This window comes from Electrophorus electricus, chromosome 25 (assembly GCF_041902795.1).
Source record: "Electrophorus electricus isolate QZ-2024a chromosome 25, ASM4190279v1, whole genome shotgun sequence".
NCBI lineage: Eukaryota > Metazoa > Chordata > Actinopteri > Gymnotiformes > Gymnotidae > Electrophorus > Electrophorus electricus.
Genome location: NC_137521.1, coordinates 9,822,998 through 9,966,142, shown reverse-complemented (window position 1 = coordinate 9,966,142; position 143,145 = coordinate 9,822,998). Strand labels below are relative to the sequence as shown.

The following is a 143,145-nucleotide window of genomic DNA, read 5'->3' as shown; positions in this document are numbered from 1 at the left end:
TTATTGTGTAATCTTGGAGTTTTATTGATTGTATACCTGTAACCCATCTGAGATGCGCTGTCCAGAGAACACGGAACCAAATCCTCCGCTTCCGATGAGCGCTCCAACTTTGTATTGTTTGTCAAATGGCTCCTTCGCTGTAAGTGCAGAAACACTGGCGTTAAAAACACTAAGCGACAGTTTACTTAATCGTGACCATACATAGTTAGCAAATTAGGTGGTGCAGCTGAACTGCCGCTAATAATAATAATAATAATAATAATAATAATAATAATAATAATAATAATAATGTGACCGTTTACCAACATGTTCTTTCAAACTTCTCTGTGCCATCGGTTTGGCAATTAGCTAATTCAGATAGCTAAAGTCACATTAGGTTACGTCCTAATATTTGGCGATAGTCTCCCCAGAAAATAATCTCTAAACAGTTCTTACCAATCTTTCCCCTCGCATCGCCCGTTTGGTCCCGGCGCAAGTCAACAGTACGTTTGTCCAACATTTTCACAAATCAATTTCGGAATATCCACAACAACCCTCGAACAAGTTAGGCGGCAAAGCAACAGCTCTGCTAATGCCCTCAGCACAGAATATCCATGTTTCCACGACTTGGGTAATGATAAACGACGTGAAGATCCACGGTTGCGCCTCTACGCCCTGACAGTCATGTACACCAATTTTGTTGACGTTTTTTAAGTTTACCTTTCTGAACACGCCCACACCGCATCTGTCCAACCACATTTGACTTGCTGCGAGTGTTTTGAAATCTAACCCAATCATGCCCGAGAGTCTTTTGAATATATGTATATTAATGAAACTGTGGGTAAAGATTCTCAGAATTGGAATGCTTCGACATCGTTCCAGCTAAGCCGCTCGCTTTAACAGAAATATCTTTTACCCGCGTAAAGAATTCTTGCGTTCCCCAACTGTGCTGAGTAATAAAACTACATGACTTGTTGACTATATTAAGGCCGCGTAGGGCTATATTTTGTTATCAGCACTTTTATGGTTCAGACATAAAACGAACTTGTTTCTTCACTGTAAGCACATTTTACAATAAGATATTAATCAAAATGAGCGTGAATCACACAGTTTATAATCTGGCATGGGAGGGCAGAAGGAACAGTGATAACGGTGTGGGTCTGCTTATTCAAAAATTTTCCCGCTTGACTTCACTGTTGAGCGATTCGATTACAAAGGAACAAAATCACACTCAACAGCAGGCGGGGTGGATTAGCCTTGCTATTATGCATTATGCAAACAGAACGGTACTTTTAAACTAAAATTTTCTATCCTAAATTTGGTCAACACTTGGAGGATTTTTAAAGAGCAGAAAGTCCCTAGCTTCAATTTTGCGAATCAAGGTCCTTTATTCTTTTATGTGCATAGGCAATAAGTGCTAATTTCGAATGCCAGAGGCCATGTACACGATCTTATTGGAATACGCTCTTGCAGCGCAGTGCACTCAGAGACACGGACGCTACCTGATGCCCTGCCTGTGTGTCGATGTGCCGCGTGAATGCAGCACGAGGAAGCCTGGTGGAAAACTGCACCAGTTCCCGTGGGACGTAATTCATTTGTCATGCTCCAAACGTTCTAGTTCGGCATGGCCAAGTTGGTTAACAACTAAGGAAAAGCTTGTAGATGGCGTATATAATGAAACCACATATAGCATTCTGACCACAGGGTCACTTCTGCGAATGTATTTGAAGCTATGAATCACTTGCAAGGCTGACTTCACACTCCACTACATTAACTACACTGCCCTGGCCCCGCCGCGCAGGACTGCACAAGAGACTCACAGAGATTTAATTAAAAAACAAAAAAGAAAGAATTTCTTCAGAAACGTCTCCTTTTTTATTTCAAGGAAAAAAAAAAAAAGATTTTTTTTTTCATCCCAAACAAGAAAATAAAATACAACAAGCTTATATTAATCAGTTATTAAGATGATAAAGTATGACATTTTTAATAACGTTTTTGTCTGCTTTCCCATGATTTTTGTTTCTATGATATCAGTTATGTTGGCTTAAACATGCACCTAAACAAGTCCAATGTTGTCAGTGGCAGGAGAAAGCAAGGTGGTGGTGAGGGAAGTCTTACAGTGGTGGGTCGTTATTACTGACAGATGAAAGGAGCGGATGGTGCGGGCGTGGGAGGGGGGGAGGGGAGACAGGGTGTTTTTTCATGACGATTGTTCCCCAATTTTTCTGCCTCCTGGAGGGGACGAGGGCTGGAGGCTGCGTGGGTGGATGCTCCGGTGGGTCGCCTTCATCAGCTGCTGTCTGGAGAAGGCTCCCTGTGCGTGGCGTTCTTCTTGATGCTGTCGAGGTACTCCTGTTGTGATACAGCCAGAACCGAGGCCAAAATCTCGTCGTCTTCCCAGTCCGTCAGACCTTTAGCATGGGCGTAGGAAAGGGGGTGTAATACATACAGGATACATAAACAACTCTTGACAGCTGTGACACAAACGTTGACAAGTCTTATGGTTTTGATGAGCAGCCTGCAGTTCAGCCATTTTTACTTTTTTTTGTGCTGTTAGCTTCATGTTAAGACTGAGAAAATTAGGTCATCTTAGGTGAAACACATCATCATCCACCACCATTAATTTTCCACTTCACGTCTCTGTTCCTGGGTGTGTGTTGTTTCGTCCCCACACACCCACCACCTAACCTTGAGCGCCCTGTCAACATATATGGTGGAAAACTAAAAAGATGAAAAACACTAGGAGGAAAGGCACGCGTGTAAAAGAGCACTTCAATAATAAACCGGTCCGCATCGATCATAAGTTCCCATCAGCAATGTATGGAAATCACATCACTCTAATAGGCCCCAATGGCCATCATTCACAATTAGTTACATTAGCATTTATGAATATGGTATTTCTTTGGTCCCTGAGCCCTGTTGATCCCTTGTCTGCCTCATTTTACGCAAAATTCAGTCGGATAGTAAAAATGCCTGCACTGTTGAGCCTGCTGAGTGTCCTTACCGAAAGCAGTTGGAGACATGTCCTGCATGATGGCTCGGTAGCCCAGTGCAGGGTACAGAGACACCAGAGAGGAGGAAGTGGCTCTATCTGGTCCAACACACGCCTGGTTACTGGGCCCTGAACAACACCAAAAAAACAAGCTAGTGAGTGCTCATATTTGTTTACTTGTTTGTTTGTTTATTTGAAAGTAACAGATATATTTGTATAGAGTGACTTTATGTTTTGGAAATGCTTGATGTGCATTCCCTGGGTATATCTGAGGTGTTTCCTCAAACTTTGTCATGACATACCGCTGCAATGCACAGTACTTTCCAAGCCCTTGAGGCAACTACTTTGAACTCAGTGTGCTTTAACCTTAGCTCATCAGCTGACTTGGGTGTGTTAAAGTCCTGGAAAACATAGATCCATGCAGGGATACCTGGGGAATCACTGCTTAGAATTTATATCAACGTTCCACCGCAGTTTCACAATTATGTTTGGTACAAATGGGGAAAAAAAAAAAAAAAAACATACACCGCATGTACTTGTACTCGGGTGTTTTGCACTCTCTGACCTGAAGGGCTAAAGCACCGCACTGTTCAGTGTTTTCCCTGCTCAACAACATCTGACGGAAAGCAACATGAGCTGAGTCAGTCGAATTGGCACAGGGAGACCAAGGAACAGGCTCTCCAGGTCTAGAGGTGATAAACAAGGCACTACACACACACATCATCACAGTCACCCATAGGACTGGATCCATTGTTGTTGTTGTTTGTCGGAAAGGTGGAGCGTGTCCCAAATTCAAGGCGATGCAGTATTGCCCGGAGACACACAGCATGGACGTGGAATCAGCTGACCTTCTTGAGGGGTGCTGATCATTGTTTGTATGTAACTTTTTTTGAGAATCATAAAAGGTAGCTGGACTGTCTGCTAGCATCCATGTAATGGCAGCCATTATGACCAACCAGGGTTAGAGTTAGGGTTGAAAATCTTTGGGTAAGAAGATTCCCGACACGGAGAATCCCAGTTCCCGACACGGAGTCCCAGTTCTCGACACGGAGAAGACTGAGAAGCGTACCCGGTGCACACGGCGAGGGGGGTTTGGACAGTACAAGGCCCGCCCCCGCCGGGGAGGGGGGCTTGGCCACCGGGTCCGAGTGGGAGAGGTCAGGGTTCTCGGGCGAGGGAGCAGAGCTCCGTTGTCGCGGTGACCGTGCGCTCCACTCCTCCAATCCACTAGAAGCTGCAGCTGTGGCTGAGCTGCAGGTGGCACTGGCCTTGCGAGGCTGAGGAAGCGAGAGAGAGAGAGAGAGAGAGAAAGAATGGAAAGGGACAGAGAGTGAGAGGAATGGAAAGAGGGACAGACATGTTTGTAAAACGCATTGGCTAGTGATTGGTGTAGTCGCCTCAAGATATCCTGAACGACTGTTACAGCAACTGCATCAGTTAAAGACACCCAGAATGGGGGGGTCTTACTGCATCTCATCAGAACTGCAGCATGTCCTTCAAAACATTTATATACACGTAAACATTTATTCTGCAAAATGTGAAATTTACTGAACAAATATTAGAATTCTCATTCTGGAGGTCTTTATATGAAGCCATACTGTTTCTTTGAAATCAGGCCTGTCTTGCAGGTGGCCAATGTGAGAAAGGTGCGGTAGACGTGGTAAAACCAATTGCCCCGTGTGCAGAGACCTAACCATGACAGGACAGCATTGAGATCTCTTCTCATAAACAACTGCTTTTATGTGAACAGCTGCGTTTTATTGTAAGGAACAAAAGTTTAGGAGCCACCGAGTGTAAAGAAAAAGCGAAAACCAGATGAGCCTTCTGCCAGCACTGTGGTGTCACTGTAGTCATACCTGCAGTACAATCGTAGCACATGGCAGTATTTCCAGCACGATAACGTATGACCCCTTTGACTGAGCTCCCATTACACAAGACACAGAGATAAAACGTTAATGCATCTGAAGCCGTTGTCCCTGGAACGCGGCCTCAAGGGCTGCTGGGAAGTCATTTTCTGCCATGACCTCCAGCTCTCCATCCTACCCTCAAACACCCCCCCCCCCACCCCACCAACCTGTCGTGCCTGTTTTTCTTGGTCCCGAAGCCACTGCAGATAGGACTCCCGGGCCACCTGCTCTTCGATGGCCTCATTGGTGGCCTCCCAGTCTGTGGCCCTCTTCTTATCCTCAAGCATCTGCTGTTCGATCCATGACTCCTCTGACGTCTTAATAGCATTCTTCATCAGAGACTGGTCTGCGTACTGTCCAGAGAGCCGCGGGGAGAGAAAGGTGGGCAGAGGTGGGGGAAGAGAGGTGTTGATACCACCGAGGTCACAGCTGAGAATGCATTACCCATAAACCTGACTAACTACAGAGGCATTTGAAGTATGTGCATCATAAAAGAACCAACACACAAACATATTGAAAGCAGAAGAATTTGGATAATAGAAGGTCTCCTAAGGGGTTTCTTTTAACACCATGAGACAGGACTCACAGAACCTGTCCACGCCATAGGAGAACGAGCCTAGCGGGAGTAAGGGCACACAGCTCTGCAGACCGGAGTTACTTTCTGGACGTTTGCAGTGTAACATGAACAGGACCGGTTTGATCCTGTGTCCTGATTTCAGCACAAGAACGCACTTTCATTCTCTGTCTGTGTGTTTGTGTGTCTCTCGCTCCCTCTGTCTCTTTCTGTCTCCCCTCCCCTCTTATCTGGGGGAGTGTCTCGATTGGGAGATAGCACGAGTCCAGCTCTTGGCACAGTGTGACCGTATCCTGTCCAAACGCCAACTGTGCTATTCTCTGTTCCACTCTGTCGGGCCAACTGTTACACAAAACCTGTCTGACCACACCCCCAACCCTGGACCTAAAGAGCCCATAAGTGCTGTTTTATTTCTCACTGCATTGACCAGAACTTTAACAAATACATGTATGCGTGCATGCACAAGACACACTGATGCGTGCACACACACACACGCGCGCGCGCACACACACACACGCACGCGCGCACACACACAATACAAGCGCTCACACACACAATACACGCGCTCACACACACAATACAAGCGCTCACACACACAATACAAGCGCTCACACACTCTTCCAACAACTTTTTCCAGTAATAGAAAAAAACCTGGAGAAATGTATCTGGCTGAATTTGAGTCCTCTTTGCTCTCTGGTTTGTTGTGATCTGTGAACAAAGAGGTGAGGAATTCAGACTTATCCCCTTGTGTAACACTCAGATAAACTCACTAATATCCAAGGCCTTATCCAGTTACATGGTTGGTGCCCACATCCAAATTAAATAAACATATCGGTTTGCTATCTAAACTGTAAACGAATAAGCCTGGAAAGTGCTCAGATCGTCCCTTACTGGGGTGAAGAGTATAAATGCTCATCAGTGAACACAGCGAACAGGCAGTAACAGCAGTAACTGTCCTTCTGTGCCCCACTGGGGCTTTTGCCTTGGGGGCTGCTAGTGCCACTGACTGCCACACGTACCAACAAGCATCTGACGCACAAAATGGTGCACTGCTAATAAGGTCCTGCCTGACAGGCATGGATGTGTGGAATGTCCCCCACCCATCTATGGTGCTTAGGCTCTTTGAAGCGTGTATGTGTGTCTGCGCGCTATGAAAATGGGGCAGCCAAAGTGAACTTTGATAAGTCTCAGGGCTATCACCTGCTTCTGACGGCTCTGCACACCCCTGCTCTGACCTGCCTGTGTACAGACAGCAGAGACCCGGTAAAATGGCAGGGCGTCTCGACCCACAGGATGACACGGCCTCTTTCCAAAAGCAGTTCCCGTCGTGTCAGGAATCTTTCCGCGATTACTCTTGAGTGCAGAATTTGCTCTGAAGACTGCTGAGATGAAGAAGTAGACCTGAATGGGCTTTGCTATGAACCTGTTTCTATATGTACCCATGCCTTGTTCTGCCAGTCCGGCGTTGAATCCAAAAACCAGCTTTTCAAACCCAGATGTGTGCAATTGTGTGCAATTACCAGAGAATAAAGACTTAATAAATATTTAATGGCTGTTACTGCTTTATCGAAGCAGAACAAACATTTTTGACATGGGAAATAAAAACTTGGAACATAGTTAATGATGTCTTTGTGAATGAAGCCACTGGGGACTCCCTATTCCAGGGCGATCTGGGCCGTATAGATCAAGTAACGCACAGCGCACGGGAAGAGCAGGGTTCTGCTGAAATAGCATTACACTGCAAGATGCGTGCACAGCCTGCCTGTCTGGAGACCGGTTCAGGCAGCGAGCTGAGGACGTGTGCGACTACATGGGCGGCAAGTGACACCCCAGTACTTTCAATCAATCACCCTGCCAGGGGTCAGCCCCCACTTCGCGCAATATACACCAAGCTGCTGGACCAAGAAGCCCACCAACCACAGTGTCCTCCCACAGTCCAGACGTCTTCAACAGATTTGTTTAAACCGTCTTTAATTAAATTTTCATTTAGATAAGGTAATAAGATGTATAACTGACTAAGGAGATCACTTTATTGATCATTGATATCAGCTTCAATTAAGTCGGAGGAGAACTTGTGTTGATCCATTATTGAATTAGGGGTTAGATTTCCCCATCACCCACAGCCAAACCCCATGTGGTTCTGATGAACAAGATCTGAGCTATGCGGTCCAGCTTCAGAGAAGTCCACTGTCAACCCAAGCAACCCCCCCAGTGATCACACATCAGGTTCTTGGGCGAAACTTGGTGCGCAGGCACATCCATGCATGACCAGGAGTCACCCAGCCATTGCAATCTGGACCTACATCTCAAAGCTGGCTTGATTTGCATTTCAAAACAAACACAGAGTGTGGAAAGTGGACCAAGAAAAGTTACATCAGATGCACTCAAAATTTCACACCAGCTCGTGAACCTATAGAAGGTGAGAGCAGTTAGTTTGATGCTCTTCAGGTCCTGAGTGACCTGTGAATCAGGCGGTGAGTTAAAGCAGCACTAAAGGTGGGAGGGGGGCATTGCCCCACACAAGACTTTCCGTCACCAGGAACGGAGAACGACTGCCTTTTGGTTTACAAGACAGGGAGGCCAGGGAAGAGGCTGTAAGCGGAGAACATGAACCTACCCCGGGTTTGAAGGCAGGCAGGCCAAGCCCAACACCGATCGTGGCTTTGTTCGGATTCACCACTGAGTTGTAGTGAATGTTACGATGGTAGCTGACTCTGATTGGTTCGTCGTTATTTTGATGGATCCCATGGAACGTATTGATTGGTTCTGCAGGAGGGCAACATAAAATAGACAATGTCAAGCCTGTGTCTGACAAAGTCTATGCTGCTTGCATGACTTCTCAAAACTTAGCAATGGCCAAAAGGCCACAGAAACCACCCTGACGTGTTGCTTAGAAACAAAAAGTGACCTGCTCTTTTGCAGAGAAAACAAGTATGTGCAAAATAACTGAATAAGTTACAAAACACTGAAGTGGAAAATGGCCCTCTCAAATTGACTTTAAAGAACACTAGATCCTAAAAATTAAATAAGCTTTTCTTTTAAATCAGTCAGTTCATATTCATCTTTTTCAGCATTTTGACTCATTCTCTCCAGACATTATTGGAACTTTTTTCCACAAGCAGTAAATGTTTTTTCTCTCCCTATGACAAATACAGTGACATGGGGCCTCCCCCTCTCATCACCTCCACCATACCAGAGCACCTCCCCCTCTCCTCACCTCCACCATACCAGAGCACCTCCCCCTCTCCTCACCTCCACCATACCAGAGCACCTCCCCGTCTCCTCACCTCCACCATACCAGAGCACCTCCCCCTCTCCCCACCTCCACCATACCAGAGCACCTCCCCCTCTCCCCACCTCCACCATACCAGAGCACCTCCCCCTCTCACCTCCACCATACCAGAGCACCTCCCCCTCTCACCTCCACCATACCAGAGCACCTCCCCTTCTCCTCACCTCCACCATACCAGAGCACCTCCCCCTCTCCTCACCTCCACCATACCAGAGCACCTCCCCCTCTCCTCACCTCCACCATACCAGAGCACCTCCCCCTCTCCTCACCTCCACCATACCAGAGCACCTCCCCCTCTCCTCACCTCCACCATACCAGAGCACCTCCCCCTCTCCTCACCTCCACCATACCAGAGCACCTCCCCGTCTCCTCACCTCCACCATACCAGAGCACCTCCCCCTCTCCTCACCTCCACCATACCAGAGCACCTCCCCCTCTCCTCACCTCCACCATACCAGAGCACCTCCCCCTCTCCTCACCTCCACCATACCAGAGCACCTCCCCCTCTCCTCACCTCCACCATACCAGAGCACCTCCCCCTCTCCTCACCTCCACCATACCAGAGCACCTCCCCCTCTCCTCACCTCCACCATACCAGAGCACCTCCCCCTCTCCTCACCTCCACCATACCAGAGCACCTCCCCCTCTCCTCACCTCCACCATACCAGAGCACCTCCCCCTCTCCTCACCTCCACCATACCAGAGCACCTCCCCCTCTCCTCACCTCCACCATACCAGAGCACCTCCTCCTCTCCTCACCTCCACCATACCAGAGCACCTCCCCCTCTCACCTCCACCATACCAGAGCACCTCCCCCTCACCTCCACCATACCAGAGCACCTCCCCCTCTCACCTCCACCATACCAGAGCACCTCCTCCTCACCTCCACCATACCAGAACACCTCCTCCTCTCCTCCACCATACCAGAACACCTCCTCCTCTCCTCCACCATACCAGAACACCTCCTCCTCTCCTCCACACCAGAACACCTCCTCCTCTCCTCCACCATACCAGAACACCTCCTCCTCTCCTCCACAATACCAGAACACCTCCTCCTCTCCTCCACCATACCAGAACACCTCCTCCTCCACACCAGAGCACCTTCCCCCTCCTCACCTGTTCCATACTGGTACACCTCCACAGGTCGGTTGTACATTTCAGCCATGGCCTGCATCTCGATGTGGTTGCCATGACAGTTGTTTTTCCTCTTCCGGCTGATGTATGTGGTGAAGTCTTCCGTCACATAGTTTGAGAAGTAGTCCGCATTCTTCATCTGACCATGAGGAAGGTGGAATGCAAATAAACACATGGACCAAGCCTGTCGCTTCCATGTGCGGTTTTTTCAGCGGTGCAGGAACAAAGTGGGGAACGAAACAACTCACCAAGTAGTCCATGCAGTGTTTGCGAACAACTTCGTGCATATCCTGGTCTCCATAAACCTGATCCGCTGTGAGTTAAAACAAATACATGAGAAAAAGGTTTAGCAAGGGGAAAAAATTAAAATAAAAAAAGCTGTCTGGCTAGAACACAAATAAACTGTGTGTTCATATAAATCTAAAAGTGTCAGAACTACAGCCTTGTCTGAAACCCTTGAAATGGCTCAAATAGGCTGCCTACTGCACAAAGGGTAATGGGCAAAAATAATGAGTCCATATAGGAAAGGAGAAAAAGAGATCACTGGAGAAGGATGACAACAGAATGAAATCCTGAACAAGCAAGAAACTAAAAATCAATAACTAAATTATGCCACAACTCCATTTGCAATACATAAAATGACAAGGTTTATTTCAAACACTTTCTTAAAATGACTGGACTCCCCCAATACAATCTCCAGTTATTTTAAAATGTTAGCGTCCAACAGTTATTAATTCCTACTGGTTTCATTTGCTCTGCATACACGCATGGCTGCACCAACAAGCTGTGTGTATAATATTTTTGGCGGGCTTAATCATTGCTGATCTCACTTGTGCGGCTTTGCATGAGTCAAAAGTAGAAGTTGTTAAAAAAAAAAAAAAAGAGAGAAAAAGAAAAAAAAACAAGGCACAGATGTAAACAAACAGGCAGAGAGGTTGGCGGCTGCAGCGGCAGTGCCGCAGTGGCTGCATGCAAATACAGCAGGGCCCATTCCAGCAAGTCACGTGATGCCCGTCCGCAGGCTTTCTCAGAATCTCTTAGTCAATTTCCTCTTTTGCGGCGTCGACCTACTTGTGTTGTGACATTGGGGCCCTGGATGCTGCACTCTACTTATGCAGAAAGGTGCAAAACTGCATGTCAGTGCCTGATGTTGCACTGTTGGGACCTGTGAATTAGACGTGAATTATTCATTCACAGCTAGGTGAAAGCATGGCTACACACAATGACAACCTGCGCACGTTATATGCTGATGAAATGATGCATTCAAAAATGAACCAGCATGGATGTGCCACAGTAGAACTGTCTGCTAAATCCATGTATCTGTCATCTCCATACAAGAGCAGGTGATTCTGAATATTCTGTTTTAGAGCTAGAACAGTGACTGAATATCGTATTTGTATTTGTATCATCACTGATTAATATCTTGCACACAATTTTAGATGCATATAGGACAAATATGTTAGCAAAACTGTGACCACTTCTTTCTACTGAAACCTGGCTGACATTAGGGGCACTGAGCTGGTTTTAATTTCCTACAGCTATGACAGGTGACTACTCCTCAAGCAAGAGCACCAAAGGCTTCCCCAGAGCCCGGTTCAACAAGCAATGGCAGAACTCAGCACTGTGGAAGCTCCACGACAGCTGAAGAACTAACAGCAAGGGAAGGCAGGCTCTGTTTCATCAGCGATTGTAAACACAGGGGAACCTGGTGACACCAACACTCATCTCATGTGCTGTTTCTAAATGTCTGTGGGACTAAAGAGGCAAAAATACACTATGCCTGACAGACATCTGGGTACTGATAACACAAACAGGCAGCGTCATGATGGCACCCACATAGGTGTGGTGACGTGACGCTCGAACCCACTGCTGGAATTTCTGACTGCTTTCACTTCACAGTCTTGTCCAGGTATTTTCCAGCTCCTGTTGTTGTTTCCATTCATAACGCTTGTGAGGCTTGTGTGTATAATTTTACTGATCTCACACTCACTCACTCACTCACACACACACACACACACACACACACACACACACACACACACACACACACACACACACACACACACACACACACACACACACACACACACACACCCACACCCCAGGGACAGCCCCTCTCTCCGCGTGGAACATTTACATGAATCTGACTCATTTGTGATCACAAACACCTGCCTTTGTTCTTTCCTGATTTCAACCTCAATTTGAATAGCAAATTGGAGAGAGAGAAAGAGAGAGAGAGAGAGAGAGAGAGAGAGAGAGAGAGAGAAAGACAGACAGGAGAGAGAGACACACACACACAGGGAGCGAGAGGTCACATGGTAGCCAGTGGTTTCACTGTGTGATCAGACACTTGACCAAAAGGCTGCTCCATTTTCCAATGCCATTGTGCCTTGAGTGTCAAGGATTTGAGTTAATCCTGTTAAAGACACTGACGACATAGTGAAACAGGAAGTCAGTCCAGACAAACATCAACTGTTGACACACAACAGAATTTTTATATCTGTGTGGTTGTGTCTGTGGATCCTAAGAGGTCTCCTCATGGTCACGTTTTCATGGAACATGTGACAAGCATGGGACTACCCAACGAGCACCCCCACAAACCCCATCTCTCAAATGCCAGGTTCTCCAAATGCATTAATTCAGTATTTTAATATTGCTCTCTGAGGTCTCTGTAGAAGGTATGTATTTATAACCCTATGATATGGCCCTAGAATGAAGAACTTTATTTTTTAATAACCTTTTTTTGCTGTGCACAGGAATAATTGATGAGCTCTGCTCTGACTGGCTGGTTTATGGCAAGGCACCAAGATGGCTCACAGAATCAACAGGTGAAAATCAATTGAAACTGTGGCTATATTTCCATTTAAGTCATGCCTTGACAAAAACTGTTTGAATACTTAAAAATGTTTGTCGATATAGGCAATGGAAATAAATTGGTGGTAAAATTCTCTCTTATATACATCATAGCTTATATCAACAAACATTTCTAAGCACTAAAATAATTTTTGTAAAACATCACTTGAATGGAAACGAGACCTGTGAGACATGAACCATGGAGCATTGACATCCACCAGTATGTCTGATCCTGCATCGGAGCATATTTCAGCTCTCAAACAAAATTGATTAAATTGTCAAATGACAACTAATGACTGTCATTAGCTAGAAGGAGTGAGTTAGAGAGCTATAGGGCTAGATTTGATATCTCTAAGCAACCAATGTAGTTAGTTAGCTTCTGCGTTGGGTCTTGTTGATGACATAAATTAGAAATTTATCTGACAAAGGTATTGGCGGAGGAATCTTATATTGTATATTTATAGGACAACACGGGGCATTCCTTTGAATGAGACACAGGCATGAAAAGTAGACTTCTGTGTAATAAGCTACGTCATCATACTGGTTAGTGAGCTATGCTTGCTATGCTTGCTATTGGTGCTTGCTAGCTAGTAGTTAATGTTAAAGGTTAATTAGTCATTAATCAAGAAAGGACATTTCCATCACACAAATAACCTGTGTATGTTGACTTTTTATATACTGGCAAATGACTTTTATTTTATTTGTGAATTTTATTGAGTAGTTTAGAAGACTCTTCTTTATAAGCTGTAACTGCATGGTGCACTGCATGGTGTTAAACCAAGACAGTCAGACAGAAGAGCCCATTTACACTGGGGCATTTATCTACCAGCAGGCTATGCAGAAGAGACTACTGTGAACTGTATATGACACCACAAGAACCAACACAGCAATCTGGCCACCTAAAGAAGATATAGCAACACAAACAAGGTTCCTTCCTTCAACTGTGCAACACACAAATTGCAACATCCCAAAAATGGCCGGTGACATTTCACTAACAAGTGGCTGATGATGAGAAAGCTATTCAAGCCAGCAGTGAGAAAGCAGAAGCTGGTTAGGTCTACGGAGAAACTCACACCAAAAGGAGCTGGGCTTCACAGGAAAGGAGAAGAGTTTAGGTTCATCACTTAGCAGAAGCAGTAACCACAAGTACGCCTTCGCCGATGGAGGCCAAAGATAGCGCCACACCGCTAACCTGCAAGCTCCATTCTCAGAAAAGGGGGCAGGGCAAAGGTCAGACACACCCGAGGCCGGCCCCGTGTGGGCCTGCAGCCCTGCGATTAACTTTATCTGCAGCGGCAGAGGCTTCCTGTGGTGTCATATCGGTGCGCAGAGCCGCTCTTCAGCAGAATCCTGAGGTGCTCCACTGAGCCCATGTGACTTTGGCGAGGCTCATTCAAGCTTTCCATCAGCAGGAAACGCGTCACACCCCTTGGCAGGCAGCCCCGGAGTCAGAGAAGACATGGCAGGTGGTCATAGTGCCGCATTATATGGAAAGGCAAATGTCAGTCATCAAGCCGCATGGGAGTCTGTTATGATAGCACTTAGAATAATTAATTATTCCAACAAGCTAGAATAAGCGGTGGTGCAATCTGAATTGTAACTTTGGATAAACATTGTGGATGATGGACAAATGTTATGACTTAACCCCCCCGCCGCTGATGACAGACATGCTTTTTCACTCAAACTAACCTTGACCTGAAACTAACCTTACCATTTCTCTTAAACTCACAATTGTGCACTACATTTTCTTATATTTCATTCTTGTTCACAATAATAAATTAAAATGTATGAGATATTTCATGTTTCCAGTTTTGTACCCCAATTTGATCCAAACATACCAGATGTCCAGTTTACTGTTGGCACACCCGGTTTATATCAGAAATGAGACACAAATTAATTTTAACAGAGCCCGGATACTTCTCCTCCCCCATTCATTTTCTAAAATGCAGTGGTGGATTTTTTTTTTAATCCCAAAATTGATTTTGAATGACTTATAGTCTATGATTTAGGATTAATGGAATACTTCACCAACATTGAATATATACTAATGGAGGCCAGTTATAATTATCAATTTTGCATTAGCCGAATGCTATCATACCAACATCTCCCCGCTACTGTACTTACACTGCTAGCTCTGCTAGCAATTCTTCAGTGAACGGTTCCATTATAACTAGAGCTTGGGACCAGCACACCGGGGAGCTTGGGACCAGCACACCGGGGAGCTTGGGACCAGCACACCGGGGAGCTTGGGACCAGCACACCGGGGAGCTTGGGACCAGCACACCGGGGAGCTTGGGACCAGCACACCGGGGAGCTTGGGACCAGGACACCGGGGAGCTTGGGACCAGGACACCGGGGAGCTTGGGACCAGGACACCGGGGAACTTGGGACCAGGACACCGGGGAACTTGGGACCAGGACACCGGGGAACTTGGGACCAGGACACCGGGGAGCTTGGGACCAGGACTGCAGCTTCCACCGTGACAAGCAGCCTTCAGCCGCTCTGTGTGCTCAGAGGTTTAACCCCGTGATCTGTTCATTCAGCAACCCCTCACACGTGTTTTGAACTGAGGTCAGAGGTCATCTGGTCAGAGTTGGGGTCACTCTTTCTGACCAAGACTGCCACACCACCAGGTTCCAATGACCTGCAGTAACACCTTAACTAGACATTTGCACAGCTGACAGGAGGAGGCAAAGCCAGCATTCCAAAAGCCCAGACCTTCCTCACTCCCTCCCCAAAATCACTCTCTTCAATGAGCAGCTCCATAAAAACCTCACAGTACGTCTTTAGCAGAAGAATCACGCACTTTTCAGTTACTGCTTGTGGCCAGTTGTTTTGAGAACCCATATCAATTCCGTCTCATGTGTTCTCTCAGTTCACATTAAAGTTGGAAGGATCACTGCTGAAAGGAGACTGTGTAGTGGTTATTCTTATCCTTAAACACCCCTCAGCCCTTTAGGACAAGCACATCTTGGCTGGTAACAGACGCATCATGAGGGCTTTGGCAACCGGACAGCACATCAGTAAGAGCAAAGTTCACCGATGGCCCAGGAAAGCCGGCCATGTCGCCACTACTCACAGACCACGCCACCGCACTCACCCACACACATGGATGACTCAACCCCACACACCAGCTCACACGCACCCCGCACACCAGCTTACATGCACCAAGCCACTATACACGCACGACTCAACCGCACACACGCCATCCCACCGCACACTCCTGCTCACACACGCACCTCTCCACCAAACACACGCCCACTCACACACCCGCACTACTCCACCAGACGCACACGCACAAACACACACCCGACTCTACCACACGTCTGCTCACCAATGCCCACTGCATGCATGCACCACTCCAGCACACACGCCTGCCTGCAGGCATGCACCTTTCCACCATGCATGCACAGCCACACACACACACGCACACGCGCGCTACCATGCGTGCACGTCCAGACCACCGTGCACGCACAGCCGGCCTGCATTTCTGTCATCACAGCATCTACTATAAAAAGCACCACAAAAAAAAAAAATCTGAAGTCATCGCAATGACCAAACTGAAGTCTTCTAAAATTACCGCACCTTTTCCCACTGAAATTTCTTAGTAAATGATGTTTTACAGCTAGTGTCAGACATTCTGCTTCAAAGGGAAACCTGTGGCTTTATAACACTGGGTCAACGACCTCTAACTAGGTAAAAGGTCACCCCTTTACTTCAGAGCTTTTTTGCCATGTAGTGAGAAGAGAGGGGATCGCCAGGATTTCTCAACGGCCTGCAGCCCTGATGTTTGAAGCCTGCCTTGTTAAAGTTCAGAAGGTCAGACTAAGGCAAGACTGCAGGCTTCTTTGCACAAACCGAAGCAAAGGTTGCCGCCGGCTGCACACTCCTCGGGTTGCAGTCATCGTCTGCTCCGGCTCTCGACACACAAACCGCCGCTGTCGTGGGGTTGGGTTAACGGTCTCCAAGCCCAACCCACGCTACAACCGCATACTCTCCGAAGACATTATTACGCTCTCACATTGTCATTCCCGACTGACATGACTGCCCGAAACGTGGCTTCCATGCCAAGTGTGTCCCAAGAAGCCCTCCTTTCCCAATTCATACTGCTTCAATAGTTATAGACAAAAGGTCACAAGGATCTCCCTTTACCACTGTGTCCCTTTGTATGTTTTGCACACGTTTTTCATCCAACCGGTCCACTACGCCCGTCTGTTCCCCACCACAGGCCATCACCTCCTGGCTTTAGCTGGGCCACTTCTAACGCACCAAACACGCCTGCGATGAGCTGGAGATGTCCTCTCCTGATCCGTCATTTATTTACCTCAGCAGACCCTTCGGGACTGGAACGGCGCATCTATAAATTCCGCGCTTATTTCACCCAAAGCACAACCTGATTGCATGCCATCATGCGAATTCTGTTGTGTTGTGAAACATGTCTGGCCGTGCACTGCCTGCGGGAAAACAGATCAATACGATGATGTAGGTGCCTGTGGAATTTGACTTTGCAAACGTCTGACTCTGGCCCACGCTCAGACTTTGGTCGGTGACTGCATGGGACGTTGCGTTATGCGGAACGTTTTGAGGTGCCAGCTCTGTGTTTTGCTCCGTGTGTTGGAAAGGGTCAGGCCGGGGCAAACAGATAGCATCGAAAGCCTCCCCACCCCACCCCACCCCGGCAGCGTCGAGTCACCGAAATGACCTTTGCTGACCCTCTCTGCATGCTTGCATTGCCCTGCTTATCTAGAATAATCTGGATTAAACTGGAAAGTCAACCTGCACCTCGCTGCTCTGACATTTGCCCGTGGAGAAGACGAGCAGGGGAAAATACAATGTTTTGGAGGGGTTCTAATGAGTCACAGATTTGTGCGTAAGGTGCAAGTCCTAAAAAACAAACAGGTATAACAGAGCAGGGCATTAGGGTTCCAAAACCTCTAGTGACAGTGTTTCCAAATGCTTCAGCTTCTGGGTCCTTCCTGTTTTGCTCAGTGTATTTTAAGTACTTTCTTTCTTTAAATCAAACACACACACACACAGACACACACACACACCTTCTCTGACGGTGTACATGCATTTGAAATGATAAAAATCTTTTGTCCTGATACTGCTCTCACCTGAAACATCCTGTCAGCATCAAAAGGAACAAACCGAGAATCTATTTAAAGCGACATGCATCTGCACAAGAAAAGCAGAGACGTCACACCATACCCAAGCGTGAGGTGTGCGCACCTGACGCCCGAAGAGGCCGGAGGAGAGGAGAATTCCAGCCACGCCCCTCCACTGCCTCCCATGCACAGGACCCAAAGTGCTGGCAATGCACGTCTCCCATCAGGCCACTGCATCTGCCCGTGTCTCAACACCGGCAGCCGCCTGGCATGGAATGCAATCTGAATGCTGCCATGCAGATTTCCATACGCAGGGTGGACACACCTGAGCATGAGCGCCACATACTTGCAAGGGGTAGTGTAGTTTCAGGACAGGTGCATATGCCCAAAGCGTCCTGTGTGCCTGCCAGGAGCATGCCTTCCATTCTTCGGCCCAGCACGCCCCCCCAGAGATAACCACACAAAAAAAAGACACACTTGCTTTTCTCTCAGGTGACTCGATGGATTACAGTTTTCGGCTTCACTGTCTGCTGCGTAGCATTTTTGGCCAAAGAGTTCCTTCAGAGCTGGATGTTTACAGACATATTACATATGGATGAAATGGGTTTGAAGTAAAAATAAAAAAATAAATTTAAAACATTTTAAATTAAAAGAGAGAGAGAGAGAGAAATAGCATTTTGAAAGCATCTCACATCATCCACTTTCTTAAATACTGGCTGCTCATTCCTGTTTACAAATCATTAGCAAAACAAGTTAAGTGAAGATGAGTTTGTGACAAGGCATGCCAGCCCAGATTAGCTCAACAGAAACTCTTGACACCCACAGAGAGCTGTGTTTTCATGCCACTGCATTCAGGCTTGCTGGGAAGAATATTTAGTCAAAAAGAAAGGCTGGAAGAGCCAGTTTCTAATGACAGATTGTTCTATTATAACAAAAGTGAAACAGAATTACTTCAAAACAAAAAAACAAACAAACAAAAAAAACCAGCAGTGTTGCTTTCTTAAAGAGGCTTATCAACTTTCAACCATATCCAAATGTGGATTAAGTTATTTTCTGTAACTTTAGTCCTGAGTGGAAGATTGTGAACTCAAATCCCATTTCTACCTGATATCAAAACATTTGGCCAATAGGATTGTGGGAGCGATCGGATATTGCCAGACAGGTGCAAATGGCTCGCCTAAGCTACACTTAGGATCCAGATCAGATCACACGCACCGCGTCCTGAGACGGCCACATCGCGGGCAAAGGCAAACGGGTTTGAGGCGCGACACCAATCAGATCAGCTCGCGCCAACGGGAAGCTAACAGGAGAAATCCAAGTAGAGCGTGATTGAGACGCACCTGCACGCATAGCAACCCACGGGGGTCCGGGTCCGGGTGCCGGCTGTTCAGTTCCGATGGCTGGCCCAAGACCGTGTTCATGATCCTGACCTGTCCCGTGCTGCCTCCCATGGCTAACCTCTGCTAATCCGATCCCATGAAGGTCTGACTAACGAGTAACCGATAACAGCCAAAGTGTGGAAACAGGAATGGAGGAATGAAACCAAAGTTTGTTTTAGCGGGCTTTAGGTCAGACCACCCCAACTCTTCCCCTCGCTGTACCACAGCATGTGTGCGTGTGTGTGTGTGTAGTTCTAACAGTATTGACACTAACCCACACTCTAGAGCCCCAGCCAAGCCAAGCAGCGCAGGGGAGAGCCATCTGCACCCGGCTGAAAGGAGAGCGCTAGCAGCCAGGGCCGGGCCGCAACACCTGACACCGCTTCCCACGTCTGACAAACGGCAGTTCACATTCCGGCAGTAACCCCGTTGACACAACACTGCACTTGCTGCCTCCAGTACAGTAAAACACCAGCAATAAGCCCGCGTAATTAAGAGTGGTCTGGGGACGACTCCAAGTTGACAGTTTGCAAAGCAGCTTTCTGTCATTTCTTATAAAAATTTTTTTTTTTTTTTAAAGAGCGGGTGATGCTCATTTCACACCAGAGACCGTGTCCATGGTCAGCAGCCTCACAGCGAAACCACGAGCACTCTAGCGGGTGGTAATAGCAAAACCGAAACCACAAATAGACGTTTTCACTATCACACACACAAGACACAGGTGTATGCATGTATGTGTGTCTGTGTGTGTGTGTTTGTGCGTGTGTGTCCACGCGCTTATGGGAGTTTGTGAGGGACTGTTTTTCAAAAATGATAATTAAACTTATACTGCTGAGAAATGTGGTTAGGCAGCAAATGAGCTGGTCATTCAGTGGACAGGCCATCGTCCTCTCCATTACCACAGTCATAGTATTCCAAGCAAAGCCTGCTGGAAAAGTTTCTTACAGATATTACAAATACATGACAATGGAAACTATAAACTTCAGTTCCGTCATATACTGAGGCTGAGGGCAACATACCAAAAGAAAATAAACAAAAACTCAAATAAGTGACCTAGGGCTTAGGCTGTCATGCAAAAAAGTGTGCAATTATTCCAAGTCGGCCATTCAGGGAGGTACCTGCTCACACGAAACAATGTTGCATAATAAACTTAAGCTTACGCAAAACCTTAGCATTTCGTTTTAGCTAGAGGGCCACAAGAGGAAGGTCTCGGAGGACACCAAATGATGGCCAGGCCTTGTGCGTCCCTCCCTTTAGTTAATGTGTAGCATGGTGCAACTCAATCTAACCAAATTTAAACCCAGCACTGCAGGTATAAACATGGAGAATATGGATGGAGGAATGTGAGCGGTATACTCAGCTCTGGTTCACGTTTCTGATAAAGTCAGCACACTTTTACATGAGTGCAACTGTCAGAACAGTGTCAGCGGTGTTTAGAAACATATTTAAAACAGAACAAAACCCAGCTGATTTGTGATTCTGAGAAACAGAAATGGGGCATTTAAAAAAAAAACCCTCATAGGCAGCAGCAGGGGCTAGTACAGTGAGTAATGCTGGGAACTGTGTTAGAGTAAGACCCTCATTTCCTGTTTGTACCTCTTATTTATGCTACTCTTTGGTTTACTGGAATGTAAATGGTATAAATTCTGTCCATTTACTCTTTGGAGTGGGTGGAGCCTGTGTGTGTAGTGCTGAAGGAGGATGGGAGGAAGTATTTGACGTGGCCAAAACCAGTTTTGGAACTGTGCCTCTGTCTGCTGGGGACAATGCATTTACATTTACAGTAATTAGCTGACGCTTTTATCCAAAGCGACTTACAATTGTGACCAAGTACAATTCGAGCAACTGAGAGGGCCTTGGTAACCTGGCGATGGTGGGACTCAAACCAGCAACCTTTTGACAGTAGCAATAATTTAAGCACCTGCAGCCCAGAAATGATCCAGTGCCCAAACTGGGAATACAGACATGTGAAATGTGTCCCAGTGCCTGAACTGGGAATACAAAAATGTGAAATGTGCCCCAGTGCTTAAAATGGGAATACAGAAATGTATTCTGGGGGCAGGAAAGTTGCTCAGCAAAGGAAGAACAAGGGGGAAAAACCCCAGAGGCAGATATCAGAGAGGGAACACAAGAGAAACTGAAAGAGGACCTGAAAGGTGTCAGTGAGTGCGTAGGTGTTTGTGTATGGGTGTGGGGGTGTGTGGGTGTTTGTGTGTGTGGGTGAGGGATTTGTGCGTGTATGTGTGTAGGAGGGGTGTGAGAAAGGGAGGGGGGACAAAAAAAAAATGTTTGTTTCCCCAACTCGAGAAACCAAACAAACAATCTTACTAGGTAAATATAACAAGCTCTAACAGTAGTAAGATAAACAAACAAACAAAGCAGAGCTTTTGTCCTTAATGTACAGTATAAAATATCATGCCACAGCATGGACAGGAAAATTTGCTTTAGACACAGTTAAAGGTTAAATACCAAAATACATTCCACTGCACATTTTAACTGAGTGATTTAAAGTAGAATGACAAGTGACATACTAACAACGTGTGTGAAGTTTCGGTCTTATTACATTTGATGCAGTATTTAGGATAAAAGGGAATTTGCCATTTTAAACCCCTGCTACAAAAATAGTAACAAAAAGATCATGAAAAAAATAGACTTATGATGAAACTCCTGTTGAGAGAAGCACAGTAACTGTGCATGACTATTTGTCACTGAAATTAGGATAGGGCAAGTTATGTTGTGATGTGAAAATCAGTCTTCCAGGCAATGTAGGCTAATGGCACCATCAAGTGAGCACAAATGGTAAATGCAAGACCTGTCCATGCAATCAGTAATCAAGGACTAGGCCTTTGTATGGTTAGACTGTCTTAGAAATTCTCCCATAATGTGTGTGCTGGAGCCAAGCATGTGATTGTTTCCACCACAACATGACTTTTAAGAGTGCTCTGGTGACTCGTGCTTTGTGGGTCATCCAGGTAGTCTTCCATGGGTTACGATGTTCTTCATCCCTTCCCTCTAGTACCACTTACACTTCCAGTTCAGCAAAAATGATTAACTGATTATGGAAGAAAGAGATTTACTGTGGATTGAAAAGGTTTTACACAAACCTGACAGGGAGTTCATCTGTCCGGTAAAGGACAAAACCAGTGAGAGACCACGATAATCAACAATACAATGACAACACAACAGATTGCAGGAGAGACCCACCGACCGCTCTGAAGAGACAAGCGCCGTCCTCCTTCATTTTTTTAATCACAAAGCCTTTTTTTTCCCTAAGTGCTTTCTCGAACCAGTGCTCCTGCTGCAACGAGAGAGAGAGAGACAGAGAGAACAACAGAACATAACAGAAACTCGAGAAGGACTACTTTAACGCAAGAACCTAAAATGGACAAGTAACAGTGGGGTGGGCAGACGGATATTTTGTGATCTCCTATTCCATGGCAGTACTTACATTCCTGCAATAATCTATTCCATTACTTTATGGCGGAAGAACACACCGCTGTGTCTGGATGCATGGGGCCTATGCTGTCTTTGGTTTGTTTTGAATGATGATCAGCCTTATACAGTTGTCTTATATCATAAGCTTTCATTTCTGTTCCCCTCTATGGATTCAGTCTGTTAGTGACCAAATAGCAAAATAGCAAAGGTTAAGGCACATGGGTGTTAGATGTCTGCAATACAGTAAATCAAATTCTTATAAAGTCCGTGGAGAAGAAGAGCAGAGAAAAACAAAATATTTTGGAGGGTTCTAATGAGTTAATGAAAAAATAAGTGTTGATAAGTCTCAAATTCTATACATGTGACAAGGCTACAGTTTTTACAGAACCAGTCTCCGTAAAAAGCACGACTGCTGTCTACAGTCAAAACCACCTGTAATAGCTCACTAAACCATATATTTACTGCCTTAATAAATATGTAACAAACAAATTTAGACTTTGTAAATACTTATAATGCTTATAATGAATGTATTACTAGGAATTTTAATTCAAAACTTTAACTAAATGCCATAAATGTAATCTCACAAAAACTTGACTAATATATATATATATATATATATATATATATATATATATATATATATATATATATATATATATATATATATATATATACACACACACACATATACACCATTAATGTAATTGGTTTCTCAAACTTTTTGCTAAATATTAGATATTAATATAAATTGAAGATTAAATTGTATTTTTAAACAAATTTTCATTTTAAAAATGAAAAAGATGTTATATCAAACTGAAAGTCTGCAAATCGTTGGAAAAGTTTTTCTGCTGTCTCTGTACTTGTGTATTTGGAAGCGCTAGAAAAATTGCGTGGTTTCTTAGTAACAAGCACCAACAAAAACCTGTCATGTCATAATAAAAGTCTCCGTTTAAATATAACTTTAAAAATGTAATAAATAACATATAATAAAATATATAATTGACAGATTAACTGATGACTATAGTAATAAGATATACTCTCCAGTATCCAGGAAATCTTCAATGTAGATGTTTGGTGTTTTTATTAAATAATGTGTTTTTGTTAAATTATTACTTATTACAGCTTTTCTGTAATATAAAAAAACAGCACCTTTAAAGCTCCAAGAGTCTCCCCTCCCTTCAATCTAATGCCCTCCATCCAAGTCTTTTTTCAAAGGTCAGGCTCATGAAGCATAACTAACAGGCAGGGGCGAGCATCTCGCTGTATAGAGATTTCCTAGTTGGTTAAGACAGCAGGAACATAATGGAGTTTTAAGTTGCCCAGGGCAATCAGACATTTTTCCCCCTCAATGCAACCATTTTAATTCAAGCTGTGAGGATGTAGAGTCAGTTTAGCCATAGTGTCCTAAAAATAAATCCTTTATAGCTGCTGCAATACAAATCTACTTTAGTCATTGTCAGAGAAACAACGGGCTACTACCAGACTGAATCCATGAAGAACAACAAGAACAATACTTCACAATATTCACGTTGATTCCTACCAAGTTAATCCTCATGGGCCTACACAATGACCAATGAGCACAGGATGAGCTGCTCTCAGGGCCTATTTATGAGTCTGAAAACACCTGCAGAACTTGCAGTTTGCAATTTGCATCAACACCCTAATGTTCATGGTTACATAACATAGTAGCAAAGTATGTACAATTACCAGTTCTTTTGCTCTAAGTAGTTTTTTTTCCATCACTGATTTTTTTTAAAAATTATTATTAGCAATATTTACTAGTACAATTTTGCAGATGTGATCTCGGCTAGATAACGAAGTAAATTTGTTTAACAAAACTTTAATCCTTTTAAAAGACATGAGAAGCCCAACTTCACACAAACAGCTCAAAAGAGTCAGGCAGCATGGGTAACTTTAATTAGGCGTGCCAATTCTCGTTGTGTCTTGAGTCTGGGTGACATTTCTATAGCTACCTGTTCAACTGTTGCTGGGTCCTCTGACTGAAGTCTGGAAGCATTCTCGTACTCATCCTCGCTGTTGTACCCGGCACCTTCCTCCTGATCGGGGCTTGGACCTACGCCACCGCCTCCCGATGCACCGGGCGTCCCTCCGCCCGCTACTCCACCCGAACAAGTGGCTTGTCGCCGCCTTTTACTCAGTCCGGGCCCCGAGCAGCAACCTCCCATGCTCGCGCCGCAGCCCGCGCCGCCTGTCAGCTCCCCGCGTGCGCCGGGCACGCAGCTTATCCCGCCGCCTGCATCTCCCGGACCGGCGGGCGATCCTGCTCCCACTGGCGGAGGGGAGGCCTGCTGCGGCCGGGTGCTCGACTCATTCCGCCTGTCCTCTCTCGACGAAGGTGGAGCGGCCTGATATGACCAAGGAGGCGGGGAAGCGCGAGGCCTCGCACCGGCCCTGACGCCGTGTGAGTGCGGGTGCGGGTCGGGACCGGCTCGTCTGTCCGGTTCGTCGGAGTGGTCGGAAACGCCGACGGACGAGTTCGCTTTCTTCTTCGGAAGAATCGTCATGGTTAGCTATTTAAACAGGAGGGTCGGGGGGGGGGGGGGACGACGATTCCTCCGTTTCTGAGCGGGTTTTGCGTTTACCGATTTCAACGTGGCCGCTTTCTCTATCGTGGTATGCGTCCTCGAACGTTTTGGCGAAGCGGTGAATCGTTTTGGTCAATAAAAGCCGATGGTAGGAGAACAAAAACAAACCGTCCAGCTCCCTCTTCCCGTCCACCGTTCTCTACTTTCCACAAAACATCAACACAAGACTGACGACATTACAACGTCACTTCCTCTGTTACACTCTTCTTTTCAGGTTATTAGTAATATACGATATAATATAGGGACAGGCGTTGTTTTTAATATTCCGACAGAGACCTGTTTTACAACGTGTTTGAAGATGTTTCTGCATGTACGTACTGTATAGGCTACGTTGCTTGTGATTTAATTTCTATAGGGGAAGTTTGTCTGAAAGGATACATTCACATAGTTTACATTGGCCTAATGCAAGTAGCCTACTGATTTAAATCCAGTTTCTCTTTCGCCATTTTTATCCACTGTGATAAAAATACGATAAAACGGATTCAGATTAGATGTCTTATTCAGAGAGGTTAAACATAACCTGCTGTACATAACAGTTCCTCAGAGGTCATACATTCTGTTCAACATTAGTAACTGCTAGACAAAAAGGAAATGATTGCAACAGTTAGATAACTGTCCTTGAAAACTATGCGTCCTTAGGCGAGTCCTACATTTTTGAAGCCCTTGATGACAAAAAAAAAAAAAAAAAAAAAAAAAAAAAAAAAAAAAGTGACTTGCGAAGTCTAATTAAACCGGCTTGCCAAAGCCAACTTGCGGTTCTTTGATTTCCCTTGCTAAAATTAGGACACTATTTCTACAGTTTTTAAGCTTGAACCAGTAAACTTTACAGAAACCATTGTCCTATACCTGAAAGAAATGTTTGGGCTTTTTAGAGTGATCCCCGATTTCTGTCCCGCCAACCATTTTTCCCAAATACTTACATGCGGTAATTTTTGAAAATGCTCCCATTTTGTCCAATTTCAAGCTAAAATCACTCAACTTGCTTTACCTGGTCCGGATCCGAGGACTGCTAGAATTTTCGCACTTCTAGGTATCAGCATTGAACTCTAACCTACTGGCTAGGATACATTCTATGAGTAAATGACAAACACCTCTGTAAGTCCCTCTGGATAAGAGTGTCTGCTAAATGATGAAAATATAAATGTAATATTCCTTCTTTTTCACCTTTTTGTGTTTTTCATCATATTGACCTCCATTTGTTATCCACTGCCCTCTGTGCCTTACCTTTCAATCATCCCTCCATCATCCCACAGGAACCAAATGATTTTAGAATTTTCAAGCTATTAAACTTGGTAAAAAGACTCAAAAGCTGACCCCAAACACCAAACTGCATATCACACTGACAACACTCATCTTTCTACCCCTTCTATCCTTAACTGAAAATGATTCATGTTAAAACACTTTTACATTTTCACATAGATTTGATATGAAATTTGATACAAAAGTTCTATTTGTAATATAAATTACATATGAACACGTCATGATTATAGATATACTGATTGTCAGTTAAAACAGTCATAGTTTTCATACTGTTACAATGGGCTTTGGAAAGTCAATTCAAAGTTTGTTCACAAACTTTAGTTTCTAGTTCTTTTCATTTTTTTTTTTTTAATGATCTATTTATGTATTATGTGAATTCTGGAGATGTGTAAACACATTTAGTGAAATTAGTTATTTATTCCATGTAGCCTTTGTTTTTATCATATAATGCATCCTTTCATGGTGACATTAGTGTATCAATGTAATGGATGTAAATGGTAATACTAGACTAAATAATGGAGAATAGGAGCTAGAATAGAATATAATTTGTTTGGCAGTTTACATTAAGACATTTACTTCATGTTGCAGAACAGGCAGGGCATAACACAAATACACTGAATAATATAAGGTGGTAGTAGAGATAAATTAGCTGAACCATTAGAAAGAGGAAAAAAGATATCGTCAACAACCAGGTCAACCTAATTCCTTTGGTTTGGGGCATTTTAAACTTCTCTTTCAGGGGGATTAAATGATGGTGCAGTTGGTCAGGCAGTATTTTCTTGTGAAGCACAGGCATTGATTACGGCAGAGTTAAGCGCCGTTAGTATCCATTAAACAACCATTAAAACTTGAACATGACAGTTAAGAGGTCCCATGTGATTAAATGGAAAAGTTCCAGCTTTATTCTGGTAAATAGAACACTGCCATAATGTTCTAGACCACTAGTACGTGTGTGAATTGCAGTGTAGGAAGAAATCCTGAAAAATCTATTCTAGTTGCAAACCAAAAGTTAGATCTGAGAGTGGTATAGCTACACCTTTTTTAATTGGTACATTCTACATGGACATGCACAAGTTAATCATCTGAATACAGTAGACTTGTATTTAAACATAAAAACTGCAAGGAAAGGTTAAGCTAAAAAATTACATTATTTTACTCACATTAAATAATATCTTTGGGAAAATTGAACAAATCCTTGGGGAAAGGGCATGGTTTTTTTTCATGTGTGTTTTGTACATGTGTGACAACCAGAAAAAGGAGACAACTTTTTGCTAAGTGTTTTTATTGTTTCTTTTCAATGTTTTTGCCTATAGTCAATTATTTTCTAACGAGCACAGACCAACACACCCTAACAGTGTAAAAGTACTTTGGCTCTAACTCGAAATATAACAATATTCTCCTTCTAGTACAAAATACCCTGCTGATATAAAGCAATTGTTCTAGTATGTCATCCAGCTGTGCGACCACCAGAGGGCACATGTGTAGATACAAACTCTAGGCATTGTTACGTGTAAGATTACGAGGACAAATTTAGTAATCAGAAACCAATAGGCGATACGTGGCTGGTATATAGATATTGCATTCTTACTGATTATGTTTGAACTCTCACAGAGTGGATACAGCATTTATGTGAACACAAATGTTACCATAACAGTTCTTCAAATATATTTTATATTAGTACAGACTACTGAATAAATTAGAATTTATATATTTTTAAAAACCATGGAAAAACATACTACACGTAACAATAATAATGTATGCATTTATTAAACAATATTTAGAGTAATAAATAAATAAATTGAGATGATTTTTCTTCTGATCAACTCAGATTTAAAAATGAATTTTAAAGATGTCATTTAGATGTGTTTGACAATGACACGTCCTTTGAATTGCAGTTGTCTTATCTTTGGTTCAAATAATATATGAAAAATTCAAAAGACATAACAGAGAGAATGCATCCCTGCAGATCTGAGTTTATTTATTCCTTATTAAATCATTATTTTCTTGAAAATTAGTCTTTTGAAAATGCTTTACATGAATACAGTATGTTGTTGTTATTTTTTTTACTATCTATGGAAATGTTTATATTATATAAAACATCATGGAGGATGAACACAAGAGTGAATGAAACAGTTTTATCTACATGATTTATATTTCAGCTTGTGTCTCTAGAATGGCCATATGTTGCCAAACATATTTATGTATTGTTTACGGAATGGCTAATCAAATGTTGTATAATGTAAAAATAATTATTGATTTCATTCTTCACATCTCAACACAATCCTCATATGTATGCTATTTTAAGCAGAATGTATGTTAAAAACAGCAATATACTGTGGCATAGTATTCTATAGTGTGTAATTAATTGAACAATGATCAATTTTTGCTGCTTTGGCTCTGTACTCCTGTACAGTGGGATTGAAATGAAACAGCAACAATGAGGCTGTTTGTATTAGGCAAACATTACAGGAATAACAGTCATTTTACAGTCTTTCCGAATGAGTGAATGAGAATTAAATGGACAACCCTTCTTTTTTTTGGCCATCTGTGTGTTATTGTATCATTTCATGCCAAAGGAAGCTAAGAAAAGGTCTAGGGTCAAGCCTACAAGTGGCTTTTGTGTCTGGAAGCTGTTGCTGTTGGCTCTTAACATGAACGTCAAATAAGTGTCAGTGTCAGTAGAGCAGGCCAACATGGTCCTAAAATCTTGAATTCATAGGCACAGCCAAACCATTGGATGGGAAAAGCAGGTGTTTGATACAGAACACCCCAGTGAGCTCACCGATGGCAGGCCACCAGGCTTGAGCTTTCCTTTGGTTATGAAAAAATTAATGTGAAATTAGATTACTATTAAGATTAGAGGCGTAGGTGTGGCAAAAGCTTTAATGAAGAAAAGCTCAGCTGGGCATGATGTCAGAGGGTTTGCCGCGTGATGCAAAACACTGGTAAACCTCAAGAACAGAAAAGCCAGATTGCAAAGATGCACACCTAAATATGCCTGGGTCTTATGGGCTGCAGTAGCAGGATTAATTTTGCCATGCAGGCTACAGAAGCTCAGATCAAACCAAATGCCTCAAAACTCCTCTGGATGGCAACACTTTGCAGCAGGGCAGTGACCTGAAACATATTACTAAAAGCTCCTATAGAGGATTTTAGGGCTAAAAGTGTAATGCTTTTGATTGGTCAAGTCAGTCATGTGACTGAAAACCCAACCAGCATGCATTTCACTTACTGAAGACAAGCATCAAGTATTTAAAAAAAAAATGTCATTGTCTAATTACCTAAGGTCTATACTCAAATTGTCAATGTTTGCTAGAAATAAGACACAGGTAATTTAATGAAACCTGCTTTGGCTCTATTGTATAGATCTCCATATAAGGTCACATTTAGTTTGTACCAAGTGAGAAAATGTGTCATCAATCCACATCGCCAAACCCACCATCATTTGAATGTTTCTAAATATAGCTTTTCTTCTTTAGATAGTCAAAAGGGAAAGGCCAAGCAAGCACAGCTGTGTGGCTACTGGAGAAAATATATTAATTACGCTTGACAGCTAATTAGTTGCAGGTAACAGCCATTTTCGCAACAGCTGGCAGATTAGATTTATTGTTATTACAAAGCAGGTGATAATAAATGCAACGATGTTAGGATACAGAAGGAAAATGTGTACGTGTGAGAGTGTGTATGGGTGCACACTTGTGTTTGTGTTTGCCACCATCTCACATCTGTTTGTTTTTAGTTGTGAGAAGTAGACATGACGGTATGAATTACTTTGAGCACTGAAACAGCATGCAAGAATTCCATGCAAGAAATCCAAATGTGATCAGGCTTGTGATGGAGATCAATGCTCATATAATGAATAAATTATACAAATAACAAACATATTTGCATGCGTAATGTTGAACTTAATACAAGGTTATTGCAGGGGTGTGTTTGGACACTCTTAAAATTCATCTACTGTGTACATGACCATTTCACAACTTTAGCCAAGTAGTGCATTTTTTGACTAGGGAAAGCTATCCAATCTAAAAATACATATTTCACAATGACATCTTAATAAGTAAGTACATACTTATCATCTATGTACAGCACCAATACATACTGTGTTGGAAATGTCTTTTGGCCTTTCTTTCATCCTCTGTCAAACTACCACATATATGTCTTTGAGGTGTCTATCTGTGAGCTATGAGGGTCAACCGACACGTCTTTTTCCTTCTCCGTCTCATTCTCCCACAGGTTGATGAGAGGCGGGTAGAGTTCATTGAGAGGAATGGAGGTGGCATGCTGCATGTACTTCTTCAGCGAGTGGTGACAGGACTTCTGCTTTATACGCCGACCCATATAAAACACCAGAAGGGCCATGATGAGGATGGCAAACATGGAGCCCATCACTGCTGCCAAGGCCACGTTGCTTGGCTGAGCGACCATCTCCACAGCGAAACTGGCTCCTTTGGTGGTGATGTTGATGCAGGAATGTTGAGTTTGCTGCTCCGGGGACGCCATGGTCAGACAGACCTGGTATTCTGTGGAGGGCAGCAGATGGGTGAGGTTGTATTCTTGAACGTCCACAGGGACCTTTGCTGTGTAGCTGATCTGAGGGTTGTCGATTTTCATGGTGGCGCTGAGCCACTTGGGCTGTGGCAACTCATGGCCGGAGGCGAGGACAGATGGGTAGACTTTCCACTCCAGTACCACGGAATGAGCGTGGATTATTTTTGCCAAGACCACCAGAGATCCTGTGGCGTTTACCCACTCTTGCTGGCCTGTTCTCTGCCGGGTGCCATGCCAATTGCTCTTGTCCACATACACCAAGACGCTCCGAGTATCTGCGCCTTCTGCATTCCACGCCACACACGTGTAGAGCCCAGCATCCTCTGGTTCGACATGGAGAATCTCTAGAGCACCTTGGTCCTGCATCCTGTGCTTTTTCATGCCCCTTTTGCCCTCATTCATGGCTGGAGATACCACTTCAGACGTGACTTTGTCACCTGTGGGCGTCACCCAGTAGAACTGGGGGACTGGATCAGCCACAGCACGACAGTCTAATGTCAGCGGCTGTCCGGCTGTGACATTGAGCTGTGAAGGGAAGGTATGCAGGGAAATAAGTGGCAGACAACTGTTACTGGCCATGTTCCAGGTGCTTGTCACCACTTCCTGGAGCGAGTGGCCAATCAGGTGCGGAGGCGAGGCGCACAGGGTGATCTGGTATTCCAGAAGCTTGAGACTCGATTGGTTGCCGAAGATCGGCCCCCAGTTTGAGAGGCAGTCGCACCTGATCGGGTTGCTGTGGAGGCTGACCTCATCCAGGTTGGGGAAAGAAGCTAAAACCTCTTGAGGAAGGAGGGTGAGGTCATTATTGTGGACCAGCAAAGTGCGCAAGCCAGTCATTCTTTGGAAAGCATTGCGATCAATATAAGACAAATGAGGGTTGTTGTAGACTTCCAACTTGGCCATTTGTGGGAGGTTGGAAAATGCACCTCTTTCTATGGCCACAAGCTCCTCCATGTTGTTCATGCTGAGCTCCTCCAAGTGGGGGAAGTTCTGGAAATCGCCTTCCCGTACACGTACAATAGGGTTCTTGTTAAGGTCAAGGAACTTCAGGTTTGGTAGAGAGCGGAGGGCATCTCTGGGCACCACTGTCAGCTTATTGTCAAAAAATGAGAGACTCTCAAGGTATTCTAGTCCTTGAAAAGCGCCAGTGGGTATTTCCCTAAGGCCCATACCAGCTAACACCAGACTGTGTAGTTTAGAAAGAGGGTGGAAGTTCATATCTTGCAGCCCAACTATAGGGTTCTCACCTATCATGAGGATCTCCAGGTTTGGAAGAGACTCAAACCATTGACTGTCAATAGCTACCAGTTTGTTGGAGTTTAAATGAAGCCTAAGCAGATTCCCTAAGCCAGAGAATGCATTTGGGCCAATCAAAGAGATCTGGTTATGATTTATATAAAGTTCCTCTAAGCTGACCAAATCTTTCAGGCAGAAATCAGGTAGTTCTTTGATCTGATTCTCCTCTAGGTAAAGGGTGACAAGCTGGGTTAAGTTACCCAAGCCGACATCTTGAATCCGTGTAAAGTGATTCTGAGAAAGGTCCAGTTCTGTGAGATTGACGAGACTCCGGAGTTCTGAGGTCACCAAGGAGATGTTGTTGCTCTGCAGAAGAAGCACCTGAGTGTCAGCAGACACATTCCTTGGAATGGTGCTCAAGTGGAGCTCATTGCAGTCCACGGTCTTGGCCTGATGGTAGACAGACTGAGGGGTGTACCAGGGGCGGGTTTCACATACACACTGTGCTGGGCAGAAGGAACCCGCCAGGGAATTGCAACACGCAGCCAGAACAAGGCAGACGTAGAGCAGTGAGGTGGAAATGGCAGTTCTTTCCATGCTGGTAGTCTGTGGGGAGATCTCAAGTACTAGTACCACTGACTGTTTCACACTCTAGGAAGGTAGTCTTCTACAAAATGGAGGGAAGATGTTGGCTCATTCAGCCCTGCAAAACACAAATGAAAGAGAGGAAAGGCAATATGTTAACTATAAGGAAGAAATGAATGCTATGATTTTTATGTATTATTTGTTAATCGTATTTATTTGTATGTGTATACAAGCACACAATATACTGTAGTAGTTTTTTGGCACCCTGCAACTGACATCCACCTTTACACGATTTTCTATTCACCTTTCAGGGGTGGCAGCATCTCTCAGAGTGCAAACCTGATAAACATTCAGCCGTCTTTCAGTCTGGTCACAGCGTAAGCAGTTGTTTGTGAGTGCACCTCATTGTGGCTGCCTGAACGCAAAGACACGCCTACCAAGGCTCACTGCGAGAGGCACATAAAAGGAGGCGCACATCAAAGGCCCAAAGGCGTCCATCTCAACACTCCCACAAAACATAAGCAAGTCTGCCAGAACTGGGCGTTCTTGGAACTGCCGAGTCTAACGGCTCTCTCTGGGCCAATAGCAATAAGGTGTCAGGTGCAATGTGAGCACTGACGCAGTGAAAATTATTCAAAGCACTTTATCTCACTCTAAATCTTTACAAAATAACCTCAGAGCTGGGACATCTATACATTCAGGTGTGTTTTTAAGTCAGAAACACTTTGGGGCACTTGTTTACATGTTTCGGGCATTTAAGAGTATGAGTGCTAATCTAAGATGAGTCATACTCTGGCAAGCTTGATGAGTGTAACCGTTAAGCACCAATTTGGCCTACCTGACTTTTAACTAGTACAGCAAATGTGCTTGTAAACAACCACATTCCACTGCATTTCCCCTGCATTTCTCAGTACATGTAAATAAATGGAACTTTTGTGTTTTTGTTTTGTAATGTGACAAAGATGTATATTGTCCTTTGAAGGTGGACTGTTGTATGATCTAGCATGACAATGAGACCATTGTTGCATCAACCATACTCAACCTCATGGCCCCACATAGCCACACACAGATTAGCAACTGCCAGTCTCTGCTAATAAGATAAAAGGAGATGAGTTGGAGGGGGTTGGATGTAGAATCTTAATAGAAGTCTTCACAAAATGACCCTGTTCTAACCCTGTTTTAAATCTAAACTAGTCTTCTTCGTTCACAGCCCTGGAGGGCCATACCACTGCTTTGTTCAGTGTTTTCCCTGTTCCAAAATGCCTGTTTTAATACACAAAGGCTGGATAATTAGCTCACGAGTAGAGGCAGGTGTGTTCACAAGGGTAAATGCTAAACTTCCATTACTGTAGTCCTCCAGGAGCAAGAGAGAAGAACACTTATCTAAATTATAACCACAGCATTCAAGTGTCGCCTTCATCACTCCATTTCAGAAACTGACAATTACTGTACATATAAAAGAAAGCTTTAACATCTGAGTTAAATGTATTTAATTTGGGCCCAGAAAATTAGAAGCAAAATTTTAAGCACTGACCACAAATCTTAGAAAACGTGTTGGTGTGAGTTTTTTCAGTTTTGTTTTTCTTTATTTGCCCATTGTAGCAATTTGAGCGAGACAATATCATTAGCTAATTGATATTTAAGGTATGAGTCATTTGAATAAGTTACACTCTAAAAGACTACACTACACTATAAACTCCTATTGACAGATATAAACATATCATATGCTTTTATGATTATGATTGCTTTCCAGAGGCGTGAATGTAAAGAAGCCTTCAGTCGGGGCAAGAGTGCCTCTCAGAGACCATAAATCCCCCTGAGCTTAAAGATACTTATGAGTGAAGCCCCAGTGATGCAAGTGGAAGCAACTGCCTGTTCAGTACTACAAAACACAGCACAGGATCCTTTAGGCTGAGCAGGGACAGTAAAATAAATGCAAAAAAATGATCAGTCAGTTAAACTGTGCATTAGCGAATTAGTTTCATTTGCTTCAAAATTATAGCATAAATTGCAACCCACAAATTCATAACACTAACAGCTTTTTTAGATGAATATGTCGTGTCGCACCCCACTGCAAGCCGAAATATGATTTATGTTTATTTACCAATGTTTACAAACAAGCCATTTAAACATCAAGCATAAACTGTCAATACCACTGGCTGGTCTTTGAATCAAGTCTTTTTATTTACTTTATTGAATATAAGCTTCTATAAAGGCTACTTATTATCAGAGGTGACCGAGGTGACAGTTTTCTGGAACCATTTTAGACTATGCAGCAACAGAAACAGACCTACCTCATTTCTGTTGTCTAAACCCTTTCTGCAGGTCTACTCAAATTGATGAGCTTTTTTTTGTATTCTTTTACCATGATTTTATGTCATAATGTAAGGCATATGTTTTCACAACTGGTCCAGTGAGATACTATAGTAATTTATTAAAAATGCCAGGGACAGAAGGGTGACAACAACCTTCATGCAATAAATCATATCTCCCAGTTGAGGATCTCCTCAGATCTCTGAGCATGTCAGATCCACCCTGCAGCTGCGAGACACCACACAGTGCCTGTCCCCAGCATAGCCAATCACAGACCATGGCAGTAGCTGATGAGCCAACCACAGCGTATTCCACACAGGCATGTAGAACAGTGCTGCCTATTCTCACTGGTAGGCTCTCTGGTTGTGCCAGAGTGCCCACTCTGTAAAAATCCCTCTCCTCCGTCCAATACACGAAACATGGCCGTGCAGCTCCTGCTCCACGGGCTTGAAAATCGTCAGGCAACGCAAACAAAAACAGGAAAGAAAAGTAATTTCAGACCCTCCACACCACCTACACCCACTGCATCCTCGGCCTACTCCAAACCCCTTTCCAGCACCACACACAAATTAGCTCTCCTGAGGGCCACATCAGGAGCAGCAGTATAATGGTAGACAGAGACGGGCTGGGCCATCCGGCTGGGTGGGGCACAAGAGAATGGGCGAAGGGGGGTGAATAAGGAGGTACCCTCTTTTCCTCATCAGATGCCGTGAGCCAGGCATAAGTGACCCAGAAATGTCTGAAGAAAGGCTTTTTCAAAGATGTTCCAAGGCCGGTATTTCCACACTGTGTCAGTGCGCACTGCGTATCTTTCTGCTTTGATCTTCCCTGCTGCCCCTGGGGCTCTGTGTTTGGTTTGGTGGTCTGTGGGTGCTCGTAAGCAGCCTCAGTTGGTGAGGCTGGTTCATCGCACAACATGACATTCGTCATAACAAAATTGTGGCACTGCCCTCTGGATTAAAGCTGGTTAACTGAAACATACCTGGACAACGCCAGAATACAGAACAATCAGAATTTTAAAGATGAATGACAAACCATTCAGTGGCCACACTGAATCTATTGTCCAGACCAACATTTAGCTTGGCTCTCCTTTTTCACACATGGAGAGAGTCAGTTTGTGCCTAATCTTTGACATATGTCTTTACCTGGGTGAACCTGAACAAGGGCACACGTTGGCAGCCATTTTGGCTCTTTGCCCATGAGATGCAAGTCCCTGGTACTCAGCTATGTGGGAGACAGGGTTCTGGTGTTCTTGTTGGCTCAGAGCCGTACTCTGAGCACTCTAAGCTGCATTTGTGAGTGGATCTACTGCAGCCTCTCCTTCCTTGGACGTGTGCCGGTGTTCTGCATGCCTGTCTGATCGCATTAGTGAACAACGTGCCAGCCCAGGACATCCCCCTCTCGGCCCTTCTGAGCAGCAGGAAATGGGGCCACCTTGCCTGATGCCATGGCAACCCGACAGGAAGTAGCAACAGGGACCAACCCTTAGGGCTGCTTTTAGTGATGAGCGTGGTGGCACCATTTGGTGCTCAGTGAAACATGGGGGGGGGGACAAGATAGTGCGAGAAAGAAAGAGTGGGAGGAAGAGGAGAGAGAGGGAATCCGAGCAGACACTGCATCTGGAACATCGATTCACACTGCATGGAATGCTAGAATAACAGCTACAAAGAAGGATTTAGGACAAAAGTCACAAGGAATTCAAATAGAACAGTATTTCCCAGTCATGGAGTGGCCCTGCATTTTAAACTCGGTAAGGGTTTCTTGTCTATCTGCTGAGTGTGGTCAGATGTACTGGGAGCAGGGAGAACACTCAAATGAACAAATCCATAAATATAAAAAGTCTTGAGAAATGATGAAGCAATAGTAAAGAGAAAAATCTTGACCTACACTGCACAGAAACTTAAAGGAACATTATCTTCCTGAAACTCACAAACTACGTGTCCCAAGGTTTGTTAAGCTAAACCAATGTAACATTTTTGTTTATGGTTGGATCGTTTATTGTTTGTTTGCTGTTTATTGCACTTATTGGTGTCTGTTATAGAGCTTATGTGTTTTGCACTTCTATGCATCAGCATTGATCCATGTATTTCAACAGCATTATAGTTCAATGGTATCTTGAGCTCTAACTTACTGTACTGGCTAGGATACATTCTATGAGTAGATGACAAAGCACATTTAGAAGGTCGTTCTGGATAAGAGCATCTGCCAAATGCTGTAAATCTGAAATGTAAAATGTAATCAATCAGTCCACAGAAATGGCACATTCGGAATATATCGTCAGGCCAATATCACAAAGTCCTCCTACAACAAGTCAACGCTGGTGAATCCAAACTTTATAAAGTTGCCCTCAGATACTGTTGCATTCTAGCATTACACTGTAATGCAAACTTATCCTAATCCCTGTGGCCCAGGCCTGCACTAACAAGAGAGCTTCACACTCTGTGCCAGCAGACCCACAAAAATGCCTGCATATCCCCCTGAATCCTTGCTCTGTGATGTTTCAGCTGTCAGTAGTCAAGGCTCGATCTCGCAGTGCTATTTGATCCTTCATTTCTGCTAACATCTGAAATGCATTCATATTGTGCACTTGAACATAGGCAATGAGTGTGAACCCACTTGGTGATAGTTTATCGAAACACACCATATAAGAGCATATAAAATATTCCTAATTCTTGACTGGTGCAAAAATTATATATATCCACACAATCTTTCGAGTTCATTTTCCCAGTTCGTTTATTGTACTGTATATTGTGAGCCCTTTATTATAAAACACATGGCTCATAGGCAACTGTAAATAACTAGCACTACAAATGAGTCTTGACTAATGTAGGGATGGTGCTTCACTGACATCGCCCCTAATGTGTATAAAATGTTGCACATTTTCTTTTTTTTTTTTTAAACCATAAGGGAAAACAAAACAGCTTTTTTGTGTTTGCCTGTGTGTGTGTGTGTGTGTGTGTGTGTGTGTGTGTGTGTGTGTGTGTGTGTGTGTATGTATATACATTCTTGCAGGGGCCCTAAGCACTTTTTGCATTAATCACAGGAATCTGGGACAGATGTTGGTCAGAACACTCCTTAATACAAAGATGCACCACTCAACCCAGAGGTCAGATCGAGTGCTTTACCTCTCTCACATCAGTTTTGGAAAGAATATAGAGCCAGACTGTTCAGACTGCATAGGTCTCCACCTTTGAATGGGTGTGTCGTTTTGTTCTTCACAAAATAAACATCCTAAACAACTTCCGTGCCACACTAATGACCCCCTCGATCCTGCCCTGAAGCGCTCAGAAAAGCAAAATTACGCTGTTAACTATTAAACCATAATAATGCGAAAATGCATATTCACAGTATTGCGAAACAAAATACAACAATCATGAATGAAAATAATGTATTGCTATTTGCACAGCCCTGGGGTAAAACCAGTGGCATTATGGAGTCATGGCCGAGTAATGTGGTAGGGTGTGCATGTAGCGATCTATACGGGGGGACTGATCTCTGCTTCAACATACGATCTTTCCTTCTTATCCACCACATTTTGACACGGCCTCTCAAATTTGCAAACGTATTGGCGACGATGAAAAATTCATGGATGCCTTATTAATAATGGAGGGAACTGCAGGCAGGTCTTTAATTTTCGTGTGTGTTTTTTTCTTGCTTTTTTTGCTAGCACACAGGGGTTTTTGAGAGGGCGGAGGAGCAGCTGTTAATTGGTGTGGAGAGCTCTGCCAACACCTCACTCTTGCTCTCACATACACACAAACACACGCACACACTTCCAAAATTCCCATGCTACCTCCATTCCCGACAGGTGGTGTTCCCTTTTGTTTCCTTCCTCGTACTTACGCTCACTTTATTAGCTCCTTATAAGTACATTTTAGAAGCCTGCAGTTACAGACGGTAGCGCATGTGTTTGCATGTCTAATTTGCCACCCTGTGCCTCGTCCAAGTTCAGTGTGATGGACCGGGCTCAACGTAGCATTTACGCTGACCGGTCAGTGGCATATTGTGTGTGTTACACTGGTACGAGTCCAATCAGTCACAGCGGTGTTGCTAGGATTTTTTCAAACGTGTTAATGTCACTGCAGTGAAAGTCGTCAACCCGCACGAAGATATGCGTCCGACATCGGGCTGAGGTCAGTAACTCATCACAAGCATAGAGAGTGGCAAAGACAATTTGTGCATGATACCAGATGGGCTGTACTGTAATGGATAAACCAATAAAGTATACACCCTATTAAACTGCCATTAAACTTCCCCAACCTGGTCCAGCACTCATTCATCTCTGGCAAATCATATAAAAGCACAGAAAGTGTTCAAAAAATATGATGGACACTGGATCACAGCCTTAACACCCAATCATTTTCACCCAGCTTGAACTGCACAAAACTAATTGGATTCCAATCCATTCAGTTCCAAAAGGTGTGACAGTAAGGATTTCAGAAACAAACAAAACCAAGAACTAACCATTTAAAAAACAAGAGCTTTAGACTCTTCTGTTGTGGCCTTTTAAGGCATAAAGGCAATTTGAGCTCCATCTGCTGTCATAAATGAGCAGATGACGGAGCTCCGGGGATGTAGGAGGGGTGACGCAATGCTTTAAAACGACTTTGAATGTACTTTAGTTTCGTTATTATTTTATTTGGAGTAACATTTTTGTATCCTAAGACACCTGCTTAGCTACATGACACTCCATAAACTGAATATCTCTACTTGGTGCTGGAGGCTGAGGCAACTGAACGGAATATCCAGCAAGCAGCGGTTTCCAGAGATCATGATGGTAGTTCACAAAGATTTTCAGAGCCATTATCCAGCGCACAACAGCCAGTGCTGATAAAATGTTTTCCTTTATCTCTGCTCATGCTCTCTGTGTCTCTCTCTCTTTCACTCCTCATTCAGCCTCTTTCTCACTAGTAAAGTTTCACTGTTTTTCACACTCATTATGCAAGTCTGCAGCAGATTCTTTGCCCGATGAAAGCTGACAATTTTTTCCAGTCAAGTTAAAAAGCAGGGCAGAGCAAGGAGTAAGAGACCGATGAACAAACAGAAAACTGAGAGAAAGAGACAAAGAAGGAGAGAGGAAGAAAACAGAGAGCAGAGAGAATGTCGGAGAGAAGGCAGAGAAAATATACTGTAGAGGGAACTGAAAAGTATGACTCAGGGAAGTGGACTTGTACTCAAGGACATGGGAGCTGTTTCATGATCATTTTCTGAGGAACATAAAAGCCCTGATGCACCGTTTCTCTCTCTCTCTCTCTCTCTCTCTCTCTCTCTCTCTCTCTCTCTCTCCCCTTCTCTCCTTCCCTCCCCCTGCACCAACAGCAGAGATGTGTTTGAACAAAGGACTGTGTGAAGCTCTGTTAGTCCCAGCCTACCCAAAACGAACCAGTCCGTAACTAACCTCTTCAAAGTACCAGCCTGGAGTGCCATCAACAACCTCCGTGCCACTCGAACAGGCAGCGAAACGTCCGAACGTCCGTGGAGAGGCCGAGAGGAAAGTCATTTCACACTGAATCACGGTGTTACACAAGGCTCTCTCTCCACAGCAGAACAGCATTAGTGATTCAATGGTATATCCTGCGTTCCTGATCAACACCCCCACTTGAAGATTAATGCACTTTGGGAATGGATTTTGTGAGCCGCTTCCACCTCTGCGCAGTGCTGCTGGTGCAGTAAAGGACCCTTCAGCTGGAAAACAGGCCTACTCCTGACTGCCTGCTCAAAAAACTGGAACTGAAGTTTCCCTCTTTAACTCAAAGGCTAAGGAGACACAGACCCCCAAGCAGGAGAACACGCGCGGCACCACTGACAGGACGCAAGCGCGCCAGTACCGTCGCCACCACCTCCACCAGTCATCTGAAGCTGAATGTAAAACCAGCAGTAGCAGCTCAGGGGGTTAGGATGCACGGAGCGAGCTGCAATCCAGCTCTTGCTGCACGAGCCGGTTACACGTTCGTACGCATTCAAATTCCAACCAGATTAAGTGTCCCAGTAACTGACCCTCTGTTCATTATAGCATGGCAGGGTGTGTGCTCCCTGTGCAGAGGGTAGAGGTGGTGGTTTTGTTGTTAGTAACGCGAAATCACAGGTGCGCAAGCAACACTAGAGATGAGTGTTCGGCTGTTACTGTGACACGGCACAGGGAGAGATGTGGCACCGAAGACACCTAGAAATACGTGATGCTCCACACACAGTGGGAAAATGTGACATGGTGTGTGCATATTGTGTGTGACTGTGATGAGGACCAACAGTCACAAAAGTGATCGTTTTATTTTTTAGATCTTTCATTTTGAGCCACGGGCCATTTTCTCTCCATTGCTCCGGGTTTGGGCCTGATCCTCTGTACTCTTGTCTACAGCTCAACAGGCAAAGGTGTAACAGAGCTGACATTTTAAAGCATGTTTAACCCCCAAAAAAGCTAAAACTCATTAATGATAAACTGTGCAAATGCAGCATTTTTTTTAAAGAAACATTGCTAATGAGCCATTATAGCTTGCATAAATATGTATATGCATACAGAGTGTGTGATGAGCTAGATGCAAAAAACCAATATACTAACTATAATAGATCATTTGAAATAATTACATATATTATAGGCTACATATATTACATGTTATAGCCTGTTAAAGACATTCACTTCTGATACACACCAGTCTACTGTGAAGCGGCATATTACCAGAGTGCCTCAAATTTACCAGTTCTAATAAGCCTATTGTAAAATGTCACTTTGAATCACATCAGTTAGAAATAATTTATAGGCCTATAGCTCTCAACGGCCTGCTTTAGTCATCAGGGACCGTGCAGAGGACAGGCTATGGCTTTTCCATTGTTTTCGCCGAGTGGCCCAAAGTAGCCTGGGTCACTTCGCCTCTCGTTATAACGAGCGATGACACGTTAATTCTAAACGAACAGGCTCGGTAAACCGACGCGAAGACGGTGCGCGCACGTTATTAGTGCGAAGTGCAGCGCCGTGTCGCTACGTTATTACAGCGCTTCCTCGGGATCACGTAGGCAGAGTAGGGCAGGGTGGACGCGATTCCGGTGATTTACCCGAGATACACGAAAACTGTAAAGTCACATATCAGCAGATGCCATCCAGTTGTTTTACTTTTAACTTAAGAATTAGCTTCGACAGCAACTCAAGACACGAACAGAATATCGTCTCTCTATTTAGTTAATATATGATTATAATACAATATATGCTGATATTTTGTAACTTTGGAATATCTGGTTGCATGCGCCGAAATCAACAGAGCCGCTAAAAGTAACGCCCTTACCTCCAGCGAACACCGGACGGGTCCAACGCGAAGGACGTTGTTGTAGCGTACAGTCCCCTGGAAAATGATCGCGGCAATGTTCTTCTTGCTCTACTTCTCGATCTCTGAATTCTGCGCGATCCTAACGCGAAACCCAGAGCCGGCGCTGAAGCGCTCCGAAACCTGGTTCCGATGCGCTACGACGAGCTCGCCGTCCTCCCAGCGTCTCAGCCCGCTCCGCTCGGTCCCGTCCGCACCGCGTTTAAAGCGCCCTGCGCGCCTCCGAGAACACGCCTCTCTCGTCCTTTAGGTGTGCGGCCATTAGCCAATGAACGCGTGAGGCCGGTTCATATCCTCCAATCAGACGGAGGAAGGAACATCGTTCCATCTCATATCGATGATGTAATGGTCCACTTTTCGCCGTGTGCCCCCGGGTCCACGGTTCCTGCGGCAGTGTGAGGAGTGGGAAGAAGCGACTCCATCATCCATAGGGTCACACACTGTGCATGCGCCTACGGTTCAACAGAAACACGAGACCTTGTTGGGGTGTTTCTGGTTCCCAAAAGAGCATGACCTAACCGCTGATGGGAAAGCCTACGGTAAAGTGAAATGTTATACCCTTCATGATTCTCCACGTTTACCAAAGACCTGAGAAGGATGGATGCCAGTGTCAAGCATTTGAAAGATAATTTGCATTTCCAGTTAGCTTTAGTAAGTGGAGTTTAGGATGCAGGTGATGCCTAAATGAACGGCCTTCGGCGTGCGCGTGGGCTGACTGTTCCACGGCACTTCTTCGGAGTAGTCTCAATAGTTTCAGATGATTTGAACTCTGCAACACAGAGCTAGCAACATGTTACTCGGACGAATAAAAGTTTACAGTAAGTTGGAAGTTTGGAGCGCTGGCTTGGTCAGTGCACAAAATAGACTAGGATCCGTTAGTACAAAACTGTGTTAATTGGTTTTACTGGGATAACTCCGGAATGACAGAAGAGTGTCCCAGCATTCTGCAACCTGCGCTTTGTCATTTCCACATTTTCACTGGCTCTGTTTGTAATAGCTTACTGTATACTCTACACTGCATACTACACTCTGTATATACTGTATACGGGACACTGGTCCCCGTATTGGTATACATTAGGCCACGAACGCAAACCATACTACGGGGGTATGTGAACGTATGACGGTTCCGCCCACTTACGTAAGACGAGATACAGCACACCATGAAGACAGCTCTGGCCATGGACAGGAATATCTGGCAGAAGTAGTACGCCATCCTGGTTTCTTTCCGTACTGGAATATTTTATTTTGGTCGCCTACCGCATAGGTGCCCAATATGCGGCATATTTCGAGCACAGCCTCTGTCATAATCACATTGTCAGTGTCATTTTGTCACTTTGAAATTGTCACCGTCACATTTTTACTGTAATGTTGTCTGTAGTTTTAGAGTCATGCCCCTGAATCATTTCCGCACACTGAAGAAAAAACATAAACAACCAAACTATGCATGTAGGCCTACCTGAGCTGAGGTACCCACCTGAGGTGATTAACACCATCCTGTATTAATACATCTTTCTGGTTGTTATGGTGGTTTATGGTGTCAGGAGGCTTCATGTTCATAACAACTTACTGGTTTGAATTTATGAATGTTAAACTAATAAGACTACATGATATAATGGTCTTGCACCTTTCAGTTTGTAATCCACAAACTACTTGAAATTACAAAATGATGCAATGCTAGGTCCAAGTTTTGGTTGATGATTTGGTGACTTTTGGCATCAGGTGGAATCGTTCTAAAAATCGCCAGTGAAATGGAGAATCTGAATAGAATCTGACAACAGTTTCCCTAGCCTGAATTTCTCTACAGCGACAGCTACCTGGAGCATTTTATTTTGGAGGTGCATCTTTCGTTGCCTGTACCACTATTGAGAACACTATTGAAGCTTTATCACAGAGTGAATCACCACCTATGTGAAGCCTGCAGTCTTCCTTCGCTGACCCAAAGAAGCATGCTTATAAAACACACCAGCAAGTGAGCTCACTGAGAGTGCCATCCCTGTTGATCCTTTAAAACCTGCCAAGTGTAAAGCCTTTACATATTCTTTGGCTGGTAGAGGTAATGTTCTCTCAAAGTGCACAAAAATGATCCATAAATGATCCATGATCTCATGCGTGGTCATGGAAATGTGTGAATATGTCAGGTTTTGCACAGCTTTTTCAGCTTCTGTCTGCCCTGTGTTTATCTGTCTATGCATGCATCTATGTATCAGTGAGTGTATATATGCATCCGGTTCCTCATCTATTTATCTGACTACCTTTTCTGAGGTAGATCAAAAGATGAGTATGTAATATATTAAGACTGGAATGAAGATGGATTAGAATAATTCTGAAAAACCTTATGAAAAACTGAATGTTGGATTTGCTGCACTATCACACAAGGTAGAAAGTTTGAAATGATATCTATATCCTCAAACTGTTCATCATAACGGGGGCATTAATAAACTTAAAAGCCATACATTTGTGAATGTGCATATGTGGCCAGAGCAGCCTATTGGCATCAAAACAATGTCATTTCGCATGAAGCACAAAGCTGGTGACAGCTATGCTTATTTAAGTGTGTTACAAAATATAATAAATTTTGAATGTCTAATTAGTGCTCAGCTGCAGCTAGGTTTCCAAAAGGTTTTTAACCAACCTCTTTTTACAAGAATCGCATATACAAGCATCTTATGTACACAGTTAAACAACAATAAACAAAACATGAAACTAATACTCTGATAAATTAAAAAGACATTATATTTAATGTATGCTGCTATAATAATAATAAGTATAATAATAATAATAATAATAATAATCTTTATTTCTGATATTTTTTGAGTTCCAAAATCTCAAAGTATTTTTACATGACTTAAAATTTTATAAAGGTTTATATGATAGCGAGATAATAAATAGCTAACAATGTATTACTAACCATTTTACAAAATATAAAATAAAATGAAAGGCCCAATAAACTAAGTACAAAACAACCTAAACAGATTAAACATGACATCCATCAAACTAAAATATTTCTGTAATAAAAGGATTAGAAAGGCTGTTTTATCTAAACAAGTTTCATGCCTGGTAATATCAGACCTAAAATTCTGCAATCGATCCATAATCTGCTTTTATGCAGTTACAGGCTTTTGACCTTTTTTAATTGAATTAAAAAGTACACAAAAACCTCATGTTTCCAACTGACCAGATGGAGTCATCCATAAAAGGATGACATGCTTTGGTCAATTATACATGCTGGCTGGTCCCTCAAACACAGATATACTTGATACTTCTCTTAGAATATTAAAAATGCAATGGAAAATCAACGTTAGTGTAAAATAGACTAGACTTGTTCAGTGTCCAGGAAAGCAGCCCTGTGAGATAGTGGTAATTAAGCCTCATAATTACACCGCAAAAAGCAGTAAAACTCAATTAGGCACACAGTGTATGGAGCAGCAACATGCAAAATTCTGTCACTATCTCCCCTCCCACTGCAACCTGTGGCCATCATGCCCATAAACAATCACATCCCTCAAAATCCGGGATTAAAGTCAGATTAGGCAGGCGATTAACAATTCCTGCATGGGTTGGGCACAGAAGCCGAGCAGGACATTCCAGTCTGGCAGATGCAGACGATTCCCCTGCTAAATAGCAGTGACAGAGACGAGTTCATACCACAGCTAGGTTTCTTTCTTTCTCTCTCTCTCTCTCTCTCTCTCTCTCAGCTTTACTTCCCTGGTGAGAAGATAATGCCAATCTCTCAGACATTACTGTTATCAGATGTCCTCTCTTTGTCGTGGTGTAACAGGCCATGCGCACAACCGTGACGTGATTTTTCACCTCACTGTTGTCCTGTCATCATGGCGGTTATGTAGATCTAATAGATCAGATGTATTGATTGTATATTACAAGAGAAGGGCTGAGTCAGTAGAGCTGCACAGAGAAGATGATGTGTTCATGCATTTAACCTCCTTCTTACTGTCTCTCTGGGTTTTTTTTTGGCATTCCATACAATAACAACAACAAAAGGCCCATACTTTTCTAAGCAACTCAGGGGAAGAATACTAATCTATGATCAGGTCAGTATAACATTACTTGACAATGATGCTTAATCATATGACATCATGCTGAGTCAGTAGGTAAGTACAGGGGCATGACGCGTTCACACGCTCAGGTTTCGCGCAGCCTCCACCAGGGTTCAGTGAACAGGACTGTATGAGAGTCACTGGAAAAGGATTTTGTCCAGAAGGCTAAGAGGCATCACAACATCTCTCCCTAACAGTGGAGCTTTTTTACAACATTAGGACATACACTTAGAGAATAAGAAGAAATAAGGCCTGCACTTAGAAACTATAGTTTACTGACCGTTGCTATGCATGTGTTAACCATCTGCTAACTTTTCATCAGTGGTCAATTTATGCCCAAAGGACCACAGCAGGCTGAATGTTTTTTTTTTTATCATGCATTCAATCCAGAAGACACAAAAACCCCAGCAACACTGTGGGCAGTGGTGTGTAGTCAGTCCTACCTAACCCGTCAAAGAAGGCTCAGATATAACGATATTTCATTAAGTAAATATATCTATTCATATAGACTACTTTGCATATTCTTGGTTATGATGAGTTGAGGGGTCTGTAATGTACGTCTGTAAAGAAACTTACAGGAAATCTGACCAATGAAATGTATGATTTTCACTCAGGGCTGGCCTGTAGCAGACTGGCCCTTCTTGGTATTCTGAAGAAGGGCCTACAGAATTATTAGTATAACATTCCTGCCTTTGTACCTTAGCCAGCTAACTTTGAATGCCAACTACAAGTGATAGACATGGTGGTGTACCTAATCAAAAAGTGTTTATCTAGGACACCTTTCAGGAGAAAGCTCAGAGCAATTCAGTAAGGTCAGTAGTAGCTTGGTGGTGAAGGTACTTGATGTTTAATTGCAAGGTTGCCAGTTCAAATCCCACCAACTCCAAGTTACTACTGTTGGGCCCCTTAACACTCAACAGAGTTGTGATTGTAAGTGACTTTAGATAAAAGTGTCAGTTAAATGTGGATAGTTTCTGTATGATGAGCTATGCCTGCAGCATATGTGCCACTTTTGTTTTGTATTTTGAGAACTACTGATATATTTTGGAATCTAAAAATAAAGGGGTGTAGAAGGGGCAACTACTTCATGCCCCGCTTGCCACTGTTTGCTGTACCTCATCCTAGTGCAACAGAACCCTACCAAGCCAGCCATTCCTGTTGAAAATGGCCCGCCTTCTAGACAGCTGTGGTCTTGTGATCAAAACCTAACCAGGGATAAACTGAGTAGAGGGTGACTGACAAACTGTACATGGCAACAGAAGGGCTGTAGTAGTGCGTAGCTGCACGTTTATTAAATGTACCTATAAGACAGGCGGCCAGAGAATGCAAGGAAGGTGTTTCTAATAAAATGGATGGTGACTATATGATACCACTGGTGTATCTCTCCTGATAATGAGTTCAGCTGGTGAAGGTTTATGTCCTCCCTTGCTGTAGTTAGACAGGATGGATGGAAAGAGGGAGAGAGCGAGAGAGGGAGCAGCAGACTCTCTCTCTCTCTCTCTCTCTCTCTCTCGGGTTATGAGACGACATCACAACCATAACTCCTAATGACTGTCGCTGCACCATGGGCCGCCTGCACACGCTGGCTCGTTAGGGCATGACTTTGATAAAATAGGTCATCGGGATTCAGTGTACGCTAAAGGACAAAGCAGGGAAGAGACACCCAGGGTAGGAATACGCTCCACTGAATGCACCACACCGAGGTGGAGCGAGACAGAGTGGGAAGGATGGAGGGAGGGAAGGAAAAAAAGAGCAGGACAGAGGGAAGAAAGCTAGAAGAATAAAGGACAAGAGAATGGAGGGGGGGGGGGGCTACGGCAGGATGAAGCTACCGCGTGGGCTACCGAAGGTCTGTGCCGAGACAGAGACAAGCAGTGCACTATTTTAAGAAATAGGCTCAATGATGAATATTTCAGCATAAGATCCAACACGCTACGGAAAAGGCTCGGCTGTCTCCGCTTTCTCTCCACCCACCACCTTCGATGTCGGAAAGGTCAAAGACACCATTGCCGCAGAATGTGAGTGCTTCACCCGCGCTGGACACCGAAGCAAAGGAGGCTGACATTCATTAACTTTGCTTCGGCAGGCCTTTTCATGATGTGTTCAAAAGCCAAAATGGAACTGAAGGAGCGAGCACAACCGCACTCACCAGCGGAGGCTTGACAATGACACACTGGTTAAAAGTCTTTCCTGACGGACGTTTAGAGCTCAGCACATTTGCTGCCTTGTCCCAGTCCTTAACACATTATGCACTGCTGCACAAGCGACTGGCCTGCTAGAAGCAGCATATGTCATACATATAAGAAAAAAACAGGTAATCCTCTCACACGTAGGGCTGCAGACGGAGAGCTAATGGGGAGGTAATGAGCCAAATGTAGAATCAGCATCAGAGGCTTACAGGCAATTAGACCTGGGCTGTACCATGCTGTCACTCCAACCCATTCAGCTAAATTATATATCAGTGACCCTCTGAACACATACATTTTCAGCGTGCCACCTGCGTTACCAGCAGTAGCTGCCAACTGCAGCGGGTACTACACGGCTACCCACAATCAGTCGACTGCTGCACCGCACGCCAAGTCCACAGGCTGCAACTGCTACAAGTAACAGGCTGTGGATTGGCATCACAGAAACATCTCCACTGCAGAAATTGCTCTCTTGGTAAAGACGGAGCTCGTCCTACAGCGGGTGTGGCAAGATGCCTTTAAAGATGCAATATGTATATTTTTGGGATGGAATGCGATGGCAATAGGAGTGTTCCTGATCTTTCAGATAGAGATATATGTTTATGCATAAGATAAAGATTTAAATAGGATTACATCTGACACTAAATTTGTCCATAAAAACAGATTTAAAGCCACAGGGTATGGTTTACTATCCAATTTTAAACGTTGAAGTGATTTTGCACCATAATGTCACATTCCATGCATGTTCAAACTTCGTAGTAAGCCTGCCATTTTATCTTTGTAACACTCCCACATCATGTTGAGATGGTTTTCTTAATGCTAATGTAATAAAGAGTGCTGGGTTTTCACAGGGAATCCATCTGGCTGCTGCATCTTTTTTACTGCATAAACATCTCTCTCTCGTTCTCTCTCTCTCGTTCTCTCTCTCAACTGCAACATTCCCTGCAAACAAGACAGAGTCTTTCATCATTCTGCTTCACACACACACACACACACACACACACACACACACACACACACACACACACACACACAGTTCAACACTCCCAGACAAGTGAAATCAAAGTTTGCTGAAATGTTCTGGGGTTTTCTTAATCAGAGCATTGTCGTTCTCTTGTGTCTGTGCCTCCATTTCCAGTTTTAATTAATACCTCCCCCTCCCCTTGCAGACTACCAGCCCCTGAGGAACAACTATAAATGGGAATTCCTTTAGGAATGGGAATGGGAATCTTCAGTCTTTTTTTTTTTTTTGGAGCATACATCTCATCGAATGCCGTTTGTAGGACGGCCAAGGAGGCTGGAGGTGTCGTGGAACTGGGGAAGCTCAAAGCTCTGTGCCATTTTAAAATTATTTTAGATGTTTTAATTCTCTGATAGAAGACTGCATGATGACACATGATGACACATGATGACACAGCTGACATGGCATTGTTAGAAGGAGTTTGTCTGGACTGTTGGGATTGCAGTTGGCACACTATAGACGATTTTAATCATTTAGCATGAAAATATTATTTTATATCTTATCATTGTAATATGTACCAATTGGCCATAGCATTGTGTAGGTCACCCTCTTGCTGCCAAAACAGCTCTGACCCATGGCCTCCACAAGTCTTCTGAAGGTGTCCTGTAGTATCTGGCAAATGATGTTACCAGTAGATCCTTTTTGTCCTGCAAGTTGTGAAGTGGGGCCTCACTGGATCACTTGCTTTTAAACACATCCCAAAGATATTCAATCAGACTGAGCTCTGGGAGAATATGAAGTTCAAGTCAACACCTTGAATATCTCAACATCTGTCACGTTTCTTAATCCATTACAGAGCAATGTTTGCAGTGTGGCACCATACATTATCCTGCTGAAATAGGCCACTGCCATTGGACACTACGGATGCCACAACTTGGTCTGCAACAATGTTTATGCTTATGATGTGCGTCAAAGTAACATACGCATGAATGCCAGGACCCAAAAGGTCTCCCAGCAGAACATTGCCCAGATCGTCACACTTGCCTTCTTCCCACAGTGCATCCTGCTGCCGTCTCTTCTGCAGGTAACCGACACATTCACCTGGCCATCTATATAATGTACTTGAAAACGTGATTCATCAGACTATGGAGCTCTTTTTCTTTGCCTCGTTGTCGGGTTCTGATGCATAGGTGCCCATTGCAGGCACTTTTGGAGGACAAGGGTTCAGCATTGGCACTCTAATCGGTCTGCAGCTACACAGCAAGCTGCGATGCACTTTGTGCTCTGACACCTTTCTATGATAGCCAGCAGTATTTTTGCAGCAATTTGTGTTACTGTAATTCTTATGTTGGATCAGAACAGATGGGATAGTGTTTGTTCCCCACACGCATCAGTGAGTCTTGAGCACTCATGGCCCTGTTACTGGTTCACCAGTTTCCTTTTCTTGGACCACCAGTGGTAGGTGCTAACCGGTACGTAATGGGAACACCCCACAGGACCTGCCAGTATGGAGATGGTCTGATCATCCAGCCAACAATTTGACCTTTGTCAAAGTCAATCAGGCCCTGAAACTTGGCCATTTTTCCTGTTTGAAACACAAACTTTAAAGGACTGACTGGATGCTTGCTGCCTAATAACATCCCCACCCCAACAAGCACTATTGAAACAAAATAATCCGTGTTATTCACTTAACCTGGCAGTGGTTTTAATGTAGCGGTTTTATATTTAATAACTTTAGCACTGGGTATGGGTTACCCCTGTAATGGTAACTCTGGTTTGACAAAAGTTTGGTACTGACATTCGGCATGGTTTTCTTTGTGGACCAAAGTATAAGCAATGTGATTATGCAATAAAGTTCACAAATGAAAAAAAAAAAAAAAAAGTGCCATCACTTAATCCTCTTGGTCAGTTTCGCTCATGTGCAGTTATCTCCCAGGGGGAGGAAGGGGAAGAGTTTATTCAAGATTGGTGGCAATTAAACCAGAAACTAGACAAAAGCATTGCCCTAACCCTGAATTATAGGCGGCTAAATTGCCTTGAAAGTGAAAGATGATGCTGTGGAAACTGGAAAATTAAGAGTATTAACAGAAAAAACAAACATTTCACTGCTTTCATTCATGGCACACAGTTCCAAACGCAGGACTCTTAGCTTGTCAATCAGTTCCAATTAGCAAGGTAAAATGATATTAGCACAGTAGAACAAACAGGATTTCACACAGACAAATGACAATAAAAAAAATCATTTAAAGAACAAAATAGCATTTATTCACTTTTTTATATTAGCTTCATATTTCTTTAGAAAACAGGATTAATATATAGAACATACACACAAACAAAGAAGAATGTGCAGATTAAAAATAATTTTGTCTCTTTTTCCAGTAAATATAGTATTTGGACAGTTCCAAAAAATAAAAGCCCCTCCATCCCTTTTTGTAAATAAACTCCCAGAGAACAGGCGTCATCTGGGAAAGGGCGGTCAGGCTACAGGGATCTGAAACCCATGTCCCATATTCAGGTCAGGGTATACAGAAGATCAGACACATTTTTTCCTTGGTTTGTTTTTTTTTTTTTGTTTTTTTTTTTTACACAAATATACATGTAGCGCAAGACTTCCAGCACATTACTGAATACTGAACCATACAATAGTAGATTCCATGTAACATTTCAAAAAAAAAATAAAAAATAAAAAAAAAAATCAAGTGAAGAGACACAGTTGACAACAGCACTTTAAACGTTTTAGTAACTTTTAAAAGACACGTTAAAACAAGTCAAAACAAAAACAAACCAAAAAGAGAAAGAAAGAAAAGCTAGTCTTAACAGTTTTGAGCCACCTACGTTATGACTTTAAATACCTCAGGTTTGATTTTGCGTTTGGGTTTTAAAATTCTCTGAGGAGCCAAACCTAAACCAGTTTTCTTCTCATCCAGTAACATCAATAAGCAAAAAAAACCATCTTTCAGCAGGATCTTGGATTCTCACAGCTAATGGCAAAAACCCCCCCCCCAAAAAAACAACAACAACTTTCAATGGTATCATGTGAATCATTGCTGGTAATTTAAAGTGGAAATACGCCACTCTACACATCCATATCACCCGTCCCCGGCCTGCAGGACTGCACCTCTCTCTCTCCATGTTCATCTTATTTAAAAATGGCTTTTTTTTGTGTGTGTGTGTGTGTGTGTGTGTGTGTGTGTTAGTTAAATATGTGCCCCCGCTTGCATAAAGGTTGCAATAACTACAACGTTAACCACATGCTGGTAACAACTTACAATTGTTTTTCTTTGCACAGGTAAAACGTGCACATGTACAATTTTTGCACAATTTTGGTTCAGGTAAAATTCAGAAAAGGGAAAGAAAACATTTACAAAAACAACATGTTTTGCTTTAAACATTCTTTCTTTTGAAGATATACAATAGATACCACTGATTGAAATTAGGATACAAAATTCTGTGTTCCTCATAGGAAAAGCTGATTGGATCATGTAAATTGTATGCTAATAATAATAAAGTGCTGATTCAAAAGATTTTATCATATCAGTAAGTGATAAACACTTACTTTCCAAATTTTGGGCATCTAACATTAAGGCCTGTAACAATGAGTACCAAAACAGTCTTCATAAGTTCAAAGAGGTACAGCATTGATTATATTTGTAGTGTCTCCAATCTTGATCATGGAGAGTGTCCTTCCTAAACAGTGTAGCTCTCCACAAACATGCCTAGAAACAGTTGGTTTAGAGCAGTAATTCTCATGCCAATCCTCAGGACTCACCAGCTGGTCTACATTTTTGCTCTCACACAGGTATGCCATTAAGAACCCTCAATACTCAGTGCAGGCATACTGGGAGTTGGGGAAGTGCAAAAATGCCGACCGTGAGGCGGGTCTCCAGGCGTGCAGAGAAACACTGGTTTAGAGGGAGCAGCGGTTTTGTCAGCTTCACATAGTTGAGGTTATAGTCAGTAAGAAACAGCTCTCAGCTTCACACGAGGTCCTCACTTTTAGACAGCGTGGTCTTGGCCCTTTATCAGCTCTGAGATTTGTATAGCTATAGGGGTTAAAAATGATCTACAAAAACCTTGAGATTTCAGAATAACTAGACTTCAGCCACGGAAAACCCAGACGTTTCCTCCTTTTCTAGGAAGTTTCATTCAGCAGATGTTACTGGTATGTCTACAAGGTGAGATTGCAATCAGCAGCAAAACGCATGCTTAAAAAAGTCCCAATATCTGATCGATATCTCGTGTGTTATACAGTGCAGAGCCCCACCCCCCAATCACAAAAACTGGGTAAATATCAATATTGAACTGCATACAGATATACTGTGATAAAAAGTATAATACAAAAGGTATGGCTTTCTTTTCTCCCACATCTTTTATCCCTCGAGCCTTTAGATGAAACACAGTAACAAGCATTTCTTAAAAGCGGGGAAACTGCTAATCTGGGGTCACTGAGCGTGCGCCATGTTGCCGCAGTACTGTGCTGCGCTGATGAGGTCTATTGATGGTGAAAGAGGCGTACCAAGTGCCAGAACAGCAGTCGAGCGTGAGAAAGGGTAAGCTGTTCCCAAGCACTTGCATTACATCACAGAGCTGAGGCAAAAGCATACATCACAGCCAGGCCTTCTGAAGTACAAGCAAGTGCAGAACGAACGTCTTAACTAGGTGGACGAGCAGTGGGACAGCGGGGTGTTGTGACGTGGGGTATTACACGTGCCCCATTTCATCTGTACATTATAGTGTCAAGAAATTATTCACCATTTAAAATCTGACAAAAACAGGGATCACAGTGACTAATCTAATATTGCAGGTCTCATTATTATGAGCCTGAATTACCTATTGTACACCAACCAGAACACCTCGGCATCAAAGCTATACAAAAACAAAAAAGGTGAAATGGCTTGAAATTCATTTTTCAACTTCATAAGCAAGAGCTTAGTCTAGTACAGCTACTGGAAACATGCTATTCTGATCTGACAGCCCAAACAGAGGGAAAAGAGCTGACTTGGTAGGATTAAGACTGATTTTTTTTTTAGGTCAATTTCTTCAGTATTAAAAAAAACAAAACAGTTGCGATAAGTTCCATGGTTTGAGCACTAAAGTTGCCTGCTCTGAAATCCTTGCCTCTAATTCAAGCAAAGCCTAATTATTTACAGATATTTTCCTTTAACTGGCGTGGTTGCAGCAGTGAGGAAAAAAAACCAACATTCAGTCCTAATAGATTGTATGACATCATAATGAAATTTTACTATTGAGGAATCCTCATGTTCCTGAAACGTACAGGTCTTCTTGGCAGACTGTGTAAGAGCAAACTGAGGTGATGTGGAATCCCAGGCAGGAACCTCTGCTTGACGTTTGCACTGTGCTTTAAAAGAGATGACTTCAGTACACACTAGTGCAGCGCGCTGGGTTTTAAAGACTGACATTTCCACCAGAGGAGCACAAAACTCACGAGAGAAGTGACACAATGCCTTAACTGGATCACACTGGCTCATCATTCTACAGTTCCATCAGTAAACACCAGCTTGAGGATCCAGTTCAGTTTTTCAGTTCTCCCTGGACTAACACACATCATTAGTCCAGGAGGTGAAACGGGGTGAGGAGGACTACAGTGTGGCTGGCACGGGGAAATTATGCACAAGTCAACTCACATACGTGCTAACTATTCACTTACACAGAGAAAACAGGCTTTCATGTGTTTGCAGTATATTCATAATGCGTCACGTTGGTAAGTTGCAAAGACCGTAAGGCTGGCTGTTAGAATAAAGAGCTTTTATACAGAAACAAACCAGAATGATATCGCACAGCAGGGCGACACCTGGCAGCACACAGGTTGGGTATCTTGAACCCATCTGTCCAAAATGAGAGCAAAATGAACAACTGAGCTTCACTGTGAGTCCAGATCCAGCCGGGTCCCACTGGTCGCATGGAGCAGTGTTTGGTAGAGCAGTGTTTGAGACATGGGCCCTGGGATTTCCAACAGCAGGCTGGGTTTCCGCAGTGCTGGGTGTTACCACGCCCCAAATAAAGAGTGAATAATGACCATGCCATTGTATATTGATTTTGCTTATCAGTAGAAAAATGCTTGCTTGTACATCTCCACACCAGAATAAGAAAAGTAACGGGTTTGGGCTGAGAATCGTGTTTAGGTTTAAAAATATCCAAATTTCAAATGAATTTGATTAGGCACACATCAGAGAGTAGTAGTGTAGGAACTTACCAAAACTAGTTAATGCAAAATACTATCCACAGAGCATTAACCACTTCACATTCTCATGTTACAACCTGTTCGACTATAAATTAGACTGTCGTCAACTATATATGAGACACAAATATATTCAGAAATAACAAATGCAATGGCATTTTTTTTTATACACTGAATCCATGGATAAGCATTAAGAGTTAAAACTCTGGCAGCTTAATGAGTCCAGTAGCCCTTTACGTGACAAATAGACAGAAAGAATCAGACAAAGAGAAACAGAGCGAGAGAGAGAGAGAGAGAGAGAGAGAGAGAGTGCGAGAGAAAAATGCTGCAGCACATACAAAGATGCTCAGTGGATTCCACACAAACCACTGGTCTTTGGTCTCCTCTGGTGTTTTCTTACCAATAAAAACAATGAACAAAGGACAAAAACATTACAGAAACATACAAAAGTCTCCTCACTGATGTGGCTTGGTTTCTTTCAGGAGGGTGCTGTCCAAGGACAGACAAGAAAAAAGCCACTCTCCAACCCAGAGTGGGAGCAGAGTGTCTGTCCACGGGGAAGGTCCGGTGGGGAAGGAATGATGTTGGAACAAAAACTGCTAACACCAAGATGTTCTTCATCTTGGCCGAGCTGAGCATTAACTGATCATCCATCTCTTCCTGCGCTTTCTTCCATATTCCCATGGATGGCACTGTCATTCCTCTGGAATTACATGCCTCTTTAGCACAATAGATTCTATGTAGTTATCCAACGACAAAGTCCAGGATTTTCAAAATATCTGGTTTGTTTTTAATCTGTTTTTTTTTGTTGTTCTTGTTTAAAAAACAACAACAAACATACATGTTGCTTTGCAAGTTCATAGGAGCAAGAAGTGAGTCGTTGCTGCCATCTATCTGTCATCCATCATAATTCATCTTTATATCGTTAACAAAATAAGAAATGAATTCCAAAAAAGTCATATATTGTTTGGTGCATGGTGCCAATAAACCCTGCGATCAAATGACAGGTGATAAAAGGAGAGATATGAGTTCAATACCGAAAACCTTTAGAGGACTCCTTAAAATTGGAAAGAGAAATGCACCAAAATATCTACATTTTTCGGACAACAAAAATAAATAATGTTAATGAGGATTTTTTTTTTAAAAAAGAAAAGAAATTAAATCTTGAGACTTTCGTCTATGAATTGTCACTCTTGAGTTCCAGGCCCAAGCAGAGGCTTCTGTGTCAGCCAATCATAAGGCCAGACTCAGCATGTGCTCCTCCAGTGCCACAATCACTGGGACAGAAGGTCCACTGAACACCAATCAGAGCTTGTTATAGCAAATGCTGTCTAGTCATTACCTGTCATCTCATTGGCTGAGCAGCAAGTCAGTCACTATGCAGACAAGTGAGGGATCCACTCACAGTCTAAGGTTTTTGTGGGCCGGGTGACAAGACAACAGGAGTGGACAGGCCATCCACGCTCAAGGCTGGGATGTGGATCTGATTGCTTCCATTGGAGGGGAACTATTAGAATGACAAGAACAAATGAGCAAGAATGTCAGGAGTTACATCATTTCAAAGCACAGGTTTCAAATCTAATATTCCCTCTCAATTTATCATAGACATATAAATGATTTATACATCATGTAGACAGATAGATAGAGTCTCAAAAAGACAATTTTGACTATTACTCCAAATAAATAAATAAATAAATAAATAGGTCATCTATGGGTATTCTTAACATCTATACCAACCCCGTAATCTTCAGTGCAGAATTAATTCTATACATGTTTCAGTACCATTTCAGTACCAATCCAGCAGAGGGGGCAATATCCTTCGCTATTGGTACTTCCCAGTAAAGCTTATCTTGGTCACGTGACCCACATACTAAATACACAATCTTCCTAAAAATCTTAAAAAACTAAGCTTGCACTTCTGCTCTTTCTTAAACAGTCAGGACCGGAGTAGCATCTAAAATAGGACCGTCTAAAACAGCGATCAAACCTCTACTCCACTGATGAAACCACAGAGAATCTAGATGCCCACACTGTCCTCAAAGAACAGCTGATTTGCAGGTTGAGCAGAGGCTCACGGGTGATTGGTGGGGGAGTCGGTGTGTCATGTGGCTCTTCTCCATGGCGATGGAGTGGTACGCTGAGAGGCAGCAGATGGTTGGACGTGGCCTTGCTGTGAAGCTGGAAGCGGCGTGAGCGGGACGGAAGTCTCACCTGGAAGGAGAGCTTGGCCGGACTGCGAGGGGCGATGGGACTGAGCGTGCTCCAGAAGTGGATGGTGGAGGGGAGGGGACTCGGCGTGAGCAAGACAGGAGTCTGAGAGAGAGGCAAAAGAGAATAAAAGGTAATATGAGGAAGACGGAGAGAAAATGGAGAACAAAAGAGCAGAAAATGTGAACAGAGGATGACAACAAAGCATGAGAGAGAGAGAGAGAGAGAGAGAGAGAGAGAGAGAGAGAGAGAGAGAGAGAGAGAGAAACAGGAAAATAAGGCCAAAACCTTTTAAGATCGTCATCTTATTTCATGCCTTTGTTCTGTGATACCTCATAATAACAAGCAATGGAATATCTTTGACATCGAGTCAGATGAGGACTCTAAACAGAACCGACACACTGATCGAAAGCGCAAAGGTGAGCAGAGTCAGCATATCGAAAAAGAAACATTTCACAAAATACCACAGCTCTCAAACACACACAAGCCACAGTCATCTGTGGGCATCCAAGTATAGAGTGAGCCTTGTTTAATAAATCAACCTACTTGAGATCACATACAGCCAAATATAAACCCAGACGGGGTCCCTCACTAAACAGGCTTTGTCGAAGAGGGCTTCCACAGATGGCTTGATCTGGGTTCAGAAAACCAGCATTTTTAGTTCACCTAATTTAAAAGCCCACTCAAACAATTTTTATGCATGTGTGTCTCTCCCCCAAAAGAAGGCTCTTCACACAGAGAAAAGGTGCTGTATTTCGTGAATAATCGCGTGTCACGTCAACACTACCCCCGCTGCTCACTTCGTGGGACTACCTCGTGGGCGGTTACTGGGACTGGGAATTCGTATGTCACAGAACTAGAAAAGACCTCACTGCAGACGCGCACAGCTAAAAATACGCCCCTCAGCTACCCGAGAGCTCTTCTGCTAGGAGCGCCGCACAAAACAGCGGACACCCTCGCAAAAGCGAAGAATTCTGGCGTGAAGCGGCCCAAAACACCAAGATCGCCGCATTTCAAATGTTGGTCATCAACAGCGTGTCACAACCTGAGCAACAAAAGTAAATAAACTTCATTTCAAATCTGCTTTAATATCTAAACTCTGACATGTCTATTTTCCCTTTGAATCTATTTCATTTTTTTCCCCATTCTAAACCTGTACACTGAGTGTTTCGAGAAAGTGGTTGTGAGGGTACGCATATCATATCTTCATGAGGGTACTCTGCTGCTATGCTGTGGATACTGACACGTGAGTGACACCGATTGATCTTGCTCGAAAATACCTGACCTATACTTTAATCTTCACCCAGGAAACCCCCTCCCCCACCCACCCACCCACCCGTGTGGTTCAGAGCAGGTTCAGTTCACAGCTACGTGCATGTGGGCGGTGCTTGCTGCCGTCAGAGATCTGACGGGAAATAAGGCTTCAGATGTCTCTCTCTAAACAAAATTCCAATTTTATCGCCGTGTTCTGCTACTGACATGTGCTCTGTACTTCCCTTTAACTCACATGCGAGTATGTCACATATCCATGCATTTAGACCTGTTCTGTCGGGTCGGGGTGTGTGTGTGTGTGTGTGTGTGTGTGTGTGTGTGGGGGGGGGGTGGTCACTCACCAGGGCGTGCGAGGTGATGACGGTGGGAGTGAGAGTATTGGTGCTGGATCCTGGAGCCAGCAGGCTGTTGACCGCCGCGTTGACCTTATCCAGTGAGAGACCCGGGGGCAGCTGAGTGGGTGAGGAAGGCAGCTCCAGCACCCGAGGCTTTTTGGATTTGGGCGGCAGGACCTCCTGGGAAGAGGCAGGCTGAGACGCAGCAGGCGGGCTCAGCTCTTCTGCTGGGTCACAATAAACAAGGATTTTGTTGAGTTTTTTTTTTTTTTTTTTACGCTCCAAAAACACTTCAGAAACGCTTCAGAGGCACTTTTCAGCGCTCACTTTCTCAAGAGCACCAGAACACAAAGACTGGCAAACAGCCTCTGGCTCGCCATCTATATGTTCATGTTACCCAGCGAACACTTTGTATTCTTTTGCATGGTTTGACTGACTGTAGTGTTATTTAATGCTGGTAGCAGTGCTGTGGTGCATTCAAGGGGTACACCAATAACAATTACTGCTGCTATATATAGTCCTGTTCCATTCCAAACATCACATCACCATTACAGTCACCACGCCACAGTCTACCTGAGTGTGATTGCTTAAAAGCACTTAGAATGGTTTCCCCCAATCACACTTCCTTGTCGGTTTGTGTGCTTGTCACTGTAAAGCCAGCCCCCCCCCCCCGTTCTCAATTGGGCATGTGAGCCCGCCTGGGCTGTCAGTGAGGTAAGCAGGCCTGTATGATACAAACCCAGAACGGCGTGCCGAAATACCATTAATATAGAGCCCTGTTCTGTGCGTGCTAGATACACTAACAGAATCAGAGAGGCAGCAGCACAGGCTGGCAGCACTGAAGGGCAGCAGTTACAGGTTGCCAGTCATTTTCCTATATGGAAAACGCTATATGGCCAATTTATTAGAGACGCTCATCTAGTAGTACACTGGACCTCCTTTGGCCTACAGAACGGCAGTAATTCATCGTCGCGTAGATTCCACTTGGTGTCAAAACTGTTCTGCAGGAATCTTGGCCCATGCAGACAGGACAGCTTCTTGCACTTGCCGAAAATTAGATGGAGGTACTGTATTACTGCATTAATGCAGCCTGTATTACCTTGTTGCAGAGATGCGCAATAGAATTAAAGATCTGGGGACTGCGGAGGCCAATAGGAAGCCATGAAAACTTGCAGTCATGTTCCTGGAACCAATCCAAGGCTGAACAACCCTTGTGGCATGGTGCACTGTCCTGCTACGAGTGTTCTCCTGCCATGAAGGGGTGAACTTGGTGGCCACAGTGCTTAGACAAGCCCTACCGCCCAAATGTTCATCCACCGGACCCAGGGTGTGCCAAGAAAATATTGCCCACACCATTACTCAGTTGACACCTGATAGGAAGGGCTCACTGATTCATGCTGCTTGTGCCAAATTCTGACCCTCGTATCAACATGGTGCAACAAAAATCTGGATTCATCTGACTAGGTGGTGTTTTTCCACTGTTTAGTGATTCAATTTTTGTACTTTTTTGCCCACTGGAGTCTTGCTTTTCTTTTTCCCCCTCAGACAGCAATGCCACTCACACTGTCAGTCCATTTTTCTAGCTCATGCACGCTAAAGAACCTCGAGTTGGGCAATCGGATACGTTAGCACCAGCATTGTATATTGCTTGGTTGTGCACCCCCTGTCCGTCAGAACGATTCTAGACTTTCTCCTCTGTGCCCTTTTGTCGAGGAGCTGTTTATGTCCACAGGATCCCCTTTGGTTGGAGGTGTTTGCGCCACCACACCATTCTCAGTGAACTCTCGACACCGCTGCACGAGAGAACCCCACAAGGTTGGCGGTTTTACTAGTCCTGGCTAGTCTAGCAACGATGACCACGCGTTGTTCGAGGTTGCTCAGATCGCTTGGTCTTCTAATGTGATCTCACACTGAAACTGACCCACAGAAAATCTGCTCACCTGATTATATGGGCAGGTTTCTCTAATAAAGTGGCTATTCAGTACGTGTGTGTGTGTGTGTGTGTGTGTGTGTATAAACTATCCAGCAGATATCATCTATCTTTTTTTTTTTTTTTTTTTTTTTTATATAAACAGGTCATTCATGGAAGAGACTCCTAGTAATATTACAAAACAATGCCGTCAATTAAGTTTTGAATACATAGAAATGACTGAAAATGGACTGGCAGCCTACAGGTACAGATATAATGTATGTGTATCCATATACTCTCACCTAGATAAGATATCAAAGTGCTGTTCTCTTTAAACGTTAGTTAGGCCCTGTCTGATTAAGCTCGCCACCACACTCAATGGCTTAATTATCACCATCACTAAAATGTCTACACTGTTGGCATTGCCTCAATTAGGCCAAGATGGTCAGAATGAGAGAAAGAAAGCAACCAAAAATCATTTAAAACAAAAGGCAGTAAGACTTCAATTAGCACAGAATCTAAAAAGTAATTTACATTAGGAGCACAGACTAATTTACATCATTGCTGGCAAACGTGTTGTATATTAGCCATGTTCTGCGTTTAGTCTCTTCCTGATCTGAGGTGCTTCTCGTGTGCTTTCAGCTGCTTTTTACTGAAATAAAGACTTGTTTCTTCCATCGACTTGTAGAAACACATACTTCACAGTTCCATCTTACAGCAGTACATTTAGAGAGAACAAGAATTTACATTTACAGCGGACGCTCTTGTCCAGAGCGACTTACAGAAAAGCTTTGTAGTCAGTATCAATTACATATCCTCATGAGAGCATAGATAGGTCAGTGTCAAGAATACCATCAGCCTAAAGCCCTGGCATGTGTGGTGTGGAAAAGAACACAGTAAACTAAGTGCATATTTAAGTGCGTAGTGCTCACATGAAGAGACAAGTCTTCAGGCTCCATTTAAAAACAGCCAATGTCCCAGCTGTATAGCCAGGCAGAGTCCTATATAGTCCCATATCTATATCTAGATCTGTGGCCATGCACAGTTTGGCCATCTAGCTCTTTATGAGTGTTCTCTTTCTGAGCACAGGGCTGCTGTTGGCTTGCTGTTTCTGGGTGGCAGACCACTCTCAACCCAGCAGCGACACAGGCAGGTGCGAAAACCCCAGCAACTCTGCGGTGTCTCGTACATTTGCATGGCAGGAACAGGATGTGCGGGTAGATATAGCTCTCTCTGTCCACGTCCATATCTCCTTCCTTTTCCCCCCTACTCGGTAGGCTCTGTGCGCATAGTAGCAGTTCTTTTTATGGGTGAAAAAAATTTCTAACAACAATATATCACTAAAAGTCCAAAGCAGAGAGAATTCTGCCAGTTAGGAAAGGCACCCTGCCTGGGCAGGCTCCAGACAGGTGAGAGAGTGACGTACCGGCCACTGTCCGCAACATACCAGGCGGCTCGGGTTTGTCTCTCAGCTCTCCCTCGATCACTGGCTGGGCCACGGGCGCTGTGCAGGGTGCGGGGGGGCTGTCCACGGACCCCGGAGCGTCCGGAGTGTCTGGCGCGACCGGAGCATCCGCGGCGTCGAGAATGGCCGAAGCATCCGGAACCGCTGGCGCAGACGCAGGCAGGGTCTAGAGCAGACATGAAGGAGCATGACATATGGAGTCCCAACATTCTACTGAAATCCTTTTAAATCAGCGAGGGTCCTGTGTGTCACACGAAGAAAAGAAGACATGGGACAATGAGTAAATAAAACCTTTTGTTTTTTTTGCTTTCGCTTTCCTCTGTGACACAGACCATTACAAACGGCGGGTCTTTCAAGATCAGAGCCGTTACATGAACAGCTTTATGCTTTTGAATCCAGAATTGGTTCTGTGGAAGGGGGGGTTGGTTCTTAATCATCAGCCTCTCTCACACATGCTATTCAATGGCTTCACTCCATCTGTTCACTCGTGTGCCATTTCAGCTGGACAAACCTTTTGTGTTTGTGCAGTGAACAGCGTCGTCACGCCTGCAGCAAATCTTGGTTCTCACCTCCGCATCGGTTTTCACATCTAGGTCCACGATATCCAGCAGACCCTCTCCAGGGGGGAGGCCGGGCTCTTTGGAGCCCGCTACAGACGGGGGCTTTAGGACCACGAACACGGAGTGGCCCTGCGGAGGGCTGACTACGCAGTCTGCAGTGGCCACTGAGGTCAGCGGGATAAGCGGGGTGAGTGAGCTGGGGTCAGAGACACTGGTCAGGTAGATCTGTGGGGGATCAGTCAGGCCCTGGCTCCTCTGCACCTGAGCGCCCTGCGAAAGCACACAGGGTATGTCAAACCACAGTGCCACAGAGCAAGGGGGCTTGTCTAGGCTGACTTTATCCATCCATAACGTTACACCCCATCCATCACTCCATCAGGATGTAACAAAACGAAAGATCAGAATTCATACTTTTGGTAGTCTGATCAATATAATGGCCCATATTATAACAGTCATTTTACATAAGAGCTTTTTGGACTCTATCAGGTCCAGAGCGAGCAGAGCACGGTGATGACACAAAAGTCACAGCATTCATTTGCTGGTACAATGCTGTGCTAAGCTGAGAATCACAATGAAAGTAAACGAGGCCTAATGGGATCTGTTTTAATAGTACAGTAGGATTCTTTTCAGCAAATGCATTTTCCCATGGTTAAGTAACCCACCTTGCCCCAATTCCCCCCCTCCCCACCCGCCCACTCCGCAACAACAGAGAAGCAGAGCGCAGAAAATCCTGCTACCAGGATACCTTTTAATGGAGGTGATCGGTGGTCAGTGAATGTACTGCTAGTCCCAGCCAAGTGACCGGAGAAAGTTAGCAAATGTATCATTGTAAACATAAAGGACTCATATCAAAGGCTGTGGGTCAAAGCGAGGATTGTGGCCAGATCCTCACCGTGGGGGTGGTAGCTGAGCCAGAGGGCATCTGGGGACTGAGGGCAGGCGTAGCACAGGGCGAGGGGTGGGTCACGATCACCTGCAGGTTACTGCTGTCCACTGTGGATGGGGTCTGCATTGCTCCCTGCTGCCCTTCCATCTGACTCAGCCGCATCTAAGGCAAGCACACGCACGCACGCACGCACGTACAGGCACACGTGCCCGCGTGATTCACACAGGCTGGCGTGAACAGAAACTCGGCAAGAACGGCAAAAGCAAAGCACGTCCGGAGGAAGTACCTCGAGCGAGGGTCGGTCGAGGCCGGCCGGCCTGGGCGTGCTGTCCGGGGGCGGCTCTACTTTGACGGGCTTGGGCGAGCTCTTGCAGGGCATCTGCAGGGACTGGATGGTGAAGGTGGAGTAGAGGCCGGATTTCATGTAGTCGTTGCGGGAGCTGCGCTGCACGGAGCCGGGAGACGAGCGCTGCGTCTGCAGGCTCTTCGACAGGCAGGCCGCACCCCTGCCCCCTACAGGCTTGGGCTGGATGGATACGTCCGCCTTCTCCCCGCTGCTGGACCTATGCCCCTCCTCGGGCCCTCGCATGCCGTCAGCCGAGTTGGGGTCAGGAAAGGTCACAAACTTGTAGACGAACTTCTGACCACTCACCTTCTTTATTATGTTCTGTTTGAATTACAGTACAACAGACGATATCAAACTACTCATAGCGATTACAACACTTCCCTCTCAGAATTACCTTACAGCTGTGGGCCTGCACACTGAGGGCCAGCACACTTGTTTCTTGGCTACAGACTAAGTGATATCATTACACTAAAAATTCCATCCCTCTGAAGGCAATGTCTCATTTTCAGATATCGCTCCTTCCCTCTCTCTCTCTCTCTCTCTCTCTCTCTCTCTCACACAAAACTCCAGACCTCATCCTAACTTAAAAAGGGGGATTCGAAAGGAGAAGCCCACTGCCACCACAAAGTGGCCAGGTCTGGCCACACATGAGGTCAGCTCTGCCTGCACAATCACCTTGTCATAGTAGTAACGCAGAGCTCGGCTCAGCTTGTCATAGTTCATGTTTGTTTTGTTTTTTCGGAGGCCCCACAGGCGGGCCACCTCCTCGGCATCCAGGAGCTTGAACTCGCCGTCGCCCGATGTCCAGGAGATCAGGTGCCGGTGACTCTGGTCATCCAGCAGGTGCAGCAGGAACTGCCACAGGGTGATGGACGGGTCCATGGCTACAAAACCACACAGAGCGTCAACACCAATGCAAACAAGACCACAAGTGTTAGGAAAGGTTACCTGAAGCCATAAAAAAGGGGCAAAGAATTTTAAAATTTTTTACAAATCTACAGTCAGACAAATAAATAAAATGTTATGTTGTTAGTTTGTTCTTTTCAGTACAGCAGGTCTCAACTTGCAGTCTAGTGAAGAAGACTAAAAGGGAAAAGAACTGAATGGAACTTCACAGTTATGCCAAGGCAGGGAAATAATCTTTGCCAGCCGTGACCTAATCATTTAACTGAGCACAATACCCAAAAATAAAAGAGGCATGGTCTGAGAGGTCTGCCACTTCCTGCACTACAGATCACATGTTTGCATACAAATATTCCATACCAATATTGAACCACTTTACCTGAACATTTTCAGGAACTACCTTACATACAACTCTGCACAAAGATGCAAAGTGAATCTGCCCAGAGTAGGAAAAAAACATTTCATATCCCGGTTTAACTCCTCCTGTACAGGCAAAGAGACTGACCCTAAGGAGGGGTGCAGTACCTCCTCATGTTGGAGATAAAGGATTGACGAAGCCTGGGTGTGTTTTGATCTCATGCCACTGTGACTGGACCCGTGTTATATAGCAAATATAGACATGACTAATCTTTGATAATGATATGAAGATCAGGATTCTCACAGTGGTCATTTGTAAGTCTGTACCATAGAATGTACACATGAATGGTTTGCACATACAATTGTGGGAAAAAGCTTGATAATCTGTTTAAATGATCTGGATTTCCATATGAAAAGCTCTTCTAGTGTATGTGATAATACTAAATAACACACCATTTTACATTGTCATATTTAACTGCATGAGAACTTTAAACAAGGAAAGTAACTGTCTAAAAAGTATGTTAACCTCTGTGCTAATGGCCCGGAGAAAAATGAGTAATTGGAGTCAGGTGTAGCAATCAATTCATGCGTGGGTCTGAAGACCTCCGAAAGAAGGCTCTTAAGACTGGGAAAAGGTCACAAAAGGATTTCTAAAGATCCTGGCCTGCTTCAATCCCACAGGCAGCCAGACAGATTTCCTGTTCTCTCGAGGTGTGGGCGACCTACAAGGTTCTCAGCAAGGCCATGCTGCAGAAGACACAACAAGCAGCAAAGAACCACAGAGTGACAGCGAAACATCTGCAAGCACCTCATTCATTGGACAATGTCTGTTTTAATGCAGTTCTAGTGTAAGAAAAACACTAAACAAGTGCGCTGTTCATGGGAGGGATCTGTTTGCTGCCCGTCTCTAGTTCTGGAGGTTCTGCATCATTACTAGAAAAGCCAAACCTTTTGGTCAATTTGCACACATTTCATATTTGGACAAAAAAAAAAACATACACAACACACCAAAACCTCACCTAACTCTGAACAGAAGGGGGCCTTTCGTCTCTCTGAATCTACATGGTCTCCAAGCACTAAAGGTCCAGTGAATTCAGAGTTGTCAGGCAATTCTAGAGGAGAAAAACCAGGGCATGGTGTGGAGTTAAACTCAGCTGAGGGGGGCTGAGGTTTATGCCGCATAACAACGATTCAGAGCAAAGCAGCAAACGAACGGAGTGGTCATATAGAACGGCCAAAAGGACTCGGCCTAGGTTATTTATGCATGACATCTCAAATCTCCAGTGAATGTTCACACAAATGTAAGACTGTGAGCTCAGAGTATATCTGACTGTGCTCATGTCCCTACTGCTTGACTGCCATACCAAACACCCACTTATTAAAAGCACTGTATTTTTTTTTGCATTCCTTTAATTAGAATGAATCATTAGGAAAGACTGAAAGTGAAAGTCCATGACGTGCTTTTTTTCAATAAAACTATTGAATTGTTAAGAAAAAAGTCAAAGCTATTAGTCTTGGGCATGGTAACAGGAATGGAATGTACCGTGGTAGAGAGAAGCAGTGGGTAGTAAAATCTAGTGGCAGTACACAAACTAGAAAAACACCTTTCAGTTCAGCAGTGAACAGTGTCACCATGCACTGACCTCCTATTGAGATGTCACAGCTCACGTGACCAGCGGCAAGCCACGCAACTCTGCAGAAGGCCACGCATGAGATAAGGGTGTTAAAATGCAGAGCTGCATATGAAAGGCTTCACCATTAAGGGGCAATAAACATTTGGGAGGCGAAATAACCTGCTTCAAGGCCACAGTCGTCAGCATGGTGAAATGTGTGCATCTTTTTCAGCAGATCTTTAATGTGGGATCAGAACGTGGTATAATCAGCCAGCATTTAACCCTAGTTTTATTTGTGGTGATGAAAGACCGATGCACTGTGGGAAACTAAATTCAGTTTATAACCAATTTGCCAGTGATGACTTTGGGCACTACTCTCGCCAAGCGTCGGGGAAAAGAAATGGCAGGAAAGAACACAGTAGGAGACTGAGAGACGTGGACGTGTGAGAATGCAAATTAACCTTATTACCATTTCCCCCCACCAATTACGTAACGCCTATGAAACACCTTAGAAACTATCACCATGGTAAAAGCATTTAAGCAACAGTTACTAGGGAATGGATACTGTTTTCAACCCCCTCTTAAATCTCCTGAAGTGCGCCAGCAAGAGTTAAATGGCTGACAGGCAACACGGTTAGTGGAACTGGTGCAATTTACACACTGCATACAAATAGTAATTAGTCAATTACTTCTTTAAAATGCACCGAATGCCAAAGTCGGTTTGGCAATGAGCTCAGCAGAAATGTCTTAAAATCTGCTTCAAGTGCGTTGACAAGTGCGAAGGTAAATTATGGTGCAAATACTACAACTGACACACGACTTCTTGTACATTTTCTTCTTGGGGCCGCTCTTGAAGAAACTATGTTATTGCAGTGCACAGACCTTCACTAATGGTTGTGTTTTACCTGCAATTAATACTCTGGCATGCTGTATTACTTGTATGTGTAACTAAGTGTTAAGACATCTACCTATGGCTAGATAACAAGCAAACAAAATAAACCCATAAATGACATTAAGAATTACATTAAGAATTAAAGTATTTATTGCCCTACATTTTGAATATTAACTTTCTTTTTGCATCACCTGCATCTGGAGACTACTAAGATTAGCTTTTCATTAGAATTTGTACTTGTAAATTATTAAAGAGCTATGGAACAGACACACTCTCTCTCTCTGCACTTACAGAACATAACAGAGCACCACATTACAGGGATAGCGTATTATTTTCACACAAAGACTTAGTCTTTTTATTTTTTAACTTACACATCTCATTCTTTATTAAAATTGGATTGTATCCCTTTGGTCCGTCCCTATTTTCCCACTGTCTGCTTGCCAGGCTGGAAGCCACAAGAAGCCACTGCGACAGTAGGAAAACTGGTGTGCTTGGAGCAGAGTGCTAGCCCGCCCCCGCCCCAATCACTCAGAAGCCATGAACAATACGTCCTACAGAATGAAACAAAAATAAAGAACTGGAGTAAGAGTAAAGTAGTATTTAAAAATGTAATAGCATACACATTTATTTTCACGGCTTATTTTGGCGACACTGAAAAGACACTTAATTATGATACTAAGATATCTTATTGAACCTTGAATTTGTGAATTGTTATATCCCCAAGTACAGCTGGTTTGAGGTTGCAGAAACTCAACCTGACACTAGTTCAGTGACTTCATGACCTGGTTGTACTATTAGGCCTATTTGATTGAGGTAAAATGACATGCTCTTATAACAACATAACTCAGTGCCAATGATGATAACAGTAATAATAGATGATGACAGTAATGATGAGAATCAGTGATAATCGGACCTGCAATCCCTCACCCAGTGGCAGATCCACATTTAAAAATAACAGTATGATACGGGACTCGTGATACAATTCAGTGCAATTCTGATTTTTTTACTTAGATTCCTGTTATGGGTGAGCATGGTTTCTGTGCTATTAATGACTAATGACCAAGACTGGACTGGCTCACCCTCACTGTCTAGCTCACAGCTGCCTGGGTACAATGTGCATGCAGAATGCAGACAAACATGGGCTAGACAAAGAGAGAAGGCCAACAGAGATTCGTTTGCACATGTCAGGCCTGATTGCCTAAGGAGGATGAGGGGTGGGCTGTGATCTTTAATAGCCAATTATCTTTGGTCCTCCAGTGCAAAGGCCTGAGATGATACATTGGGTGAGCGAGCCAGACCCAACAAAGCTTAGACACGTGCATTATTAATATCATCGCAAAATCAGCGACTGCGTTTACTCATCTAAGCAGTTTCAGTCCTTCATTGTTTTAAAGCCTCTGGGGTGCAAAAAAAAAATTGCCTGCTAGTTGTAGCATGCTGAATCTTTAAAGGCGCTTTAACAGCATAGATCCACCCGAACCACAACCAATGGCACTTGTCTTTGCTGAAATTTCACAGGGGTTATTGATTGCTGGCTTCTTTTAATTTTTATATTGAATTTTGACAAGTATGACAGATGTGGTAAGATAAGACATTTACACAATACGACAAAAATAATAGTCAACAACTCCACCCAAATGAGTACAAATGATTTAGTGCGATTGTCTATCCTATAAACCTACATAAAAATACCTGCTTACTATACCTTTAAATTACAAAGGCATATTCCACAGAGACATAAAGCTAATTTGCATAGAGCTACAGATCAAAGATTCTGAAGAGTGCTCACAATAATTAGTATCAACATCATATCTGTCCTTAAGGCCTTCGTGTCTCTTTGGATCGGCTGCAATCAGAAGTTAATACTTGAAGCAACACTCGTTGAATATTCATAGAGCAAGTGAGAGAGAACTTCAACGTAAGGCTTTAAACGCTGACACAGGAATAACAGCACTGCAGCGTTAGTGGGAGCCAGTGCAGGCTGTTACTGGGAAGCAATGTGCACCCATCAATTACACAATATACCCAGACTGGACAACCACTCGGGGAGGTGCGCATGTCGGCACAGTTGTTTGCGGCTGCTTAACTGGACACTTGTATGCACTTTTACTGACCATTTAGCTAGCGATTTAAAACTCATGCACTACTAGAGTTCTCATCTTTGGAAATAAGCAGTGAAACGTAATAAAGGTACATGAGCGCTGACGCTTACTGTAAGTCGTACGGAAACATCGTTATAGGACGCAGGCTGTAACCCACATGTTGAACAGTTAATGCAGAGCCAAACGGAATAAACAACAAAAGTATAGAATGAAAATGAATAAATTCTATATTTTGGTCGTTGGCGACGCAGAGGGGCAGTTAAAAATGTTGATTTAAATTCAAAGGAGTGCGGATAACACAAACTACTACTGCATTTGGGATGCAAAACATGCATAAAATCCGACATCCAGATGCAATGTGGCCAGCGCAGGAGGAAGGACGGCACATAGCCAGCTAGTTGACAAGCCTCCAACAGGTACACAAACGAGCAAGCAGTGCAAGAAAACCAACCGCGAAGAACATAGGCTGTGCGTAGACTGTAGCTCTACTACTGTACAGTAGAGCTAACTCAGTAAGCAACATTCATTTCACTTACTCCACATCAGTCATCCAAGCCGCTAACGTGCAAGAAACCATCACCAACAATTCTGCGATGCGCAAGGTGTGAAACTCAGCCCTTCCTAAACCACAGTGTGACTCGTTAGTAAACGTTACTCGTTTAGGACAGGTAAGTGCGGAGCGCTCCAGACGGAAGAACAACTCACCACTTATCAGGGGGTTGGAATCCATGTCTCGCAATCTTTATTCTACAAGTAAGTGAAACCGCGTCCACATAGCTGTGTCCGAAAGACGTCAAAAGTCGGGTCCCTTGGTGAATGAGCGCAGGCAGCAGCAACACAGGCGGACACGCTTCTGTCTCACGGTTATGTAACAGGGCTCTAACGATAACACACGCGTCCCTGCCTCCATATTAGCTGGCTGGCTGACATAGCCTGCGATGGAGCTGGCGGCCAGGCGGTCCTCCGGCTGCTGCAACGGCGTTAGCCGGCTGGCTACCTGCTAACGCGCCGACCGCTGCCTTGCAAAAGTAAAGACTCTTTCTTGGCAAAAAAAAAGGAAACGAACTGCGAAACAATCCGGTTTATTTTTCGAGACAGGAGAGCTATATTTAAAAAAAAAACCGAACGAGAAGAGCAGCCTTCGCTGTATGGTTGGTGGCTAGAAAACCAAGTTTAATTCGCTAAAAACGAGCCCTTGTCTGAAGGTTTCCCCACACACACATACATACATACATACATACATACATACACACACATATACACACACGCACACACACTCGCGTTGCTGCTCGTTTATTCATTGGAGGCAAGGCTGAACCCGGGCGAAATTCGGAGTTGATCCAGGTCCAGAGTACAAAAAGTCCCCTCGTTTCCAACCATATCCGCGAAGTAGCACGACTGACTGTGGGATCATAATCCCGAGGTCAGTGAAGAAGTGCGTGTACCGTCTGAAGTCTTGACAACAAACCGCTCTAAAAAGCTTCGCTTTCTCTACGCTTCCTGTTTCCACAAACGTCTTCAATACTTTGGTATTTCATTCCCCCCCCCCCGAGCCCGAGCGTCATCACACACATGACGCCGGAAAAAAATCTACAGCAGAGCGAATTAAGCAACGCGAAAGGTCAAACGCAACGCGATGCAGCCACACGGCGTGAAACGCAGACCATGGGGCAGGTACAGCTAATGAGGATTACAAAAGATTTGCAAGACAGTCGGCACACGCAGTTCTGCGTTATTTCGCGCATTGTGCACGCCAACGGCGATCCACAGGTAGTCGCACTATCCACGTGATATCCTAAAAATGAGAACCGAACAGCGCCAAAAGTTATTTGACAAAGCATACGTGCCCGACCCTAGTGCTGCTGCTGGGATGGCGAGGGGAAAACTTTTTTTTTTCTTTTAAGTATGCATTTATTTATTTATACCAAACCAGTCATCATTCCACAACTTTGATGTGGCTCGAGAAAACAAATTTCATCTATGTGGAAATCTCAGCTAAATCTTCATAGAGTAGGAAACGTTCACTAACACTGAAATGTGTTAATTTCCATCAATACGTTTCGTTTTCGTTTACATTCCAGTTCTAATGATCACAAAACAAACCACACCATATTAAATGAGTGATGCGCTTGGTTGTACCATGTGTCCATTTGTGGCAGTGCGTCTTTGTACAAAGAAAAATACGTCTATTTCAGGAAGCAGGTCTTACACTACTGCCACAATTCAACATCCAGTTTCCATGGCAACTCCTTCCTAGTGTGACAGAGTATCCGTCAGGGCAGTGCTGAAGGAACTGAGGTATAGCCACTAATCTTATCAAGCACCAAATCAAAAGTTCACTTAATTGTCAATTATGTTATCAATTACCATCTGTAATTCTTAACATAAAACTTTTGCTTCACTATATAAACCATTTTTGCTTGTTTCAAGCAATGTTTAAGAAAATGATTGGACAAATAAAAAAAACCAAGACATTTCAATGTTCATCCAAGCACCATCATCAGTTGTAAAAGGTGACAGCAAGTAACTATGGCAAAAATATACACAAAGAAATCACACCGAACTGCACATAATATGAGATTTTCAAATCAACTTGTTTTTTCATACTTCTACACCAGTTTCAGGCTATGTTTGCTAAATTGCTTTGCAATATTTATGTAAGTTCATACAGGCTTAATACAACCTTGAATAAAGTCATTGGACAATTAAAAACATTTGTCAATTGATATAATTAAACATTCTTTCAGACATTGTACTGCCTGGGTCTTACAAAATGAATGTGATTATTGCTGCACATTACAGAAGAGTAAACTACGAGGTTACAGTAAATTTGAATCTTAGGGTTCAATGCTCAAATGTGTCCACTGAATTAATACAGCATAAAAGACTAGAAATATTTACCTGGATAGACTGAATTTAGAGAAGTAAAACTCTTGAACATAACTGTGCAGATTGCACTAGACTAAATGTTTTATTGCTTTAAACAAAACAGCAAAAGACTCAAAAGCTACTGGTGAATGATTGTATAATATTTCGAATTGTGTGTTTATGCTGGAGTTGATTCCCTTGCATCAGCATGGAAGAGTTATCGAAAATGACTATGTCCACTTTTCTGGGACTTCATTCTTCATTTAAATGTGAACAGCATCAGTTCTGATACGTGCATCAACCAGAACAAAGTTTGATTAACCCTCTGCAATTGTTCTAACTGAAACCAAAGAAATAAAGAACAGCTATTGAAGAAAAGCACATAACACAGTGATAAAATGTCAACACTACTGGAATTGGTCTGCCGAGTGAAACCTATGAGTGCCAAAGATGGACTACATCAGAAGACCAAATCATCAGTGAGGAGGCATGAGTCACCTTTGCAAGCAGAAATTAGTCATTGTCATAGGCATTAGCCTTCACAGTCCCAACAAAAAAGAGATTATAGAACTTATTTATTCAAAAGATGATGCACTTTATTGAACATATTTTGCAGCTCAACAGTATAACCTGTTAGGAAACCAAGTCCCACTGAACTACACAATGGTTACGGTATATAAAATTAAGACCCAACTCAAATCATACATTACGTCTCAAAAATATAACTGTCTGCCAGGGATGCAGCCCTGAATCAAATCTGTACTAAAACACCTCTCTTCTTTGTGTTTCAGGAAGATCTTTCAGACCCTGTAGTTCCCTTAAACCCTGTGAGGGGAAAAACAATACATTCATTGCTGGAGATGTTTCATTTGCTGAGTCTGTTTATATCAGTCAACAAAGAAAAAGAATGTGACTTCATCCAAACTCAAGTAAAAATGTCTACCTCCAAAACCATGCGAATGTTTGCTTTGATCTTTGCTGCATCTTTAGAAAGAACCTCACTATATCTGGAATATCCAAATAAGAACATCTCAGATGGACAGAGAAAAAAAACTGATTCATCAAAACATTAATCACAACTATTTTGAATAATCTCTTACTCTGTAAGCTGGCTGGTCTTCTTCTCTATGAATGTCAGTGCTTCAGAATGTGTGAGTTCAACAAAAAATCCATATCCAACTGCAACAAAGATTTTGGACGCATCAGGTCTGAAATGAAATGAATTTAAAAATAAATGACAACTAGAAATCAGTCTGACATCAAAATATAAAAACAAAAAACATAATATCATATGAAAGAAAACTCCACGTACACATGAGCTTGAATATAGAAATTACAGCCAAGATCAACATCCGTCTTTAGTTCTTTGCTACCTGCTTCCTGAAAGGAGTAAAGGATAAACAGTCAACTCTGAAAACTGAAAAACTTTTCACAAGCCATTAAGTCACACATTATTCGATCTGATTTTGGCCAGGTTCTGGTACTGTTGGTGGGGTAAGGTTAGAGGCAACATGAGAGTCATTTACCTGAATACTTTTAATTGTATTCTTCAGTTGAAGGTATTGTGCAATTTTTTCATACACACCATCTCTTTGCTCCAGAACCGTCCTAGTAATAGATGAACACGTCAAATAAAGACTGAGGTCAAAAATGCTGATTTTAATTGTAACGTTGTCACTGTATACTTACTGTAGATCACGCTTCAACACGTCATCGAGAAAGGTTTCATATTGCAGTACCTTTGCATCAATTGAAGGCTTGCCAGACGTCATTGTGTAAAACAATAACAATCTTAATACACATTCATGAACTTTAACTAACTCTGATCACAGACCATACCAAAGTATGTACTCCACAATCGTCCTTCGCATCAATGTTAGACTTTCATTTGGTTTGCTAGTTTACCAAAACACCTAGTCATCTAGTAGCTAACACAGCCATAGAAGCTAGCTAGCTAGCAAGATTTCATTTTGGTATGCTTAATGCTGTTAGAGCAGCGATATTTCTAATTCAGATAGTACATAAATTAATTCAACGTTTCCATTGCAAAAACCCTAACCATCTGAGACTATCTCGGGTGCTCATCAACTTGCTAACAAGATATAGGAAGTGACGTTGCCCAGCAGGTGGAAATGGCGCATATAAAAATATATTTTTAAATAATTTATACTTTGAAAACATCAATTTACACGGCAGCCATCGTTTCACATTACTTTATTTATACTATACTATATCTTACGTCGAGGGAAACTAAGTATATGCTAAATATATAGTTTCTGTAATTCAAAGGTCAAAAAGTTAGCCAGCAGATGAACTAGCTAGGCTGCTGTCCGTGTGGTGCACTATTACTGAAGCTAGCAGGAAAGTAGACACTTAGATGGCTGCTGTGGTGTAGTTTACGAAATAACTGGCTACTTAGATGTTTTTTCTTTACTTAAAAAACACTAACTGTAGCTGTCTAGGTTTAAAGGCTAAGGTTATCTAACTAGCATACCCATGAAAAGTTTAGTTAGGGTTAGCTTGCTTAGCTAGGTTTTTAAGATATCTGCTCTAGATAGATAGCATGCCATCTGATTTTATTTTTTAGACTGTATATAAATCGTTTAAGATGTACTATTGGTCCATGCTTTAATTTTAACAACGATAAAGGGCCAGTGTAATTAATGACTTTGTTAGCTCGACTGCTAGCTGGCTAGCCTATCTTTTCAATTGAGAGCACTTGCTTGGCCCCAGTATGGCTGGACCTGAGCTGCTGTTGGACTCCAGTATCCGTTTGTGGGTAGTTCTGCCCATAGTCTTTATCACATTTATTGTTGGTGTTCTGCGTCATTATGTCACTCAACTTCTACAAAGCGATAAAAAAGTAGACCTCGAACAAGTGTCTGACAGGTAGCTAAGATATCTTCAAAAGAATTTGCTGCTAAAACCAATTTGTTAATGTTTAAGGTACATGCCGATTTATTCACCGATTTGTTTGCAGCCAGGTGTTAATGCGTAGCCGTATATTGAGAGAGAATGGGAAATACCTCCCCAAACAGGTACCAATATTTTCTGTGTTCACGATTAATAACAGTGCGGATTAATTGTGTATATAAAAGGTAACAATAGAAATGTAATATGTCACCATAATAGCTGGTTTTGAGTAGAATGTCTTTTAAGTTATTAACTAAATTATTCTCTGTTCTGATTGTCATTTGGTCTCTGTCCTGTTCCAGTCATTTGCCATGCGAAAACATTACTTCAACAATGCTGAAACAGGATTCTTCAAGAAGGTCAAGAGAAAAGTGGTGCCCAAAAACCCTATGACTGGTAAAGGGCTTATCTAACTAATGCAGAGTGGGTTTGCTTTAAACTGGGACTGGTGTTTTCGGCTCCCCAGCACTGAACACACTACGTGAGGTGCTTTAAAATCTGTAGTGCTACAGTTGAAAATGACACACAGATTTAACCTGTCTCTTTCAGATACCAGCATGTTGACTGACATGATGAAAGGAAACCTCACCAACGTGCTGCCAATGATTTTAATAGGTGGATGGATCAATTGGGCTTTCTCTGGGTTTGTTACCAGTGAGTAGAGCCATCCCTGTCTCTCCTCATGCTCTAGGAAAGCATAACTCTGTCCGTGGTCCTCTTTAATGGCCTGACCGCTCATGCATTACGTTTTGTATAATTTGTCTGCAGGTTCCAAAATTTACGTTTGTGCAATGCAACATTTTTAAATAAGGAATATTCTTCACCAATACTCCAGTGCACTGGCAATCTAGCACTGAACCTAAAGAAAGAGATTAAAAATAAGTTACAGTTTGAAAGTTGTTCAAAGCTTTCTTGAGTAATGTTGCCCAAAAGAAAGGAAGCCTTAATTTAAAAGCTTATGTCCACTCTTGTTCCATAACTTTGGTTTGACCAGCACAACTGTGCTTGCTTCTTTTCCCACAGCAAAGGTCCCCTTCCCATTGACTCTGAGATTTAAACCCATGCTGCAGAGAGGGATTGAATTGTTGTCGCTGGATGCATCCTGGTACATAACTGCTGCTGCCTCTTTGGTTGGATACCTACATGTTTGGTCCCTCCTCTCTGTTCTTTATTACCTAAAACAATAGCTTGTCCACCAACCGCCACAAATAGCAAATGGATAAGAGATGTATTAACATGATCCTTTCAGAATGGTCTGTGGTTAAAATATTTTTGTGCGTGTGCCTAAAATGTTGACATTTTGGTGCAAAGTCCTGTAAAGCGCCATTGTACATCTTAAAGCTTTTCTTTATAGTGGTTACTTTTTAGTGTGCAGAATGTTTGTACCCATCTTATTTTTTGCAGGGTGAGTTCAGCCTCTTGGTACTTTCTCAATGTCTTTGGGCTTCGGAGCATGTACTCTCTTATACTTGGACAGGACAATGGTGAGCTCATTTGACTCTTGGTTATACACATGCTTCACTGAGGGTGTGCATGACTCACAGATTATTGATCCATTTTGAACAGAATTTCTTGAAATTGGATGCAGGATCATGCCTGAAACCAGACTTAATTTCAGTCACCGATACTTAATAGATTCATCAAAATCCATTCGTGATGGTTATGCATGTTTACAGCTGCTGACCAGTCAAGAATTATGCAGGAACAAATGACTGGAGCAGCTATGGCAATGCCACCTGACTCTAACAAGGCCTTCAAGGTGAGCAATGCTGAATTAAATACTATAACACCTCTAGAGCATTTATATAATACATTGTTTATGAATTTAAAATGTATTGATTTCAAAACTGCTTTTACTTGGAGCACACTGGCTAGTGAAGGACTCCCCCCCTCCCCCCCCCCATCAGTCATATTGGGTTAACCAAAGTGTAGTTGCAGTCCCAGACCTCGTTTTTTTTTTTTTTTCTAAGTCAGGACTTTGTGGTTTGTAACTGTCTCTAAACTGCGAGGCAGATGCTGTTCTTTTGTATTTACAAGTGCATGCTTTGGAAATTCTTTATATCTTGGGCTGGTTATCTTTTTTTCAAACCCTTCAAACAGCCCTTTAATCCCTGTGTTCCAGAGTGAATGGGAAGCTCTGGAGATTGTTGAACACAAGTGGGCCTTGGAGAAAGTCGAGGAGGAGTTACTGTCCAAAGACCTGAACTTCCGCTGAGTTTGCCAGTGATGTCATTTTGTGATTGTCCAATAACATTTGAAATGTTGCTTGCTTGATTGGCACTTTATTGTTATTGGATGATTTGTATCTGAAATATATTTCAAATTCATTATATTTATATTTGGACCAGATCATTGAAGAGCAATTTGATAGATTTATCCCTTTATTGAGTGCTTGTGAATGTAAAGAGTGTTTGGGAAGTACTAATGAACTGCAATTTCTTCTGCCACTCACCTAGTATGCACTTTCATTAATGCACAACATATTATAACACGTCTTCAGTATTACTGTGGCTGGTAGTGTGTTTTGAACCAAGGATTTAATTTGGGTTCTTTTATTTTCACAGCTAGTCCTCTCATACCACCTGTGCCTTCCTTCATCTTCAATTGTCTCTTCTTGTAAAAAAAAAATGTAAAAACTAGAGTCTGATCAGTGCCAACATGCCTGAAAATGTCACAAATGATGGAATAAAGCAACTTCATGAACATTTTTATGGCACCCTTGGTGATCTAGAAATGAATCTGGCCTGATGTCTGATGAAGCTGATTAAATGGTAAGTGCAGTTCACCACATATTTTTAGGGGTGATTCATGTGGAAATTAATCAAACAATTGTAGGAAAACAATTCAGTTTTACGCATACATAACCCATGTGGTCAAGAGAAGACACTTCACAAGCCAACTTAGTCTTTTATTCAGAGCATAATTTCTATACAGGATAGTTTTGCATGGATGACTGCTTGACCAACACATTTCACACAGATCTATGCCAATTTGGTGATCAAGTTATTTGCTGAACATTGTGCAGAAATATACTATGGATCACAGCATATGGCCCAAGCATGCAGACTGGACTGGAATACTGTGGCAGTTGCTTTAGCCTGTTCTACAGCTGGAGATTAAAGTGAGCAGTGGAAGGATTTTGAATATTCAGTTGCATATTCAGTTGAATATTCAGAACTGAATCAATTTGTGCTGGTCAGAAATGGGATGCTTTACATACATGTTTAATGCATACATGTAAGATATTGATCCTACTGTGATGCTTAGAACAACACTTTTGAGCTTTAACTTAAGCATTTTGGAGTAGATGCCAAGAAGACACCAGGCCTGCCCAGCTGAAGTACCCATCTTAGTGCAACGGGAGTTAGGCTATGGATGTCTTTTCAGATAAAAGCTGGAATGGAATGTCTAAAATTACACAATGATACGGTTTCTTATCCAGCAATATTTTAAAAACATTTTAAAAATTGCAGGCCTCTACTTTTGAAAATGTGGAAGACAGTTCATCATTCACCATTTGTTAAACAAGCTGGAAAAGTTTAAACTCCAGTAATTCAAACAAAAATGCGAACAGACTGATCCCTCTGTCTGCAGCAATGGTTATTTAGAGCAATTCTCCCCCCACTATGAGGAACAAGCTAAATAATAAGAGGCTGCCAAAGGTATTAAATAAGACATCACTTTTTTGATGGGTGGTCCAAATAGCTGAATACTGCAAGTACCCAAGGGGAGTAACAATTGGTGATAACAGGAAGACTTTATGAGAGCTTCTTAACAAGATCCCAGATTCTGTTCGAGGTAAAGTGAAGTGATGGAAGTCAAACATCCATGAAATATCAAAGCATAAAATCTAAACCTCAATACCACAATGATTTATTCATATCAAAACATGAGTATACAATTATATATATATTTCATCTATTAACAAAATAAAATGAAAGTTCACCCACCCCAGCATCTGATCCACATGATCAAAGATATTATGATACAAAAATACTGTACAGATGTTTTTAAAAATCATTAAGAGCTCTATCCAGAAAGCACTTTACTGAAATATTCTCATTGCTCCAAAGAGTCCATTATAAATTGCACACAATTAATGAAAAAGAATGCAATATTTGTATCCTCATTTGTTTCAAACCCTTTCATTAAAGATATAAATACAAATGTTGCTGAAAAATATGTCTGTTTGTGTCCTGCAACAGGGGTTCTTTCCCAATGGTAAATGACAAATACAAAAAGAGGGGGGAAAAAGATTGTGCTCCTGCTTTGCACAGCAGAGACATAGATGTGCTGGAATCAGAATTAAAACTCACTCACTGTCTGCATCTGACAGTTATGAAAAATAAATAGCTTACAAGTGAGTGAGTAGACACAAAGCTATTTTCACACAGTCACCTAAAATACTTTTGCACAGTATGCGAATCTTAGAGGTTCGCAGAAATCGTATTCCAACAGTTACATTTCTGACGACCCTGTCCCTGATACATGTGAGAGGGAAGAAAGGGCTCAACCCAAGCTTAAGAAGAATAACGATCAAAAAATGCCAAGATGGCTGTAAAAGTACAAAGGCTATAAGCCTTCATTAGTTATTAGCCATGTGAAAATTTTGAGCCAAACTCTCTTTAAAGCATGTTCCAGCATTCAAAAGAGAAACAGACCACCCACAACCCCCAGCATTTGACAGTAACAGTCCATACTGAGACACAAAACAACAAAAATGAAACTGCCCAAATAAACTGCATTATGAATCTCTTTCTTGAAGGCAATTTTAAAAATATAAAGAAAATGGACCAGAATCCAGACTATCCTATTTTTGAACTGAATTACATAATCAGTTGTAGCTCTCCATTCAAAAGCCTTTAAAGTCTAGTGTTAGGTTAAACTGAACAGTTTGACCAATAGTTAATAAAAGTTGGCAGGCAGGGCATCATAGCTTGCAGGAGCATCCTGATGGCGGCTGGTCCCCGTTTGCTGCGCTGGTAAGCCTGTGTGAAGTACGCCTTCGAAATGAGTAAGAAAAAGAAGCAGAAGCATAGTGCTACACTTGGCCGATCCCACACGAGGCTGCATTCACAGTTTACAACACTGAACCCAGAATAACTTCAAGTGTAACTGAATCAAGGGCCACCATAAACTGCATAAAAAAAAAAAAAAAAAATCATGCCTAGTTTCAGGAAAAAAGTAACAAAATAAATGGAGAATTCCAACTGACTTATGGCTTGCTTAAAGCCACAACCGTAGCTTTCTAGTTCCTTTAGGAACAAGGATGTGTATTTGGATTGGAGCATTATTGAGCCCTTGATTTTGTATCACCCAACAGATTCCACAGATTAGTTCCACCATCTGTCTTGAACTAAGTAAATCCAGACAGATGAAAATCCTGGAGAGGATTTTTTACTTTCTGAACTTGACCTCCACACTTGTGCACTAAATCGGCTATCCATCTTTACGAACACAGTCTAAGGATGTGGTTGAAAGAAAATCAGTTCATCTAAAAAGCAGTCACTAACTAGAACAAGTGATAAATGGCAGCATAACACTCCTACATCCCAAACTCACACAACCCACAAGCCCATGCAAACTCTTAAATCCACATCAAAGGAGGAAAAGAAAAAAAACAAAAAAAACAAACAAAAAAAACCAAACAGACGACACAATGCAAACAAATCAGGCTACGCGTCAGCCTACCACCACCAGCTAAACCAGTTCCTGTGTGCTTCGCGTAAAGAAAGAACTACAACCCGCAGTACCCTACCCATGATACCTCTGCACCTGCCTGAGAGAGTAGCCTCTGCCCCTCACCTCCTGTGGTGGTTAGACGAGAGGCAAGAGGTTCAAGTTTTTTTATTATTCTTTGTAAAAACAACCAACCCACCAACAAAAGATGACAAACTAAAAACAAACTGCCCCGTTAACCTGAGAGTGGGCCCGAATGGAAACAAAGAGGGAGAAGGGAGGAAGGCGAGAGAAAAACAAACAAAAGCATGAACAGTGCTGTTTCAGTCTAACTCCATGGCTCCGGCCAGTCCATCATGGTTGAAGGAAGTGATGTGATCATCAGGGGCAGGGAGGGTGGGCTGGCGAATCTTGTCTTGGCGTTGGTAGAACAGCACATAGGCAGCATTGGTCTGAGAGAGAGAGTGAGTGAGTCAATATCCATATTAATTTCAACAGCATACTTAAACATTCTCTGGCTGCTGTAATTCTTGCAGACTTCTACATTCAATCAAAAGAATGTGAACTACAACTTACAGTGGATGACCTCCTACCAGATTCATTTGGTGCAAAGTAGTATCAAGAAAAATTGATTTCAACTGGATATGTAACATCAGGTAATATAAAATACCGCACCATTACACAAAAGCAAAGTATACAATTCACTTTTACCACAATTTGTTCCTCATTTGCACAAGTAACTTTACTGTCATCAAAGTAATACCACTGGCCATCGTCCTTGTTCTTAGCATAGCTGGTATCTGGGGAGACAATAAAAAGGGGACAAAAATAAGCCTGCCAACCCAGGTTGTGGGGAATTACAGCTCATCGCTCGGAAATGCACCAAATGCACTTCAGCACTGAACGTTCATGAAGGGACAGTTAGACCAAAACAACATGAACACTACAGCACCACCAACTATCACTTTACGACGGCATTAAAACGATTCAAGCGTACAGTGTCCGTCTCGGAGTCCGCCATAGTGGTTTGAGACAGCAATCAGGTCATATCTGCTGGGAGGTTCAGAGTTGGTGCCAGTCTTCCTCAGGAGGTAGTCAGAAAAGTCCAGGTTCCTGCAATGCATGATGGGATGCAAGCTCAATACAGTGCACCATACATACACCACAGAGGCCAATGTCTGTAGCCTAATGACTTCTAGCTCAAATACCACTGTATTTCTGAAAGCTTTGTGTACTTAGAAACAGAGACAGAGACAAACACTTGTGCAAACCTCAGAGGAAACTCGACAATAGTGTCCAGTTTCTCACGGGAGTACTTGGTGTAGGAGAAGCGTTTCAGGTGGATGATCAGGACCTCGGGAAGAGACCACAGATCCAACTTCTTAGTCGCAAGCTGGTGCTTCTTACACACTGGACAGTACCTGAAAAGATCCAGTGGCAGAGTCACGGTCCCCTTTCAGCAGTTGCAGGGTCACCCTCCTAGAATAAACTAAGCATGGCTAAACCATGAGCCTAGTAGCAGGGACTTGCTGAGACTGTGCCCAAACTATTGGCTTCCAGTATACCAGTACAGTGTTCACACTACGAAATGCCATGAAAATGTAGCGAAATGTTGATAAGCCAGATAACGCATTAATGTTAAACTGGTTAAAAGATGAAAATGTTTCAAAATGGCTGACCCATCAAGCAATTTCAGCAGACTACTTCCAAAATCAGGATCAAAAAGCATAGTGTGAACATTTTTAGATCAGCATTGCTCCTATGCAGGCTATTCTGTCATGGTTCAATGATGTCAAATACAGGTGAAGTACATGGTGTATAGTGTAAGAATGTCTAATAATATAGTGTATAGTGTGTGATCCAAGACACAGCCTCTTGAGCTACAACATTCCCAACCCAATCTGCAGGGACCTAGAGACAGTCGACATTTCTGTGATATGGCAGCTACCTGCTCAACTGTGCTGGGCATTCATTGTTCTCGGCTGCTTATGCAGAGTGCAGGGCATGGGTTTCTCGGGGGCGACCATCTGCGGGTGGAGTGGCTTACCAGGGGTTTTCATCCTCGAGCGTTTCCACCGTGGTGAAGAGCTCGATGCACGCTTGCAGCTGCACTGTGGGCTGTTGCTGGGGGATGTCCATGCTCTGGTCTTTAACATACTTCTGTACATATGGAAAAAAACAAACATTTTTGAGCGTTTGAGAAAACCAAACCTGTGAAAATGCTGCATACTGCAAGCTCCATTTTAGAGTGTTTCAGTCACAGATCTTGGGCCCTATATCTGATCTGTTATAAATACAGTGGATTCAGTAGAGAACAGGAATCCTGCCGTACAGAAAGCCCTTACCTCTGCTTCATTTTCATTGTAATATTTTTTCTTCATGTCAGGGTCCCAGTCAATAGCCACATAGAGCTGAGCTGTGAAGACAAATCACATGACATCAGCGCTCACACCTCCTCACATCAGCTCTCAGAAAGCTCGCGCCTCCTCCCGTCGGCGCTCAGAAAGCTCGCGCTTCCTCCCGTCGGCGCTCAGAAAGCTCGCGCCTCCTCCCGTCGGCGCTGAGAATGCACACACCTCCTCCCGTCGGCGCTCAGAATGCACACACCTCCACCCGTCGGCGCTCAGAATGCACACACCTCCACCCGTCGGCGTTCAGAATGCACACACCTCCATCCGTCGGCGCTCAGAATGCACACACCTCCACCCGTCGGCGCTCAGAATGCACACACCTCCACCCGTCGGCGCTCAGAATGCACACACCTCCACCCGTCGGCGCTCAGAATGCACACACCTCCACCCGTCGGCACTCAGAATGCACACACCTCCACCCGTCGGCACTCAGAATGCACACACCTCCACCCATAGGCGCTCAGAATGCACACCTCCACCCATAGGCGCTCAGAATGCACACACCTCCACCCATAGGCGCTCAGAATGCACACACCTCCTCCCATAGGCGCTCAGAATGCACACACTTCCTCCCATAAGCGCTCAGAATGCACACACCTCCTCCCATAGGCGCTCAGAATGCACACACCTCCTCCCATAAGCGCTCAGAATGCACACACCTCCTCCCATAAGCACTCAGAATGCACACACCTCCTCCCATAAGCGCTCAGAATGCACACACCTCCTCCCATAAGCGCTCAGAATGCACACACCTCCTCCCATAAGCGCTCAGAATGCACACACCTCCTCCCATAAGCGCTCAGAATGCACACACCTCCTCCCATAAGCGCTCAGAATGCACACACCTCCTCCCATAAGCGCTCAGAATGCACACACCTCCTCCCATAAGCGCTCAGAATGCACACACCTCCTCCCATAAGCGCTCAGAATGCACACACCTCCTCCCATAAGCGCTCAGAATGCACACACCTCCTCCCATAAGCGCTCAGAATGCACACACCTCCTCCCATAAGCGCTCAGAATGCACACACCTCCTCCCATAAGCCCTCAGAATGCACACACCTCCTCCCATAAGCACTCAGAATGCACACACCTCCTCCCATAAGCACTCAGAATGCACACACCTCTTCACATGCATTCTCTCCCACCCTCACTGCTCAATTATGTGGAGAAAGAACATTTTGGAAAAGAAGTTGGCCAAGGGTTCACATCTACATAGCATCTGTAAGTGAAAGTTCTCTCCTCTATTTACTGGACCAGAAGCGTTTGGACACAGAAGATGAATAAAATGACCCCTATCAGAACTGTTTCTGGAGTCTGATCCATACATTTCCAGCAATTACTGCAACATTATTTGCCATGCTGTGCTCTTAGGTAATAATCTTACATTACTTTACAAGGGGCTTCACACCAACCCAGTGGATATCACACGTAAATTCTCAACCAAAAGGTTATTACTTCTAATCACTATCACTATTACTAATACTAATAAGTAATGAAAAGTTACTAAGTGTGTGTAAACAAATGAGATTATGCCACTCAGTCCAAATTAGTCTTCGTTCCTTTTTAGGTAGGTAGGGACTGTCTGGGCTACGACGGCACGGACTCACTGCTGTAGGAGAACGCATTGCTCCCTTCTCCCATCCCTCTCTCCGTCGTGCCGTTGGAGTTCACGGCTTGGATGGTGAAGAGTTGTTTCTTCCTTTTCACAGCGCAGCACCGCCTGCCCGTCAGCCTCTTACTGGCCTGAGCGATGGGCTCCTCCCCATCTTCCTCATCATCATCTGCCTCTTTCCCAGAGGCCCGTGTTGCACCTTGTTCCCCATCAATGGCATCTTGGGAGTTGTCTGTACTGGCACAAGCCATCTGGCCCTCCTCTGTGCTACCACCCGTTTCCGGTTCGCTGTTCGACTCCTCCTCCTCCTCCTCTGCTTTCTCCTCCCCTTCACTGCTGTGACTCGCTTCTGACTGGACATTACTCTGTCCATCATCCCGAGCGTTCTCCTGTGCTTTTTTCTTGGATGGCCCTTCTCCCTTTGAGTCTTCCTCAATCTCATCTGTGTGGCAGTGAAGCAAAGACAAACATTTTTATAGATGAAATGACACAAAGGGGAAAAACAAAACAAAACAAAAAAAACCAACAAATATCTGTTTGTTAAGGAACATTTGGTAAATGAGATCATGCAACATGTTACCTCCACCCACTCCATTGGTCTGACTCTTATGCGACTCTTCATCCTCATCATTCTCTTCTTCGTTCTCGCCTTCCTCTTCCACTTCCTCAGGGTCTGGCTGATGAACGTATCGCCTGCAGAGACACAACGGACCCCGTAATGATTCAGCTAAGAGGCTGATTAAACTATGCTATGAAGATACAAGACATCCTGTAAACATGACCCAGCTCTAAAAGCAACTGCTAACCACTGACTCACCTCTAAAATGTCAGCACATCTGATTCAGTGCCAAACTGCTGTGGCCTAAAAATGGTGGATCAGTTCTACCAATCAGCCTGAAGTTAATAGACAGCCCTGTAGCTCAAACGTCCAACCAAACATTGCTACAGGCTTGACTTGTGCCTCAACGCACATTTCTGAATCCTTTAGTTACAAAGCCACAGCTCAAGCAGTAAAAAAAAACAAAAAAAACAAACAAAACCACTGAACTTTGCTGGATGAGGACACGCCCCTCAAACGGAGAGACTGCACCAACCACACCCTACGCGCAGCAGGGCCTGAGGGCTATGCAACTCTACAGATCGGAACGTTATTAACACATTAAGCTGTTCGTCTACACTGAAATTCTCTTCCATCTAGAAAAATCTCCAACAAAAACGACAATAATGGATCTCTGCTGTTAAATAATTCATAAAACACAAAAACGCATGAGTGGCATGGACTCCCTCGGACCTCAGAGCAGCATGCCTTCTGAGGGAAAAGGACGTCAATCACTGGAATGGAGGAAAGTCACGCTCCGTGAGCACAGAGTGAGATTTCCATCTGGTCTGCTCTGCACAACGGCTCTTCTAATGAAAGTACATCCTTTAATGGTTCTTTTTTAGCCCTTTTCAAAATAACTTTGCTTGAACAGGCTCCATTCAGGCTTCTTAGTACCTTGGTGCTGTTCCGAGAACTGGCTCACGTCTGCGCCAGTTTTTATTGGAACCAAGGATGTGTCATCAGACAGCGCTGCACAACGGAAGTAAACAGTAGTAACGAGGTGGTGGAGCACATAGATTACCTGAGAGTATTTGTGCTGTTATTAAAGAGGTTTGGTTTATCCAAAAAGCAAGCAGAAATCAACCATTGGTGGTGATAAATTATATTAATTAAATGATAAAAACTAATTTTATTAAACAATTATTACAAATAATAAATAGAATGTTCATATAATTAATTTGACAATAATGAATAGTCATGGAAATATAAGAACACTACATGTAGGCTAATGATAATGCAGTCAAGCTCCCGTCACAGTTTGCGCTGAAGAGCCCACTATTCTCTGGCTACAGATGGAAACAAACTTTTCAGGTTCCAGAACCAGTTCATTTTTTGCAAAAATGCACCAACTGGTTTAAAAATAAGGTGTAGGAACTGGCAGGGAGCCTGTTCCACATTTGTGGAAAAGGGCCATTTGTCCAGCTAAACCAGTTCACGTGCGGTTCTGCCGTCTCACACAGGTGATGGGCATTTGCCTTTCCTCCCTCTCCACCCATGGTTCCCCTTTCAGTAGGACTACAGGCGGGGCTGGACGGTGGGCACTCACGCTAGCCGCTGGAGGAAGATCTGGTAGAGAGCCTCGCGGGTGAACTGGCTCCGCCACAGTACCATGAGGAGCGGGTGGCCAAAGAGGGTGGTGCTGTAGGAGCTGCCGCCGGAGCCGTAGTCGCGGTATTGGGAGCGTTCGCGCATGTACACGGCCAGCAGCACCTCCTCGTCCTCCTCCCGGTCCACGCTGCTGCTGCTCACTTCATACCTGTATGAACACAGCCCACGAGACCAGCTACTTACAGGGCCACATCAGGAAGTAGACCAGCACAGAACAGGTAGGACAATTCATCTTTAAGTAATAGGTGGCAAGGTTATGTGAGCTGGGTTTGGGTTAGACTGAATCACAGTTTACTAGATGTATTATCCAACTGTTAATAGGTCTCGTTAGGCCTCTCTTTCCCTGATTAATTTGAAGCCATGTATAAAACTCCATACAACTAATTACCAAGTTGTGATTTTTTTTTTTTTTTACATTTTAATTAGTTCTAAGTTATCTGATACTCCATAACAGATACATTTGTCTCATCTGGTATTTTAATTGGCTTAGTTAGATTCTGTATTGTTTCTAATTATACATGACGTCCTGTACATAATGATTCATCGGCTATTTGGGTGGCATTTCGTAGCCACAACTAATTTGTCTGATCTTGTTTGTTGCAGATAAAATAACACATTAACATATAGTTAGAGAATTTGGCAGTGTGCCATTACGTGTGCTCTCTGGCACCTGTTCTAATGGGGGAAACATGCTTGTATTCAGTTATTAGTTAGATTACATAGTCTAATTATATTTAAGTATTTAAATATATTTAAGTAGTATCATTTACTAAACTGGGCTATAGAAACTGCAACAGATCTTTAGCTTCCACATATCAGTAGAGAGCAGGCAGGCATACAGCTTTCAATTTATTCAACTTTAATAATAATAATAATAATAATATTAATAATAATAATGTTGCAAATGTTTGATGTAAGGTCAGGACATGTGTGTCAAAATTATAACCAATCACAGTCTAGAGTTGCTTCTGTTCCAACCAATAATGAAACGCGTATAAAGAGGCTGTTCTGCTTGGTAAAGAGGCGGTATGTTTATGAAATACTAGAATAAAGTGGATTTGAAAATACCACAGCATGAGCTGATTTCCAATGTCTTGGTCCCAGCTGTGCTAATTCACCCATGTCAGTGCAGGTGCAAAACTTTGCATAAGCACTAACTGGGTGTTTGGTCCCCAAAACATTTTGCAATACGGCAGCATCGTACCTCAAAACTACTGCTCAAATATACAGTCCACAGTAGGTTTGTTAACCAGACAAAAGCAAAGCTTACACAAAGATGTCATCTCTGTCCAGTATACAGCTGAGAGACTCATCGGCCTGGTAGATCTTGTAGAAGCGATGATTAAACACATCTGCCACAACCATCTGAATGAGTCAGTGGAGAAAAGCCAGGACACATTATATACACACACACTTCTTGTTAAAATACAAGAGTTTTGTAAAGGGCTTTAGTGCATTTATCTGCAGCGTGGACCTAACCAGCATGCTAAATGAAGGGACAGCTGTGCAGCTCTGAAGGTCACCTGGTTAGCAGGGACATGTGTGGCTTGAGAGAGGGCTGTACACAGATCAAACACCAGGCCAGCCTTGGGGACGACTACCCGGTGCTAGAGAGAGCGAGAGAGAGAAACCAGGGGAACTTACTGATCTTTTTTTAGGACACACATCACCTAAAGGAACAAATGTTGCCAAAAGCCCAAGTTATGCAGCACTATATTGGTAAAAGCATGCCAACAGATCCTCACTTGTTTTATGTAACTGTTACACAAGCTTTAGGTCACTGTTACACAAGTTAGCATTTCATAAAATATTCATTAAAGGAAAGGTCAACCGGTCATAAGAGTTGTAAGGATGTGTACCTGCTCAGGTTTGGCCAAAGGGTCAAGGGAAACGAAGAACACCTCCATGACCCTTTCCTTGCTAACTGGCAGGGGTATGCTTAAGTAACAGAAAGGGTCAAAGGTCACAGACACCTTGTGGCACTCAGGGCAAACCAGCGTGGACTTGAACAGTCCATGGAATGTGTCCACGATCACAGAGTCGTTCCGTCGCCTGTGGTTACGCCACGCCTCCTCTGCTACTTCCTGGAAACACATGAAGGTTCCCGTTAAACCCAGAAATAAGTGTCTAAGGGGCACTGAGCATGCTTGTCTCACAGGGATTCTTTATTACTTTTTGATCCTTTTGTCCCCTCTATGTTAACACTTCCAAAATAGATACTGGAGCAGAATTCAAATTCACTCCTACGGTTCCCCTATATGCAGTGAGAGGGTCCCGCTCCTGTGTGGTGTGCTCTGGGAAGAGCGTTGTAACAAACACCTTCAGTCTTCAGGACACTCCTACTGATTTTGGGAGTCTCACCACAGTACTGCTGTCTTATATTGTGCTGTTATATGTAGGTGTGGTGGAAAAAGAGCTTCCTCTCGAGAACAATAGACTACATAAATCATTACAGTTACAAAGCAGAGTGGAAGCACTCTTTGAAAGTGAGGCATGAAGTTGTCACTCAATAATACGGCTGTCATTCAGCAATAATAAGTTTATAATGCTACTCTGGGCCACATTCTAGGACCATGGCATCAGCACAGACTTGTAATCGTTCCTGTGGTCAAAAGGTAGTTGCTTTAACTGGTTTAATTGTAACTCTGACAAAGAAACATCTGCATACTGTCCATGGCTAGTCTGCGCTGCGTGTGCGTATCTGCCAACCGCACGTGGATGGATGTGTGCGTTCGTGTGTGTGTGTGTGTGTGTGCGTGTGTGTGGTGAGCAGGGACCTGATCTGGTCTGCCATCTGCGTCCCTGAGCTCGATGTACTCTTTGTTTTTGACGCGGTTGAGGTCCTCGTGCAGGCCGTCCAGCAGGAAGGACAAAAGCTCCTGGGAGTCATGCTGCTGGTAGCCCAGGAACTGGGAGGCAAAATGGCCCACCTTGGTCTGCACACACACAGAGACACACACACATACAGACACACACAGGTGTTAGGAGTCTACTTAAAATGACTCCTAACTTTGCTCGAGTCTAGGCTCCCAACTGACCAAAGTCCCTAACTTCAGTGTGTGCAAACAAGCATGTAAGTAAGTATGTTTTATCTGAAAACCCTGGACATAGATGCTAGCATAGCTCCGAAACTTTGGGTCTGGCACAAACAGCAGCCAGCAAAGACCAACAGCCCCAAGCAGTGACATCCGAGCTTAGGGTTGACATTTTTACAAAATCTCCAGCAAAAAAAAATAAAATAAAAAAATCACCAAGGCACACAAGAGAACCAAAGCCAATCCAGGAGTACGAAGAGGTGCCATCTGAGTTTAAGTGTCACACCAACCAGTATCCTCCACACTGAAGCTTCTCTCATCACTGTCTCTCTTGTAGGTCACCCTGAGAGATCGTCAGAAGTAAACTAGTGCCCCCCAGTGGACAGCATGTGGTTGTGACTGTGTGCTATCTGTACAAGAGTACCTTAACTGTCCCAACAATGCACTACATTATAGTAACTACCATACCACAAAATGTCTATTTAAAGTATAGAGTTTTTTGATCGACATTTACGTATATTAGATCACCACTGATAATGACAATCATAAACTTTAATATAAACTATGCAGACAAGAAGCATTTAAATAGAATTTAAATATAACGATAAAATTAAAACTGCAGTATAATTCAGTTGGAGCATTAGAGCAGTGGCGCACGTTCTGTGTAACGTTTTGCACCTTAAAGACACGAGGCATCACAGAGTAGTGTCTCCCTGACCACATCTGCTTGATGACATCGGCAAAGGCCTCAGCGATCTCGCCCTTCATGCCCAGAGGGTTGGTGAAGTTCAGCTCGTCCAGGTACGAACTGCACAGGAAGTACTCCGTCAGTGGCGGCGTGTTGCTCAGACACTGAGAGAGTGAGAGAGAGAGAGAGAGAGACAGTGAGAGGGAGACATTGGTTTATTCTTCATGGTTCATCTGCTCATGGACAAGCAGTGAAAATTATCCTTCTTAATGAATCTTGTGTCTACAGAACTACGTGCTTAGACCCTTAATAAGGGGAGTGGAGGTTACTAAACTATGAAAAACTCACAAAACAAAATTAAAGCCACAGTCAACACTAGATGAATTTCATATTATCCATATTATTATGAAATGATAGATTGAACATATGATGCGATGAAAAGGTCTATTGGCGAATGTACCATTGTGTCAGTACAGTGATGCAATTATCAGCCCAATGGATCTACATTTCAGATGCTCATCAATTACATGGCATAGCTGTTAGTGTCCACGTTAATGTAACAAATCATAACTTGGCATAAGGTTGTCTCTTTTCCTTTAGCTAACGAAGGCGTGATGTATAGCATGACCTATGACTTCTGACCTGCAGGGCAGAGTTCATGAAGCAGGTGTTGCCAAGGTTGTTGAGGCCACATACTCCAGGCTGCCCACGGTACATATCCTGGTCCTCCATGGAGTTCCTCCTGTACACACACAACCAGAGATGAGCCACACACACACACACACACACACACACACACACCTAGAGATGAGCCACTCCCCCCCCCCCCCCCCCCAGGTGTCTGTGACCAAGAAACTGAGCTAGTTTCAAAGACATTTTTATCAATGTTTAAGATCAAAACCGGCATTAGGTAATCCTTTCTGACACTGTAAGCATGACGTTTTTCCAAGCAAAACCGGTTACTGAAAGACATTTTTCTGCCAGCATTAATATGTGAAAGCGAGACTGCGTCAGGCATGCTGATCTTCCAGCAGGACGAAATTTGTGCCTACATTTTCTTGAACTGCTCCAGACACCCCATTGCTTTAAACTTATGTAAAACAGAAGTAAGTTGCTATTGTCTACATGAACAGAACATTCACCAACAACTTGGGATCTACTGCTTTTGAAAGCTCGCTCGCCTGATGCCCCCACGACAGGCGTCTCCGTCCATGATGTGGGCTTTCTCCTAGTCAATCGGCTACAGCATGGTGGTCTTCACACTCCGTCATGCACACGCAACACTCGGGGAGGTTTCCTACTCTAACACACCTGACTCAGCCCAAGAATGGCCTAAAAAATACCTACTGAGTTGAACCAAGCGTGGCATAGCAGAGAAAACAAAACTTTGCAGAGTGAGAGAGGTTCCTCCTGTAGCGGAACTGGACCAGTAACAGTATAGAGCACGCAGGAGTTGTGGCCAACAGCAGTGAGTGAAGGTGAGCTTTTGGGCTCCAACGGTGCAGGCTCACTCACATGATCTGGGGTCTGGAGCTGGGCCAGGTGCCGTCTGCATTCCGTATCTCCATAATCACAGTCTGTGGAGTGAGCAGAACGTGTCACAACAAAGCCGCAGTCACTCGCTTATACGCCTGTACTTGTCTGTCCGCACACGGGCATGCATGCGTGCACACAGAGATAGCCAAACTCGCGCACACACAGAGATGCAGGCACGCATGCACACAGTAGTTTCATCAACACAGGGTCCTACCAAAAACTAGTAGACTGACAAAAATAGTTGGACTATATTAAACAAATGAAAATAACATACTGACATTACGTGGTAGTTACTGTAGAGGAGAGCCACTTAGTACGTTTGTGGTAGAACAGACAGATGGGCCACATGGCAAACTTGTCTGAGGGAGATCATGTGCAGTGGTGTTTATTGTGTACGCAAACGGACGTGTGAGAGATTACCATGCCGGAGGTGAGGCAGGAATCGAGGACAGTCATATGGACATTGCGTAGCCTATCACAGCTGGTGTCAGAACTCTTCATCCACAGTCTGGGTTCAGCATTCTCCGGAACATCAAACTGCTTCTGTATCAGCTTCTGAATGCTGACTATCTCATACACGCACACACACGCACACACGGATGGATGCACCCAAACATGAAAATCTGACCCACTGTGGGCTGTAATACAGAAATGTCACACTATGGTCCCAGTTGGCCAGGGACTGCCTTAAGAGGCTTCTCACACAATTGTGCGGACCTAAATTAGATGCTAAATATAAAGTTTTTCTGAAATATCCTTCTTAACAGAGAGCCCACTAGGACTCGTACATTCCGCCCCATCTGTTCCTACAAACACATCCAGATGCTCATCGGAGTATCTGCAGGTTGTCATATACCATGTAGTCATACAGCCATCACTAATGAATCGGTCACTGAGCAGCTGCACACGGAGGCTAATGACATCAGCGGGAAGCTGTGGGCACCAGGGACGGAGCTCCACTTTAAGCGTGTTTTCCTGAATTTATTACATGCTTCACACACTTCTATTGCCCTGCTGAAATAGCTATTGTAGAGGGGAGAGGCTTAGTCCAATCCTGATTGCACCCACCGAGTCCACACATCTGTTGGGTACCATCTTCCCAACACATTTCAGCAAGGGATTTCCAGCTGTTGTTTACCTAGTTGAGGTAAACAACTGGGATGTGAAGTAAATATAAAGAAACTGTTACAACAGTGAGTAACCTCTGTGTAATACATTAAGAAATGCTTCGAAGAGCATCTACCTCAAAGCCGTACACAGGACTCCTTCAGTGCACATGAACTACCATGTGAATCTACCAGCACCTCACACCGTCAACATTTCACATCTCCTAAGGTAGTGCTTAAGCCCTAACTCCCATAACACCTGAAGCAATCGAGGACACTGAACAGCTAGCACAGTTGTGTTGTTAAGAGGGACAAAGCAAAAAATATGGACTGGGAAACATTGGTTTAAAAGGTACATTCAGACCAACTACACTAATGTCACAGTTAATGAAAGCCTGCAGCGCTATGCCAGTATATATAGGAGCATCACTCTCATTCATCAATGGAAGAGTGTTTCCAAATTAAAGGCTAATGTGATGACAAGTGTACCCAATTTGTTTAAAATCCTATTTAAACAACTATTCTCAAAAACTTTACTCACGTATGGTGTCTGCTCGGCTGAACTGAGCTGTTAAAATGTTGTCCATGTCGCTATGGAGACAGAGGAAGACTTCCACTGGGTAGATCTCAACTTTGACTGTGCTTGGAAGGTCAATAACCTGGAAAAGAGGAGGTCAAAGTACTCAGAGTTTAGGCACAGAACTGCCAGCAGGCCAAATTTAACCCAAATTCAACACCCTTACCCTGGCAATCTGGGTCTGTCACTTAATTAGGACCCAAAACAAAATAACAGAAATCTTTCAATTGCTTCCTTTCCAAAATCCTAATGATGAACAATAGGCATATTGCAGGGATTCTCCATTCAGACACTGCGGAATCCTGGCCAGCCCAGGTTGTTGTCCTCAAGCTCCTCAGACAGTCTCAGGCTGTTGAACCTCTGACAGTATGTTGGGACCTAGAACATATATGGTCTGGCTGGAGGTCCCTGAGAACCGGATGGACAACCTCTAGTATACAGGTTTGAAAGCAAACACCCAGCCTTCCATTTTTTTAACCATTTAAAAAATGAATCTACTCACATGCTCTGTGACTAATGTTTGAGAATGGCAGTGTTCTATAATTCTATCTGCAGGTTGCAGAACTTAAATGACTAGAACATCTCTACTGTTAGTCCACCCGTAAATTACCCCACCTGTCAGTTTCCTGGATGCTCCTAAGAACAATGAAATCAGGATATAAATCAAGTAGTGTAAATGGGGCTTTAGCTGCATGGATGGTCCCTATTTTACCTTTCTTTCCAAAGGAGGTTGATCATCCACCAAGCCATACCAGGACAGCAACTTACGCCAGGCTTCAGCTGGAACCAGGACAAAGTCCTCATTTTCCACCAGTCTCTCCTTCAGCCGGTATGAGTCCAAGTCTGCAAACAGCAGAAGACAAAACCATAGAGAACGCTGCTCTCCAGTCATGAAGACTAGGTTTAAAAGATCTAGAACTTTAGTTTGAGTGCAGACCCCCTACTCTCCTTAGCATGCAATAAAGCCTGGGGTTAAACCATGTCTGTTATTTTTCCCCAAGCTCCCAACACACCTCCGTCAAGCCAACAAGAACACTGAAATCTTGGTGCAGATGTGTAATAATGCGCGCTGCCGGAAGCTCCCTGTGAACTTAGAAACCCTGCAGTGGGGAAGCATATATGTTTTATATCCTTGCTTTGCTTTTCAATCACACCCCATGTGAAAAAAAAAGATTGGAATTAATTCTTGCTCTGTGGATGCCTCAGTTGTGCTTCTATGTATACAGGCAATATTGTCTAAAGTTTGTGGCCGTTTCCCCAACCCTTGTGCCCATACAACAGCTCGATGCTGTGTGGAACTCGGTGCTTGTTGATTGGCTGAAGAGTGTGGTCATATGCATCAAGATTGGGTAACAAGTTTAAGAGTTTTTTCAGCCTGTTAACAATAGTGATATTGTCAGACACTGATTACTGACACAGGACTGCAAGACATGCATCTTGATTTTCTCATGAGGAGAATTTTACAGTATTGTTCATGCATGTCCACTGCTATTTAATGTATGTGGCTATGATTTAATCATCACATCTACAGCATCGCTACATCAAGACGTCATTTCTGAAAGAACATCAATTCTTCATTTTTTCCTGATGGTCCTTGATTTAAAAAAATAAAAAGCATCACAATCTGTGCTGAATCCACTGAAGCTCAACATCAAGATCACAACTACGTCTGGCTGATCTTGTTGCAATTTTATAGCCTTCGAGAAGCACGGAGTAAACCAATGCCTTCTCTCGGTGTTGCAGAAAGGCACCCACTCAAACGTGAATGCTAGCACTTTTAAGATATTTCACGTGTCGTATAACAACTCATATAATGGTAAGATGAGACTCACCTTCATAGAGCTCGGTGTTATCAATATGTCCGGGAAACGACGGAGCATTCTGGTCTCCTGCCGTCACGTACTCCTTCCACAAGTCAAACCATCTGTTTCCCACCAGATACCTGCATTGACGGCCGACGTTCAAATTCAGCGTAACTCACATCCGCAACATTTATATCCAACCTCTGCCTTCTAGTCAAGAACGATAAATATTCATCCATTTAAATGAAATAGCTATACATTTATATGCCGCATCAGAGCTCGACGGCTGCTCTGCGAGCATTTCATGGGCGCTATGCAGCGTCGGAAAACAGACATTTGAACGTGAAACGAGGCGCGGCGCTCGTGCCGTCACCACCTAGGCTTACATTACGCGTGCGGAACGAGACGCTCCTCTCGAGCGCTCCTCACAAAACGAAACCGAGCAACGGACAAGCGCAAACCGAAACTGTCACACAGGCTAGCTAACCCAGCCAAGAGAGCTAACGGTAGACGTCTGGCCATTTCCATTACAAATACGCATAGTTGGCCATTTCGGTCCTGCGAGGAGCGTTATAATCAGTCTAGAGACTGTTATCACAGTGTCCAGTGAGCACCACCTACCCGCCTGAAGGGTGTAGGTGTGTGCTGAGTTTTTAAAACAGCTGAACCGGGTAGCCCTATCTAGCTAGAGAGTCAGCTAACCTAGCGAGATAGCTGGACCGCTTCACGTCCACCACTAAACGAAGCCGCGTTTGTGGCACACCAGCAACTTCAGACGATCCACCCGGAGCTGGGTACATAGCCACTGATCATATCTGATCCCTAAATAACAAAAGCCTGCTGGTTAACGGAGCAAAGCAAAACCACCAAAAATGTCACAAGCTCTCCGGCTGGCTAAACAATTCTTAAGCTACGCTAGCTAGTTCACTAACCTAGCAACGTGAGGTACATTCAGGCGAATCAATTGTTATTCGTTAAGTGTGGGCGCAGGAACACCAGAAGGTTCGTCGCTAATTTAGTCTATAACCACCTGGTGGTAGTTAGGTTATGATAGAAAATTCATCTGTTGAGCCTCTGGAGTATGACTGAGTGTCTCCAGACGGCAGAGCCACACTCACCAGCTATCCCCAACACGCAGCTCATGCTCCAGGAGTAAGCTTTCGATGTCTCGCTGCTGTGTTTCTAACCCAGGAGGTTCTGTTGCGGAGGCAATGGTGGTAGTAGCCATGATAATTCATAAATGTTAGAAAAGGTGTACAGTCAGTCACCGCATAGAAACACCGGAACATTTAATGCAGGAAGCAGGAAGCGACTTTAATGATGATGACTTCCGCACTCGAAGTGAGGCGTGTGTAAAAGTCAAAGTGGGCGTGACTGGTTGCTTTTTAACCAAAACATTCTAAGTGATTTATATTAAACAATATCGACCTTAAGGATGATACCGAATTTCACAAAAACTAACAAATCAGCCATTTCATTGGTAGTATTCAATAATCTATAGGCGTCATCTATAAATAGTTTCACGGTTTGTCTCTAATGCACAGTTTCTTTAGTTTCAGACGCCTGTTTACCTAATGTGTCATTATCCTCAACTATTTTATTTGTCCATGGATTTTTTTTAATTTAAAGTTATCGAAATCTGAAATCGTCTGGACAAACCTTCTCGAAGTAATTTTTATGTATGATGATACACTAAAACAGTGTTAAATAGCAGGGAAGTGTTTAACTGAATTTTTTTGTTGTCCGTTTTTTCTGTTTTTCTGTTTTATGGAGAGTTTATAATTGGCTGTATGTTCTTAATCTCAGTGTTCTCTTCTACTGTTTTAGACTTTAGAGTCACAGTGAAAGAGATGTTTTTGTTTGGCCAAAGGTTATTTAGTCAGATTGTATGATTGAATCCAGTCATAAAGACAAAATCTAAGCAGGACTTTGTACTCACAGAGAGCCTGGACTAGCCAATTCCATAGCATGTGCGTCCTTGATCATTTCTGTCATGTATTTTCTTTTAATGCTTACTATTGTTTCTGTTTCTCTTCTTCTTCCCTAATTTTTGAAACTGTCTGGTCTCTGTTACATTTCTATATGAACTCATTTATTATTATATTAATTTACTATGTTCATTATTATAGTCCTGAATATGTTTTTTCAATTTTAGTTAAGTTTTTGTTGTTGTTGTTGTTGTTTGTTTTCTTGCTCGGAATTGACAGCGTGGATTAGTTCTTTTAGATGGTGTACTTACATCACACACAAGGTGGCAGTATTTAACCAGTTGACAGCCCACTCCCTACAATATGCTGTGCATCAATTAGAAATTTGTGTATTGCTATTTTCACCAAGTGGACAACCATCCCGTATAATCCCTCTTAGTTTAGTTAAAGAAAAGCCAAGGTGACATCTCACCCATTAAAATGATATGCACTGGCTTCACCACGAGCTTGCATGACCTTTGCCAAAAACAAATTGTTTCTCTTTTTAAAACTAAATTAAAATAATGGAAAATGTTATATGTGTAAAAATAAGCATTTTGATCCCCATAATTTGTCACATCACACTGTGAACCATGTTTAAGAACTGTATTGTCTTTTTCAGAGTAAAAGCTCACTTTTAAATGCTGATAGCTGCAAGTGCAAGAGCAGGTGTGATGCATTTGTTGCTGTTAAAAGAATACCTGAAAACACCAACATGTCAAAACACAGTGGGAACCATTTAAATAATAAAAATGCCATTGAAGAACACTAAAACGTGCAAGTTTGCTTGCACTCATTATTAGCAATGCTAGCGTTTTTTGGTGAGGTATCCCTCTAAGCAACAGGTTGCTCATAGGAAGGCTGGACCATCCACTTTCTTCAGCTTCCTAGTCATCTGCTTGGCTATGCCAGTATGTAGAGCTGAGTGTCTTCCATCTATATTTAATGTTTTATATGCAGAGAGGCCTTGAGCAGTCCATATGTTCTTTGTGTAAAACCATAGTGACAGTGGAGCAGAGACCGAGAAATAGACACAAAGAGAGAGAGAGAGAGAGAGAGAGAGAGAGAGAGAGAGAGAGAGAGAGAGAGAGAGAGACTCCTCTTGATGGCCGATTCATGTTCTGTTTACATATGTAAACAACAGAGCATGCTTTAAGGCAGTTTTGTAAAACAGGCAGAATAATTCCCTTTCATTTTCATTAATATTTATGCTTAAACAATGTGATTGAAACAAAAATATAATGCCCCATTCAACATGCATGAGGGGAGGAAGAGATGCTTCTCAGGTCCTCTGAGTTGGGTTGGAGAGGGCAGAAGTGGGATCTTGTATAAGCCCAAGTATGATTTAATAGCTAATCAGGGAGGCTGTGAAAGGCAGGTGGCAGGTTTTATGTCTGCCACAGAAATACAGCTGAAAATCACTGAATCACTATATAACAAGATGAGAAGAAACAAGTCTTCACATGAATAAAACATTTCCTACTGTTTTCTGGCAAGCATGGCGAGAACACACTAGCACTTCTGTAAACTGTTAACATCATGTACTTCACTGAAGGCCTCTGGACATTCAGCTTTCGGGGTAACATTTTTTTGAAGACAAAATTCTCTTTCTTTTTTATAATTCTAGTCTGATAAGCATTCATTGTTCGAGATAACAGAAAAGCAACTCACAGAAAATTGGGCATGATTGGTGGTCTTAACTTTAACAATTTGTACCTATGGTAGCCTCAGAACTGTAGGGTAAACACTGAGGTGGCAAAATTAGGATGAACTAAACTTGTGGCAAATAGAAAATGTGACACCCCCCCCCCCCACCCCACCGCCAGATTGAATATCACAGAGACCACAAAGTAGTTTATTTTAAAACAACAAAATCAATGACCTTTTGTCTTTTGTACAGAACTGGTCTGGTATGCTGTCTATTTCATGATTCTTCTAAATACAAATGTATTCTATGATTATTAAGTAGTCAGCTAACAAAATACAAAGTAGGTTGGATTTAAACCACCAACTTCAATTAAGTTAACACTGGAACAAGAGAAATAAGGAATGTGGTACTGTGATTCCAGTTAATGTAATACAATGCAATGTAATGTTATGTAACACAGTGTAATGTAATGCCATGTTATGTCACCATGTTACTTTGCAAGCTGGGCAAGGAGAACTATCCAATTATTTGTCCAAAGCTCAAAATGACAATGGGAGAAAAATAAGCATTATACATTTATAAATGATATCAGGAACTTTATGTCATATTGAAACATGGTCAGCAAACTAAGTTTTTTCCTTGTTCTTTGTTGAACATATAAAACAGCAAGATATTAAATCCCATGCAAGCACTTTTCTGTACTGAAAGTAAACATTTGTTTCATAACACACAGAGTAAGTACATAGTACCATACTGACCCACTCAATTTTCTTCATGTTTCCTATATTTACAGTGAAAATACAATGACTATACAGTCTTTTACCATTGACACCAGCTTCTATAATACTGCACTATAAGAGATACATTCATGGAGCTAAGTAATAATAATAAATATTTTAGCTATTCTATGTATTTGGTAAAAAAGGAATAAAATAAACTTAATGGCTTTAATTATGAATTAGTTCATTCAAGATTTCCTGAATGTGCTGCAGTGGATAGGTCTCATGCTGTCATATGAGGAGTGGGTTTTTCAAAGAGCACCATATATAAATGAATACTCAAAAATTAAGATTTAAAATGAATTTCATAATATACCTATATCATTACTTTCAGTTATAAACAATTATGTTAGAGAAATTACCCAGAACTAACTCAAGTTAATAAGTAAATGTGCCAGAGACCCAAATCCAAAATAAACTCATATCTTAAAGTTGCTTTGGACAAATCTTGATAAGGTAAGATGATACAGGATTTTTAACAACAGACTAGTGACAATTTCACTTCAGTGCCAGTCACCACCTGTAATCTCAGATTATGTGAGTTCACAAACATCATAATGGTTTCTAGGGGTGTCCTGCTGCTCACAGGTGCAGGAAACATTAACTCTGCATGCCACTTGACTGCAAGCACACTACTGACATTTTCCTCATTTGTTTTTTTTAACCAGTAGCAAAAGTAAGCATAAAGTGTCCAAAAAAAAAGTTCTCCCCAACAAAAGGTCCCTCTTAAAAACATCCAGACTTTTCATAACGCAGTTCAGGATCAGGCTTTGTATAGAAAAGGTTCCTTCTTCATCAATGCTTTGCGGCTTTTGCTGGTTGGGGCCCTCAATCACCCAGCCCCCCCCCTCCCCCTTAGCTGTCCTGATATGGACATCAGCTAACTGCTGCAGCTGTAATGTTTCCCTTGGCCTCAGGTCTTCAGTCCACCGCTGCCAAATGCATTGCTCCTGCGCACCTGCTGTTACACACATAAAAGGACACATGGCCTGTCAATGCAGCTACTTTGATGGTGCCCAAATGAGACATTTTTTTTTTGAATGCAGAATTTAAATAATATATCATTTTATAAGAAAAGAGTGTTACTTGTTTCATCTCACTGTGCCATTATAACATACATTATGACCAAAACGTGAACTCACTGTGACCATATTCAACAGAACGCAGATTTTCATGTTATGTGGCACTGGCTTTGGACACTGGTAACTGTCAGATTTTTCTATTTTTTCGCTGTAAAGTGTTAAATTGCCTGCAGAGAATGCTAACAATGCACAGATTGCAGTTAAAATGAAACTAAAGAGCTAATTGTATCTCACTGGCTAATCTAAGATGGATGATAATGAGGATTTTCACATGAGCCTAAAGTAACACTTCCCAGTTTAAACCAGAGGTCAAAATGAAGAGGACATAGCAAAATAAACCACTAATGGCCTGGAGCAATACTGAGGAGGCTTTCAGGACAGTGGGATTTTTCTTTCTGCATATTTCAGTGTTAGGAATTTTGTCATTTGTACAAAAACCTGGAACTCTGATTTCATGTGTGTAACAGATGGACAGGTTGTCTGCATTCATCTGTGAAGCAAAGGGCTGAAAAAGGCTGTTAAACTTTGTTTAGGCAGAAAGTTGCATTATTTGATAATGACCCTTTTCTTGATAAATGAGTACATGTGTTGCAGTAAGCATTCTGCTGAAATAGGAACCAGACTGGCATCGGCCTGAAGTGTTCTACAGTGTGAGAACAAATGACATTTATATAGCACCTTTAACAATCCCAAGGTCCCATTACAAAACAAAGTTCAGTTAAGTGTGAGATAATTCTATATTTTGAATGTCCCATGGGTGTTAAAATGTAATGTACCCTACTTAAAGTGATTTAGTTGCTTACTTTGTTTTCCTAACTCTACTTCCAGGTTTATTCCCTTTGGCACATTAATGTAGTCATACAACACGGGAATATACATATCAACTGTCACTATTTTGAGGATTTTCATGCAAGCTTAGGCCCCACCCCTACAGGTTCCTACAACTCAGAGAGAGCCAGCGCGCACTGCAGTGAGAGAGGGCAAGTGGAATATCAACTTAAAAGAGCGTTGCAGCGATTGCAGGAAAGAAAGAGCGAGAGAAACAGACAGAGAGACAGAGAAAAGTGATATGCTACTTATGGATATACAGACCTGAGGGTACTTACTAAAAGATTCTTGGCTTCTTACTTACAGGATTTATAGCATTAAATCCTCTAACAACCCCTTTTTCAGTGCCAAGAGAAAAATTCCAACAGAATGTGGAATATTGTTCATTGAGCGTTGGCCGCATCTCCCCTGTTCCCCTAGCTGCAAAAAAGTACATCACAGAGAAAAGACTGAGTAGTTCACGGGGCACTGTTCTTGTAATGAATGTCTAAGGACACGGGCGCATACTGCAGGAGGAGTTTTGCTTTCGCCAATACAAGTTTTTATTAAAGGTCTATTTTTACAGCTAAAATCTTTTTTAATGACTTTGTCATTTTGGAGTGACTATAACTGAACGTGGTGTTTATGTCCCAGTTCATTAGAGTAAACTGTAAATAGCCTGACTCTGACTGCACCTTTGTTCCAGCTAGGGGTGCTTTGTTTTCTTGCAGTTCCTTTAATTCTAGTCTCTGCATGACATCATCTCCAGAGAGATGACACAGCGCAACCACCTTTAAGTCCAGCTAATTAGCCCTAAAGATAGATCAACTAAATCTGTACACAGTCCACAGAGCTTCGTCTTCCTGCACTGCCCCAGAAGAGGGCCACGACCAGCACTCTGTGGTTAGAGCCAAACCTCGTCCGAGTCATCCCAAGGAGCAGAGAACGCGAGGGCCGGGGTTACCTGCTACTGCAACCGGTCGGGCTCAATCTTGGTCTCGCCGTTCTGTTTCCCGCCGCCCGAGTTCTGGGAGATGTGCGTAGACATGGTGGCGGCCTGCACCACGGATTTGAAGCTGCGCTTGCGTTTCTGCACGTTCTGCTCCGGGTGGAAGATGATGATGTACACTTTGGGGATGTAGAGCATGCCAAGAGACACGGAGGCACTCAGGCTCATCGACACGGTCAGCGTGGTCGTCTGGATGAACATCTGCCAGCCACACAGCAACCAACACAGGCTTCAGCTAATGCGGCAGGGGCCTGGCTCACCGAGCTGTCCAGTCTGATCAATGTCACACTGAAGGCTGCATCTATCCAAATTGAATTTCAGTAATATGAATGTAATATGACTTTGTCAAAGATCTCAACCAAGAACAGGCTGTGCTTTTGTTAACTTTTTGTTTGTCAACTATTAAATTTTTCAGTATAGTGTTTTGAATTAATTATATATATATATATATATATATATATATATATATATATATATATATATATATATATATATATATATATATATATATATATTTGTGACTGTTTCTGATTCTGTTTTATATAATGCTTGTATTTCTATAATTTTCTGAATGTCTTTGTAACTCTTGGGTGTCTATTCACAGGGAGTCCATGCTGTTTTCATTTTTAACACCCACAACTCAACTCATTAGCCAATTATCAAGCACATCATGAGCTGATTCAGTCATGTTAGAACAAGAGAAACATTCTGTGCGGGGGGTCTCTCATCGCTGAGCCCGAGACACATTCCTTACTGGCATAAGCTAATCAGGCCAGAGTTTAGTCTTTTTCAAAGAAAGAGGACTGACACACCATAACCGACTCCTTCATATAGCACCTAGGTTTTCTGGTTTTCTGGGATGTATTTGTGCAAACATATAGTTTTGCAAACATCGTCTTAATAATACAGACGGGAAAAAATGTAAATGTTAAAAATGGTTGAGAAAAGCTTAGTGATGCTGCTTTAAAAAACTATGCCTGCATCTTTCATTAAGATAATGGTTTTCAAATATGTTTTAGAAATGAATGTAAAAAAATATAAATGAGCATAAATAAATATAAATTGTGGCAACAAATTCAGCATGTGGTTATTTCGCACTGACAAGAACTAATGCAATTCTGTCTAGTTCGAGCTTAAGTGGTATTTGACACCTGTGGGCAGCTGGAATCAATTTCCAGCTTCCTTGCCATTCCTCCATCCTAGTATGGGAAAACGTCTCTGTTTCCCAACAGGCTCTTAAACGGAGCCCAGCCGCTGATGTTGTGCTGAGTCTCAGCGACTGACCTATTTTAAAATACCTCTCAATTATTGATATCTTCTGGTAAAAGTGAGCTGTTCCTTGAAGGGCCCGGAATTGGCATTGAAACACTGTATGTATGCTGACATCAGGCTGTGTGATAAACACAATCCCACAGACTGCTCCCACCAGGAATCACTGCCGTCAAAAAGACCTTCAGGCCTCGCTGAATGGAGGTGGTGGGGAGGGGTGGCGTTTGGGTCCACCAGACGGAGGGGACTCACGGCTAACCCCTGCACCACCTCTGAGGTGGTGGTGTCTGCTCTTAGCATTATTAAGTCGGGCAAAGACGTTGTTTCCTCAGCTCCACGTCATTCCTCTTATCTGTGTCTCTCCACAATTAAAGCCCTGGCAGCTGTGAAGCAGAGCCTTTGTCTTGGTGTCATGGCGTGTCGTCAGGAGATAAAGACGGGGAGGGGGTGTCTCATCCCTCTCTGTGTTTGCTCGTTGCCGTATAAAAGGTCTCGTCAGAAGAGGAACTGTGTGAGGTACAACTTTGCCTCGTTATCACAGGTCTGGCAGGTTGCTGCTTACTTTGGCGCATTCATATTCAAATGGCATTTCACATAATGCTTTCACTTAAGGAATAAACTAGCCTCTAAACCAGCCTTTTGATGAGTCCGAACTGAGCTATAGGAGAGTTGCTTCGGGGCAGTGGGTGGCTGTTACTGGAATGCAATGATTCCCTTCTGTGCTGGTATCCACACAATATGATTGCATTGATTTGCATTCTAGAAGCAGAGAGGAGAACGACACATGAATGCAGCAACATAAAGCTTTACACTTAACATGGCAAGTACGTGAATAGCGTAGCCAAACTGTGCTTCCTCGAGGCTTAACAGAGAGCTTACATATCTACATGTTATGCTTTTTTTTTTAATTTGCACATTATTAATAATGAAGGAGATGAAAAGCTTAATGAGATTTCACTCTGAGCAGCATGACTCAAACCCACCACCTGGCGCATCACGACAAACCCGCCACCCAAGAGACCTGAATGCAGCACCGAGCGCAGGAGCTTTAGAACATACCAGCTTCACTGGTGCACACGCTAACAACGTAGCCCTACACCGGGATCTGAGGTGGCACCAGGGGTCCCCGGCTAGCTCACCTTCTCCGTGGACTGCGCAGTGCCGAAGAAGATGGGCACAAAAGCCAGCCACACGATGCACGTGGTGTACATGGTGAAGCCAATGGGCTTGGCCTCGTTGAACGTCTCGGGCACACCGCGGCTCTTGACGGCGTACACGGTGCAGGTTACCATGAGGAGGATGCTGTAGCTCAGGCAGCAGATGAGCGACAGGTCGGACATGTCGCACTTCAGGATGCCACGCGCCAGCTCCGGGTTGGGTGGCCGCAGCTCCTCGTAGTCCACGATGGTGTGGGGCGGCACCACTCCGAACCAGATGAACACCCCCAACACCTGCAGAGCAAAGGAGGGGGCAGATCTCGGGGGGAACTTTTCCAACAGTGGTATAAAATAACAGAGCACAGGAAGATGGCAGAGAGAGTTTAACTTTAAACGCTCTCTCTCTCTTTCTCTCTAATTGTTCATGATTTGAGCACCTGTGCTGGTCATGTTTATCTTGGTTTTACTCTGATTATTGTCTTTTCCTTGTCACCTATTGTCTATCCATTATGTTGACTGTCACTTTCTAAATACTGCCTATATCTTTTCTATCGCCATACCAGGGAAAACTTTGTTTGTTGGCGATCAAAACAGACTCTGCTACTGTGAGATTATCTTAATACTGTGAGAGTTTAATTGTCATAAAGTTTCTGATGCACAGACGTGGCCACAGTCTGGCTCCATGTCATTAAATGTGGACAGATGCAGGGGTATCAGCACTCAGAGAATGAGTCTGCAGATCGTGACACAGTTCCATTCAATCAGAGAAACACTGTTTGATTCACATGGTTTAGTCTGTTTAGTTTTGTGTATTTAGTTCTGTGTATGTAGTTTTCTCTTAATAATACAACTTTGCTCATATATTCACAGTAGGATTTTCATTTTAGTTCTCCTTTAATGACCCGAGCAAGAAACTAAATGACAGTGCACTATACCATGTGTTCATGTGTTGCCCCACAGTGCAGCGCAACATTATCCTGTAACTATGGCTGATGACCTCACACCCCAGGCAGCACCTGCACAGTGCAAGGGCAGGAAGAGGAGACTGTCCTTCTCACCTGGTCCTCACAGGAACGTGCCCACCAAAGCAGTGCTGCACCTGTTCGTGAGACCTCGCTGACTGGAGCTACAGACGCCTGAAGGAAAGTTCCAACACAGGGAGGGGACACGGTACAGCAGCATGTTGCCGTGGAGACAGATGGTGCTGTCACAATACCCGGCAGAACTGCGGAGCAGCCATTAGGACCCGCTGACACCTCCACCACCATGTGCAGGAGGCGGGGCAGGAAATCATCCTGCTGTCGATCAATCCACCTCCGGCGAAGCTGATAATCCCCCGTTCCCGGCACCCCAATTCAACTGGCTTGTGATAGGCTCAAACCACAATAGCTATAATAACGTTACCCGCAAAAAAGTTCGCATCAGCAATAACAAGAATATACTTAGCACCTGGAAATTTCTGTGGGCGGTGGAAGAAGGGCTTTGTTCTCTGTCACTGGCATGTTAGTCACACATCTGTGGCAGATGTTGACACACAATTCGCTGCTGCGTGTCGGAGAGCTCGCAGTGCTCACAGCGCCAGCTGAGCGAAGCCAAGCACTCAGGTTGATGAAATGTGCAGACAGCTTAGCAGCATCTACCATGTGCCAAACCCCATAGAATCGTGCAAGTCACCAATCTATTAGACCATCCATTCAAAAACAGCACTTGTAAAATGTGTCAGGGGTCTTTATGCCGTGTCTTTCGTTTTTTTTTCTCGTTCGTTTGGTTTTTTTGTGCTTTTCCTTTCCCAGCCGAAGCCGAAAGGAATTTTCAGTTCTCTCACCTGAAAAGAGATGAGGATGAAGGTGATGACAAGTTGCGAGGTGGGGCTGATGAACTTGGGGGGCGTCACCGACTTCTTGCCCTGCTCGAAGATGCGGTAGATGCGGTTGGTCTTGGTGAGCATGGCCGAGTAGGTGATGCACATTCCAAGGCCCAGCAGCAACCTGCGGAAGGCACACACGACGGCGCCGGGTTCGGCGATCATCAGGAATGTGATGAGGTAGATGAGGAAGATGCCCGTGAGCAGCACGTAGCTGAGCTCGCGCCCGGCAGCGCGCACGATGGGGGTGTCGTTGAAGCGGATGAAGGTGATGATGATGGAGAGCGTAACGATGATGCCCAGGATGGCTAAGAAGACAGGCACGACGGCCCAGGGTGAGTGCCACTCCAGCTTGATGATGGGCGTGGGCCTGCAGCCTGTGCGGTTGGGCGCGGGCTGCATGTCGAATGGGCACGTCTCGCAGGTGAACTCATCCGCCTGGTAATGATAGCCGTCGCACAGTTCGCAGTGCCAACAGCAGGGCACGCCCTTCACCATCTTCTTCCTCTCGCCTGGCTGGCACGGGAAACTGCACACGGAGGGTGGGATCTGACGGTGGCCTTCAGACCACTGCATCTCCTCCACCTGGTGCGCACAAAAGTATGGCAGGGTGCATGCTGTGACCAACAGGAAGACACACTATGACCAACCGGAAATCAGGCTATGACCAGTGGGAAGTCACGCTATGACCAACAGAATTGCTACTATTGTGAGGAAACATGCACTTAGAACATATTCACATTTAGATGCATTCCAAAGGGAGATAAGAATGAAACAGCAGGGGTTGCACATCTGCTACTATACTGAATCAAGTGCATCAGTCTAGCACAGCGTGGTAGAGTCCTAGCACAGGGTAGTAGAGTCCTAGTACAGTGTGGCAGTCCCCTAGTACAGGGTGGTAGAGTCCTAGTACAGCGTGGTATTGCCTAAACACAGGGTGGTAGAGTCCAAGTACAGTGTGGTATTGCCTAGACACAGGGTGGTAGAGTCCTAGTACAGTGTGGTATTGCCTAGACACAGGGTGGTAGAGTCCTAGTACAGTGTGGTATTGCCTAGACACAGGGTGGTAGAGTCCTAGTACAGTGTGGTATTGCCTAGACACAGGGTGGTAGAGTCCTAGTACAGTGTGGTAGTGCCCTAGCAGTGGGTAGTAGAGTCCTAGCACAGTGTGGTAGTGCCCTGGCAAAGGGTGGTAGAGTCCTAGCACAGGGTGGTAGTGCCCTGGCACAGGGTGGTAGAGCCCTAGCACAGGGTGGTAGAGTCCTAGCACAGGGTTGGTAGGGTCCTAGCACAGGGTGGTAGGGCCCTAGCACAGGGTTGGTAGGGTCCTAGCACAGGGTGGAAGAGTACCTCCGGTGGCATGCCCATTTTCCATGCTACTGAACCACAGCTCTTCAGCTGATAGCAGCTCTAACCACTGAGCTATTATTGTCTATAATTATTGTGTCTACTGTCTCAGCATGATGTCTATTACAGCAGCCCCCAACCTCCCGTATTTGCAGGGAGGTAGATTCCAAGACCCCCCGTAGATGCATGAAACTACAGATGGTTATATATACAATACGCTGTATTTACAATACATTTATACATATAATAAAGTTTTATTAATACATATGATAAAGTTTAAATTAGACACAATAAGATATTAACAACAATAACTAATTCAAACTAGGACAATTCTAACAATATACTGTAATAAAGGTTATGTAAACATTCTCTCTCTCTCTCTCTCTGTTTATTGTACTGTACTGTAGAATATGGGGGGTGGATACGCTGGACAAAGGGATGATGAACAGTACAAGACTTCATCACGCTACAGAGAACAGCACGAAATTTAACTTATGAGTTATTTACTGTATTTCTGTTTCTGTTTCTATTTCATATTTTCAGACAGCAGTCAACCATGGTTAATTGAAACCACAGGTAACGAAACCACAGATACAGAGGGAACACTACACCATTGTTACTACAGTCCAAGCACAGTGTCTGTTAATGTTACTGTTGTCCCAGATTGGTCTCTGTTACTATGAGTAATACTGTCCTAGGATGGTTTCTGTACCAGCATGGTGTCTATTACTACTGGTAATATTGTCCCAGTATGATCTCTACTACTACTGTTAATACCGTCCCAGTATCGTCTATGTTAATTCTGTCCCTGTATGGTCTCTGGTGCAACATCAAAACTGTTATTTCAGTACCACACATGATCATAGTCATTTTAAGTTCAAGGTAAAATGCCTTGCAGATAAAGTAGAGTACGTTTAAGTGTCATAAAAACGCACATTAATTCGAAGGTTATTTGTCCACTGGCCAATGACTTTGTATCCTGGGTTGCTTGTGTTGGTCATTTGATACTGGAAGATGTCATAGCGACCTGGAGCATCTCCATTCTCGTTGAAAAGAACGCCTGTTCCAGCGCTACCTGCAACGACCAAAAACAAAATACATGAGTCGCAGTTAATGTAAATAATAAATAAAACTAATATAAAATAAGAATAAAACACTGAATTAATAAAGAAGTACAAATCTATTTGGAAGTCTGTACTTAACTGATTTTGTGAGAGGGAAGTGCATTTTTATTTCAACATGCAATTTGCAAGATGTTGTTTGGTGGCTGTAATGTGTCTGTTACTACTGATACTGATTAATTACGTTGGCCTCATAGCTGCATTTCAACACTAAAGAAGTGAAACTTGGACTCTAGCCTGATCAACTGCATTTGGGCTAAAGAGAAAATTGCACAAAATTATTTTTTCCGCCCAACCGTACCGCTGAGAAGAAGGGCTGAATCTGCAGTAGTGTTCTGTGTGTCCAGGTGATGTTGAATCACCTGGAATTTGAAGCTTACTCAGCATTAGTTCTGGATCCAAGGCTACTGAGCAGTGCCATCCAGGTCCCTATTCGGCCTTTAGTAACCCAACCCAAAAGTACGACTTTCCCATTACTCTGCCTCTAACTGAGAGTATGGAGACATAGGGGTAGATGTCCCCCAGCACAGCAGGCTCAGTCAGGCAGCGAGTGTGTGTGAAGAACCCCAGAGTTCTCTACCTTCTCTTTCCCTGTTCTGTTAACTTCTGCCCTGCCACCAGGTACTGTAAGTAAGCTTGGACTGATCATCCATTCATGCATACTTTAAACCTTATAAATATTACAAATATAGGGCCCTATTTCAGGCCCTGATCGCATCTTCAAAGTGAACAGGGAAGAGGCAGTGGGGGAGGCAGGCGCGATGGCGAGGGCCGGCCTCTTGGGGCCAGCGTGCCTGCGAGTGGTGTATTGCTCCAGCTATATGACCCCAAGCAACATCAATTACTCTGCACTAATTTTACAAGACCCTATTCATATTGATATGTGGTTTCAAGCACAAGAAAAAGACAGAAAGAAAACATATATTCCCTCTCTGTATAGAGGGTTTCATTGAAATTCCTTGATGGAATAATTTCCCCTTTCGAAATAACGGATTGCTGGTTCAGGTGTTCTCCTCTGGGCTGTCACTCACCACACAGAGGGTGAGAGCAAGAGAGGGTGTCTTTGTTTTTTGCAATGACAGTTGCACTAGGACACAGGCCACAAATAGAAAATTCTCTTCACAGAAACCTTCCATGAAGAACTTCTCTTGCCAAGTCAGGCTGAAGAAAGAGCATTTCTGAAGTGCTGGGCGACAAGGAGAGCCAGAGAGGAGCAAAAGACAAGAGAATGTTAGAGAGAGAGAGAGAGAGAGAGACAGAGGGAGAGATGCACTTGAGACAAAGAGCAGATTCGCCTTCTATTTGCTGTGCACATAGATGAAGTGCTCCAGTAAGGCAGGGCAGATATGATACCCAGTGCACTACACCAACCCGCTGACCTGCAGCTGAACCCATGTTAGCCAAAGACCGAGACTCAAACCTGTTGTCTGATAGCTCACGTGGAAAACATCACGGTCCCAAGCTTTGGGTTCATTGTCTCAGAATCAGAATCAGTATAGAGGTGGAGGATGTTAGAGGTTATGGTGGATGGTGATCTCATCTAAGAATTGTATTGCATCTCGTGGGTTGTATATTTAGGATTTTAAAAAAGTCTATGAAGAGCGATAACTAATCTAAAGTGGAGATGATTAATCTGTATCAGTGGCATTGTGTGGGTATGTGTAGCAATTTGCGCGCGCGTGTATGTGTGTGTGTGTGTGTGTGTGTGGCCTGCCTGCCTGCAATCATAATATGGGCTCACCATTGAAATTGACATTGCGGATATAGGTGAGCAGTGAGCGTCCTTCCACGGAGTCCATCTTTTCACAGATGCCCGCGGCCCCCGGGCACAGGTCCTGGTGCATGTTGTGCAGGGCGTGAGCCATGGCATACACAGCATCAATCACAAACTGTACCTTCCCTTCCTGCTCGTATAGAGAGTCTCGACCAATCCTCTCATTGCCTGAGAGAGAGAGACAGCAAGAGGGAGGGGCGAGAGAGAGGGAGAGCAGAGGAAATCTAAGAAAAACCAATATGGATGCGGCGCACCAGTGGAAAAGGTAAGACACAAATGGAAGAGAAAGTGAGGGTCACGTGTTACTATCATGAGCATCAAATTCTCCACTTCATTGGTACTTCTCTGTCACTCTGTTCATGTCTTTATCTCTCTCTCTCTCTCTCTTCCTGTCTCTCTCTCTCTCTGTGTCTCTCTCTCTCTGTGTCTCTCTCTCGCCGTCTTAAGTTCAACAATCCCTCATTAGCACAAATATTACAAATCGCATTATTGCCAAAGCTAATTAATAAGTAAATTCTGCTGGCAGAATTCTTTTCACTTCCATCCCAGTAAGTATGACACTTTACTGCTGTCAGTGATTTTACTGAAACTCAAGGAAGACGCTGCATATTATCTCATGGATTGTGTTTCTCACTGAGCCATATATGGACTACTCTGTGAGGAACTGCCTCTTTCTCTCCTTCACTCCCAGCCAACAGCGGGAACTGGAGCAGCTGGTCTCCTCTGGAAAGCCAGGTCTGCCTGCGTGGCTTCCAAACCTTCTGATCTCCTTCTGATCTCTTTCCCTTCCTCTCCCTCTGATCCATCAGATAGCCTCACCTGTGCATTTTTTCTTCTCAGGATCAAGTTTGATGCCTGGACGTGTCAGTTTGCACCTGAAATCGTCTTCCCAGAACTCGGCAAACCAGATATTTCTGCGGTTGTTCTCCAGAGAGCGAGATATGAAGTACTGATCGAATCCTGAGCCAAACCAATAGGAAAACAGGATTACACCACTAAAAAGTGTAAACGTTTATAATTCATCAGGTTTTGGGTAAAAGAGAGATTTTTATTAAGTTTTTAATAAATATATAAAGTTTTAAAACTATAAAAGTCTGAAACTTTATAAAATATAATACAATTTGGTGTATAAATGACCAGTAAAATGATCTCATAATACCCAGTTTATACATAGCAATAAAACTGAATTCCAACGAATACTGGATTTTCAATGAAAATTCTAAAATCTGATTGTTCCCAAATAAAATACTGATGCCTTAAAGCCCTAGCTCAAACATGTGAAATTGTAAGGGAACAGTACTCTGACCAGACTGCCAAAAATAGATCCTATTTCCAAACATCTCTGACTATGGTTTGCTTCTTAGACCTGCGTGGGACGTTCAGATAGCGCTTACCATCGATGGACGCCCTTTTAGGCAGGATGGTGACCGCTCCCTCTGCCACATCCTCGTGGTCCAGGATAGGGGAGTTCTTGGCCCCCCAGCTGTCTGAGCCCACGAACTTAAAGTGGCCCGTGAGGTTGGCTTTTCTAGCAGCCTCTAGAACCTGCCTGCACCGCAGAGATCGACCAATCAGGCTTGGCAGTGAGATCAAAAACGGCAAAATGGGTGATTTCAAAAACTTTAAACGAGTGTGTGGAATTTTCAGACAACGTAGAACGCTTATGTACATCTTTACATAAAAAAGGACAAACAAATAGCGCAAAGAATCATGGGAAATAATGTACGCGCCACAACGACTTCAATTAAAAGTCTAAAACAGCAGCTTGTGTGGCAAAGCAGAGTACTATGTGTGCTTTGTCACCCATGCTGTGAACTGTTCAAATCACACACAGAACAAGGGTGGACATGTCTTAAAATTCCCAGCAGGCTTGCATGTCCTACCTTGCTAATGAGCGCCATATTGATTCGACCGAGCCACTGAATGAACTGCGATCAGCAAGGGCAGTCGTGGAACGGCTTGCTAACAAATCAGAACACAGCCCGTTCTAATTTGAGTCGTCCGAAGAGGAGAAAATGAGTCTCTTACAGTGGCATCTAATTACGCCTTGCTTGAATTCAGCTATGGTGCCAGAGTTAGCACCATTTCTCACCATCTCACTGGGCTGTGCGTGTTCACAGAGCTGCATGACAGAGCTTTAATAAGCCCACAACTTCAGCACACATGTGCGTGTGGCAGCATCATGCAGAGTCTATCAGCTCTGAGCCGCATGGATTAGAGGTTCAGTCAGGCACTTCTGAGAGTTGCAGACCTGTTTTCTCGTATTGCAGTACCAGACTCCTTCTAACAATAGCCACATTAAAGGACCATAACTAATAAAATGTATGTAGATGTTCTTTTCCAGGAGCTAACCTGGATTTTTTTCAGGAATCAGCTCATGTTCCTAATTTTGCATTAAATTCAACAGACCAAATACCAGGCATAAGCCTGCATCTGAAAGTCTTTGACCCTTAGCCACAGCCTGGCACTCTGCTGCAGCTGAGTGTGAGTTCTCTGCAGCTCCGCTCGGGCTTGCTACGCTCCCGCCAGGGAGACTGCCGTGTATCCTCATGAGGCGTGGTGGAAATGAGAGCGCCACGGATCCTGACTCAGATATCAGAGCTGCACGCTGAACTGCCGCAGGGGTGAGCTGGAGGGAGAGCTAGAGATAGCACCAGGAAGGCAGGACGTGTAGGCAGACTTCACACCCGGAGCCGCAGACACGCTGACATTTAATGGGCAGGTACATCACGCACTGTGGGCTGGGTCGAACGGCATCGCACAAATTGCGATGTCTGGGAAATGTCAGAAATGTGTGATTTTTCGCTCATAATCAGAGCGAAAGGGAATACCAAGGAGCTTTCCTCAGCTGTAAATGGAGTCAAGGAAAGAGACATAGAAATACTGAGCCCAACCTTAAACTAAACTACAATATCACCAAATCGAGGCATAATACCTATTCATAAAACTACTTCCAGGTGAATCAACTGCCGCTCCGTTGAGTGATGAATGTTGGATAAGCGGGACAGTGGGATAAGGACTGAAAACATCAAAGGCACTCCTATTGAATGATGCTCATCAGGATATTAAGATAGGTCAGTGAGAACAGATAATCCACACACACCCCTGGTACTGTCCCAACATCATCACATTTATGACAAGGCCAGTGTACGTCTTTACTGGATCATGTTGACACAAGCCATCCCAGATAGAACAAACAGATGAACAGATCGTTAATTCCTCCCATGTGCTAGAGATGCCATCTAAACATGTTTTATATAGGAGACATTCGCACAATAATTTGTTTTTTAAATAAAGTTTTTAGTTCATGTGAGCTAAGCTCCTAACCTGTAACATCAGTCTATTGAAATTACCCTGCATAAAGCCTAATTATCTACTGAACTAGTTTGAAAACAAAGTCAGAATAGAGTATCGGTAGACATTCCATTCACTGTAAAAACACTGTATGCCTTTTTCTGTACAAGGGTCAATTAGCACCCGATCAGGCCTAAGCTGTTGGTATCTAAAGTGTCTTGGTGAAAAAAATTGTTGTTGTACATGTTATTTTATTTTATTTTGATTTGAGATTTTTACATGTGTTTGAAAAATACAAATAAATCTAGTAATCCTCAATGGTTCTGGTTTTTTTTTGCTTGGATGCCATTACTCTGCCACTGTGCAGGCTTTGTGAATTGTTTAAATCCTTCAGAATGTCTGACTTTTCACTTACTTGATGTCGTCCTCGTTGGCGAAGATGATGACTCCCCGGGCGTTCGGGGTCTCCATTAGTCTTTTAACGATCTTGTCAAACTCTCCGGGTTTTGGGTCCCTGGGGATCTTCATAGACTGGGCAATGCACAGGCCTCCTGGGTGGGGCGGGGGGGGTGTCAAAAGATGGACACTAATGCCAAACTTTGTCTCCCTGAAGGTGACCCACTCCAATTTATATTAATGACCCCAGAGAACCCATAGCCAGCAGATGGGTAGAAATGCATGCATCTGTCTCAGACACACTCTTTCAACCCAATTCAGACTCTTTGGGAGGTACAGCACTGCTTGGGTTATTAATAGGACATCTAATTTGGTTCAGTCGAGACTCAAAAAAAGACACAATGTCTCAGGAGTGGGCAGAGAGAAAAGGAGTGGCATATCTGATCCGATCCTGCAGAACCACGTCACAAAGCACATATGACAGTGTCACAACGCACACACCATCACCTGAATTCAGGGCTTGGTATTAAGCTGATGTTCTGTAGTTAAAGGTGCGGTGAAGGTGTTATAGGAGGGCTTATTAGGCCTCACTAGAGCTGGACACTCCTGCTCTACAGATCAAAGGGGGATTTATAGCTAAATGACATATCACTGCAGGAAACCATTCAGTGTATCTTTTGAATAATATTATAAAGGAATCATAATTCTAAACAAATCACACACATGCTGATTATTTACCACAGCTTCTCTAAGTAGACTCACATCAAGCCTCACATATATTATCATAGGTCATGCTGACTAGTGCTTTAAAGTTACACTAAGCCTTTGTCCAGACACACATGACATTTATATGATCTTTAGCTTTAATTTCACAGGGCAGACCTTAATTTCAATCCAGAATTTCTTTTCAGTTCTGATTTGGAACATATGATTACCAAAGTGTTAGTAATATTGGATAAAAGACATGCATATTACTTATTGTGACATTTTAGTAAATACAACTTTTTTAAGGAATTCATTATCCAGTAGAAAGGAACAGTAGAAAGATTTTTAAATAATGATTCCAAATGAATACTATATGAGTCAGTTTAACTCTCAGGATTTTCTGGCAAGATGTGTGGATGACAAACCACCCTGACCCTGCAGAACTAATATCCTTTACTGCATTCTAGCACACCTGACTCAGCCAGTCAGCATCTTCAGATCTTTAGATCAGGAGTGTCACATCACGAGTGTTACACCAGGAGTGTCACAATAGGAGTGTAACATCAGAAGTATTAGCTAGAGTTTGTAAAAAAAAAACACCAGGCTTGACCTAAGACTGAGAAACCCACTAACCCACACCACTGGGATTACAGCTTTAAGACCTAAGCCTTGCAGGAAAGTCTCGTTGTGGGAGCAGAGGCTGAGGCCTTGAGCTGATGTAAGCCTCCCTCGGTGGGTCCTGGCAGTAACGTACCTGCCTCTCGAGAGATCTGCACAAAGGCATCCACACCACTCTCTCCGTAGTTGCCCTCTGAAGCCAGTGTGGATACGTAGTTCCATCCCAATGCCTTCACGATGTCCACCATGGCCTGCGCCTGGTAGGAGTCCGGTGGCACCACCCGTGAGAAGAAGTCGTAGCGGTTGTTGTCGCTGAGTTCTGGTGCCGTGGACGCGTAGCTGATCTGGGGGATCTGGCATGGGACACAACACAAACATGTCAACATCTCACCGTTACACAATGATCAATAACAAAATTCACCTTGGACATGTAGAGGTAATTGCATTATGTTAGTTATGTTTTTCCATAATGACACTTATTATACAATCATCACACGCATACATAGAAACTCCTACCTTGTACATACAATCATTGGTTACCAGGTACATCATATTGGTGCATTTTACAGACTGTATATAGTAAACTGTAACCCATTTTAGAGGTTCATTTTATAGATGGATTACAATAAACTGTGGGCCATCTTATAGGTGCCTTTTACAGACCATGCACAATAAACTGTAGCACATCTGGTGCTATACACAGTTGTTCGGATAGCTTCTGCCCCCTGGTGAGTATACATTATACGTATTTAATTTCAAATCACCATGTTACCAAATCTGTGAGCATTTTTCTGGGGAATATATTCTACATATGTTAGAATTGATTAAATTAGATTGAGTTTATGATGTCATTTTTAGATTATGTCAGTTTTGGAACTGTTACATGTATTAACACCTTTTCCCAATGTCATCAGTTTTCAGTCATAGGTTCTGCCTGCCCGCGACCTTAATTATTCTGAATAATTCTCCATTAAAGGTTGAGGTGTTATTTAAAAAAAGGTTCATATAGCTTATCTGGCAATGACTGAAACTGCTGCATACGAGTTATCAAGCTCCATTTATGTAAGTCTTTATGTAGCACCAGTCTACCCTTTTCATCCCCAGACCAGATGTAATCTGTGTCCAGCTAAGCCTGTAATTCCTAAAAATACCAAACATTTGGACTGACAGTTTTGTGTTTATCACACTGACAACAACCCATTTGCTATGTTACTTGTCTTTGGTGTATTTTAATCCAACGCTATCAGGCTCTGGGTTATTAATATGGCTGGATGCCGAGTAATACACTTCATGAATGACATAGAAAAGCTCCCCTAGCACAGATAAAACTCCACAAATGAGGTTTCAGACACAGCCTTCTCTCATGAGGAGCAAAAACAGAGCCGTTTCTGTGGCAGCTGATGTGTCAGCAAACATGCCCAGTCTGTTCCTAACCTTCACAACAACTCAGAGACCCCAGTTCATTCTGCACCTGATGCAACGCTGTCCATGCCACCGTATCCAACGTGGCGTAAAAGAGTCAAACTGGCCCTGGATCAACATTAGTGCCCCCAGAAGTTCAGAAAATGTGGGTCAGAGATAGAAAGGAAGCCAGGTGTGTATATAAGTGAAAACGTGGTGGGAAGGAGGCAAGAGGAAGCCATTTGACAGATTATCTATTGAGGATTAGAGTGGTTTTAGTCAAATGAAGTGGAACACAGTGGGGCAGGGGCAGAGAGCTGGAGGGGTAGACAGTTGTGGGAGCTGGTGGGGTAGACAGTTGTGGGGTAGCTGGAGGGGTAGACAGTTGTGGGAGCTGGTGGGGTAGACAGTTGTGGGAGCTGGTGGGGTAGACAGTTGTGGGGTAGCTGGAGGGGTAGACAGTTGTGGGAGCTGGTGGGGTAGACAGTTGTGGGGTAGCTGGAGGGGTAGACAGTTGTGGGAGCTGGTGGGGTAGACAGTTGTGGGAGCTGGTGGGGTAGACAGTTGTGGGGTAGCTGGAGGGGTAGACAGTTGTGGGAGCTGGTGGGGTAGACAGTTGTGGGGTAGCTGGAGGGGTAGACAGTTGTGGGGTAGCTGGTGGGGTAGACAGTTGTGGGGGCTGGTTGGGTAGACAGTTGTGGGAGCTGGTGGGGTAGACAGTTGTGGGGTAGCTGGAGGGGTAGACAGTTGTGGGGTAGCTGGTGGGGTAGACAGTTGTGGGGTAGCTGGAGGGGTAGACAGTTGTGGGAGCTGGTGGGGTAGACAGTTGTGGGGTAGCTGGAGGGGTAGACAGTTGTGGGGTAGCTGGTGGGGTAGACAGTTGTGGGAGCTGGTGGGGTAGACAGTTGTGGGGTAGCTGGAGGGTTAGACAGTTGTGGGGTAGCTGGTGGGGTAGACAGTTGTGGGGTAGCTGGTGGGGTAGACAGTTGTGGGAGCTGGTGGGGTAGACAGTTGTGGGGTAGCTGGTGGGGTAGACAGTTGTGGGGTAGCTGGTGGGGTAGACAGTTGTGGGGTAGCTGGTTGGGTAGACAGTTGTGGGAGCTGGTGGGGTAGACAGTTGTGGGGTAGCTGGAGGGGTAGACAGTTGTGGGGTAGCTGGAGGGGTAGACAGTTGTGGGAGCTGGTGGGGTAGACAGTTGTGGGGTAGCTGGAGGGGTAGACAGTTGTGGGGGAGCTGGTGGGTTAGACAGTTGTGGGGTAGCTGGTGGGGTAGACAGTTGTGGGAGCTGGTGGGGTAGACAGTTGTGGGGTAGCTGGAGGGGTAGACAGTTGTGGGGTAGCTGGTGAGGTAGACAGTTGTGGGGTAGCTGGAGGGGCTTTTGCTGCTTATATCCTCATATTCATAGCACACACACACACACACACACACACACACACACACACACACACACCAGCAACAACAGCAAGAACATATGCGCACAATTTTCACAATTTTACAAACGTAGCTGAATAAGTCACGACTGGCTTTGCAGAGCACCAGTTAAAATCTCCACATCGGGATCAGACAGTGGAATTGCTCTAAATATATGCATTCTCATGATGCTCTGTGTAAGAGAACAAGAGAACATCTCTCTCACTGGCCGAGAAAGCCCATGCAGAATCCAGTCTTTTAATCGCAGTAATGGGTCCAGACTGCTCTTCTCTCACAAGCTTTGTTTGCCCTGCTTGTGTTGATAAAGCCATTATTTCTTTCTTATGCATAATATTGCATGAATTGTGAGTCATTCACTCATTCATTACACTGTATATGGATATGTGTGTATATATGTATATGCATGTGTGTGTGTGTATGTGCGTGCGTGCGCGCATGCGTGTGTGTATGTGTGTGTGCGCGTGCATGCGTGTGTGTGTGAGCGCATGTGCATGATACTGTGCTGTGTCCCTGTGTGTGTGTGCGCGTGTGAGCGCACATGCATGATACTGTGCTGTGTGTCCCTATGTGTGTTTACATGTGTCTACAGCATGAGATGGTATCTTATGTAACCTCATGCATTATTTCGTGTGTATAATACCAATGCAGTCTTCTGTGAAAGCATGACTATATTCTCTTGCATGTATCCATCAGTGACCTCCGTCTAAGTAACCTTTACCTCTGGTTATCTGGTATATTTACTCTGAGGCCCTTACTACTATCCATAATTAATTGTCTACAAGCAATATGAAGTTCAAATGAAGTCTAAGTATGCAACTTCTTTTTGGTGAGCTGGATCTCAGCCCAGATTCAAAGCAGACTTGCAAAGCTTCAGATGCACCCTGGAGCTGTAGTTATAATAATTAATTAGGCTGATATGGTAATTAGCAGCTTTCAACACACCACATATACCCCTAAGAAAAACCCTGAATAAAAACATTCCTCAATGGTCTTATCAAAGTGGACAAAACATTTTAAATATTCCACTTTTAATCAGTGTTTTTCAAAGCAGTGACATGCAACATCTTGCCTTTGGGAGTGTGCCCAGGAAAAGGTAGTGTCATGCGTTCCATGGCTAAAAGACCATGTTTTGTTCCATGTGCATTCCAGGGCAAAATTATTCCATTTTTATTGGGTGGTAAATTAGAGCAGAGACCCTATGGTCTCCATCACTATATGCATACAAGCATGACACAAGAAGTGACCAGCAGAAGAAGAAGATGACGAAAAGTAAATAAAATATATCCCCAGCTAACAATGTTATGTTCCAAAAATATTTACCAAATGTTACCTTTATGTTATGGGAAAATTATTCTTCAATGTTATGTACATGTTCAGTGTGTTTCCTTTTCTTAAATTTCATGTTTTTGTTTTTTTTCAGTTAACAAAACATTTTATAAAACATTCCCAGAACTTTAATGGTTAAACGTTCTGGAAACATTAATGGCACATTTTTTTAATTTTTGAGAATCTTCAGTGTGAGCAGCTCAAACTCCACAGGCCCTAGACCAGGGGATTTCTTTCATTCACTTGTTCACTTCCAAGCATCCAAACGTCAATTCCGAGAAAAGAGTTGGGGCGGAATCCAGAGGGCCGCTCCGGAATGTTCCACCATACAGCCGTGCGGAGGGAAGGGGGAACACGGACGCGTCACTGCGGTAATGGTCTTCTTTAAAGACGTACAGTGGTCAAAGCCTACAAGAGGAGGGGGGACGAGCAAACGTCGACGCAGGTCCGTTGGGAAATCCTTCTAATCTGCTGACATGGAAGAAACAGGAAATACACACTGTTGATTGGCAATGCAACTGGTGGAGTTGGCACTCTCCCATCTGCCTTGGGACAGCGTTGGCGTCAGTCGGTAGCCAGACAAGTGAATGCAGATGTGCCACCAATCGCGCTTTTCTGAATCTGTCCCAGAATTAAGTGGTTAGAGCTGTTCACAACATGGGTATTGAAGGTGGTTTTCTTCCGATGAGTTGCCCCTGAGTTAATGCCTTTGGCTTTGGCCAGCCGGTGAAGCAGAGCACGGTCAGTCATGAGGTGAACTGTCTACTGGTTAATTAGAAGTCCGCCTCCTCCACAGCTAACGTAATGGCCAGGGTGGCCTGGTCTATTAATGAGTGTGTCAGTTTGCGGCTAATGTACAGTGGGGGATGCCCATCTCCATTAAGCCCCTTTACCAGGAATGAGCCCAAACCTGATGGCAGGCTTCACTTTGGACATTGACGGAGCGGGAGAACACTGGAGTGTGATGTACAGGCTCTGAGGTGAGGTGGTGCTTTAGATGCAACACGTCAGTCTTCGCTTCCTATGACCCCAGTAGTAGTCCACCAACCCTATGACCCTTCATGCTGACAGTTGAGGATAGCAGTAACCCTTTTCCCCTGTGGCCATAGAAAGCACCTCTAGATAAGGTACCCAAGGGAGGGAGTTGCTGTGAGCTTTGGGTAGCACTTCATTTGGTTGGCAGTGTGTCCAAACTCATGTAAATTATCCAGGTGCTCACTCCAAGGCCCAGAATGGATGATCACACCATCTAGGCAGTCTGGCCTGCCATTGGTGCATGGCCTGACAGCAGCCTCTGGGAGGCTACTAAAGGTTGAAAGGACAGGGACAGGTTCAGTCCACTTTTTCAAGTTTAAGTGGTAAATTTCGTTTAGGGTCCTTCTGCTGGGCTCTTCCAGATATTGACTGATCAGGCCCATTTTTCCTTGACTGTAAAGGGCCCCTGGTGGGTGCTCAGGAACTTACATAAAAAATACAAACAAAGCAACTGAAAATAATGGGAATGTGACCCTGATCTAAAGCCACAGATAACACCTGCTACAGGGGATTTGCAGTCGCACTGCAAATGTTGCAACCCTGACATGAAGGACCATTAGTGGGAATATGCGATGAGCACTATGTAATGAGCAAACACAAGTTGCCATGCTTATAGAGACGATGATATCAATGATGACCAGAAACACTGCGAGTTCAAAATAGCAAGAAATGTTGTATACCACACATGAGTCAAAGATATATCTGATATATACTGCAGTTTTCCATGCACCTCGGCAGGCTTTGAACAGTTCTTTGGGTGGAAACCACAGAAGCAACCCTGGCTGAGTCATCTGCTGTTGCAGGGAGCTGAGGAGGATTGTAGCCCTACTGGTGATGCTCAGCGATTGCAGAGGGCAGCTCAGGACCAACGCCAGCCAGCATCTCCTCCTTCACATTGTCATATTTATGGACTGCTGCTGGGCGTAAGGAGAAATACACAAGCTGTGCTTCCCCACTGAGGAGAAGGGCCACAATTTCACCTCATTCCTCATCCCAGCCAACACACTCTGCGACTCACTTCAACGTGTATAAGAACACTTCAACGCGGTCATCAGCAGCGAGTTTACTGAGATGCCGGTCAACGGCTTCCTTTGCATCCGGCAAAGACGGGAGCGCCGCAGCGCGTCCGCTGGCGATCAGTTCCAACTTCATGGGCCGCCTCCTGGATGACTTCTTTTTGCTGCGTGTTGCTTGCTAGCAGATGTCATATTAGCTGGTCCATTCTGGTAAGATGGCAAGAGGCGAAAAGGCAATCGGTCAGCTCCTTCTTTTTTTCCTTTTTTTTAATGTGAGTTTATGTAAGTTGCTCTATAGTCTATACCCACATCCTCCACTTTGAGGAAGGATTTGGAAGTATATGAATCAGCCTGGACGGGGATGTATTTTAGTTGCTCACACACTTAAAAGCAGCCAAGAGGCCTGACAGTTCCAAGAAAAGAGTGGGGAAAGGAAACTAGACAGCTTCTCAGGAATAGTCGTCCCTGTTGGCACACAGCGGTCAATGCTTAACAAGGGGAGAGGAACAAGGAAGCTTGTCTGTGGGTCTGTTGGTAAGAACGGTACCATCTCTGGTAGGGGAATCCTTCTAATCCACTGAGATGGAAACAAAGAAAATCAGAAAGAACACACTGTCGACACAACCTGCGGAGCTGGCACTTACCCATCTGCCAATGCCTTTATGGTGTCAGTAGGCAGCTGCATGAGTGAATGCAGGTTGTCACATCATGAGCCACCAGTCGTGTTTCATTTTCTGACTATGTCCCAAAGTGGTTAGAGCTGTCCACAACAGGGGTGCTGAAGGTGGCTTTCTTCCGTTCAGCACCACGGACAGCCTCAGGCTAGTTGGGGGATGCATGAAGCTTGGTTGCTAGGTGGCGTAAGCCCCGCCCACCAGCACATCACACAGTGTTATGTAAGGTTCCTTGTTCGGTTACCTGGCTAGTATCTGGGTAGTATTTAAAATGTAGCTAATACTGTTTCAGAGAGTATATAAACAACGACCAAGAACATAGAAAAAAAAGTGTTATTGTTTAGGAAGAAAATATTAAGAGAAGCAAGCAATAAGAGTAATGCATACATGAACTGGTTCTTATCTCCCTAGACTAGTGCATTGGTGTTAGAGGGGAGAGGCCTATTTATCAGATTGGCCACCAAATAACTGAAGGAAATTCTAAATCGCATTAAAAACTGTTGCATAAATTCCATGGCCCAGTAAACTGTAAATGAGGTCTAGGAGATGATATGAAGAGAGAGGGAATCGATCCCGGGTCATGCTGAGAGAGGCTTTATAATGGGGACGGTCACTGAGCTGTGTGGCGGGTGTGATTGCCCAGTGCACCATGGGAGACTGTGGCTGCCTCTGAGAGATGCTGCAGTTCGGAAGGAGCTCACTTTGCCAGTCTGCAGTCAGGTGCGAGGTGTTGCTTTCTCTCTGCGGGAAAAGTGTTCCTGTGTGAGGGTGACTCAGACAAGTGCCTAATTCCCCCCACAATGACAAAGAACAGATAGAGAGAGTACATGAGAGAGAGAGAGAGAGAGAGAGAGAGAGAGAGAGAGAGAGAGAGCAAAAAAGAGAGGAAGAGAACACAAGAGAGAGACTGTTAGTTAGAAAGAGAGTGAAATCACGAGTGCCAGTACGAGAGAGAAGGATCGGTGAACCCAGTAGCTCACATTTATTCCCTTGTGCACTACACTGAAGCATAACACTTTGTCCTGCAATGTTTCAAGAATTAATTTCTACTCATCAGTCCATGAGTCTTAGGGGTACAAATATACTACATATACTACATGAAGAGTATGTGTTTATGTGTAGGAAACTGTAGTGCTCTACAGTATATTCATCATTTTATTTATTTATTTATTTATTTATTTATTTATTTTTGGGGGGGGGGGGTATTTTGAGTAATAATAGTCAGCATTAATGTCTTGTACAACTCTGAGGTCTGTGAAGTTAAGACAAGCTGAACACTGCTATGCTCAGTCCAACATGGATTCTCCTAAAAGTGAGATGTTTATCTGGTTTCTTGGACGGGTACATCTAGTACTTCCTAACAAGTGCTGTTAATAGATGCTGTACAGAAGCAGTTTTTCTCTCAAATGAACTAATTTACAATACAGTATATGCATAATTAGTACAATTACAGAAAGCTGCTAGAAATGAAGTTTCCATGGAAACTGATTTTTTTTATATAGCTGTTGAAATCAAACAATGTCCCTCCATCTCTGTAAATCATGTCTCCCATGAGATTGAACATAGCCCTCTTGTAGTTTCTACTATCAAAGATGTGCTATGGGTGGTTCAAAAAATAATGTGCTCTCCTGTGTCTCTCTCTCACACTCTTTCCCTCCCTCACTCTCTCTCTCGCACACACATTTTCCTATTTTCTCTTTCTCCCTCAATCTCTTTCTCTCTCTGTATAGCACTAAATTTAGCCCCGGGGGTGAGTGCTTGCCAGAGGCTTATTGTCCTGAAAGCCTTTTATAATTCTACAACCAACAGCTACTTGATGGCCTATCTACCTTTTGGGGCTCTGTTCAGCAGCTCCCGGTGAAGACAAAGTCATTAAGTCATGTGCCATGTGACAGGGTCTGTATGTGTGTGTGTGCGTGTGTGTGTGTGCACACGCGCGCGTGTGTGTGTGTTTGTGCGTGTGTGTGTGCGTGTGTGTTCATGTGTGTGTGTGTGTTCATGTGTGTGTGGGGGGGGGGGGGGGGGGGGGCAGAAAATGTGACAGGATTTGCAAACTCCTGTCTAAACTAAAAGCTGAGTTGCATAGCCTCATGTGGCCAAGCAAAAGGCTGAAAAACATTTATGTGAGCTGAAGCGTACACTCTTCCACAGCAATACATTCTTAAAACTTAACGCATAATGTTTCAAGGTACATAAGGAAATTTTTTATGCTAGTTGCCCGAACTACAAAAGACATTCATTTAATTTTCCTTTACAAAAAAGATGGAGTCAGATGCAAGATTTCACAGTTCATTTAGAGTTAACCTTAACAGAAGACAAGAACATTTATGAAAATTCCAATAAATATAATTAACGCATCTATGAATTTCAGATAAAAATTACATTTCAGGATTGAATTGGCCAAGCTGAAATATGAACTGAAACAACTGAAATTGACCCCCACTCAGAAACACATGATTACTGCACATAATTATTCCTGCACATAAAAGCTCATTAAATCTGGGCAAAATCATAAATGTTACATGAGAGCATCCATTTCAAGTCTTCCAGTAATAATGCTCTTTCATTATAGTATAACGGCTTTCATCTATGTTTTCTTGGTTGCATTGTACAACACTCATAACATTCAAAGCATGTGAGTGCTAATATTACTGTAATCTACAATATGTGTCGGGTCTGCTTCGGAAAGCTATGCTGTTTCCGTCTGCCCGCTCACACTCAGAAAGGTCTCCACAGCTACTCATCTGGCCCTTTAAGGCTGAAAGGTGAAGATTAAGGTGGCTGTGCAGCAACATGATGACTTGTTGAAAAATTGAGGACCTAAAGCTTTTCCCCTTGAACCAAAGTGCAATTTCTGCTCATTTAAAAAACATGGGGCGGGTCCCTCAGTCCAGTGGCCAGCTATCGGAGTGCTGCTTTCCTTCTCTGTGCTGTTGAAACACTGCGGTGGCACCACCTAGCACACACACACACACACATAAGTACCTATGACCAATCTGTGTGTTTACGGCCACCGTGACAACTTTGTGTTTATATATATATATATATATATATATATATATATATGAGTGTGAGAGTATTTGAGTTCCCAGGCAGTGCATTTAAGTCCCAGCCTCATCATATTGCTCATCACTGTACCATGGCACTCTGTCTGTGTGTGTGTGTGTGTGTGGGGGGGGGGGGGGGGGGGGTTATGGAGGTGAGGCTACATCACACCAACTTCAGCACCATCCCCCTGCGACATGTCCGGCAGGAAGTAATTTAGCTCAGAGTGGCGCTAGTATTGTAAGCCCTGGCCCAAAACCTCCTCACCCACCTCAACATTTCGGGTCTGGCAGGCTTGGACATACACTTGTTAAACACGTCCATAACTAAAATGTTTACTCCATTAACCTCTGAAAATAGGCTTCCACCCACTGAATATACATTTACGGTAGCTAATGACACGGCTGGACTACACAAAGGCCGTGTCACACGAGAGCCCCGGTACCAATAATGCGTTTGTATAGCACACTTTCATTCCGGTGTCAGCTCAAGGTGCTTGGGCTACAGGTGTTCATTGTCTGAAACATCAAAGGCTGCGAAATTCACTCATATCGCCACGTCGTCTGCATCTGAGGACGCCGTCGTCATAGTAGTCCACATCGAGCGTGTCTGATCGCTCCTCCGCCAGTGAACATCGGTACCAAGCTTTTTCGGATGCAAAAGGGAGAGGAACAAACGCTTTGGCTCCGTTTTGCAAATCCGAGCGAACACGGGGGAGAGATGAATTAGCCGAGGTGTTTGCGGAGTGTTTAGACGAACGGAGCCGCGGGCTGGAATAACCACGTCCAACGCTGCGCCGCGCCACATCCCTCGCATGCAAAAAAAAAATAAATTCTTTTTTAATGAAGCTGTTCCGCTGGCCCCCGCAACCACCACCTCCACCTCCACCTCCACCTCCACCCAGCCTTTGTTTCCTTCCCGTTCAAGCCTGTTTATTCTCGCCAGTTAATTAGCGCCTTAGCAACATACAGCTGTCCTCGCATGGACAACCGTCAATTGCTTCACCTGTGCGCGTTCGTTTCCTGTGAAACAAAGAAACACCCTTGCACGTCACAGCGCAACACGTGGCCTTTTATACTTACTGACATGTTCAAGGGTTTGTATCAGGCCAGACTGCATTTACAAACATAGCATTTATGCCACTGTAACCACCACTACAGACGGCTTGGGAGCAGCCCTGTTGTCTTGCAAGTGCCCAAGGCCCAAGATGGGGTAGGAATACAAAGGTTGTCCAACAATAATTAGGACAGGGTGGCATTTGTGTATTCCATTTCGCAAATGATAGTAATAACGAGCCAATGAGCTTTTGGGAAGTGCAGCCCATGGCTGGCACATCACAGCAACAAGCCTCTGAAAAAGATTACAGCATTTCCATGACAACTGTGATTTTTCAAAGGCAGGATTTGAGAACAATGAGGGTGCATTTTTCTTTTCTTTTTTTCTTTTTGTTTGGTTTTTGACATCAACAGCGTCTGGCAACCATCAATTTGTGGCATCTCTGTTGACCTAATCCTTCTTCATTAGTTTCTGTGAACTTTCCATAAGTAGCCCACTAACAGAAACTGCCAGCAGTGTGCAGAGCACTACTACTAGTAGTTTACTATTAATAGCCAATTAATCACTGTAAAGGGACATTCAAAGAAGATCTGGTGTGGAGCCTTCACAGATGTGTGCGAATGTGCATGTGAAAAAGTGGCATTAGCGCTGAAACAGTGCCAGCTTGACACTGCCGTCCAATTCCAACTGGAGGGGAAAAGAGCCGGATCACTAGCCGTCACTTGGATGACTCTCGGAAATCCACTTCCTGGCCGGAGGAGGGAATAAAAGGGCAGGAGACGGCCATGTGGTTTTTTTGGGGTTTTTTTTTTTACCGTTCTCCTGCAACCTCATCCCTTATTCCCTCCCCTTAACATAAGAGCCATGAAGGATGGGATTGGAGTGCGGTGGAAGGCCAGGCAGAAGCGAGAGAGATAGCCTCGTCTGGGCTTACAGTGGGGTGCAAATAGACGAATTCGTCACAGCCTTTCCGCTCGTGCTTTCTCTCCTCTCCAGCTTGGCCGCCAACGACAGCCACCAAGGGCTCCACAGGAGAGACTGAGCAGGCGCACAACCCGGCTTGCGCACCAGGGGGCGCCAGACACGGCCTTTGGGAGGGCATTGGAGGAGTGTCATTGAACTATGTTGAATGACTAATACTTGTTTCCCTCGAAGATAATACTTTTCCATCAAACAGTTTGAACTTGAAGAGGCTTGGTACTGGTCACGCATGAAATCAGGCTTCTCTGGCTCGCCACAGAAGCCAGCGGAGGAGGCGGGGCTTGGCCTGCTGTTCCCTGCAGGTTTGTGGCTTGATGCTAAACAATATCACCTTCAAACAGACAGTTTTATTCTCTATTCACTGTCCAAATTTAGCCCAATCTGGCAATTACAATTGGCACTGTTATAAAACAGCATAGTGGACAGACCAACTCATATGAACTAATTCTCTTTTTTCTCATACATATGTAATACCTGCTCCCAATTTGAAATGTTACATCATTGTTCAACATGTGTCCATGTATCTGCTAAGTGGTTTTGTGCTCCTGTTATCATCACAGGGTGCGCTGAACAACTAAAGATAACTAAAGTAACTAAAGATTCATTGCAGCAATGAGGATGGCGCTGAAGACACCCACTTTACCCTGCATGATGAAACCGTGGTGTAAAAAGCTTGCCCACTGGGGTGAAGTGCACATAAAGCTTTTCTAGTTTGGCCACAAACATACTTCAGCACATGGGCACTCTGCAGAGCATGCAGACTAGTTTTCATATATAGATCAAATGTTTGTCAATCCGCACCATGGAGCTTTGTGACGCCTGCCAGTGTTTCAGCAGTCCGGTCTGCCAGGTTGGATATTTTAAAACCCTTTTTCATCTCATGCCCAACGTGATCATTAGTCAATTTTCAGGAAGGAAATCCTGAATTCACAGTTAATTGCAGGCCTATAAAACAAAACCAGCACACAGAGGCAGTTCTGGGAAAGTCAGAAATAAGGCAAAAAAAAAAAAGGTTTCACCTCATTGCCTCCCACTTTATCTTGTCTCAAAACAGAGACAAAAACAAGCAAATAAGTGAATGAAAAAATGTAGCAGCTGATAGCTGAAAGCATGAGGTACAGGCAAGTGCAGGGAGTTCCAATGTGATTAGTTCCTACAACTAATTTCGCACTGCCAGTTAAGAGTAGCTCTAGGCTCACGCCTGTGGAGGACTGGCATCTCCAAGGTTCCTGGGCTGATCTGCAGGTGCACATGGCTGGCAATATCCTGGAGCCATGATTATGGGGTTACCACGATGCCATGCATTAAAAAACCTCCCAAAATGCATGCATGTTTCAATATGCAGTGTAAGGTTTCGTACAATGTGAGTTTTCTGAAACATGTGTAATGCACACACTCACAGTGGCACAGAGATATGGCTCTAAATGAAGATGAACTATTTAAAAGAAAAACCAAGAATGGAGGTGATTTCAAATTTTAGTTGACCTGGCTTCCTTTATTCAGGGGGAAAACATGTACACACATAGACACAAATACCCACACACACACACACACACACACACACACCATGTCCTCACCTCAAATAGCCGCAGCACATTGGCTACCATAATGGAGACCGAGCTGGCCGATGCCCCGATCACGCCCACCACACGCTCTGGCTTGCGTATGATTGGCTGCTCGCCATTGGAGCAGCGGATGTCAGATGTGTCTTTCTGGATAAGCGCTTGGACAAAGGTAAGCGACTGCTCCAGTGCGTACGTGTCCCGAGAGCACGTGTCCAGGATGCGGGCCCCTAACGTGATGTTGGGCAGAAGGCCTGGGTCACTGTTGATCTGGTCCAGGGCGTAGAGCATGGCCTCCAGGCGATGGATACCTTTCTCCTTCTTAATCTCGCCACACGGGAGGCCCGAGGGCCCCTTGGAGTGCACAGGAAACAGCCCACCTAAGGTGATGTCGCCAGGGATCTTGATGGAATGTGGTTGGTGCGAGTGCTGGTGCGCCCACGTGGCTGGGATAAGCCACACCCACAGTACCCAAAAGAGGCGTGACCATGCGGTAGAGTGATGGCTGCTCCAGCCCTGTCTCCGGGAAGCAGTGTGCTGCCGATGATGTAACAGTGACGTTGGGAAGTGTGAGGTCATAATGAGGTTGGTTTTAGTGGCAAGTGTTCATCCACTACCCCAAGGACCTGTCAACATGGGAAGAAAAAGCAGGAAGTGAATAAACTCTGAATAAGCTTGTATGCATCTGTCTTTCCAGCAGCCCCATCATAGTGACCGTGTCATCCATTTAAGGGTAACAAATCTTTTATGAAGTATTAATGCCTCACCAAGAAGAGGGATTCCATGAAACCATTTCTACAATAAAAGAAAGCCCACAAATCACAATATTAAATAAATCACTTTGATAGTATGGAATATCAGGATGTTCTCTAGCATGAAATTGCAGAATCATTGAGGTGACCCCCCAAAACAGATGACAGGATCTGTACTACAGACTACAGATTGCATCCACTAGCAAACAGATGCTGTCAGCAGGTCAGTCTGAGTGAATGGTGAGTATTATGGGATGGCAGATGGCTGAACCTTAGGGAGCAGAGGAGACCGCGTCAGCGAAGGGATTGGTCTGATTTATGGTGATAGCAGAGGTAGTCGCAGAATGACTGCTTTCCACTGAGCTCACTGAGTTCAAGAAAGAGACGGAGTATCTACCAGGAACCAGGCGGACAGAGACACCAAGAGGTTTGGGGGGGGGGGGGGGCGTCACGGAAGCAGCAGGTGGGTAGAGGCTGGGAAAGAAACACATGAAAAGTCAGAGGTGAGGCAAAAGGGGAGAGGAGCAGGTGCCTTGGATGTTCCTGGGTGTCCAATAATGGCTAATTAAACACATAGAACAACCTGGTGGAACTCAAACTGTGACGATGCAGACTAGCCTGTTGAGGGATTCATAACCAGACTTAGCTGGATATCATGCCTTGACCTGTTAATGACATTGCAATTGGAAATGGCAGCAGTAAATGCACTAATGTGCCAACGCAGGAACTCAGAGTAGACACATGGGTAAATTCTCCTGCGTATGGTGCTGTGTAAGAACATCCCACATCTTTTTTTGTCATAGCCAGGTGCAAAGCCCTTTTCACAAGGTGTGCTGAGGTTACTTCAAACTACTCCAGTGCCTCCCCATCACGTATTGTACTCCTGCACACTTTGGGTGTTGATAGTATTTGCAGCAGGCAGTGGATATTGAATTTGTCAGCAAAACCAAATCTCATTGGCTTTATCACATTTTCCTTGCCCTCGAATTCTGGGCTCAGCCAGCCAGGAGGACCCACTTTTATTCTTCTAAAATCACTACTCAGTTGATACCAATCAAACTGAAATTGCATGTGAAATTTGTCCAGCAATACATCGATCTTACTCCCAGTGGTAGTGAGAGAGACCATGCGATATTTGCTCCAGAAGTTGTGACCATGTTGTGCATATGTCCATGGTCATGTTTATGTTCCAGAGCAAGCTGTCGCTCCTTCTCCTGAAATGAAAAGTCATATTTAATGTTGCACACTAATTACATTGAAAGTGGTTTCATCACTCCATGCCACGTAATTTAATTCCAGGGAGCTCTCTGCAAAAGTGTCAGCCGTGCAGTACCAGCGGGTAATGTGAGGAGACTCGAGTCACTCGCACACCCCGCTAAATATGATTTACACGCTGACGGAACAACACTTAGAGCTGCTGAAGATAATGGAAGGTTTCAAGAACACACAGGGGCTCTCTGCTGATCGTGGCCTATGACAGTTTGCATACTGACCACGTTACAGCACCCTTGGCGGTTTTCTACACCACAGGGACTTCTCACATTTATGCCTCGCACTGCAGGTGAACGTAGATCTGAAATACGTATTTGACGATGAATTCTGATCTCCTCACTTGGAATGGCAAATCTGCCATAAAAATATAAATGCATCATATTACTTTTGTCTACTGTGGTAGACAGGCTCTCCTTCATGTAAACACCAGTGTTCATTTACATGACATTCAGACACAATTTAAAGGCTGAAAAATACTGAGCGATGCATTTACACTCAAGCTGCTAACATGACTCATAGCCCATAACGTGGCCATGGGCGACCGTGCTGGACTTTCCGGTGTATCTCTGACTCACCCATCAAAATTTGGCTGTGCAGTCCACTCTCTAAACATTAGTTTATACGTAACACACTGCAGGTCTGTTGGAATGATGATCAATATGGAAACCTAATTATCAGGGCAGAATTCTCTAAAAGCAACTGGACTTTTTTATTTGAGTCTACGCTTTTTCTTTTTATGTTATTTTATTTTTGGATATCTTTTTTTTGTGGGGACACACATAAACATAACACTGAATTTTTTTTAATTAAACAAATATTTCTCCTTCAGTCAATGGTACATAATCAACTTTAAACATTTCCTGGCTCCTGCGTGTCCACACTCGCTCAGAAGACCAAACATTCTGCCTTGGTTTCAGCATCTTTCACAAGAAGCATTGTTAGGTGGTGTCAAGGTCTGCAGCTCCGACCTTGCAAGACCTTGAGTCTGTCAACAATTTTACTCCACTGCAGCTCACAGCACATCTGAAGTAATCAGGCACTGCAGGAACAAAACAACCATTCCCTTAAATGAAGGCTGAAGTCCTTTGAGGCCTGTGTTGAAGACCTCACAGTCGATGGACTGCGAGTTTTATAAATTGAACTTACAGTTCATACATTTCCCACAGATGATGTGGGTTTTCCAGATCATATATTAATTCATGATTATACGTAAAGGTCTTAGCACCGGGCAAGGCAGTGAAACATGAGGAGACACATGGTGAGATATCCTGTTATTACAATGACTTTGCTGTATATGGACATCACAGTCCAAAGGACTAGTGTAGAAAACTCCACTTGAAAGTTTAAGGTCAAAATAACACTTTCTCAGGAAAAAAAACCCAAAAACGCTGGCATGAGAAACGCTGGCATCTGCTTGACTATGATTGAGCTCTCTTCCATTACGAGCACAAGAGTTCACAAAAGAAACTTACATCTTTCCAATAAATGGGCTAAACATGTGGACAGAGTGCCTCTCTGCTGAAGTCTCATCCATCCTACCACTGATCCACAGGAAAGCTTTACATGATGTCAAAAGCAGGATGTGGCTTTTAACAGCTTCAAATGTGCAAATCCCCTGTTATTTGACTATACATAAAACACCACAAGCTACATAAGCACATTAATGATAAAGAAATTGTTTGCTTCAGAACTTTCCAGGATGCTGACATCAGGGTTTGAGCGGTTTCTAAGCAGTTTAGCAGTTGACATCGGTGTCCTGAAAATCGTCCATGGTTTCTTCCAGCCACAAGTCATCCAGACAAAAAATAACAACTGAATAAAAGGTAAATTAGCAGAGAACATTTCTGTTTTTTGGACAACTTTGAGGTTCTTTTTTGTTCGGTACATGAGGCTGTGTATGTTTTATGTTCTGGTGTCCTGCTGAAAGCCATGTATGATAAAAATCTGTGAAGCTAATGACGTTGAGCTGAGTGGAGGAAGTGCAAGATGGTTTCTGTTGGTAATTTTTCTTTTTTTTTTTATAAACTATCACTTGCATTTTAATTTATACATTTTCGAATTTACACCTGTATTTAATATAAACAGAAATATACATAAGTATGAAAATAAGGACACGTTAAATCATTTGGAAATTTTTCATTTTCACTGGATTTTTACTGACTTGTTTCTGGTACATAATTAAATGCAACTACAAGTGTAATTTGTCCAGACATGCCACACAAGGATGGCTGAAAATGCAGAAAACCAGCCCTGCCTCTTCTGGATGCCTGCTGACAGGCAAATACAGACCAACCACTGCAAAGAAGGCACCACAGACTGGTTAGAGGTCCCACAATTTATGTCTTTGAACGGAAACAACAGTTTGTTGCCTATGAATAATTTAGCATCATGGGAGTTTATGGAGCACAAGCAATGCTCAGTGCCCCGACATGGCGCTATGAACTGCAACGTGCAGTCCGACTGCATTTGTCTTGTTTCGCGCCCTGCCGCTCGCACGCTTCCCACAGCCGGAGCCCCGCAGTGGAGCAGCGCTGAACCTCAAATACACAGCAGACACACCGCAAGATAGGCCTAATGTCAGCCTACAATCTTCGGTTCACTTCCAGCAATTTCCGAGGGCACTCACTGTCAGCTCACTCTGGTCTTGGTGCTTGTGAAAGGGAAGTGAAGGGCAAGCCCCCCCCCCCCCCCCCCCCAAATGTCCTCTGCTCCAGTGCCGTTTGCTCATTGCTGCTGTGTTATGCCGCTCTGCGGGTTTTTGTCACTTTGGCTAAAGCATTAGGATCAGATTAACAATTTGTGAAACGTGACAAGTTGCAGAGTCTAATAAGTAAACTATTGCATACTGATGACAGAAGGAAAACGTTTAAAATACTTTGACTGAACTAATATTTCTTTGAGAGTTGATATTTAGTGCTATTAGGCCCCTGGCACTGACAATAAAACTCAATAACAAAAAGAATTAAATGATTTGGGGCAGGCCATGTTTTGTTTTGTTTTTTTATCATTGCGACGCTGGTGGACAAGTTTAATCTATTGTCATATATATTTATACTTACATGTCAGAAAGCAAAAAAAAAAGCGCAGTATATCACCAGATCACCAGATATCCGCAGATATCAGCAAAGACTTTTATCTCCTATGAGTCTACAGCTCCATGATATCCCAAAAGGTTACATGTCGAATATGAACCTTTCTGTGTCTATATGCGTTACACGGGTAAAATAAATCCTTACTTTTGCATAAACTTGTTATAACACAATTACGAATGTCCTGGCGTGCTAATTAAGCAAAGGTGAATAAAATACATGAATTGAGACACACTGCGCTTACAAAACACCAACTGTTTGTTGTATACCGGCACCTTGTTGATATACTGAAAGAAAGAAACGTATCCAGCCCTCTATGCTATACACTCTATGCCGGCACTGCTTTGTGTGGCTCACGAACGGCCGTTAATCAAATACACGCATCATTTATGCGTTATAACGTAACGCACTCGCCCGAAGGAACTTTATAAATCGTGGCTATGACACATCCTATTATGCGTAATGATACGACATTAGAAGAACGAGTCACTTTATAATCCAAGTCCTCCAAACTGCTATGCACCCAACGATTCCGAAAACAAATGGCTCGCATCCTTCATGATAGGATTTATTATTGTACGGGTTTGCTAAACAACAGACACAAACAAACACACTTTCAACGAAGGCATTCATGTCGCAGACATACAACCAGCATAAATTCGCAATGCGCGGCGTTTGCATACTCTAGTGCCCGCCGAAATATTTACAGTACATCGTCAAATGCCACACATTTAAGACATAAACATTGTTATTGCTGTGGACATGTGATTTCTTACCTCTGCTTTGCATTTTGCCGTGGAGCTTAGAAGACGTGTTCTCAGTCAAAACATCCAGGAACTCTGATCAACTACTTGACTGATTCATTACGCGCCACCTGAGTCACTCAAAACTTAGCAGATGTTACCTCAGATGTCGGCATTTATAGACCTAAAAACTGCAGTTTAAAGAAAACCATTTTCCCAAGGATGCTGTCCGGGACTGTTTTAAATCACGAGCAGTTAAATGTTGAGTCATAAGCAGTTAAATGTAGAATGCGAATTATTTAAATGCATTCGGAATTACGCATGAATTCAAACGCAACAAAGACTCGCTCTGAAATACGTCTCTGTCCTGCCCCCTGCGTCCGAGGTAATGCACGGTTGTGGACCGGGTCAGAATTAAGTGATGTGCGTGTGAATGTACGATCACTGAATGAGCATGTGCACGCATGAGAGAGAGAGAGAAAGAGAGAGAGGGGGGGGGGGGGATAAAGAAAAGTGTCACTTTAATAGGTCAAATATCTGCCGCCTCTGATACTTCATCTCCATTTATAATGCCTGGCCTGAACAGATATGAAAGCTGTAAAAATTGTTCTAGATTTGCTTCTATCCCTCCGTAACTACAGTAGAAAGTCGATGTACAATTGCACTTTAGGCCAAGCGTTGCATTGTAATAGAAAACATTGTAGCCACATTGCGATCAATTCAGAACACTACTCGCCCATTAAAGAAAAGCAGCGCAAGTTATTATACACTGCAGCACGCCCTGAACCTTAGGGTTAAGTGCTTTTCTCAAGGGCACAAAGGCCATCTCACAAACCTGCAAGGCTAGATCAAAACGCATGTTTCCGTTAGACAGATCGAACTGGGAGCCCTCCGGTGAAAGACAACATTCAAATACGCAATTGCCACACATAGCGGATGGTTCCAGTTGCTCTGTGGTCTCGGTACGCCTCCTGCTCCCTCATGCACATGCAAATTTAATGTCTTCATACCCCCAAACATTTGTCCATTGTTTTAAAAATACAAAACTGGAATTATTTATGTACACTTTCCGTAATGCTTCCGTGGGTCTCTAGCTTTGGTGTGGCTGCTTGCACTGCGCTCTAAAGATAAATGGAAACCTGAATTTAAAATCGTTTTCATTGAACGTATATACCTTCAACTACATCGGTTTAGTGGAGAAGCGAGGGTATACTTATGCTCTAGGGGATAGTAAATGTTTTAACAACCATTATATTCGTTTAAAAGTAAATTACGTTACTTGTAAACGAATACACAAAACTTTTATATTTTTCATATCACTTAAAATGATAGGGTGCGTGTGTGTTGATATTACAAAATCAAAAATATGCCCCCAGTTGCCTAAAAGCAATTATTCCTGCTTGTCACATTATTTCAATAAGCTTTGTGTTTTGTGTTTTAAAAGCAATAGAAAAGCTTTACAGGGTTGCAGCATATTAAAGTTGCATGTGCTCAGGCAGAATTTTCCAGCACCACATCACAGCTTCACCCAGTTGCTTAGAAAGAGTAACTTGTACTAGAATGCAAGATGGAGTATCTCTGTATCTATACTATTTTTCCAGCAAGACATGCTAAAATATATCCATATCTCCACTGTTTCTGCACTCTGAAAACAATGTTTTAATCCTCAGGTGAAGCCTTGATTTTTCTTAGAACTATTTAAAATAAACAAACAGTAATTAATACATATCCTGAATGCAAATCTAGTGAAATAAAGATCTGAAAATGTTTTGGCTGTCATGAGGATTCAGAGTGTCGCAGTGCAATAACAGAATAGATGTGGTCCACCACAAAGCCTGAAGAACCTGGGCAGGTAGACAACTATGTTAGACTTAACCATTGGTCTCTTTTGTACACATTGCATTGTTTCATTGGCCTTCATCAGGTACCACAGGTATTTAACACAGCTGATACTGGGCACTCAGTGGAAAGGTTTGCCTGTCATAATTATGTTAACATTATCCAAAAAGCCCCAATAAGCTCTTTGTTATCTTAAAGTGGAGAATAATCCTAAACCTTAAATAATACAGAGACAGAAACACTAGGAGAGGACAAACCAGCCCTCCAGTGACACAGATAAATGGAAAGTGGGTCATTTTGGGTATCATTTGTCTTATCAGAATTACACTAAATGATTTGGTCATGGATGAGGCAGAGACAGCCACTCTCGATGAACTGTCAGCCTGCTCATTCATTACTGTCAAGCTCCCCCATGATCATTTGCAAATGATGTCTGGGAAAATCTACACCCAAAGTGATCAAGATTCCTGAGGAAATTAATGCGTTGCCTGAGACATCACCTGGTAGTCATTCAGTGGGTTTGATCTTTTTTTTTTTTTTTTTTTATCTAGGCAACCGCGAAATTGTCATGGTTAAACTCCCATGAAGCTAATGAGGCTCATCTTTACTGCTTGACAAAAGCTGTTTAAACTTCATCAGATGGAGGTTTTCACTTCCTAGTGCTCCAGCGCTCTGCTGCATTCCAGAAACTGTGAGAAAAAGCACACGAGATATAGTTTAGGATGTGCGCCATAGCTGTGCCTATAAGAAACACGTCTTCCCCATAAGAAGGTCATGGAGCCTAGTTTCAGCTCCCCTCCCCTCCCACCGTGCTACACGGGCTGTGCAATTGACCGCAGGGCTTGAGCCTCCCGCGTGTGCGGTATCGCAGAGTCCACACACGCAGGACTGAAGGGGAGCCGAGAAGTTCTCTCACTCGTTCGTTACAGACCAGCCAAGGTCGAGCCACAAGGCTTAGCAGCGACTGTTGCTCGACAAGCCTCGCTGAACAAGATTCAGAATGATAATTTCACACTTCCCTTGCTTTCATTGGATGTCTGTACATTTGTCTCTTTTAGGGAAATCATTCTGAGTTGTAGCCATGTGAGTGACAGGATGGATTTGATCCATGCCCTACTGAATAAGAACTGCGATAATGCATGCATAGACTGATATAGCTTGGATCTTCCATCTCTGTCAGTCTTCAGCCCTGCACTGGAACAGCTTTCAGCACACTTTTTATCAGCTAGTAATACTTTCTGAAATTTAAACATAGGTCTAACACCAGTGTTTTTGTTAGTTTTTGAAGCCAGCCTTTATTATATATGGTGTTTTAGTGTTTGGAGGTGGAGTGTGGGGTGGAGTTGATCTTTTGCTCAGAGACAGATTCTACATTTAACTGAGGGGAACCATACCCTTCCTCCCCATGCTCTTTGCCACTGTTGCGTATCTCCCTCAATCAATATTTCAAATCACTGAATAAATCTTTAATGCCCGAAGCCCCCTGGGTGCCAGTGTGTTCAGAAGCTGAGCACCATGTGGCTGGTTATGTATTTGCGTTCATGAACGGGTGTTCACCTGTCTACTCTGTGTCTGTTTTTGTGTCTGTCTTAAACAGCTGTGAGCTACCCTGTTTATCACTGATGTGAGAGGATGTGTTATTTTGAAAAGTAAGTTCTGCAGATATGCATTGTAAAATGCTGTAATTAAAGCATGTGTCTGCAGTGTGCAGTTGTATATGTGTGCATATGTGTAGTGTGCATAGTCATATTTTTCTCTGTGTGCATGGGTAGGTGTTTCGCCACGTGTGTGAATATTTGTGGGTCTATACTGACCCTCCCACGGATGTGTATGTGTGGATTGTGCGAATGCGCATATGTGCAAAGGGGTATATTTGTGCTTGTTCGTGTGTAGGTGTTGAACCAGTGTTGTTACAGAGGTCCAGACAGATGGCTGAGAGCTTCTGGCCCAGGTTTCTGTTAGTGATTCTGTTTGATGTACACACCATCATGGTAAGGGCTCACAATACTGATTTGCAGGAGGTCTGCTAAAATTGTTTAACTGTTTCACCAAATTATATTGTTTGTATTGGTTTAAAGTCTCCACACAACAACAAATACATATAGAATATCTATATTTCTCTATGCACCCCTGTTTTCTTTTTCCTCAGTTTGGACAGAGCACTCTCAACCATTTCACTGCGAGTTATACTGTGTATGACTATGTATGTGACAAATAAACCAAACTTGAACTTGAACTTGAACTAGTATATCATGGGGGCAAACTTTCACTTTATGAATGCAAATCAACTAAGGCAACAATGAAAATTAAGCATTCATTTTCATGTCAGTCATCTGCTTCCAATGACAACACTCTAGTCTTCCTACAATGTCTGGTTGAGACATATTCTGCCCTTAGAGCTTAAAACATCAGTAGGCCCACTTAAAAAAAAAAAAAAAGAAAAAAAAAAGCAAATATTCATGCATAATTGATCAGAGCTATAATAGCTAAATTAGGCCATATAAAATGATTCAGAGACTGGTCAAATTAGCTAAACTGACAATAAGATATCTTACTGTAACCAGATGTACTGTAGCAAGTTATTTTTGTGGTTGGTGTTTCTTTTGGGCTCTACAATGCTGACCTGGAAGCAGAGGGGAAAATTACGTATGCAGTGTAAAGAAACATGAAAAATCCTATTTCAACCAACATCCAGACTAGTGATTGTATCTTCAACACGGCACATTATCACTTTTCAGCTCCAAATGTTTACTCATATGTGAAACTTGTTCTTTTTTTCATTTGTTTTAGGAAGGAAAATGGCATTTGCAATATCCATGAAACACTAAAAACAGCACGAATGTAGTCGTAGATAGCACATAGAATTTCTGCCACAAAAGATGCCAAACCATGTATTCAAATGACCAATTAAGGGACCCAATTTAAAGGTACTAAAGATGCGATACACGCGTGAATACACATTGATCGGGTCCTAAATCTGGAACGTTTTACACATATTGTTGTGCTCAGCGGCTGGTTTCAGAGAGTAGAAACTCAGAACTAATTTATTACACCCAGAGAACGAAACGAGGATATCGTTAACAATAAGCGCGTGCTGAGGGGACCTGAGCTCTCTCGCGCTCTTTCTCTCTCTCTCTCTCTCTCTTTCTCTACACCATTGTTTCTTTCACTGGTTGTCGCAACGGATTCCTATGAGCCTAAATGTAAAGTTGTTTGGTATGCGCACAGATTTGGTGGACAGTGCACTGTCAAAAACATGTCTTCCCTTGTCGCTCACTCTGGAAATCTAGAGGACGAGGCAAAGCATGCCACGGTGCTCGTGCGCCTGCGCCTCGGGCTGTTTAGAACGCGCACGAAACTCATCTGTGAAAACGACTCGCGAGATAAAGGAAATATTAAACATGTCTTAATGTCCATGTAGTTAATGTCCAAAATAAAAACTAATCTGACAGGTCACATTAGTTTTTATTTTTCTTTTGTCCGTAGTCTTATCTTATTCATATTTTAGGCTAACCAAGATGTGCAGTCAGTGGCCTACATGTAGCCCCGTTAAACTGGGGGCCTGGAGAGAAGTTGCTGAGATGTCAACAACAATATTCTTGTAGGTCTATATTTTCAAACCTCACGGGTTATAGTCTGCTGTCAGGTAATGGGTGAGCACAGGGCGAAAGGGGATTGCTAAGAGATCTCATGATAGCCGACTAAATGATCAAACAAGGGCCTGGATGAGATTAGCGTTATCAGAAACAGTCCGGAGTGTTCACAAGGGACCCAAAATCCTCTTAAAAAGAGCGTGTATCGTGTTTAATTTCTCCTAAGTTTGTTCACTTACCGTTGTACCATGAGTGGGGGGCCGCTTCTATATGAATTCACATCATACGTT

General features: G+C 43.6%; 8 protein-coding genes and 1 long non-coding RNA gene across 31 annotated transcripts in view; 2 read left to right on the top strand and 7 right to left on the bottom strand.

The window, feature by feature from the left end:
• pim2 (Pim-2 proto-oncogene, serine/threonine kinase) overlaps positions 1-673 on the bottom strand; it is a 3,672-nt gene extending 2,999 nt beyond the window's left edge. Inside the window, exons 1-2 of the mRNA XM_027023567.3 lie at positions 436-673; positions 37-137 (exon numbers count right to left, since the gene is read on the bottom strand). Of these exons, the coding sequence (XP_026879368.1) occupies positions 37-137; positions 436-499 (165 nt within the window). The 5' untranslated portion in view covers positions 500-673. The remainder of the gene's footprint in view (positions 1-36; positions 138-435) is intronic.
• Positions 674-1,831: 1,158 nt separating this feature from the next.
• otud5a (OTU deubiquitinase 5a) lies at positions 1,832-25,436 on the bottom strand. Of its 6 annotated transcripts, none has more exons than XM_035521915.2 (10): positions 24,624-25,436; positions 22,420-22,510; positions 10,127-10,191; positions 9,861-10,017; positions 8,070-8,218; positions 6,104-6,160; positions 5,046-5,231; positions 4,041-4,248; positions 2,984-3,100; positions 1,832-2,390 (listed from the first exon to the last, which is right to left on the bottom strand). In XM_035521915.2, exons 1-10 carry the CDS (start codon positions 25,173-25,175, stop codon positions 2,269-2,271), a joined length of 1,704 nt encoding a protein of 567 aa, XP_035377808.1. In that variant the 5' UTR covers positions 25,176-25,436; the 3' UTR covers positions 1,832-2,268. The 6 variants fall into 6 exon arrangements, 3 of the variants coding, with proteins under 3 accessions (XP_035377808.1, XP_035377807.1, XP_035377810.1); XM_035521914.2 differs by having other exon boundaries at positions 22,420-22,513; positions 24,624-25,435; XR_014119841.1 differs by having other exon boundaries at positions 2,368-2,390; positions 3,274-4,248; positions 22,420-22,513.
• Positions 25,437-28,473: 3,037 nt separating this feature from the next.
• si:ch211-180f4.1 (leucine-rich repeat neuronal protein 1) lies at positions 28,474-42,723 on the bottom strand. Its single transcript, XM_027023562.3, has 2 exons — positions 42,476-42,723; positions 28,474-33,006 (listed from the first exon to the last, which is right to left on the bottom strand). Exon 2 carries the CDS (start codon positions 32,898-32,900, stop codon positions 30,663-30,665), a length of 2,238 nt encoding a protein of 745 aa, XP_026879363.2. The 5' UTR covers positions 32,901-33,006; positions 42,476-42,723; the 3' UTR covers positions 28,474-30,662.
• A 9,235-nt stretch (positions 42,724-51,958) lies between these two features.
• elk1 (ETS transcription factor ELK1) lies at positions 51,959-72,415 on the bottom strand. 11 transcript variants are annotated; one of them, XM_035521864.2, is made up of 10 exons: positions 71,469-72,415; positions 69,033-69,212; positions 65,572-65,780; positions 64,837-65,217; positions 64,557-64,712; positions 63,674-63,934; positions 63,066-63,270; positions 59,737-59,957; positions 58,127-58,228; positions 51,959-57,422 (listed from the first exon to the last, which is right to left on the bottom strand). In XM_035521864.2, exons 2-10 carry the CDS (start codon positions 69,034-69,036, stop codon positions 57,324-57,326), a joined length of 1,638 nt encoding a protein of 545 aa, XP_035377757.1. In that variant the 5' UTR covers positions 69,037-69,212; positions 71,469-72,415; the 3' UTR covers positions 51,959-57,323. The 11 variants fall into 11 exon arrangements, with proteins under 11 accessions (XP_035377757.1, XP_035377756.1, XP_081563692.1 ...); XM_035521863.2 differs by lacking the exon at positions 69,033-69,212; XM_081707566.1 differs by lacking the exon at positions 69,033-69,212 and having other exon boundaries at positions 59,737-59,954.
• LOC145653716 (uncharacterized) lies at positions 58,223-60,241 on the top strand. The gene is made up of 2 exons (XR_014119876.1): positions 58,223-59,181; positions 59,740-60,241. It is a non-coding gene; the product is annotated as an uncharacterized LOC145653716 (long non-coding RNA).
• A 1,775-nt stretch (positions 72,416-74,190) lies between the features above and the next one.
• Positions 74,191-75,457, bottom strand: uxt (ubiquitously-expressed, prefoldin-like chaperone). The gene is made up of 6 exons (XM_027023560.3): positions 75,321-75,457; positions 75,158-75,239; positions 74,944-75,011; positions 74,732-74,839; positions 74,575-74,638; positions 74,191-74,456 (listed from the first exon to the last, which is right to left on the bottom strand). Exons 1-6 carry the CDS (start codon positions 75,401-75,403, stop codon positions 74,394-74,396), a joined length of 468 nt encoding a protein of 155 aa, XP_026879361.1. The 5' UTR covers positions 75,404-75,457; the 3' UTR covers positions 74,191-74,393.
• A 342-nt stretch (positions 75,458-75,799) lies between these two features.
• On the top strand, positions 75,800-79,249 carry zgc:86609 (TMCO1/EMC3 family protein). Its single transcript, XM_027023559.3, has 8 exons — positions 75,800-76,520; positions 76,612-76,669; positions 76,847-76,940; positions 77,094-77,198; positions 77,568-77,649; positions 77,949-78,028; positions 78,221-78,303; positions 78,667-79,249. The coding sequence occupies exons 1-8, from the start codon at positions 76,366-76,368 to the stop codon at positions 78,757-78,759; spliced, it is 750 nt and encodes a 249-aa protein (XP_026879360.1). The 5' UTR covers positions 75,800-76,365; the 3' UTR covers positions 78,760-79,249.
• A 1,152-nt stretch (positions 79,250-80,401) lies between these two features.
• Positions 80,402-98,520, bottom strand: usp11 (ubiquitin specific peptidase 11). Its single transcript, XM_027023558.3, has 21 exons — positions 98,321-98,520; positions 97,233-97,342; positions 96,113-96,243; positions 95,365-95,482; positions 94,138-94,283; positions 93,697-93,758; positions 92,824-92,923; positions 92,172-92,345; positions 91,236-91,394; positions 90,318-90,542; positions 89,982-90,065; positions 89,729-89,823; positions 88,397-88,606; positions 86,830-86,942; positions 86,245-86,691; positions 84,569-84,639; positions 84,271-84,383; positions 83,495-83,644; positions 83,221-83,336; positions 82,935-83,023; positions 80,402-82,675 (listed from the first exon to the last, which is right to left on the bottom strand). The coding sequence occupies exons 1-21, from the start codon at positions 98,428-98,430 to the stop codon at positions 82,547-82,549; spliced, it is 2,952 nt and encodes a 983-aa protein (XP_026879359.2). The 5' UTR covers positions 98,431-98,520; the 3' UTR covers positions 80,402-82,546.
• Positions 98,521-101,018: 2,498 nt separating this feature from the next.
• grm6a (glutamate receptor, metabotropic 6a) lies at positions 101,019-137,836 on the bottom strand. 8 transcript variants are annotated; one of them, XM_081707721.1, is made up of 12 exons: positions 137,457-137,836; positions 131,583-132,193; positions 118,176-118,392; positions 116,736-116,871; positions 114,421-114,575; positions 113,846-113,986; positions 112,994-113,194; positions 111,067-111,206; positions 108,746-109,369; positions 106,903-107,214; positions 104,450-104,695; positions 101,019-103,926 (listed from the first exon to the last, which is right to left on the bottom strand). In XM_081707721.1, the coding sequence occupies exons 2-11, from the start codon at positions 132,144-132,146 to the stop codon at positions 104,453-104,455; spliced, it is 2,733 nt and encodes a 910-aa protein (XP_081563847.1). In that variant the 5' UTR covers positions 132,147-132,193; positions 137,457-137,836; the 3' UTR covers positions 101,019-103,926; positions 104,450-104,452. The 8 variants fall into 8 exon arrangements, with proteins under 8 accessions (XP_081563847.1, XP_026879372.2, XP_081563851.1 ...); XM_027023571.3 differs by having other exon boundaries at positions 101,019-102,557; XM_081707725.1 differs by having other exon boundaries at positions 108,746-108,908.
• Positions 137,837-143,145: the final 5,309 nt, after the last annotated feature.

Excerpts from the sequence above, each read along its gene's own strand:
- elk1 (XM_035521863.2), bottom strand. The coding sequence starts at position 71,493 with ATGGATTCCAACCCCCTGATAAGTG. Across the intron at positions 65,781-71,468 it reads TTCCAACCCCCTGATAAGTG|CCATGGACCCGTCCATCACC; the intron begins GTGAGTTGTTCT and ends GTGGTTTTGTAG. Across the intron at positions 59,958-63,065 it reads TATGTTGCGGACAGTGGCCG|CAGAAGAGCTGAGCCCGCCT; the intron begins GTACGTCACTCT and ends ATTGTGACCCAG.
- usp11 (XM_027023558.3), bottom strand. The coding sequence starts at position 98,430 with ATGGCTACTACCACCATTGCCTCCGCAACAGAACCTCCTGGGTTAGAA. Across the intron at positions 91,395-92,171 it reads TGATGCCTCGTGTCTTTAAG|ACCAAGGTGGGCCATTTTGC; the intron begins GTGCAAAACGTT and ends GTGTGTGTGCAG. Across the intron at positions 84,640-86,244 it reads CAATGCGTTCTCCTACAGCA|CTCAGCTCTATGTGGCTATT; the intron begins GTGAGTCCGTGC and ends TTGTCTTCACAG.
- zgc:86609 (XM_027023559.3), top strand. The coding sequence starts at position 76,366 with ATGGCTGGACCTGAGCTGCTGTTGGACTCCAGTATCCGTTTGTGGGTA. Across the intron at positions 77,199-77,567 it reads TTTCTCTGGGTTTGTTACCA|CAAAGGTCCCCTTCCCATTG; the intron begins GTGAGTAGAGCC and ends CTTTTCCCACAG. Across the intron at positions 77,650-77,948 it reads TTGTCGCTGGATGCATCCTG|GGTGAGTTCAGCCTCTTGGT; the intron begins GTACATAACTGC and ends TATTTTTTGCAG.
- otud5a (XM_035521914.2), bottom strand. The coding sequence starts at position 25,175 with ATGACGATTCTTCCGAAGAAGAAAGCGAACTCGTCCGTCGGCGTTTCC. Across the intron at positions 22,514-24,623 it reads ACCCAGCAACAGTTGAACAG|CAGGAGCACTGGTTCGAGAA; the intron begins GTAGCTATAGAA and ends CTCTCGTTGCAG. Across the intron at positions 10,018-10,126 it reads AACACTGCATGGACTACTTG|ATGAAGAATGCGGACTACTT; the intron begins GTGAGTTGTTTC and ends CCTCATGGTCAG.
- uxt (XM_027023560.3), bottom strand. The coding sequence starts at position 75,403 with ATGACGTCTGGCAAGCCTTCAATTGATGCAAAGGTACTGCAATATGAA. Across the intron at positions 74,840-74,943 it reads TTCTATATTCAAGCTCATGT|ACCTGATGCGTCCAAAATCT; the intron begins GTACGTGGAGTT and ends ATTTCATTTCAG. Across the intron at positions 74,639-74,731 it reads AAGACCAGCCAGCTTACAGA|ATATAGTGAGGTTCTTTCTA; the intron begins GTAAGAGATTAT and ends TGGATATTCCAG.
- si:ch211-180f4.1 (XM_027023562.3), bottom strand. The coding sequence starts at position 32,900 with ATGGAAAGAACTGCCATTTCCACCTCACTGCTCTACGTCTGCCTTGTT.
- grm6a (XM_081707720.1), bottom strand. The coding sequence starts at position 132,146 with ATGACCTCACACTTCCCAACGTCACTGTTACATCATCGGCAGCACACT. Across the intron at positions 116,872-118,175 it reads GCAGATCTCTCGAGAGGCAG|GAGGCCTGTGCATTGCCCAG; the intron begins GTACGTTACTGC and ends CGCCCCACCCAG. Across the intron at positions 113,195-113,845 it reads TGAGAAGAAAAAATGCACAG|GCAATGAGAGGATTGGTCGA; the intron begins GTGAGGCTATCT and ends TCTCTCTCTCAG.